General features: G+C 42.7%; 2 protein-coding genes across 2 annotated transcripts; both read right to left on the bottom strand.

Annotated features, from left to right (window-relative positions):
* MRPS6 (mitochondrial ribosomal protein S6) lies at nucleotides 22878-91745 on the bottom strand. Its single transcript, XM_021069846.1, has 4 exons — nucleotides 91535-91745; nucleotides 90862-91451; nucleotides 40123-40262; nucleotides 22878-23444 (listed from the first exon to the last, which is right to left on the bottom strand). Exons 1-4 carry the CDS (start codon nucleotides 91743-91745, stop codon nucleotides 23255-23257), a joined length of 1131 nt encoding a protein of 376 aa, XP_020925505.1. The 3' UTR covers nucleotides 22878-23254.
* SLC5A3 (solute carrier family 5 member 3) lies at nucleotides 56328-91019 on the bottom strand. The gene is made up of 2 exons (XM_005657149.3): nucleotides 90862-91019; nucleotides 56328-67972 (listed from the first exon to the last, which is right to left on the bottom strand). The coding sequence occupies exon 2, from the start codon at nucleotides 67630-67632 to the stop codon at nucleotides 65476-65478; it is 2157 nt and encodes a 718-aa protein (XP_005657206.1). The 5' UTR covers nucleotides 67633-67972; nucleotides 90862-91019; the 3' UTR covers nucleotides 56328-65475.

Genomic DNA, 144179 nt, shown 5'->3' with positions numbered 1-144179 from the left:
ATTGCTGTGGCTCTGGCGTAGGCCAGCAGCTGTAGCTCCAATCTGAACCCTCACCTGGGAACCTCCATATGCCGCAGGTGCGGCCATAGAAACAACAAAAAGACAAAAAAGAAAAAGTTTCCTCCTGTCGAATAGATTTGTGATTGCAAGGGAGAGTGGGAAGGGGAGGGAGTGGGGTGGATTGGGAGCTTGGGGTTAATAGGTGCAAACTATAGCCTTTGGAATGGCTGTGTAGCACTGGGAACTATATCTAGTCACTTATGATGGCGCATGATAATGTGAGAAAAAAGAATGTATACATGTATGTGTAACTGGGTCACCCTACTGTACAGGAGGAAAAAAAATGTATTGGGGAAATAACAATTTAAAAAAAAAAGTTTCCTCCTGTCCATGATTTCAGACATACTTCCACGTTCATTATTGGGGTGCAGGTGAAAACTACTTCTTGGTGACTGAGTCTTTTACCTAATTACCGTCTGGAGCTGTACCCATCAGAATTACAGAACAGCACATTGGTCTCTGTGCCCTGCTTCTTCACCCAAATAAATACTTGTTGGAAAACATGGCACCACACTGTAACTGGTTCTTCTCACCATTACTCCTACCCTGCTCTGCCAGCCTGAGGTCAAGTGCATCCTGCAGGAGATGGCACACTTCTGAAAATGCCACCACTGATGCCAGTTCTGTGGCAGGCATCACACATTTCAGAAACTGTAAGGGCTGGGAGACAGACAATCTGGAGACTGCAGAAAGTTTCTTTGAACTTCCATTTCCTCGTCTGAAAAATGGGGAATGATAATAGCTATTTTTGAAGGTTATCATGAGAATCAAATGAGATATGTGGAATAGTAACTCTAATAAATAAAGGAGTACTATTACTGCTGTTGTTGTTATTATTAGGTGTTTAGTTCCCTTGAAGTATAAAAATTGCCCCCAATGATTTATTTTTACTTTTGGTTTACATATCTTGCTAATTTTTTTTTAACTGCCCAATATTATTCCATTGTATGGATAGATCACATGTTATTTGTTCATTCCTCAGCTGATGGACATTTGGGTTGTTTCTAATTTTTGGCTATTATGAATCATGCTGGTATGAACTTTTGTGTACAAGTGCCTGTATGGACATAAGTTTTTCAGTTTCCTGGATAGATGCCTATGGATAGCATGGCTGAGTTATATGGTGACTCTACGTCTGACCTTTTTAGGATTGGCCAGACTGTCTTCCAAAGCAGCTGCACCATTTTACATTCTCCCCAGCAGTGTACAGGGTTCTGGTTTCTTCATATCAGTTGGATGCTTTTTTTTTTTTTTTTTTTTGTCTTTTTAGGGCTGTACCCGTGGTATATGGACTTTCCCAGGTTAGGGGTCCAGTTGGAGCTGAAGCTGCTGGCTTAAGCCACAGCCACAGCAACATGGGATCCGAGCCAAGTCTGCAACCTACACCACAGCTCAGAGTAACACCAGATCCTTAACCCACTGAGCGAGGCCAGGGATTGAACCCATGTCCTCATGGATACTAGTCGGGTTCATTAACCGCTGAGCCATGATGGGAACTTCCAGCCAGATACTTTTTAAAGTAATCAAGGAGCAACTGAACTCATGGGATACTCAGCACCCTCACCTTTTTCCTGGAGAGCATCACGAGTTGGTAAAGATCTGCTTCCCTTTTATTTGTACCATTTGCCATGAAGACAGTAAAGTGCCATCAAAGTCTTTCTCCTCAACTTCGGGCATTTCCGGCAAGGCAAGCTCCCTCCCCTGTGATTCCCCCTTCTCTCCTAGAAATGAAGACAAGAGGCAGAAACATCTTGTTAAAGTGCCTGTTTAGTCCCACATAGTAGAAGACATGGTAAGAAAATGGTAGAAAGAGTAAGAAATGTGGATTCAAACTAAGGTTTAGGAGTTCCCATCCTGGCTCAGCGGTAATGAACTCCACTAGGAACCATGAAGATGCGGGTTCAATCCCTGGCCTCACTCAGTGGGTTAAGGATCTGGCGTTGCTCTGAGCCATGGTGTAGGTTGCAGACGTGGTCGGATTCCGAGTTGCTGTGGCTCTGGCGTAGGCTGGCAGCTGCAGCTCCAATCCAAATCCTAGCCTGGGAACTTCCATATGCTGCAGGTGCAGCCTTAAAAAGACAAAACAAACAAACAAACAAACAACAAGAAAAAAAAAAAAAACACCTAAGATTTAGAACATGTAACAAGGCTTCACGTGACATACAACCAGATGTTAGCAAGTACTTGTGCAGTGAAGGAACCTCCTTGGTTCTAAGGAGAGAGGGCTTTCTTATCCTCCTTCCAGGTCTAAGAAAGCAAAGACCAGGGTGATGGAGAAGTAAGCTGAAGAGCCAAGGTGGCTATAACCAAAGGGTGGTAACAGGACACCTCGTTAAGTAATACCTTCAGCCAGTTTGAATAGAAAGAAAAGCAAAAGGAAGCCTAGCCCCAGTGTCTGCTCAGGAGCCCAAACCTTCCTACTCTTCGGCACACTGCCTCCTTGGGTCATCGCCCATGGACGAAATGGACTTTGGGTGTGATGCATGGGGTTGACCATACTTTGAATCTTATGTCCACCTGGGTTGAACTGAAAGGGTTCATACAGAGAATTTTTTGAGTGTAAAATATAATTCGTGGGTCACAGGCAAAAAAAAAACCCCATCATGGTACAGAATGACTAATTAATTGCATGCTACACTTTTTTTCCACAATCAACTACAAGAGGAAACACACACACACATACAATGGAGTATTCTTTGATGACTTTTTTCCCCCATGCCATTCAAAATACAAGGTGATGGAGGAAAAAAATGGACATATGTCATAATGGAAAAAATACTTCCTCTACAAATAAGCTTTATTATTCCATCCAAAAAAGAAAACAGGGAGCTGGGGAATGTGTGTCTCTTTCCTTTCAAAGCTAATCCGTCATCAAAAGCAAACAGGTTCAAAAGCGCCACAGAGATAAAACTGGAATTTGCAGGGGAAGAGAGACGCCCATGGCGTGAAGCAGCCCCCACACAATGAGCGCACAGAAGGATGGTGTCTGTTTTATTCGAGAGATGTCCATGAGGGGCTCAGACCCTATGAGTCGGGATCCCAAAAACCGCACAGTTGGGATGTGGCATCTGAGGCTGGGCAGGGGCCAGATTTGCAGCCCCGGGGTGCAAGGGAGGGAATGGACCTTGGTAATGTGCAGACTGCCATCCCAGAGTGAAATCTAGCCCAGGTGCTGTGTGTGTTGCCTTCTAAGGCTGGAAAGGATGGGCCAGCACCTCCTCAGCTTTCCCCATCCCTGGACCCTTGTGAGAGGCAGAGGCTGTTTTCTGAGAAAGGCCCAGAATGAGATATCCACACTAAACCACGTGATATCTGAGGTTTACCTGGGTCTCTGTGCCTTGGGGCAGGGCAGGCAGCCACCTCACTCAAACACTCTGCCTGGTTGTCACCCACATATTTTTCCTTTTGGCCATGCCCATGGCATGTGGAAGTTCCCAGGCCAGGAATGGAACCTGCACCACAGCAGCGACCCGAGCTACGGCAGTGACCATGCTAGCTCCTTAACCTACTAGGCCACCAGGGAACTCCTTGCCCACACACTTTTTACGATGGTTGGGCCTCTCATGGCCAACTTCCTCCACACCTGCCTCTCACCAGGACTGTTGGGTATGGCCAGAAATGTTGGCTTCTCTGGTCTCCAGCTCTCTCCTAGATCCTGGATCCCCCACAGCTCTGCAGCATTCCCGCCTCCATCCCTAGCCCCCATCCTGTTTCAAGGGGACTTCTTTGCCATCCTCAGCCCTCCCGAGTCCCTCCACCTTCTGGCCACAGCTGAGGCCTGGCTCTCCTCCACACCGCATCCACCTCCCTCCACCATCACAGAGCTGGTGCTCCTGTTGCCACCGCCAGGGGCTGTCACCATCGGGGAGGAGGTCAACATCCCCACAGGTGATTCCTTGGGCTCCTGGCCACCCATTGCCTTAACTCCTCTGCTCCAGTGAGCTTCAGCCCCGACTTCAGCCAGCATCTCCCACCATCACCCCAAATCCCTCTGCCTCTGAAATCTTATTCTCCCGTTTGATGTTTGCATCCATCAGGGTTCTCGTTTGAGAATCTTAACAGTTCCATCACTCCGCTCCTTTTCATTCTGGCAGCTCTGGCTTCATCCACACCCAATCTTGTAGACCTCGCTCTCAGCTAGCTGCCAAGGTTGAAAACACCCAATTACCTCTTGCTCAGCAAGGGGACAGCTAATCAGGGATGACATGAGAACTGTCGAGTCCTTCTCCCAAGAATGACCCGTATAAACATCTATGCAGGTGGAAATCAATGCCATGCTCTTAAAGTTATTGTCCTCATGTTACCTCTCTCCTCCTTCCTCTCCAAGTATTAATTTCCAAAAAGTTAAGCCCATGATGCCCATACAGACATAAAATAAACATGGGTCCAGGATTTATTTAATTCACAAAAGGGAGCAAATCAGTAGGATGGGAAAGGCAGTTCAAAGAGTGTTTTTAGGATTTACTGGCATGGAAAAACAAAACAGAATGTTGGAATGACGGCCGGATCATTTATCAAATACAAATCTGGTTAATGCCCTACATGGCAATAACACCAAAACCTTTGTGGGTATTTTTCCTAAGGGATAGGAATTGAGACATTAACATATAACTTTACTATGTCTGCGCTTATCAACTAGAAAATAGTCGAGTCATTGTGGCCTTGGAGAACAGACTTGTGGTTGCCAAGAGGGAGGGGGAGGGAGTGGAGGGGACGGGGAGTTTGGGGTTAGTGGATGCAATCTGCAGCCTTTGGAATGGATTAGCAATGGGATCCTGCTGTGTAGCACTGGAAACTATGTCTGGTCCCTTGTGATGGAGCATGAGCATGTGAGAAAAAAGAATGTCTACATGTATGTGTGACTGGGTCACCTCTCTATGCAGCAGAAAAACGGAGAGAACACTGTAAATCAGCGATAATGGAAAAATAAAAATCATTATTAAAAAAAGAAAATAGTCAAGTCAAACACAGATAATAATTTTGGAGAATTTTTCTTAACGATCCCTAAAAGAAGTGCTAAGCCATTTATCTCAAGACCCACATGCATTCCTTCTTGAACTTCAGAAAAAAAAAAAAAAAAAACCATAAGCACATCACTCACACTCTTTGGGCTCTTGTGACCAAAGAATGATTGTCGCCTGGTAGAATTTTAGACAGCATGACTCGGCGGGAGGAACAGTTTTTTGGCAGCCCTTTCACCACACAGATGGCCACCAGCTCTCCCAAGACCAGTCCTGGCCAGGAACACAGACACTTCCAGTCCAGGATAGGTTATTCAGGAATGGATTCAGAGAGATTACACCTTCATCGAGGCATCATAGGATGGAACTTCAAGGAACCTTCTGGAATGTCTCCCTGCATCTTCCAGGACAGATGGTGTCTCCTATATTTAGTCCTCCCAGGACTGAGCGAGCCTGCCATGAGCCATGCCAGGCTCTCAACAGCCTCCCTGGCAGGGATCTCTTCTTCAAACTCTCTCTTCATCAATGGAGGCTATTTCTTCTGTTCTCTGTGAAAATTGATTCACAACCGATCAGTGTCTTCAACTAAAACCTCTTTATTGGAGTTCCCATTGCAGCTCAGCGGAAATGAACCCAACTAGTATCCATGAGGATTTGGGTTCGAGCCATGGCCCCACTCAGTGGGTTAAGGATCCAGTGCCATGAGCTCTGGTGTAGGTCACAGATGTGGCTCCGCTCCTGTGTTGCTGTGGCTGTGGTGTAGGCTGGCAGCTATAGCTCCAGTTAGACCCCTAGCCTGGGAACCTTCATATGCCTCGGGTGTGGCCCTAAAAAGACCACTTTTAAGCCATCATTTCTTTTAGGCTCAATAATCCAAACTGTTACCATCTTCTTACTTTGATAATTAGTTGTGCGAGGACATCACAAACCAGCGCTGCTATCCTCCATAGTAGCCATACGAGCTCTCTCCAAATCACACGTGTGCAGAGCAGGAAAGCTGCCATGATGACCTGGTAGGTTGTTTTTCAAGCTGTTTTGCTTGCTCACTCTTTCTTCATTGTTATTAGAAATATTTCTAATATGTCTTTAGCACATAACTATTGTTGTTGTTTTTTAAATCAGCGACTATAGTTAACAAAAAGAAGAAAATAAAAAATACCCAGCATTACACTACTCAGAGACAACTACTGTTGGTATGCTGAAACTCAGCATTCTGGTCTTTTATGCTGATTTTCTTCTTCTTCTTCTTCTTCTTTTAAAAGAAGAGATCAGCCTGACAACACCAAGAGTAACTGGAAACAATGGACTCTTGACTGATAGTGATGTGTCAGTGCAGGTTCATCAATTGTTACCAAGTGTACCACGCTGGTGGGGATGCTGACAATGAGGGTGTCTACGCAAGTGATGGAAAAATCTCTGTATCTTCCTCATAATTTTGCTTTGAACCTAAAACTTCTCTAAAAACACAGAGTCTTTTAAAAAAAAAAAGTGGTAAAGATAATGAGAACCTACTGTATAGCACAGGAAAACCTACTCAATAGTTTCTAATAATAGGGGAGGAAAGAATGGATATATTTATATACATACACTTTGCTCTATGCCTGAAACTAATACAACATTGTAAGTCAACTATACGCCAATAAAATTAAATCAAAAAAAGAGAGAGAGAGAGAAGAGATCAGACTGTACAGCACTACTCTTAAGCTACTTTTTCATCCAGTAATAGCCGGGGTCCCACACTCTCCACCTGCTCAGGGCCAACTCGCTCTTTCTAGGCCATTGGGTCACAGCCATTAGGCCACCATCATTGCCACCACCCAGTGAAACACCAAAGCAGCTCCTAGTCTAAGGATCGGTCCTAGCAGGAGTTCAGATTGGCTTAGGAGACAAACTGAAATGAATCTGCCAATATCGACTTATTTAACCTGAAGAGAAACCAGCCCTGTAAATGGGAGAAAAACACCTGCAAGCATTTTAAAGAAGTGGCCACAGAAGACTTGGGCTGAGATAGTTATTCAAACCCAAACCTCTCCTTTGTTCCACCTTCCGAGTCACCAGGAGCGTTACACCAGGAGCATTTTCCAGGGTGCTCTGGGTCCCAGTGGGGTCGATCGGGCTGCCAGGTAAGGGCCCTAAAGTGGGGTGGGCTGTCGTCCTAGGCTAGGGTGCTGAATGCCTACCCAGTCCTTCCTTGTGGATGACCTCATGCTAGTTGGTTTTCTTCCAAACTGGTGCCAATCTAATGATGTTTCTGTGCTCAAAATTATCCAAGACACTGCTTTTCTTAGTATATCCAGGAGCTCTCATTGACATTAGAGTGACCCATCTATGATATATATTTTTACTGTCTTTGTAAGGCTGGTTCTCTTTGTTGGTGCAAATCTGTTTTATTTTCATCATAAATATATGTGTCTAAGATACCATTAGCCATTGTTTGAATTTCATTTCACTCCCATGGATAGGTCATAAATAAGTTCTCATGCTGTTACACGCTGCTTTTAACGGTGGCACAGTACGTTCACACACAATTTATTTCAAGAGCCTCCTACTATTGAACATTTAGGTGATTTTCAACTGTTTGATTCCTTTTTTTAAATTATTTATTTATTTATTTTCCTTTTTAGGGCCACACCCACGGCATATGGAAGCTCCCAGGCTAGGGGCAGAGTTGGAGCTACAGCTGATGGTCTACACCACAGCCACAGCAATGATGGATCAAGCCACATCTGCCAACTACACCACAGCTCACCACAGTGCCAGATCCCCAACCCACTGAGCGAGGCCAGGGATCGAACCTGCATCCTCATGGATACCAGTCAGATGTGTTTCCACTGCACCACAAAGGGAACTCCCTCCACTTTTTGACTGTATTAAAGAATACTTTGGTGACCATCCTTGCACCTTAACTCTGAGTGCCAAGTGTGATTCCAGATAAATGCCCACAGTGGAATTGCTGGGCCACAGGTCATGCATTGTCTTCTGGTGGCTTTTGCTACCCACTGCCAAGTCACTCTTGGTAGTTTGCGATTTTACATCAGCAGGTGTTTTGCTGTCCTCCTCCTTACTCATCTTCATCCAGTTTTTGACTAATCTATTCTCCCCCTGGGACATAAGGAAGATAGGGCTGTTGAAACTGGCTTTCTTGGGATGGGAGGTTTCAAAGCCCAGGACATTAACTTTAGATCTAGCATGTTCTCTTGGAAAATTCCTCTTCATTCATCCAACTGCAATGTGCCAGGCACCACTCCAGGCACCATTCATGCATCCATGAGCCAGTCAGATAAATCCATACCCCAGCAGAGCTTAAGTACACCTGGGGGAGACAGTACAGATATAATAAAACATGTATCAGATGGCAGAATACATGCAGCGTGGGAAAAGTGGGGGTATGGGCAGCATTTCAAAGCAGGGTGATCAGAAAAGGCCCCACTGGGAAGGTGATCTTTTTTTTTTTTTTTAGGGCAGCACCTGTGACATATGGAAGTTCCCAGGCTAGGGGTAAAATCAGAGCTACAGCTGCCAGTCTACACCACAACCACAGCAGTGCCAGATCCTCAACTTGCTGAGCAAGGCCAGGGATTGAACCCACATCCTCAGGGATATTAGTGGGTTCTTAACCCACGGAACCACAATGGGAACTCAGGGAAGGTGATTCTTGACTAAAGCCTGGAGGAGAGGTGGTGCTATGCTCCAGTTAGGACTGCACATTCAGTGCACAGGAGCTGTGTGGCCTTGAGAGAGTTGCTTAACTCCTCTGGACCTGGGTATCCTCCACCGTGAAATGAGGGCCATGAGCAGCCATGGCATAGGGATGTTAAAAGAACAAAAAAAGAAATAATAACCAAGTTAATGCTCTATGATGCTCAGAACTGAGCCGGATGTATAACTAATGTTATATGCGTGAGGAAAGGCTCAGGTAGGCACAGGGCACTGTGGGAACCCAGGGCATGGGAGCAGGTGTAGCTAAAGCAGAGTGGGGGAGGGGGGGAGATTCGGAGGGAGGTAACTGGGTCACCCATTTTATAGGCTGTCAGAAGGATGGACTGGGAGTTTGGGATTAGGAGATGCAAACCATTACATTTAGAATGGATCATTGAGAATGGATAAGCAATGAGGTCCTATTGTGCAGCTCAGGGAACTCTATCCAGTCTCTTGGGATGGAACATGATGGAAGGTAGTATGAGAAAAAGAATGCACATATACATATGACTGGGTCACTTTGCTGTACAGCAGACATTGACACAACCCTGTAAATCGCCTATACTTTAATTTTTTTTTAAAAAAAATTTAAAAATGAAAAAGGATATTGGCCTTTACTTTGGTAAAATAGGAGGCCCGGAGGGTTAAGCAGAAGAGTCATGTGCTCAGGGTTGAAGTCAGAGCAGGAGGTACCCCGAGAGGTGCAGTGGGTTGAATCTCTCCAAATTCCAGTCCACCTGCAACCTCAGAATGGGCCTCATTTGGACATCCTCTCCTCAGATGTCATTAGTCAAGGATCTTGTGTTGCGGGCACCCTGGAGTGAAGGTAGGCACTAAATCAAAACCTAACACCTGGAGTTCCCACTGTGGCACAGCAGAAACGAATCCGACTAGTATCCCTGAAGATGCAGGTTCAATCCCTGGCCTCACTAAGTGGGTCAGGGATCTGGCATAGGCCAGCGGCAGTAGCTCCGATTTGACCCCTAGCCTGGGAACTTCTGTATGCTGTGGGTGAGGCCCTAAAAAGTAAAACAAAACAAAAACTGATGCCATAAGTGGGGAGGAGACAGACACATTTGGGAAGGAGGCAGCTACAGGAAGACAGAGGCAGAGACTGCACTGACGTGGCCTCAGCCAAGGAACACTGGGAGCTGCTCGAAGCAGAAGAGTGGAGGAGGAGTCCCCTTCTAGAGCCTTCAGAGGGAGTGGCAGCCCCACTGGCCCCTCGATCTCAGACGTCCAGCCTCCAGACTTCGATAGAACAGATTTCTGTAGTTTTAAGTCACCCAGTCTGTGGCACTCGGTTACAGGAAATGGATATAGGAGGTGCTTGTTGAGGTCTAAGAGGGACATAGACCCTGAAGGTGGCCGTGGAGGTGAGAAGGGGTTGGACTCAGAATCCGTTCTGAAGGTGAGAAAGAGGACTCGCGGTGGGGGCTGGATGGAGGAAGTGGACGAAAGCGAGGTGTCCAGGGTGATTCCAAGTTACATAGGTGAATGTATACTTAAAACCAGAAGAGTGAATGAGATCCAGCCGGGAGAATGAGGGGGTGGTGCGGACATTAGAAGAGGTCTGGGCAGAGCCTGGAGTAGCCGACGCTCGAGTCAGGGAAGAGAGGAGAAACCAGTAAAGAGACCGGAGGAACCCAGAGTCAGGAGCAGAGTCTGTGATGCCCTGGAAACCAAAAGAGGAAGGCATTTCATCGGAGGGTGTGACAGCTGTGTCAGTCCTCTGATGGGAGAGTGAAGTGACAGCAGGGAGCAGCGAGTGGGGTGGGGACAAAAGCGGGTTCAAGGGGCAGGGGATGCACTTCAATACAAAACGCTGGGCTTGTTTTCCTTCCTTTCACCATTATCTTCATTAAAGAGACTGAGAAGAAAGGACGTGTGTGGATAACTCTTTTGAGAAGTTCTTTTCAGGGAATGAACAGCATGTTTTTGCTGATGAGGATGATCAGAAGATGGGGTCTTTGATGATGCCGTGCGTGCGTGGGGGGTGATGTCCCAGCAGGTGGGAGGACACAGAATCCTGGGCACAGGGGAGACACGAGCCCTCTGTAGCATCACAGGCAGTCTGCCCAGGATGGAGGTGGGAGGATCTGCTTACAGATGTTGAGGAGGACAGTAGGTGTGGTTTGAGATTTGCAGAGCCTTTTCTTCTGATTGCCTTAATTGTTTCAGTAAAACAGGAAGTGAGATCAGCCGCTAAAGGTGAAGCGGGGGCCAAAAGATACTGGAAGTGTGACAAGGGAAGGATGGAAATATTTACCTGGGAGGCTGGAGAAAATGAACTAGGGAAGTGGTGCTGTGCCAGGGTGCCAATGGCCCATGGGAGGTCTCTCAGAGACCTGCCAGCTGAGATAGATGGGGTTTTCGCAGCCACGTTCAGTCACACAGCACGGAATGGGTGAAGCATCCGACTGTAATCAGCAAGAGAGGACCTAGAGAGTTGAGGCGTGACCATAGTGATGGAATTTAAGCTGGATTAGAGAGGAAGGTGATGGTGTGAGGGAGAGGAGACACAAAGGCAAGATGGTAAGTCCCGGGGTGGGGGGGTTGACAGAATGAACTGCGGGAGCTTGGGTACAAGAGGGAAGTGAACTGGAAAAGTGAGGGTGGATGCTTGAAACTGAGGATGTTGCCACGGGCAATGACAAAGTCTAAGGTACAAGCAGGGAGCAGGTGACAGGGTGGATGGCACAGCCTTTGGAGGAAAGCAGATCAGGTCCCAGAGAGGCCAGGGTGCTGAAGAGGATCAGCTATGATGGATGCTGGCATCACCCAGAATCCCATGAGATTGGGCGGAAAGAGTAACAGTGAGCCTGGAAGTCATCAAGGAATGAGAGGATGTGGCTTGAGGTCCTTAGAAGATATTCAAGTCTAGGGTTTAGGACAGGGAGGACAATGGTCTGGATGGGGCAGAGGGCCAAGCAGGATGGCTGCTCTGCCTCTAGGCCTAGTGGGAAAGGGGTGATGGGGGAGAAAAGAGCTGCAACCGAGAGGGCTTCAGGGGCCATCCCTGTTTCAGTTGGGGACACAAGAGGAAGGATTGTTTGGGGAAACAGATTGGGGAAATGAGATCTCACTGATGACCATGAATTCCACGGGCCCAGAGACCAGGTCTTGAGAGTGGACAGGGGGATGGGGTGAAAGTTGGTACGTTCTCAACTGATGAAGATGGGGTCACCAAGGGCGAAGGATGATCTCAAAATCCTGGCCTTCTCACAGCAGTTCTCATAAACCAGAATAAAGGGCAGTGTAGTATTAGTCCCAAATTCTCAGAGCAGCCAGCAGAGCCAGGATGCGGGTGGGGGGTAAGGGGAGGCAAGAGTGAAAAGGGGTGTTGCCAGAAGCCTGTAGAATCTGGAGCCCCCTCATCACTCTCCTGAAGGAGGCAGGGTGAAGCCAGGGTGGGGTCTTAGGCCTTCTTTGAACAGCACTTGTACAGAAAGCACTGCCTTTGTTTTCTTAGGTTAAAAAAATGACAAACACTCCTGGAAGGAAATTAGCAAACTCTATGAAAAGGCAATTAACAGAGGAAACACAGAATAGGCATCACCATAAAAGTAAGCTCATGCTTGTCAACAATAGGGGAAAATGTAAGTTTAAAAAAGAGACAACTCTTGACACTTGATTGGCAAAGTTTTTTTTGTGTGTTAAAATGTGATTAATACCATGTATTGGGCAGTGTTTTGACCACAGGAACTCTCAAATATGGCTGTTGAGTGTATAAATGGGTTCCCTGACTTTGCAGAGAAATTTATCAAATTTATTCACTGATAAAGATGAAAATGAAATTAGCCAATGAGCCAGTAATTCAATGTCTAGTGAAACACTCACACATATGCCCCAGGAGATACCTGCCAGCAAGTTCACTACTGCTTTGCTTGAAACACTATAAACTTAGACGTGCCCACTAAGAGGCAAATGGCCAAAGTGTCTTGTAGCCACACATGGCATTTTATAGGACAGCAAAGATCAATGAACTAGATCTACATGACAGATCTCAAAATGATATGTTTTTTAAATTTTTTTTAAAGTATAGTTGATTGACAATGTTGTGTCAAATCAAGATGATATGTTGAATTTAAAAAAGCACATTTCTGATGCCTCCATATCCAGTTCCCTAAAAATTCACAAAGCAGCAGTATAAATTATGACCACACATAAATGCAGTCAAACATAAAGATGGAGAGAAATGACACAAACTGACTTGAAAATGATGGCTACCTCTTGGGAAGGAAGAAATACACGAAAACAGCTACAAAAAAAAGGGGGGGGACTTCAACCATATTTAACACTTCGTTTTTTTAAAAGACCTGAAAGAAATGACCCCCAAATATAATATTTATAGTGTATCAATCCATGTGCAAGTTTTAAGAAAGAAAGTGAAATAGGACCAGTGCTCTAGCACGAGGACAATCCGTGTTACAGCAACACATTTCACCGGAACAGATTCAACCCAGAACCACTTCGTCATGAGGAGGGGTGAGGGAATACTGAGCAAACAGAAACTTCTGCCACACAACGCTTAATCACAGTAGGTAACTTATTCCGCATTATTATATTTAGATCTGGTCAGAGATTTATGGAAGAGGAACAAGCTTTCAAAACACTGGTCATAACTGCTAACTTTATCAAATCAGCACCTTTAAAATTCCTGGTGATTTTGCTTTGTGGACAATTTTTGCTGTTGTTTGAAAGGGAATTAAAACACATGTGATTTTGCAGAGTGTCATGAAAGCCCCCGAGATACACAGGGTCCCGAGAAGGGGGTTGCTCTGCTGCTTTATCTAATTATCTCTTTCCACAGCCTTAACTAAACCCCACTGAGTTGCCTGCTCCCAAGGCTGGGAGACAAATGGACACTGTGTCCAGGATCTTTCTGGCCACATCACCAAACCCTTCTGCCAAGGTTCCTTCTAAGTGTTCCTTTCAGAGAGAAGGCCCCTGGCTCTTGCAGACAAATGGCTCTCGAGTGGACAAGAGCTGACAGAGAATGAGAGGGTGATGAGAAGAGGAGGCGGGACAATGGAATAAACCGGACAAGCAGAGTGAGAACAATGGTAGGGTGAAAATCTCTTTTGTTGCAGATAAAAGTTGGAGAATGATTAAAAGATGTCCAACAGGGGCTCAGCAGAAAAACAAAGTGCACGAGCCCGGGGTTCCCATCGTGGCTCAGTGGTTGAAGAATCCGACCAGGAACCATGAGGTTGTGGGTTCAATTCCTGGCCTTGCTCAGTGGGTTAAGGATCCAGCATTGCCGTGAGTTGTGGTGTAGGTTGCAGACGCAGCTTGGATCCCGCGTTGCTGTGGCTCTGGTGTAGGCCGGTGGCTACAGCTCCGATGGGACCCCTGGCCCGGGAACCTCCATATGCCACAGGTGCAGCACCAGAAAAAGACAAAAAAGACAAAAACAAAAACAAGGAGCACAAGCCCGAGTCAAATGCAGTCACTTCTCATCGTGTGGGATTGTTCTGTCATATAAAGTTGTGGTGGCCACTGACTTTGAGAATGCTAAGCCACTGCTCCTAGGGGAAACAATAGGGTTAGGTTCCTGTGAGCCTCATGTATGACAAATCATCACACAGAAGCGTGCTTTTGTGTGATTCTTTTTAAAGACACCCTATTTAGTATGTACTGTTGATGCACTGCCATTGAACAAGGCTAACAGCATCGTACTTTGCGCCCCAATAAAGCTAACCTAACACATGTATTTTCTCAGTAAGGGACATCCCAGCTTTTTTGTGCTTAGGGACATGATAGCATTTCAGCATTACACAGGGGATTGGGGAGGCGCATTTTAAGCAGCAAAATCACCACCAAAAAGCACACAAATGCAAAAAAATATGACACTAAAAGTTGACTGAAGAAAAGACACTTGTTTAGAATACAAGTGAAATGAAAAGTTGCCTTGTTCCTCCTTGGCTGGGAACAGACTCATCGTGTTAGGTAGGAACAGAACAGGGACTCTGACCTGGGTGATTTAAAACAGGTCATTCATCGTTACCAAAAACAGGAGGGTTGTGATCAAACAATGAAGACACATGCAGGTACCAGAGGTATGCTCTTCGGAGCATCTCCCTGGAACCTTTTTCCCATGCGAATAAGGCGGCCTCGCCCAGAACCAATCAGAGGATCCTAACTCGCCCCTTAAACACTCATGGCGCAGATGGGGTTGGGACAGGAAATTAGTGGGTGGTGGGGCAAGAGAGTAGGGATCCACAAACAGGCCCATGATATAGGAATATAATGAGAGACCCAGTTGCAGTCAGAACCAGTCCCTACCCGAGGCGGCCTGCTCCCTCTGAAGGCGTAAATAAACCTTGCTGTATACTGCCACCCCACACCTGATTGCAACTTCTGAGGCAATCAACCAGAATGGCTCATTAAGAGTCCAGGTCTGGAGTTCCCATCCTGGCTCAGTGGTTAACAAACCCGACTAGTGTCCATGAGGACATGAGGACTCAGATTCGATCCCTGGCCTTGGCCCAGTGGGTTAAGGATCGGGCGTTGCTGTGAGCTGTGGTATAGGTCACAGACATGGCTCAGAACCCAGTTTGCTGTGGCTGTGGTTTAGGCTGGCAGCTGCAGCTCAGATTCGACCCCTAGCCTGGGAACCTCCATCAGCAGTGGGTGTGGGCCTTTAAAAAAAAAAAAAAAAGAGTCCAGGTCTGAACTGTCCCACTGTGGTGTCAGAAGTTCCCTTCGACCCAGAACTGCTCCCATCCTGAGCTGATCACTCCTGCCTGGAGAGAATGTCTGGCTCCATCCCTCGTAGACCCCCTAGGTCTACTCCAGCGCTGCTGCAGCATCTCCTGGCTGGAATGACCTCTCGCCAGACTGCCTACCTCCATCCTTGCATGATGAAGCCCCCTGGCTCTATCCCAATGTCACTGGTTACCACACTTCTTGGCCTGCACCTCCAACTCTTTATGTGTAGGCAGGCAAGAACGGATGGAGAGAGAGTGCAGAGCAGACGAATCTGACAATCGGAGACTCAAATTTTTGCCACTCTGTGAATGGCTACAAAGATGCTGTACTGATTTAGGGCTGACAAATAAATTTTTGCAAGCAGGCAAATTCACAAAAAAGGAATCTTCAAATAATAAGAATTGGCTGTACCCATTAACAGTACTAGTTCATCTCTGTCCAAAAAGCAACATCTCATCTTCCACAAAGAGGCGCTTATATTTGGGGAATCCGTATGGACCCACAGTGCTACATCCAAGCCCCATCGTTTAGCTCAATACGAGTTTACGGCAGCAGTGCAGTCTCCCACTTACTTGGGATGGAGCGATCAAGGGCCCACTTGGCACAGTCCTGGCTTCTAGCATTATCCACTGAACAACGTGCCCTTGTCTTTTTCACTCCCAATGCCACCATCTCAGGGCAAATCTCTGGGAATTAAAACAAATTCACATTTCCTTCCCCAGAGGAGGCACAGCTTTGCCCCCAGGGTTCTGGAGAAAAGGTTCAGGTGCAATATGCAGGCTACAATGTTGCACCCTTGCAGTATTCAAAGGTCTTTGGAGAGAGGTCTGGCTTCTGGGGTATGACTTTTGCTCATCTCACCATGGGTCCAGGGGACCCCAGAGTGTGCAAGGTTATCTAGGTGTTGCTGCTGTTATTATAAACTTAGGGGCTGATCTGGGGGGCGGGGTCCTGATGCAGCTCCCCCAAACCCAGATCTGACCAGCACTCAGGGACTTCCTGGTCACCACACCATTTTCCTCCTGTGAATGAAGAGAAGGTCTCGTGCCTCTGTTTGGGTCTAAGGCCATGTCCCTTAAAGCTTCCTTCTCAAAGCAAAGGATGGCAATTCAAGGCCAGCAAATGGCCACACTGGCCTCTGGGGCTCCCTTGGCTGTTTTCTTGTGATCACGTACAGTGCCTATTCTGTTTAGCATTGGCGAGGGCCCCTCAGAACCCCCTCACAGGCGATGGAAATAACAGCTACTCTTACCAGAGGATGAAGAGTACGCAAAGCAGCAGCCTCTGAGAAATTCTTTCAACCCTTCCCTGTCTCCCAATCTGCCAACTCCCAGGTTCCCCAATCACTGACTCAATAACCTCCTCCGCAAACCAGGCAGTGGGACTCAGTCCAGGGCCTTAGAGACATACTTGGAAGGGCTCTTCAAGACCAGCTCACTCCCTGGAGCTGAGAGAAGGTAAGAAACTGTCCGGTAATCACACGGCCCATCAAGGAGGTAGATCTCTAACCCAAAGTTCTATGTTCATCCCACTATGTTTTTGTTTTTCTTGTTCTTTTAGGGCCGTCCCAGACTAGGGGTCAAATCAGAACTGTAGCTGTCAGCCTATACCACAGTCCCAGCAATGCCTGATCTGAGCCACATCTTCAACCTGCATCGCAGCTCATGGCAACACCGGATCCTTAACCCACTGAGCAAGGCCAGGGATCGAACCTAAGACCTCATGGATACTCACTGGGTTCACTACTGCTGAGTCAACAAGGGAACCTCCCCACCCCTTTTTTCCCCAAGGTGATCAAGAATCTGACAAATTGCCCTGGAAACGTCCACCATCAGCACCACACTGGCCTATTTCCAGGTGCAGAAGTCAGGGCAGGGATGGCAAGTGGCCTTCCAGGTGGCTCCCAGGTGCAGTCATCTCTTGCTGAGCCACCCCCACCCCCCGAATGCCAATGGCTACAGGCCAGACCACAAGAAGAGAATGGTGTGTACTTTTCAAATGCCTCCCCAGAGCATGCCAGAGCACGCCCAGGTCAGCTAGGCAAGCACCACACTGTCCAGGCCACTCTGTCTACTGCGGGTGGACTTCTGAAAACCTTGCCTCAGCCCTCTTTGTCCTTCTCCAGGATGAATTCAAATAACCATTTCTTTCTCATTGACATGGGGACAGCATGGATGGGTTGGCCAATTAGGAGGCACATTTTATTTATTAATTTATTATTTTATTTATTTATTTATTATTTATTTATATTTTTAGGGTCGCACCCATGGCATATGGAAGTTCCCAGGCTAGGGGTCAAGTCAGAGCTACAGCTGCTGGCCTACGCCAGAGGCACAGCAACATGGGATCCGAGCCGTGTCTGCAACCTACACCACAGCTCACAGCAACGCCGGATCCTTAACCCGCTGAGTGAGGCTAAGGGTCAAACCTGAGTCCTCACGGATCCTGGTGGGGTTTGTTACTGCTGAGCCACGACAGGAACTCCAGGAGGCACATTTTAGAATAAGTTTAATATGCACAGTTCTCATTCCCAACTCTTCAAAATGGTCCCTTTGGTTCAAGAAACCCTTAGCAGCCACGAGATGTCTCTTCACCAGTAGGTGGCAACTTGGATGCTCGCCAGGTTCCCTGGCTCTCCGGCCCGCTAGGCCCTTTGCTACCGTCAGACCACACTACCCGGTACGTTCCCAGAACACTTTGGCCACCTCCCATCTCCCACCACCCCAGGCTCCACGCTAATTGCTCCCATGCCAGTTTCAACTCCATCTCTGCTGGAAAATCTACCCCCCCCCAGCCCCCACTCCCTTCGTTCCAAGGGCTGATGGGTCCGGTCCTCTGTTCGCAGAGCACTTGGTCTGAATCTCAGTGACTGTCGTTATTACGGCCTGTTTTCAAACAGCGGACTCGTTCCATCTCCCCCTTTGGGGAGAGCACTGCGCTCAGGGGCACAGCCCACTCGTCTTCATATCCTGCCCAGGCCAGCACCTGCCATGCGTGTGCCCTATAAACACACCCCTGGGGTAATGCGGAGAGAGAAAAGCTGTGGGAAATTACGGCACAGTTTGGAAAAACATGACAAAAGGAGGCCTGGTCTCCAGGGCACACTATCGTTTCTTTCGCTATTCTCAGGACTTCCCTTCAAAGACGGAGACTAAACACTCCCAAGGAGTCGCTGGGCCACCCTCTCCCCTCTACAGCGATGACGCCTAGAGCCTTGGTCCAGGTGCCTGACAGGAAGGGCCCAGGGGAACAGGTCACTCGGACCATGACCGGCAGACGGGAAGCCTCCACCTCTAGGATGCAGGGAGCTACAAGTGGACTTTCTCTATTTTTTTGCTTTTTTGGACCACACCCACGGCATATGGCAGATCCCGGGCTAGGGGCTGAATAGGAGCTACACCACAGTCACGGCAACACTGGATCCTTAACCCACCAAACAAGGCCAGGGATCGAACCTGCATCCTCGTGGATCCTAGCTGGGTTCGTTAACCACTGAGCCATGAAGAGAACTCCCCGAAAGTGGACTTTCAAATCCCCAATCCCAACCCTTCACCTTGTAGCCTTGGAGTCACTTATTTTGTTAGCACTTGAGTGCATCTGGGAAATGGGTCTAAGAGTACCTCACGAGGTTGTGAGGAGTAACGCCCACACTGAACTTTTGCTGAAGGCGTGTGTCATACCCCTCTCAGTGTGTCCAGGAAGACAACTACTCTTGCAGACTCAACTGGAAGCACGGAAGTGACGGGCACGCTTTCAACAATCCTTTACATTTGAGTCAACACTTCACCTCAATCAGCACCAACGCGGTCTTTCAGCAAAGGTCTAAAGGCTCAGTTGGGCTTGGTGGTCCTCCCTCGGGGACATTCCATGGCACAGGACTTCATCGTTGCCATTCAGCTGCTTGCCGAACGCTTCCATGACTTTATTTACTTTTTTACTTAACTACGGCTGCACCCGTGGCATATGCAGGTTCCTGGGCCAGGGATTCAATCTGAGCCACAGCTGTGGCAACACCAGATCCTTGAATCCACTGCAGCACCAGACTGGGCCTCGAACCTGTGCCTTCACAGCCACCCCAAGCCGCTGCAATTGGGTTCTTAACCCACCGCATCCCAGCAGGAACTCCTCAACTAAATGTCTCCAGGAAGTAGCTCCCAAAGTACACCTGGGACTGGCTTCCTGGCCCACAGCCTCCATCTCATTCTCCACCTTCCTAAGCCCACCTCATGCCAAAAAAAAAGAAAAGAAAAGAAAAAAAAAAAAAAAAAAAAAGGAGGACTTCTAGAAGCTCAAATCCTGTTCAGAGTGGCCCACCAGGGAAACAAATTCAAGGACGATGCCTCCACGGGGACTGCTCCAGAGTTGCTGCTTCACCCTAGACCAGGCCTCGTGTGCGTCTGGGTCTCATTTGACTTCAGCAGACTCCTACCCCTTCATGTTTGTCCTCAGGGGTTTCTGGTGAGTCTCCAGATCTGGCCCTGATTGCTTGTCATGCCCTCCATCCTCTGGTCCCCAGCTCAGGCACTCGAGGTGTCTGCACGCGCTGTGCCCTCTGCCGACATCATCACATCACGTGACGGGCTCTGTGTCCCTTGGGTCTCGGCTTCCCCGTCCCTCCCGACCACATCCTCTGCTCTTTCCCTCTGCAGCGCTCTCCCCCGACCCTGGCAGCACCGCCCCCTCTGCTTTCCCAGCTATCAGCCCACCAGGACCGTCTCTGTCCACTGCTCAACTCCCAGGGCGTGGCTCAGAGACGTCCATTGAAGGAGTGGTCCCCCCGCGCCTGTGACCAGCACTGACTCGGGCAAGAGGACCCAACACCCTCAGCTCTGATGGCCAATACGCAGCCTGGGGATGCCCTGCTCACACACCAGAGATCTGACAGCCTGCCACAGGGCAAGGGCCCCTCCTATGAATCAGCACCTCAGGAGAAAGGGACAGTGGCTTCATTTTGGCGCTTCCGTGGAACTGGCACACTGCACAGCTGTCCTACTTAAACAGCCTCCTTCCCAACACTCTCTAAACTGTGCCACACACGCGATGACCTGGAATGCCCAACCGTGTCGAGTGAAGTCACAGGGACCAGCAAGTGCAGGAAAAGAAGGGCTGGCACCACACTCAGGCCATGAGGACAGCTGTGACCACCTGAGTGGCTGTGACTCAGCCCAGATGCCCAGGTGCCTTGTGTAACCAGAGAGGACAAAGACAACCTCGACACTACCTGATGGAAGAGACCATGTGGCCTCACGGTCCCCAGTTCAGGATCCCAGCTGTCACTTGGTAGTTGTGGGTCAAGATCCAATCTCTTAAGCATCTGTTTCCTCACCTGCAAAACAGAGCTAACCACACTCCCTTGCAGAGAAAGGACGAGATGAGGTAACGGACTAATGTGCGCAGCACGGGATGCAGCACGCAGATGCTTAAAGGAAACTGGAAAAGCCCTCGGAGAGCACCTGAGTGAGAGCACGCTGAGATGCAAACCATCTGGTCAAGAGTTTTGTGCTCCCTTGAGCCCTGGCCGAGAGCCTGCGCTTTCAGGAAATTCCTAATGAAATAGGAAGCAGCATATTTTCCCAGATAATCTCCATTTTATCCCTTTTATTTCCAGTGTACAGTTCTTAATGACCGTCTTTACTGAACTGAGGCTCTTCAAACAGACTTTTTATAGCATTTCGCCTCTGGAGAAAGCTGAACCTGGACGCTATCCGGGCTCCTAAGAATAAGCCAAGTGAGGAAAGTGATCGCCCAGGGCAGAGATGGACAGCATCGCAGAAGAATGCCCTGGACTGGTTAGGAACTGGGCCCCTCCTGGCTCCTGGGGCAGCTCTCCTGTTCTCTGTCCGTGCTTCAGTCTCACCACTGTGAACAAGGGGCAGAAGCCAGCTCCCCAGGCCCGGCTCGTACTTCGACATGATCTGACTGTATACATTAGTGTAACCGGAGATCCGCCTTAATAACTGGCACTTCCCCCACCACTGAAGTGTAGAGGCTTTGTCGCTGGGGTTGCTGACAGGCCCCCAGTACCGGGCCCTGCTCTGGGAAGAGGGAAAGGCTGGTCAATTTCTTCCAGTTCACCATCTCAGAGGAGACTGGGGAGGAGATGCCAGTGACTGCTCCAGGAAAAAGCCTCATCCCTCACCCACCCCAGATGCCACCCTGCTACCCCAGCCCCTGAGTCCTCAGCTTCCCAGGCCCGAGGCAGAGATCACCCACGGAACTTCTTCAAGGAGAAGTCTAAGACTGCGGTGTAAATCCAGGCTCCCACAACAGAGTATCTGGAACGGACAAAAATGACATTTCACTTGGTTTCTAGATCAGTGTTCTGCTGGGTTGAGGGGATAAGGGTTTGGGGCAAATCAGAGCACGCTCGCTGGGCTCTCCTCTGGAAAACCTGATGCTCTTCAAACTCGCCTTGCTGCCAGTGTAGGCAGCTGAAAGGCTGGGATGCCAGATGCTGACTTCATCTTCTCAGCCCTGCTGTCTCTGCCCTGGTACCGCTGACTCCTTTAAAGTTAGTTATACTACGGTCACCACCTAAAATACAGGACACCCAAGTAAATCTGAACGTCAAATAAACAAGGCACCAGTTTTTTGCTAGAGTGTATCCCATGTAATATTTGGATCACACTTGTGTGAAAAACTGACTCATTACTTATCTGAAATTCAAATTTAATTGGCCGTCCTGCATTTTTATTTGCTAAATATGATAACCCTAATTATATCCATTTCGAGCAAACACTAGTTGCTGCTTAATCTCAAAGTGTAACAGTATCGCAAACCAAACTTCCTCCTGTCGAAACGAAAACCTCTCAAAACTTGTCTTTTTATTTCTAGGACACTTAAAAAAAAAAAAAAAAAAGATCTATGAGGACCAAATGAAAAAACAACAGGAAAAAAGGCAGATGTCTCTACTTACAGGTTCTCCTAAATTAGGAGCTCAGGCGCAGCAGCCAGCTTGCTGCTCAGGCGTCCCCAACAGCAAGTGCCTTCGGACTCATCAGGGTCCCGGGGAGGAAGGAGGAGGAGGAGGTGCAGATATCAAGTGTGGCCACTTCCCCAAAGATGTGTGCCAGGCCTGAGGGCCAGGCAGGAGGTGGGTGCTAACGGCAGAGGAACCACAGGAAGCGGGGCTGGACCAGCCGCTACGGAACACACACCTCTGCCCAGAGCAGCACCCACCCAGACATGTTAATCGTGAGATGCAGGAAAGTGACTGCCCAGGAGACAAGGGACAGACGCCTCCCACCCACCCTCACCCTGGCTGCTCTGCGTCTTGAACTTGGGCTGGTGACCGGGTAACCCCTCCCTCACACTGCCAGCATCCTGGGTGGACTGGAGCTGTGAGGCTTTGGACCGTGCACGGTGCTGGGAGACCTTAAGAGGCAAAACACCTCCCCAAGTTTTTTATAATCACGCTTTCACTTTGATCCAAAGTTACTCATATAAAGCAATGGTCTTAAAGTTTTATTTTACAGGGTGGTACACTGTCTGAATGACGCGCATGCGACCCAAGGCAGTCTTTATATGCTTCACTCTTCCAAAGGGCGTTAGTGTTGTTGCAGGGCAACAAGTCCCAATAAATTACATTCATGAGACGAAATCAAGGAGACGTGCTGGTACCACACACGATGACAAAGTGGCTCTAAGCAAGCCACTCCCCCACTTCTCACAGCAAAGAGGATCGAGAGCTAAAAATACCTTAGAAAAATCAAACGGCACTGACTGCACCTTGTTATATAAAGGTCAAGCTTGTAAATTATTAATCCATGGTACCCGCAAGGGAGAGATTTAAATGGAAGGCTAAAATCTGGTGAATCTTCTCACTTTCTCTTCTTGGTGGAATACAGCTTTTCTTCGAGGGGGACCGGGACGATCCCTTCACACTCTTTCACTTCCTGGGTCAAAGGATGTTTTACGATATTCGGTCTAATCACATCAATGTCTCGAGACAAATGCTCCATCATGCTTTCAACAGTTGTTGCTGGTGCATAAAAATCCACCAAGAAATACCTGCAATAAAATAAAAATTAGTGAATATCATGGGTTTTTTGTGTCTTGTCTTTTTAAGAGCTGTGCCCAAGGCATATAAAATTCCCAGGCTAGGGGTTGAACTGGCGCCGCAGCCGCTGGCCTACACCATAGCCACAGCAATGCCAGATCTGAGCTGAGTCTGTGACCTGCACCACAGCTCACAGCAATGCCAGATCCTTAACTCATTGAGCAAGGGCAGAGATTGAACCTGTGTCCTCATGGATACTAGTCAGATTCGTTTTCGCTGAACCATGACAGGAACCCCATTTGCGCGTATTCTTAAAAACAGCAATTCCGCTATTTTGGTCAATGTTTTCATTTTAATCTTCCCCATGTAAAGACCTCAACTACCCCCCTCCCCGACACATACACATCTTTGTTGAAAGAGGAACTGCCAGCTGACAGCTAAACTGAAGTGCAATAGATGCCCAACCCCCTTGTCCTGCGAACTTTCCCGTTAACATTTGCTGAGTTTTTCCAAACTGTTAGCTGCTGCTTTTTGTATGTGAAAACCTCTATTGGTCTTCTGATTTTCCAAAAGGTTTTTTTATAAGTGACTTAATGCACCTAAAAGAGACAGTAAGAACCATCAGCCACTCCGAACAAATAAGGGACAAGTTAAGAAAAGCCTGGGGCTTGGCCAAGACTATTCCTATTCCGCACGTTCAGTAACTGACAAGGAGCTTGAATCTTGGGTGAGAGGAAGAATTTAATGCTCATCGGCTCAGACCAGACCACCGCAGACAGGACAGGCATCTCCTACCGCTCACCGGTCTTAAAAGATGAATAACTTCGCCAGTAGTTGCCCGTATGATGATACAAAGGAGGATGTGTCTCTATCCCCTGCCCAACCCACCCCTCGGTTCTAAAAGTTTAAGCCCTTCCTTGTTCGGTTTGGTTAGGACCACAGTGTTGGTTAAAGGACAGTTTTCTGTGCAATGTTTTAAAATTCTCGAATGTTCCAGCTGGTTAAGATGACCTTTGCCATCTCCTACTTTGTTCCAGCCACACTCTTCCCATTCTATGGTCTTTGCACTCATGCCTCTGCTGGAAATGGGCTTCACCCAAGTTCCACATAGGTCACCCCTCACTTCCAGCACGTCTCTGTCCAAAAGTCACCTGGTCAGAGAGGCCCCCACCCGCTCAGCCTCATTGCTCTTACTGCCCTTACCTAATGCTTTATTTTTTTTTCCTAGAGCAGTTTAACACCACTGACACAGTATGTATTTGTTTACAGTCTGTCTCACTCCACTAAAACATAATTGCCCGAGGAAGAGGACTTCAGTGCTGTATCCCTAGCACCCTGAGCAGTAGCTACATCAGGTCCACAGTGAATACCTGACAGTGGCGTATCAGCATGAAAGGTGGAATTCTCATAGAAAGCAGCAAAGGCCAAAATGAAAACGGACAATTTCACGAAGGAAGACAGCGATTAAAGCAAGTATGGCATTTTCTCTAATTCTACACAAAGGCAGAGGTTTAAACCTCATGAGAAAACGTCTCAGCTTCCCAAGTGACCATTCACAAAGCCTAGTGGGAAAGTTACAGAAGCAGAAATAATTAAAAGCAAAAGGACAGAAAAATATGTATCATGCAAAAACACTAATCAAAAGGAAGCTCAAATGGCTACAGTAATATCAGACAAAGCAGACTTCTGAGCAAAGAAAATTATCAGGGGGAATAAAAAGAGACAATACATAATGATGGGTTCACCAGGAAGACACAACAATCCCAAATGCGTACGGACAGATAACAAGAGTTTGCACATACATGAAGTAAAAAGTAACAGACTGAAAAGATAAATAGACAAGTCCTCAACTACCGCTGGAAACTCTGAACATCCCTCTCAGTAATCCATTAGACTGAGTACACAGAAGGTCAGCCAGGATATGAAAAAGCGGACACCACCCTCAACCAACTGCCACCCGACATTTATAGACCCTCCACCCAACAACAGCCGGATATACATTTGTTCTCAAGGCACAAAGACATTTACCAAGGCTGAACATATTATGGGCCATAAAAGGTATCTCAATAAATCTAAAGAGATTTGTGGCATACACAAAAATCTTGGGAAAATCCTCAGTAAGTCAATGAAGAAATTGAAAGGGAAGAAATCAAAATACTTTGAATTGAATGAAAATGCAAACACATCAAAATTTGGAGAATGTCATTAAAACAGTACTTAGCAGTAAATTTACAGTACTGATCATCTATGTATGAAAAGAAGGCCTCAGCTCAATGATTTCAGCTTCCACATTAAGAAACCAGAAAAAGAAGAGCAAATTAAAGGCAAAGTAAGACTAAAAAAAAAAAAAAGAAGAAAAAAAGAAAAGAATAGAAAAAAGGGGAAAATAATAAAAAATCAGATAAACAATAGAAAACATCAATGAAACCAAATACTAGTTTCACCGAGAAGAGCAATAAAACTGATAACTAGGATTTCTTTTGTAGCACAGTGGGTAAAGGATCCAGCTTTGTCACTGCAGCGGCTTCCAAGCAACAAAGTGATATAACTAAAATCAGACTAATCAATAGAAAGAGATAAGACTCAAACTACCAATATGTAGGAATGAGGGCAAACTCTAAAGGTTACAGACAAAAGGCTGGTAAGGCAGTATCAAAACTTTTTTGCAATAAATTTGACAACCTAGTTGAAACTCCTTAAAAAATACAAATGATCAAAACTCACTCAAGAAGACATAGATGACCTGCATAGCCCTATATTTACTGAAGAAATTAAATCTGTGGTTAAAACCTTCCCATAAAAAGGACTACAGGCCCAAGTGGCTTCACTGGTGACCTCTACCTAACGTTTAAGAAAAAAATTACCATTTCTGATACAAACTGGTCCAGAAAATAGGAAAACACTTTTAAACTGTCCTAAGAGGTCAGCATTTCCCTACTACCAAGACCAAAGACGCTACAAGAAAAGAAGAAAACAAAACACAGATCGACATCTCTGTCGAAATGAAAAAATTCCAAGCAAAATTTTAGCAAACTATAATATATATAAAAAAGGACCAATCCTGACCAAGTAGGATTTAGTCCAAGAATGCAAGATTGATTTAACATTTAAAAATCACATTAACAAACCAATTCCAAAAGATGCTAAAAGAAGCATTTAGCAAAGCTCTTTATCTATTCCTGATAAAAAAAAAACAAAAAAAAACCTCGCAGCAAATTAGGGAAAGAAAGACTCTTCCTCAATCTTATAAGGAACATCTTTGAAAAACCTACAACTAACATCATACTAAATGGTCAAAGTATGCATGTGTTCTCCCCAAGAGTGGTAACAAACAAGAATGTCTACCTACACCACTTCTATGAAGTATTTCACTGAAGTGTCTTGCCAGTGCAATAAGGTATGAAAAAAAGAAATAAAAGGCATCCAGATTAATAAGGAAAAAAGTAAAACTGTCTTTATTTTCACAGTCATGATTATGTACACAGAAAAATCTGACCTAGGTTATAAAAAAGATACCAGAGGAGTTCCTGTCATGGCTCAGTGGTAACGAACCCAACTAGTATACATGAGGATACAGGTTCGATCCCTGGCCTCACTCAGTGGGTTAAGGATCTGGCACTGATGTGGGCTGTGCTACAGGTCACAGACGCGGCTTGGATCCCATGTTGCTGTGGCTATGGCATAGGCTGGCAGCTGTAGCTCTGAATTCAATCCCTAGCCTGGGAACTTCCATATGCTGTGGGTATGGCCCTAGAAAAAACAACAACAACAAAAAAAACCAGAGCTCTAAGTGTAGGATTAGCAAGGTTGCAAGATACAAGATCAATAAACAAAAACCAACTGTATTTCTATAAACTAGCAACAATTAATCAGATCTTGAAATTAAATATGACATATTTAGGGATAACTTTGACAAAAGATGTGCAAGACTTGACATTAGAACTGCAAAAGACTGCTCAAAGAAGTTAAAGAAAACCTACATAAATGAAGATGTAAACCCCGTTCATGGGTTGAAAGATTCAATATATTTAGACATCAATTCTTCCCAACCGATCCATAGATTCAAAAGAATCCCAAAATCCCAAGAGAATTCTTTGTTAGAAACTGGCAACTGATTCTTAAGTCCATAAATTCAAAGGACCAAGAACAGCTAAAACAACTTTGATCAAGAATAAAAGTTGACCCTCGCACCTATTGCCAATTAATCTACAAAGGAGGCAAGAAAATACAATGAAGACAGCCCCTTCAGTGAGTGGTACTGGGAAAACTGGACAGCAACATGTAAAAGAATAAAATCAGAGGAGTTCCCATCGTGGCTCAGTGGTTAACAAATCCGACTAGGAACCATGAGGTTTCGGGTTCAAAGCCTGGCCTTGCTCAGAGTGGGTTGACGATCCGGCGTTGCCGTGAGCTGTGGTGTAGGTCGCAGACGCACCTCGGATCCCACGTTGCTGTGGCTCTGGCGTAGGCCAGTGGCTACAGCTTCAATTCAACCTCTAGCCTGGGAGCCTCCATATGCCGAGGGAGAGGCCCTAGAAAAGGCAAAAAGACAAAAAAAAAAAAAAAAAAAAAAAAAAAAAGAATTAAAGAATTAAATTAGAACACACTCTCACACCATGCACAAAAAGAAACTCGAAATGCATTAAAGACCTAAATGTAAGGCCAAAGACTATAAAATTCTTAGAGAAAAATATAGGCAGGATACTCTTTGACATAAATCACAACATCTTTTTGGATCCACCTCCCAGAGTAATGAAAACAGAAGCAAAAATAAACAAATGGGCCCTAATCAAACTTAAAAGCTTTTGCACAGCAAGGAAACCATTAAAAAAACGGAAGGACAACCTACAGAATAGGAGAAAATCTTTGCAAACGTAGAGACCAACAAGGGATTAATCTCCCAAATATACAAACATCTCATACAGCTTTATATCAAAAAAGCAAACACTACAATCAAAAAATGGTCAGAAGATTTAAACAGACATGTCTCCAATGAAGACATACAGATGGTCAGAAAACACATGAAAAGATACTTAACATCCTTAATTATTAGAGAAATGCAAATCAAAACTACAAAGAGTTATCACCTCACACCAGTCAGAATGGCCACCATCAAAAAATCTACAAACAATACATTCTGGAGAGGGTGTGGTGAAAAGGGAACCTTCCTGCACTGCTGGTGGGAATGTAGGTTGGTGCAACTACTATGGAGAGCAGTGTGGAGATTCCTTGAAAAACTAAATCTAGAACTATGATGTGATCCAGCAATCCCACTCCTGAGTATATAACCAGAGAAAACCACTAATTTGAAGGGATCCATGCACCCCAAAGTTCACTGCAGCATTATCTACAAGAGCCCAGACATGGAAGCAACCTAAACACCCATCAACAGAGGAGTGGGTAAAGATGTGGTACATGTGTACAACGGAACGTTGCTCAGCCAAAAAATGGGAAGGAATGAAATGGTGCCATTTGCAGCAACATGGATGGACCTAGAGATTATCACACTAAGTGAAGTCAGACAGAGAAAGACAAATATCATATAAGATCACTAATATGTGCAACTTAACAAAAACTGATACAAAAGAACTTATTCGCAAAACAGAAACAGACTCAAAGATTTTGAAACCAAATGTATGGTGATCAAAGGGAAAGCACCGAGGGGAGGGCCGGACCGGGAGTTGGGACTGGCACGTACACAATACTATACACGAAGTGGATCAGCTACAAGGACCCCCCCGAAGAGCTCGGGGAAATCTACTCAATCGTCTGTGAAGGCCTGTTTGGGGAAAGAATCTGAAAAAGAACGGATGTAGATGCAGACGCGCCTTACGACTGGGTCACTTTGCGATACACCTGAAACTAACGCAACACTGTCAGTCACCTCTATACTCCAACGAAATTTATTTAAAAAAAAAAAGAATAAAGTTGAAGGACTAACATCACATGATTTCAAGACTTATTACAAAGCTGTGGTAATCAAGACAATATGGTATTTGTATAAAGGTATACAACGGATCAGGAGAACAGAGTTCAGAAACAGATCCATACACATGCAAAACTGACTTGAATAAGGGTGGAAAGGCAATTCGGTAAAGACATATCTGTAGGCCAAAACAATGAGCTTTAATCCATATTTGTACCATATACAAAAATTAACTAGCATAAAACATAAAGCTATAAAACTAGAAGAGAACACAGGAGACCTTGGGTTAAGCAAAGATTCCTTAGGCATGACACCAAAAGCACAACCCATAAAAGAAAAATTTGATAACTGAGATGACGTCAAAATTTAAAACTGCTCTTTGAAAGATTTTGCATAATAAAAGGACAAAACATGCACAGGGACTTGCAAATCTCATATTTGACAAAGAACTTACTTCTAGACTATAAAAAAACTCTCAACATTTTGTTAAAGAAACAATTTTTAAAAATGGGCATAAAATTTGAAAAGGCATTTCATGGAAGATATGTAATGGTGAAGAAGCATGTGAAAAGATGCTCACTACCACTAGTCCTTCGAGAAACGTGGTTAAAACCACAAAGAGTTCCCTACTAGGATGGCTAAAACATGACCATGCCCAGTGTCTGCAAGGATGTAGAGGAACTGACACTTTCATACACCGCTAGTGGGAATGCAAAATGACACAACCAACGTTGGAAATGGTTTGGCATTCTCTTAAAATGTTAAACATACAACTGCCATTATGATCAAGCCATTCCATCCCTAGATGTACCCAAGAAAACTAAAGTGTATGTCCATAAAACAACATGTACACTGAATTTCCTAAGAACCCCAAACTGGAAAAGACACAGATATCCATTCAAATGAAAACTGATAAGCAACCTGTGGTACATCCATAAAATGGCCTCCTATTCAGCAATAAAACAGAGTAAACAATTAATACTTACTACCGATGAATCTCATGATAATTTTGCTGGGTGGAAGAGTTTAAAAGATGAGCATATACTGTCCGATTCTACCTAAACACAACTGTAGAAAACATAAGCTACTCTATAGTGACAGACATTGGTGGTTACTAGGGATGGCAGATCAGAAGTTAAGGATCACGAGAAGCAAGAGGAAACAGCAGAGGCGAGACCAATTTGTCATCTTGACTGTAATGATTTCATGGGTTTACACATACATGCAGTTTACCGTGCGTCACTTGTATCTCCATAAAGCGCTGGATTTAAAGTGGTATGGAAGGAGCTAAATGGGCAGGGCTTGGTCAGTGACTTGATAGAAGGTGTCAGTGGTGAGGGAGCAGTTACAGCTGGTGAGGACTCCCAGGGCTTTTCAAGAAATGAAATAAAAACAATGCCAGTTCCTCTGCAACCCAGCAAACCTCCTGAGGCACTGACTCGCATGTGTGCTCACTGATGAGACCACCACTGGGCCTTCTCTGAAAATTACACACCAACCAGGCCAAATTTTCCAAGTTTAATTCTACTGGTTTATTTCTACTTCACCCAACTTAAGAAGAACTGCTCATGTGTTCAACAGCTAATTACTGATTACTAACCTTGAGTGAGGCTCTGAATTAGAGCCTAAAACGTGAGTGTACTCGGCCTCAATCACCTTTTCCTTGCCAACCCCCAGCCCTTCTTCACCCACCCCTGTAACCCCTCAACAATCATGGCTGCCTGGTGAGCAGGGCTGGGAACTCTCATGCCACACGGCTGCCAGCACCTCTCTTCCCTTTTTATCCATTTGTTCTTTCACCCAGTATTCACCAAAATGTCTTGCCTAGCTACCATGGACAAGTTATGACCTCGCCCACTCTGTCTGTCCACATCCTACCATACTAAATTCCAGAGCAGGTGGTTTTTCTTTAAATACACAAACGTCCTCCCTGAGCTCCTTCCTCTGCCCTTGCCTTGTGTCTAGTTTCCCTACAAGCCCTCCTCTTCTGCTTTACTCCACCTAAAGCCCCGATGCCTGAGGCAGTGCACTGTGAAGTGCCATCCATTACATAGGGAAAGCTGGAGGGAAGGGCTTAGTAAGGGCCTGACATGCCCTGGACACAGAGCAACCCACGCAGTCACCACCGTCAGCCCTGCCAGGGCGCCAAGCCCCTTCCCTCCACAAAGTGCACAGGTGTCTCCTGCTCTAGTGAGTTCAGCCTGCCCTTCCTTATGGTCAAGTATTCAAGGTATTCAAATACCATTTCTGGGTTCAGCAAGCATTGTTTTCTGCCATTTTCCATTCTACTAGACCACATTTTTGTGGGCCGGCCTCCAAGTCTGGGTTTCTAAGAGTGTTTACAGCAGCCAACAACCAAGTCGGCTGCCCACACGTCAGCTCTCGTGCAGTCCTCCTGGGCGCTACTCTCCATACGCTGGCGCTCACCAAAAATGCTGAGAAAGAACCCAAATCTTCTGGATACTGTTTTGTGATGGGGGTAAACAGGACCTCCAAGGCTGGAAACTAGAGGCCACATACACCAGACACCCCTTATTTCAGAAATGAAAAGCGAAGTGTCTGAGATAGAATGTTCTTTTAAACAGCTCCAGAGGGAAAGGAGGAGGATGTGGAAGTGGCAACTCAGGAAATGGAAGAAGAGGAAGTGGGGCTGGGAGCTGCTTTGGGTCCAGCAGCCCTCTTCCCAGTGCAACTACCACTCCATGAGCTGTCAATCAAGGCGGCTTCCCTACACAGCCCCTCCTTTGAATTTCATAATGATTAAGCCATTAGTTCAAGGTCAGTCAGCTACTAAGTGGCCACAGCCAGACTTCTAACAAGAGTATGTCTTTGATTCCAGGACAGAAGTAGCCACAAGGAGCTTTGGGATCAATGGGGGACAGAATCAGAGACTACACATGCTGAGGAAGACCAGGAAGATGAGGCCGCCCAGCCCTTTCACGCTGCTTTCACTGTTCTGCACTGGGTCACAAAGTCAGAGGCAGGCTCCAAACCCCACCGTTCCCACTTTGTCAGCTACACTTCTAGCTACCGAGCAGCCAGAATTCTGGAGGTTTCTCAAGGATGAGAGAAGCCCTGGTAACCCTAAGCCTGGCTTCAGGAGGCTGTCATGACCCAAACCCCTCTAGCCTTTACCGTCTTTCACCTACTCTGCCTTCTGTCTACCAGCCATGCCAAGCATCCAACAACCAAACCCAAACAAGAGCCTGGCCAAATGCAAATGGGTTTGTGCCCACAACCACAGCTGTGATGATCATTTCATGCTTATCACCTGCTGATCTATGCCTGGGGCGCACGTGGGCAGAGACTGCTTCTACTCCCATGCTCCTTATCACACCATGGAAATTTCCACAAAAAGGAAACCTCACCAAAACAGAGAAGGGGAGGAGTGGCTCAGAGATGGGCAGGTCTTACTGTATTCAACACCCTGGGTTGGAAGCTGAGCTTCCTACCTCTGCACCCTCTCTCCCAGGGAACCAAGCTGTCTCTCCCCAGCTGTCTTCTCTGGAGGGAACCAAGCCGGGGTCCAGGACAATCTCTGTCTGCCTTAGGGGCCCAAGTACGTGGACAGCAGACCTTCAGGGCCTTCCCGCACAGGAATGCCCTGACCAATTCTTGGCTGCTGCCAGTATATATTCTTTTCCTCACCTATTTTTTTTTTTTTTTTTTTTTGCTTTTTAGGGCCACACCCGTGGCATATGGAGGTTCCCAGGCTAGGGGTGGAAACAGAGCTGTAGCTACCAGCCTACACCACAGCCACAGCAACACGGGATCCAAGCCACATCTGCGACCTACACTACAGCTCACGGCAATGCCGGATCCTTAACCCGCTGAGCGAGGCCAGGGATTGATCCTGCAACCTCACGGTTCTTAGTCGGATTCGTTTCCACTGCACCATGACGGGAACTCCTTTTCTCACCTACTTAACCTGGTGCAAACTTAACCAGTCAATGAACATCTACTGTGGGTAAATCTCAAAAGGAGGCTAAAAAGATGAGGTTCTCGTGGCCATCTCGATCCCCTGGAACACTGAGTGCAGCTGGAGAGCGATGCCACAAGGGCTGCTGTGCTGGCAGAAACCCAGGCTTCTACAACCACGCACGGCTCCCAGTCATGCAGTCATGGACACCGACTCCTAGCTGCTGGGCTTTTCCAACCACAGGTGATCTGAAGAATGACAGGCAAACTATTTCCCATGAAGGAGTGAGGCCTAGGAACAGCCTAGTTACTGAGCTGCAGGTCTGGGCAGCTTCTGCAAGGACCCCTTTCCCAGGACAGCACAAGTCCATGGGGGTTAGGTGACAAAACAACCCTGGAACTCCCAATATCCCACTGAAGGCTGCCATGGAAAAGCCATTCTAAAATTCAGACAAACTGCTGTGCAAAGTAAGGGGGCAAAAGAGGGGCTCAGTGTCACCAGAGAGGCCTGCCCTATCTTCCTGCCGGCCCGAGAGAGGGGACGAGCAAGAGGATTCAAGAAGCGCCCCCAGGTATCAATGTCTGCTTCTCCCCCGAACCCGCCAGGCAGAATGGAGGCACAGGACCGAAGTCAGGACACACCAGACTCCTCATCCCCATCCTCACGATGAGCTCCTCACTCAAGGTGGAAGAGCTTCGAGTCACGACTACCACTGCAACTGCCTAGACGTGCCCCATAGCTGACATTCCCATAAGAAAAAAAAAAAAAAAAATCAAGTCCTCCAAATCGCTCGTTTCCCATTCTTCACTTTCACTCTGATCAATGACTAAATCAATCAACGGACCAATCATTTTGGAAAAAATCAGTTTACCAATCTGAAATCTAGGTATACTAGACATTCTCGGCATCCCCCAACCATGTGTTCAGTGGCACCAGTGAAATGGTTCTGCACCCCAGGGAGCCAAGGATGCTGTAAACATTGCCCTGGTCTTTGGCACAAAACCCAGTGGTGTGGACATTTCAAGGCATGTTTTCCCACATGTGGTTCTAATTATGGAATCACTTCATTCACAGGGGAGACACCCCCTTCACCCACGCACCTCTTTTCTATAGAAAAGCACTCGGGTTTTAGGCAGCCTCAACTCTGCCCAAGTAGAAGTAAGGAGGTGACTGATACCAGCCAGGCAAGGAAAGAAAGGACAAAAAAACCACAAAGGTTCAGTACACTAACACGTTTCTCATTAGAGTCTTGTGTTTCAAACTGGAGGAAGGGGGCGCCATCTCGTAGGCAGAACGGCCCAAGGGGTCTTGAAGGTGATAATGAACCCTCCTTTGTATGTCTGAAGATACTCAAGACAAAACTCTGTGACTGAAACCCCACAGAGATTTGAGAAAACCCACAGAAAGGGCTTCCCCCGGCCAGGCCAGGCCCAGTGTCACCGGGAACACTCCATCCCCAGCACGGCTGCAAAAGAGAGGCAGCCGTCCCCAACGCCCTTTCTGCTCCCCTCTGCAGGGAACAAGCCCCCGAACCACTCAGTCATCTGCTGACACCAGGCTAGGCAGCGGCCGGCCCCCACCCCACCCGCAGCGGTTACCAACGCGTCTGCCTGCAGTGCTCCTAAAGGCGAAGGTTGTGTTTGTTTTTTATTTCACTTTTGTCTTTACCCTGGATTTACAAGTCTTCCATAGCAAGTGCTCGCTTGAATCTGAGTTATAGTCTTTGTCTGTCTCTCGCGCAGCCACACACTCTCTCACAGCCTCCCCTTCCCCCTAGCAGACGAGTGGAAATTTCCACCGAAGCGCTCAGTGGCTCACAGTGAGTGGGGTGGGGGAGGGGGAGGAGAGGGATTTGCAGCCATGAAGCATCTTCAAGCCTTTTTGAAGATAGAAAACAGATTCGTTTGAATGCTGGTTCCTAGACTGCATTGGTTAAACCCTGCTGGATTCAGGCTTCACCGAGGCAATGAATTACTCTCCTTAAAACCAAGACACCCTCTGGATGGAAAAGCCCCATTTCTTTTTATATCTGTTGGGTCTCATACATTTTAAAAACCACTAAACCTGCTGCAGAATCCTTACAAATCTTGGGACACGGCCAGTAAAAAGAAACCTCCAAGGCCGCAGCAGCCCTGCCTTGAAACCCTGCCGTGAGGCACCTACACACAAGAATGGGGTCAGGATGCTGGCCTGGACTTAATGTTGGCAGGAAAGCACAAGAACATGGAAATGTTAGCTAACGGGAAAACTACAGAGGAGAATCAATCTCCTCTACAGAAGGTGCCAGTGCGCTTGGAGTAAGCTGCAGACACATTTGGGGAGAGAGTCAGTAAAATTCCAGTGATTCACCAACGAGCCGGTTATTTTTATCATTCTGCTTACCCGTAAATAGAAGAGAATCTTATATGTAGGCCAGTAGATCTTCGCTATAAGCACCTATTCACATTTTAAGGCAGATGAGAATAGAGAAAGAAGGGACAAAACAGGCAAGAAAAACCTCCCTCACTACTCAAGAGTTCTTAGACCCAAACGCATCTCGAGTCAGCTCAGGCGCACTGCAGTCGGATCAGCTGTGGTAAAAACTGTCAACGCCAATGTGGGGCATCCTTTTACAAGGACGCACAAGCCCAGCACTGCAATATGGACCATGGTTTCTTCTAAGCACATCACCCTGAGTCTCAGTCCAGCCCCATCTAGTGGAAAAAGAGCCTTAAACCAGTCTGTGCAGTCCTGCAGGAAGATGCCGAGGCCGTGCCGGCAGAGGGTGACCGATTCTGGGATTCAGTAAAACGCCTGCCCCTCCCGAGCAAGGGTCTAATATAATAGAGCACTTTCACCCACGGCTCCCTTCTGGGTACATGACACTGTCCTCTTTCAGACCCCAAGGAATATTGTGAGGATGTCCCACAAGCCCGGTCTCGCCTTTCCCACAGAGGTGATGAGGGCAAAAAGGTGAGCATGTGAAGCACAAAAGAAAGATCATCTGAGGGGCCCCCAAGAGACCAAGGCACATCCAGAGTTGAGAATGAATCCCAGACCTTGTATGACCTCCCACACCCCTGCTCCAGTGGTTTCCACACACTGCCTGGTGAAACAGGTGGTGCGTGAGGCCTGAAGCCTCACCTGGAAAGCTGGTCCAGAAGAGCCGAACTTCCCAGCCATCTCAGCTTGACCCAAAGAGCAGCAGAGGCATCTGGTCAACCCCTCCCTGCTCCTAAATTCACATCACCAGGGGCACAACTGACACTGAGGAACTGACTTCCCCAGAAAAAAGAGCCTTAAGAAATTACAGGTGTCTGAGACACCGTCCCTCTTTCTGATACATAAAGATGACACAGCCCAGGCGCCACTCTGCTGTCAAGAGGAACGGAGAGCAGCATGCTTAAAAGCAAGTTTTAAGATGGGACTTGGTTGTGCACAAACGACTCGCCCAATTCTACTGACCCTCAGAGATTAGGAGTTGTAAGTAACTTTCTTAAAACTTACCTGGGATCGGCCTAGGATCTTAACCAACAAGTTGTTCCAATGGGAAGATAGGTTCCCAGTTATAAACAATAAACTTATAAATTCCTGGAATGTAACCTGTTTCCAAAGTCAGGACTAAGTATTTGGAACACAATGATTGTATTTTTTGGCATAAGCTGGTAATGGACTTGATATAATAATAAATATCAGGCATCACATTCAAAGTACCACCTCCTCCTTTTGGAAAATTTCCCAAATAACCCTCAAGTTGCAGTACAGCACCTCTCCTGCCCAAGCACTTTTTACCCTCATTCTTCTTTCAGGCCTACTTGGCACGTGTGCACTGGGGGTGTGGATCTGGAGGATGGGAGGCCATCACTCAACACGATGAGGTAACTGCAATAAAGATGCTAGGGCCTGGTTGTCAGCCTGGGCCGGATGAACCCTTCTGTGCTGGGCTCCAGCCCTTGCAGCCCCTTGGCCGGTGCCCAGGTTAGATATGCTTGGCAAGTCCCCAGTTCAGGCGAAAACTCCTTGGGATCAGGAACCACAATCACAAGAACCATCCTGGAACCTAGGACTAGCACCATGATATACCACTTCTTCCCTCAGGACGTGAGAGCAACCAACACTGAAGACCAGCAGCCTAATGCACCCTGGATTCTGGAGGGCATCTGGGGCTCACTCATTAGCCAGCTCAGACACGGCTCTCATGTACTCATCTCAGGATTCAAATCAGTGTCCCACCAAAATCAGATATGGGTCATGGCCTCCAGGGCTGCTTGAAGAGTCAAAATCTTCTGACTGCTAATAAATGCATAACAAGTCCATTCTGTTTCTTCTCAACCACTTCATAAAAGTGAGCCTTCCCAGCACCCAACACACCCTGGCACATGCTCTGCCTAATACGTTTGTAACGCCTTCAGGAGCTATGTCAGAGCACAGAAAGCACTCGCCAAGTGAACAAAAGGCCCAGTACAAATGTCACTGGGGTTAGTGACTGTGGGAGGGCTGGCTGCAGCCAAGAGAGTGGCAGAGTAAGCTTAAGGTCCACACTGCAGATATGACACGCCACTCAATTCGTCATCTCCAACCCAGCTCACTCCAATAACCCCTCACCTCCTCACTTACCAAAAACACTGTGAAGACTACCAGTGAGTATTACACAAACAAAAGTAACACACTCAAATAAGATCGACAAATGAAGGCATCTTATGGCAGGGCTGCTCACCATCTACATGCTGAGGTGTGTCGTGAATCTCCAGAAGGATTAGATCATGAGAGGCTTCCCACATCTACCTGATCACACCCTCCCCCACCTTTCTGGTGGAGGCTGTCTGTATTACCCACGTTTCAGAGACCACACTTTGCAAAACACTACCTCAAACAAATAAATACCAGACACTGATTTATCCCTGGAAAAGCAAAGCTTAAAACATGAACCTCCCAGGTTGGGGCTGGGCTCCACCTTCCTGCATCAGTGTATAATACACACAGCACAATACACTGTAAGAATATTGCTTTTCCTTTGCTGAGGAGTCTGAAAGTAAACAAACGAACCAAAAAAAAAAAAAAAAAAAAGAACCCCAGAAGTAAAATCCTTAACTGGAAACAGACTAAGTGACTGCAACACAGCCTTTGGTGGGGCACGTGCACCTGGTCAGGAATCTGGAAGGTAGGGCTGGTGCTGTCAGCAGTTCTGGCCTTCTTCCAGGTGAGCTCCTCTGATCTGAGGTTATACTGCCCATAAAGGAGAAAGAGCAAGCACTGCGCTACGCAGCCCTGCACACAGAGGCCCCCAAAACTAGATGAGCCAATGCATCAGTTCTTAAAGTGTGGTCCCCAGCCAGCAGCAGCAGCAGCAGCACCACTGCCCACGCACTGTGAGAAGGGCAGATTCTAGAATGCTGGTCACACCAGCCCTCCACAAGGTCAAACCCTGTACTAGGCAAAGGGGACAGAAGAGAGCACTCCCACTGTACACCCCTGAAAGCACACAAGGAGGAAACCGACTTCTTTTCCTGTCCAGTGTCTTCCGTCCCCGAACCTGGCTCATCATCCTTAGCCAAATTTTACATGCTCCTTGTTAAAAACAAAAAGGCAAAAGGTCCACAGCCTTGCTGTTAAAACCAAGTCCCTTTGTGGTTCAGTTTTCTAAAAAATGCTATACACCCAATCTCCATTGCTCACTGCTGTTGTGATTGTGGAGAGGAACGAGCCACTGTGCATTTCATGTTGCCTAGCAACGCCTCAGGCACGCTCTTCCGAGGTGTTCTCGAGAAGCTGAACGCTGGGGCACAAAACAAGGTGAAGCAATCACAAGATGAAATGTGCGGTCTGTGCCCCACCTCAGCACAAGGTTCACAGGCAGTAAGAAAGCCCGGTGTGGCCCTGACTTCACTCGGGTCCATCATATGCATCAAACCTGCACAAGACCGCACTCCCCACATCCTTAAAAGCAGCATCATACCACGCCCAGCACGGGCCACAGAGCAGAGATAATCTCGTTTGAACCCTGTGACAACATGGATGGGAGAACGACCATTGGAGTTCAGGATCCAAGTAAGCCAGGATCAGAGAAGCGAAGCGACTTGGTCGAGGCCACACAGCTGGGAGCACCAGCGGCAGAATCAAGCCTTCTAGTCCTAGACGCTTCCCACTACGTTAAAAACTGATCCCCATCTTATCACCTACTTCTAGGAAACCCAACAATATAAAAATTATTTCTCCAAATCAGAAACCACGGGTATGGAAAAAAGATACCACTATAGAGCTTAGAGAAGCCTCAAACCAACCCAACGTACAAACCGGCCTCAAAGCATGTCTCAAAGAGATTTATTATTATTAAATCAAATCCTTGACATATGTTTGAGGAACTTGCTCTACACTACGTGAGAAAAAAAGAAAAACAAAACCATTACAAAAAATTGTGATGAAAATTGGCTGGAATAGGTCAAGCCGTTTTTGGCTCTGGTCACGCACATTAGTAAGAAGTATATCTTGCTATTATTAAGACCTACATACTTAGAAAGGATGCACAGAGTGGGTGGACAACACACTGCTCACTGAGGTGTGTGACAAGGCAAAAGTTAAAGAAATGCCAGGGCACAGCAGGGCTTAAGGTGACAAGAAGAGTTTCCCACAGTCAAAAGCTTATTAGGTGTTCCTGCTGGCGTGACCTGTTTCTGGACTCTGGTGAAAGTTTATTATGGGTCAGCATTAAACGAACCCTACCTGCAACACAGCCCTGCTGGGGTATGTACCTGGACACCACCTGGCAGAAGGGGGGCCTGACTGTGAAAGTATAATCACTTCCGAGGTGAACTGGACAGGGTTCCCCATCAAAGGCACTGGTCAGGGGGCGCACGAAGAGACTTACCCGCCCCTGGAGTGCCGCTGATTGTGGGCGGAGATCTTGTAGGGAAGCATGCGCTCGCCCAGGTTCTCCAAGTTCCTCACTACAGCCCCTCGGTCCATCAGGGCTTCCAGCGTACGCTTCAAAGCAGCAGCGGTCTCAGGCTGATTTTTTAAATTGTTTAGGGGAAAAAAAAAAAAAAAGGAGAGAAAAAAAACCCCATCAGAGTCTGCAAAAGAACTAGAGTGATTAAGTCTGGTCAGTTCCAATCCTAACAGCTCTATGATAGGTAGGGGATCTTTGGCTAAAAGCAACAACAACTTTTTTAAGCTCACTTTAAAAAAAAAAAAAAAAAAAAGAGAGGGCGAGAGAGAAACACATTTATTGTAAGGATATGAGATATAGCTCACAGATACGAAGGAAAATCTGAAGCAGCAGGCCTCGGGAGTTCAGGGACCGGGGCAGCTCCAGGGATCTGGGAGGCAGGAACTAATGAGTGGCTTCTTCCGAGCACCTTGGCCAGGGTGGATCAGCGCCAATCACTGCCAGTCCTTGCAGCCCATGACTCAAAGTTCAAGTTCCAGGGGAAGAGCATCCTCTTGGCAAGATACTCTGATTGACCATCTCCCCAAAACCACAGAGAGCCAATGGGAAAAGGGGTTGTCCCCCAAAGGAAAATTGGGAGATTGTGACCAAAAGGGAGAACGGATGGGGAAGACTCAATCTCTGCCCGCGTGGAGCTTACAATCTAAGAAAGACACGAGTACAAAAACCCACATACGAAGACCAGCAGGCAGAACACAGGAAGTGACGCAGGGACCAGAGAGCTGCTGAAGAGAGAAAGCATATTCAGTGGGAAGAAGAGTTTCATTAAGCAAAGCTGACGTGAGAGGAGCCCTGAAAAATGACAATGGGAGACGCAAAGAACAGAGAAACCGGGCACCGAGGGAAGAAGCAAAGACAAGAAAGTGCAGAGGAGACAGCTAGGAGTCCCGGCGGAGGAAGTTCGAGACAAGGGAGGACTGAGAAGTGAGGCTGCAGGCTGGGCACAAGTATACAAATAATAAATACCAACAGTATAAAACAAAATTCAACCAATATGAAACCCCGTCATCATCTAGAGAGGAAAGACTTAAAACATTTTGGTGAATTTCCTTCCAGGTATCCCCCTATGCATACATATACACCAAAAAGTTTTGGAAGAAAAGACACTTTACAAGGGTAAACTCGAGAAGACACAACTAATGGAATGTGAAAAATGAGGGAGAAGTGTGGCAAAAGAGGGGCTAAATACAGTGACTGCGGGAATAGGGTTATTACTAACAGCTAAAGGGAAATCTGGAGGTATTCCCGTCGTGGCTCAGTGGTTGATGAATCTGACTAGGAACCATGACGTTGAGGGTTCGATCCCTGGCCTCGTTCAGTGGGTTAAGGATGCGGCATTGCCGTGAGCTGTGGTGTAGGTCGCATACGCAGCTCAGATCCTACGTTGCTGTGGCGTAGGTCGGCAGCTACAGCTCTGATTAGACCCCTAGCCTGTGAACCTCCATATGCCACGGGAGCAGCCCTAGAAAAGACAAAAAAAAGGGGGGGGGAGAATCTGGAGAAGCTGGCTGGGGACAATAAAAGATGAATCTGGGGTAGAACGTGCTGCCTCTGAGATGCCCACAGCTCCTCCGCGGTGACCTTTCAAGATGTAAACCTTAAGCTCAAAAAGGTAAAGCAGGTGAGAACCACACATCTAACAGCCATCTGCAAAGAACAGCTATATGTGAAACCCTGGGAGCAGGTGAGCTCGCTGAGGGAGGGGTGGGGTAAGAAGAAAAAAGGTCAACAACAGAGCCTTGTGGAGGACTCAAGGTCAGAAAAGCAAACTTTTAGCAAAAGTAAAACCAGACCTGCCTTGTCACAGAACCTAAGGAAAGAGACAGCCCCCGGGACGACAGGACGGAGGATGGAAATGAAGAAAAAGCCACAGCAGAGTGACTGTGCACTCACTTAGCAAGACAGAGCTAGGCTGCAAAGGTAGAGGTGTGATGCAAAGACAAAGCTCCAGAGCCTGAGGGGCAAACCATTCTGAGCAGTGTTTGAGCAAAGAGAGAGAAAGCAAGGGCAAGTTAGTAGTTAAAGGGGAATGACCCAGTCAGGGGACAGAATGTAGGATGTTTTACTTAAACATCATCGACGCCCAATGTGATGTGCTGCGTAACTGTGATATGAGTACCACTGGTCTGGTGTTTTATTGTTACATATTTAAGCATCACCCCCCCCCCAAAAAAGCAAAGAAGGATTGGGGAATTGGGCCTCTGAGAGATGCCATGACTTTGAGATTACAAGGCAGTTAACAAATGCGAGAGCCTCATGCAAAGAAAAGGAACACAGACAAAGTCAAGTTGGGGAGGAGGCCAGAGGACACCTGGGCAGGGAAAAGGGAACTCCTCAAAGACCTAAGTGAGGAAAGGCAAGCAGGGAAATCTTGAAGTGCAAGAGTGAACTTAAGGAAAGGCTACCTTCCAGTGATTCAGTTCCTGTCAAACAAAAGACAACTGCATTCCGGCAACTGAAGAAGATCCTCTAGACACCTGTATATCTTCTTTCTGACAAACACTGCTAAAAGGCTGTGAATGCACCAAAGTATGAGTTTAAGGTTTGGAAATAAAAATGTTCTACTCTGGGAGTTCCTGTTGTGGTGCAGTGGTTAACGAATCCGACTAGGAACCATGAGGTTGCGGGTTCGATCCCTGCCCTTGCTCAGTGGGTTAACGATCCGGCATTGCCGTGAGCTGTGGTGTAGGTCACAGACGCAGCTCGGATCCCGAGTTGCTGTGGCCCTGGCATAGGCTGGTGGTTACAGCTCCGATTTGACCCCTAGCCTGGGAACCTCCCATATGCCACAGGAGCGGCCCAAGAAACGGCAAAAAGACAAAAAACAAACAAACAAACAAAATAAATAAATTAATTAATTAATTTTAAAAAAATGTTCTACTCTTATTTCATATTGTAGCCTACTACGGATTTTTTAAATTCCCACTTCAAATTAAGTGTATTTATATATTTAAACTGACATTGTGAAGAACAGAGATTTCCTGAAAACAGAAATAGGGGCCAAAATCTCTTTGCGTTAATACTAACTAAATAAAAAGTCTGTGGCAATTTCTCCTTATGATTGTCAACAAGCATTTTTATGTAGTTCTAATCAAAGAGAGGCTAAATTCTTCTCACCTTTCATTAGTTCACTAACATTGCCGTTATTGTGCAAAAACCTCATTCCTAAAAGCAGGTTAATATTTCATTAAAAATGCTATTTCTTGACCTGGCATTGCATCAATTAACTTATGACAAGGTGGATAGTCTATCCAAATAAAAGATGGAGAAGGGAAAACACCCCCCCAACACACACACACACACACACACACACTTTGATTATAGTCTTCTGATTAGCTACTCAAATCATAAATTTTAATCTCAGTTTTGCCTAATTAAAAAGAAATATATCTCAACACCTCTTGTTTAAATTCCCACTAATGTGTATGAAAGCGTCCTCTTCTGAAGTAAGAGCTTGTAACATATTTTCATCTGTCCAAAAAAGGGGAAAGAGTATACCTAATAAGCACGTAACTTAAGAAAATACCAAAACACATTTGAACTTTCATATGTCAAGGTCAAACTGCAGACTGCTTGAATGGCCACACTGATTTCCCTGTAATTTCAGATTACCCAGAAGTTTAAAAAGATAAAGGAGGAGTTAAAAGATTCCTTTCTGTTTATTAAGGGAGCCGCTCAACTTGTCCCATCTAACCTCACCTCACGGCCCTCAATCAAGGGTCAGCACGCCAGGGTCGGAGGGCCAAATCTAGCTTGCTACCTGTTTTTGCAAATAAAGTTTTGCTGGATCATGGCCAGCTTGTGCATTTATATAGTGTCCATGGCTACTTAAAAGCTAAAAGCAGACCTGAAATTAGGGCAGAGATGGTGTGGCCACGAAGCCTACTTACTATCTGGCCTATCTCCACTCTACATTGTAATGGGTTGATGGAAGCTGGCAAGGCCCCAATCCACTCACCCTAAAGTGGACCACAAAGAATAGCATGTGCCTGGGCCACTGAGGTACAGATAGTGAAGGTCTCATGGGATGGGCCCTCAGGTAGACTCACAGGGTCCCAACCTAATAAGGAACATCTCAAATCACAAAAGGATTCTGCAGAATCCCCATCCTGTCCACCAAGCTCCTGATCTAATCAGCCCAGGCTTTCCACTTTCTTCATTTGGTAAAACCCATAAATCTATTAAAATAAACTTCAAGCTTCCAAAAAAAAGCTGCATTCAACACAGCACAATGTTCAATTTGTAAAAACATATGGCCTACAGGAAGCACATGATCTTGCTGCTGTAATTCTCGTTTACAAGGTCTCCAAACCCTTTCACTCCAGCTATTCTAAGAGAGACTGTGTGCACGTGCTTCTTACGGGCTTCTCTCACTCCGTCTGAAAGCAGCTCCCTGAGACTTTCCTCCAATCCACCATATGTCAAGGAAACACGATTTTGTTACGGCACAGATTGGAGAGCTGAACACATTCACTTGAAAAAAACAAGGAAAAGGAAGAGTGAATGAATGTGAATGGGAACTAGGAAACCTGGATTCTCGCCCCAGCTCCTTCGCGAACATTATGCAAGCCTGTATTAAAAATGTACCCATTTAAAATTGGTGCCTCAGTTTCTTCATGTGCTTAAGTAGCTGTTCTCAACAGATTTTGTCTTTACGAGCTGCACGTAAACAGCCTTTATGTCAAAATCGTCCACATACCCTAGGGGCACACGAGGTTGTTCAGCAGTCTCTCTCTTGTGTTCCTCATTCTGATACCCCCATCCCCCCAAAGTGCCCCTCCCACATCAGCGACTCTTTGTCATTCCCACTGACTTCTACACAGCCGTCAGTCCCTAACTAGTCCCTCACCACCAGGATGTGAGGGTGGGAGCTCGAGGACTTCAGTCCACCTTGTACAACAAACGCACTCCCCAAAGCGACAAGCCTATCCTGGAGCAGGCACTGGAAAGGGTGGTTAAACAAATTAACACCTCACTTGCGCCTCCCCAGGAGCATGTCTCTAGCTTACTACTCACTGCCATTTCCCCCCAGGAAACGCAAACAAGGAACCTGAAGTTTCCTTGTTTTGAAGTCACTTTGCACAGACAACACAGCTCACTATCAGGGTAGCAACTGTAATACTGAAGGAACACTGTAGCACTGGTGTGTTTCTGCTTATTTCATGTGGTGCCAAAAATGCTGTTATTCATACTAATATTACAGGTTTAAAGAATCCACAATTCATCTAACAGAAGTGAAACTAACTTTTTTTTTTTTAAGGGCCACACCCGTGGCATATGGAAGTTTCCAGGGTAGGGGCTGATTTGAAGCTGTAGCCGCTGGCCTACACCACAGCCACAGCAACAAAATATCCAAGCTGAGTCTTTAACCTACACCACAGCTCAGGGCAACACCGGATCCTTAACCCACTGAGCTGGATCCAGGGATCGAACATGCGTTCTCATGGATACTAGTCAGATTCATTTCCACTGAGCTGCGATGGGAACTCCAAAACTCAATATTTCAAGTTCTTTAAAATTCTAAAATTCAAATATACATAAACATAAATGTTAAACTTGGATTGTTCTAATTATCTACTAAGACATAATCCTATTCAAAGAATTTACATGAAATGATACTTGAAAAAAGAAAATCCATCCTAGACAAAATAAAAACCAAATTTTGATCTTATTATTAATAATTACCAAAACCACTGCTGTTTGGGCTACAAAAGATGACTCAGGGAAAACCCAACAGCTAACTACAAATATCTGCAGGGCTACCTAATGCAAAAGATAGGTATGTTTGGAGTTCCCGTCGTGGCACAGTGGAAACAAATCTGACTAGGAACGATTAGGTTGAGGGTTCGATCCCTGGCCTCACTCAGTGGGTTAAGGATCAGTGTTGCCGTGAGCTGTGGTGTGGGTCGCAGACGCGGCTCAGATCTGGCATTGCTGTGGCTGTGGTGTAGGCCAGCAGCTACAGCTCCAACTAGACCCCCTAACTTGGGAACCTCCATATGCTGCAGGTGCCATAAAAAGCAAAAAAAAAAAAAAAAAAAAAAAAAAAAAAAGATAGGAAGATAGGTATGTTTGATTTTGGCTGGACCCTGACAAGGCAGACAGGAATCAAGGGTAAAATTAGGGAGAAACAAAGCCTTGATGTAAAATAAGAACACATTTCTGAAAATTACAGCTATATGAAAGTAAAACAGCTGTCTTGGAGTTCCCATCGTGGCTCAGTGGAAACGAACCTGACTAGCATCCATGAGGACATAGGTTCGATTCCTGGCCTCGCCTCGTTCAGTGGGTTAAGGATCTGGTGTTGCTGTGAGCTGTGTGTGGTGTAGGCCACAGACGTGGCTCGGATCCTGAGTTGCTATGGCCGTGGTGTAAGCCGGCAGCTGCAGCTCCAGTTCGACCCCTAGAGCCTGGAAACCTCCATATGCCTCAGATGCGGCCCTAAAAAGACAAAGGCAAAAAAATAAACAAATAATAATAAAATAAAACAAAATAAAATAGCTGTCTTGTGAAGCACTGGCCTTCCCATCATTGAAATGCAAAGATACCAGGATGATCACCAGATCAATCTCTGCAGCGGGTGGGAGGTGAGACTGCCAACTTCTAAAGCCCTGCAGAAATTAAGTTCGAAGACTCTTCATTCAATGAAGGACATTCTGAAGTGAAACTGCCATTTTAATAACACTACTATTGCCAGGTGGTGAGGAATATACTTGACTCCTAGTCAAATTTGGGGCTCATGCCTAGATTTATACTAAGCGACCAGCTGTTTTATCCACTATTGCTTTTGCGATGATCCCCTGGAAAGCCCAGGGCTTCTTGGATCACATTGTGAAAACTGCAGTTCCAGGAATTTTAATGCGCCAAGTGTCTGTATAAAGATGAGAGCAAGAAGACAAACAAGGGAGATAAAAGGAAAGATACCTCTACTTGCCCCCAAACAAAATCCCCATCCAGTAAGGTTACTCAAGCTAAGATTCATGGAAGTACCATAAACACCACCATCAGTCAATGACCAGTGTGTTTAATCTAATTAAACTTATTTTCATCCCAGAAGAGAGGCTTGTCAACAAAATTATCCTGGACATCCGATTCTCTGGCAGAGAGAGTTGGAGCCACTGTCCCTCCCGTGTACCCAGCTATCACTGTAACACCCTCATGGCTCACTAAGAAATGAAAATCACACGAATCCACATGTAATGGCAAGTAGCAACTACTTACACCTCTGCTTTCTCACATTACAAAGAACGGTGCAACTCCCAGGAGCAAGGAGATCTTAGGGAAGGTGGAGCCAGGTCAGAAAACTGCCAAATCCTGCGAAAATATCCATGTAAAAGCTTTTCCCATTCTTGGCTGCATCTTAATTCCAAGGTTTATCTCCTTGGGAAAATTCCCTTGAAATCTCCAAATAAAGAGAATGTCCCTGGAAATTCTGCATTGAGATTCTCCCAGCAATTGGAGAAAAAAAATCTGCGAGCACCATTCACCAGCAGGACAGACTTCTGGGAAAGTTCCGCCACTAGCAGATCTTGGTTGGAAAACAGAACGGACACTGTGTTTGACGTGCCAGCCCTGCCTAACAATATCACAAAGCCCAACTCTGAGTCCATGGCAACTGTTTTACCAAATGACCTTGTGACTCCAAAGAACCCCTATGCCCCCTAATTTACTGAATCTACTGAATTAAGAGGTCTTCCTGGTAAGTAAGGATAAAAATTAATAAGCACAGACACTATTTTAAAAATAAGAACAAAATTCAGTCAAGGGCAAGCCCAGAACACTAAAAAAGAAAGTAAAGATACATAAACACCTGCTGGAACATGACTATACTTACCTATAGTGGACTGTTATACACTATATAACTTGCGGATAAGGGACTAGAAAAGCAATTCTTACAGACTGTTTAAAAGTCAAAGCTAGAAAGTACTTTTGAGATCTTAACTGCTCTACTACTTTGCCCATGAATCATATTTAATAGACCATTCATTAAAAATAGAGTAACTATAAACAAAGACGTAACAGACTTTAAAAATTGGGAAGAGGATGAGGGAAGAGAAGGGAATGAGGGAAGAAGAGACGGGAACCCATACGCATCAAGGGTACTAGGAAAGTAACAAATACTGTCAATGCAGTGAAAAACTGTTTCTCTTTATATGCCACCGTGGTGTGATTTGCAAAACCAAAAGTACCTCAAAACTTTAAAATTATGAGAAATACTGCAGACTTAATACTGTTCACACATATTAAGTAGTCATTTAACTGTTAAAGCAATAGACCCCTAAGAGTTGCTGAAGTATGTACTAACTGAAGAGCCCTTGTGACTATGATATGTGGATTACAGATCTCCTCTTTATGAGAATGAGGAGGAGGGGTATCTAGAAATCCCCATTGAGAAATGGCTTTAAAATAATCCCGATGGCATAAATCAGCTGTGAAAGGGAAGGGTTACCCATCCAGATCTGGAAACAGAGTGAGGGCAACCTGGATGATCTCTTGCAAACGAACCTTATGAAACTGCCACACAGGAAGGTCAAGAACAGTCCAAACATTGGCCATTTCTTAAGGCTCAACCTAATATTTATCCACAAACATTCCTCTTAAAGTGGCTCCCTCAAGGCAAGTATTTCCAAGTCGCTCACTGTGAAATCCATCTCCAAAAGGGGAGCCACGGGGATATGGGCCACAGGGGCAGCCCTCTGGAAGCCTGTAGTGGAAATCTGCAGCAAAGTCACTAACAGAAGAGGGCGAACCGCGGCCGAATGGTGGCTCAGAAACAGCAGATGTCAGTTGGATTCTCAAGGCCGAACACCTCCTCAGGAAGTGGTGGAAGGACAGCCAGTTAGGGTGCTCTCAGAGGAGAACAGGAAGAGGGTTCTGATGGAATCTACATTTGGGGTAAAATCAAAGTGCTGCTCGGTACAGGTAGAAGCCATTGCTTTTCTCCACTCAGGGCAATGCCTAGAACGTAACACACCAGTTTCCACAAACGTGAACTTTCTAAAGGGCAATGTGGCAACATACCCAAGTTTAAAACGTGTATAACTTCAATCCTATAACTACTTCTAGGAAATTACTCTAAGGAAACTGCCATATCCATGCACAAGGGTTTAGCTATGAAAATACCACAAAATTATTAGGCTAGTGAATAAATGGAAACGTTCGTTAAGAGGAGTCTATTCAATAAATTATTTTCACTGACTGAACAAGTACTATGCAACCATTAAAAGCCAAGATGTTGATGACCCCTATATGCTGACATGAAAATATTTTAATAAAAGAGAAAAAAATCAGCATGTAGGATCAATCTTCAAGTCTTTACATTTTAAAAAGGCTGGATGAATATACAGCTAAACGATATTAGTTCCTCCTAGGTAGTAAGATGAGGGGAGTACTCTAGTCTCTTCATTTTGTACTTTGCTTTATTATCTGTATTATCTGAGTTCTTTTTTTTTTTTTTGTCTTTTTTGTCTTTTTTGCCATTTCTTGGACCACTCCCGAGGCATATGGAGGTTCCCAGGCCAGGAGTCGAATTGGAGCTGTAGCTGCCACACTATGCCAGAGCCACAGCAACGCCAGATCTGAGCCACGTCTGCAACCTACACCACGGATCACAGCCAACACCAGATCCTTAACCCACTGAGCAAGGCCAGGGATTGAACCCGCAACCCCATGGTTCCTAGTCAAATTTGTTAACCACTGAGCCACGAGGGGAACTCCTATCTGAGTTTTCTTACAATGAGCAATGAAAAGGTGTTTTAACAACCAACTTTTGAAGGGGGAGCAAATTCTGCTTTAAGAATTTCTTTCCCTAAGTCTACGCTAAATGCTCTTTTACTGGATGCCAAAACTTGTGAATTCTATGTCAAAGCCCTGAAACTATACCTCAACACTTAGAACTTCGTATTTGCTAGACAAATAATATAATAATCGGGGAGATACAGATAGAAAGCTTTTCAGTGGTTACTGACAAAAGCCTTGCAAGCTATACTTCCAGCATCATGAGCTATCACAACTGGCTGCTCTGTCTCTTGGGAATCAGGGCAAACACTAGAATCTAACGTCAGGAGCCCAGCGATCTCTGGTTCCAGAATCAGCAGATCAGAGATGCGACAGGACAAGGCCACGTTTGGCCTTGAGAAGGAAGAGCCAATAAAAGCAAGGTGATGAGAAAAATAGTCTTCTGCCCATTCTGTGCTCATGCAACCAGGATTTAGATTCTTGAGATCTGAGAAATCTAACACAAAAATGTATTCTTTCAATGATGTGATTAAAAAAACAAAAAAAAAACAAAAAAAAAACTTCAGCTACAAGGTAGCCAGAATGTCTTTAAACCATAAACTGGACTTACCTTAAAACACAGTGGACATTCAAGGAACCCCTGTGGCTAGTCCACGCTGAGACATCAATATTAGCATTGGTATCAAAAGGTTATAAATGAATAAATATTTTTTGTCTTTTTAGGGCTGCACCCACAACATATGGAGGTTCCCAGGCTAGGGGTCGAATCGGAGCTGTAGCTGCCAGTCTACGCCACAGCCACAGCTACTCTAGGTCTGAGCTGCGTCTTGCAGCCTACACCACAGCTCACGGCAATGCCCGATCCCTATCCCACTGAGCGAGGCCAGGGATCGAACCTTTGTCCTCATGGAGGCTAGTCAGATTCATTTCTGCTGAGCCACAATGGGAACACCTAAATAAATAAATTTAAACAACACACAGAGCAAGAAGGAAGTCATGACTACATGAGATCCAACTTCGTGTGAATTTACTAGCTGTCAATTACTTATGTGCCCAGGTAATGAGGAAATTTGTGTAGTTCAACCATAATGTAGTTTTGTTCTTTAATTAACCCACTTGTTTCCAAGGTCTGAAGTCAAAGAATGTTATTCAGAGGCCATTTAAGGCCAAATCTGGGGGCTTATTTGCATAGAGCCAACCATTCCCTTCATGATTCAGATAAGTTGATGGAAAAGGGCAGACTCACCAACCAGGCCGGACCTCTAGAGCCCGTGGAGAACCACCTGGAGAGCTTTTAAAATGGGATGCCTATGTCTCACCCTCAGATATTTTGATTCCATTGGCCCAGAGGTTCAAAAATCTTAGGCACTGGGATTTTTTTTTTTTTAAGCTCTCCAGGTGTGGACAAAGGTGAGAACGACATTCTAGTAGGAAGCTGACTGGCTTCTCATCACCCCAAATATGAATGAGTCTGGCTCAACTGCAGTTTACAAAGGATTTTCAGCAATGATCTCCTCCAATGCTAATTTAAGGAACACAAAAGCTCCACTTATCTCACAATAATAATGGAGCCTTCCCTGGATGTGAAATGACAATCCCAACAGGTGACTACCTGTGGTTACCACTGCCTGAACAGCTGGAACAATACCAAAGATAAGGTACCCACGTTTGTCATTTGGAGAACATTCCAAAACCCACAATCCTTTTCCTGGGAGATTTCCATTTCTATCCTCCTCGTTTCCCCTCCAGATGCACTTACAGATGAATAAAAGATGGGAAACAGGAAGACTGGCAGGAATCCTGGTTACCATGGCAGCAAGTAAATGAAATGCTGCAGCTCATGAAACTGATAGTGAGAGCAGGCATCAGGTAGACATCCTGGAGCTGTACCTGCCTTGTCAACTGCTCTCCTTCATGCACAATTCAGCTCCCTGCCTTCGCCTTGTATTTCAGCCTGTTTGGACAGGAGGGAGGGAACGGCACCGGAATGACAGGGAGACCAGGAGACATTTAAGAATCATCAAAGGATTTTGAAAGTAGAGACAAAAGGGCTCGAAGTCTATTTAGATCCTATGAATCCTCTAAGAATCAGTGTATGGGTTTAGCAAAAACATCGATTAGTTGACTGGGTTAAGAGAAATTTTTTAAATATGCCTCCATAGTCAGAAACTTGGGGCTTTGGCAAGAGAGTCAGATTTGCACAACTTGCTATACAACAGCCTAGAAGCCTGTCCACCAACCAAGCCACTGCAGTTGTGTTTAGTTGGGGGGGGGGGGCGGGTACTCAAGGGATTGTACTACTCTGAAGTGCAGGGAAGAGAAAGGGTTACATAAGCACAGAGGAATTAAGGGAATCAAAACATCCTTCGAGACTCAGCTACTTCCTAGGAAAGTGTACCTTTCTTCTGTAATCCCATGTGTATCTCTCTCATTCTACAAACATCTTGCAAGTGTAATTATTTAGAAGGACATCCCCGTCCCTAACCAAGCCTCTTTAAGGCTGCTTCCTACTCATCTTCATGGGATGCTGCAGATGCAAAGGACCCGGCCCACGGGAGGTGTTTGATAAATGTTTGATGAGTATATGTCAAAGAACAAATGGAAAGGGAGTTTCCTGGTGGTCTAGTGTTCAGGACTCAAGGCTTTCACTGCTGTGGCCCAGGTTCAATCCCATGTCTGGGAACTGAGATCCTGTATCAAGCCACTGCACACTGCAGCCAACCAAACAAAGGAAAATGGAAAGATAAAATGGAAGTTACTAACTATACTTAAACTAGAATGGAAGAAAGGATTAAACCAAACCATAAAACAAAATTCAAGGAGAGATAAGACCTTCACTCCAAAAGGAAAACAGCACCATTTTACATACGTATATGGCAGAGATGCCTAATAAAAGTTAAGCATATCCTGTTAGAAACAGATATACAGTCAAGGAACTAGAAACAAACAGGTGGAAGGTGGAAAGAAAGACACAATCGGAGACTCATAAAGGTGCCTCCAAACTTTTACAGATTCTTGGGACATAACATAAAAAAATCCAATGGACATTTTGACCCCTAGAGTGTACCAGAGAATATTACAACAAAACTCAGTCTCTGAAAACCAATGAAAAATGGAAACTGAGTTGACAAGCCCCATGTAGAGACAACAGTATTTTACAGAGAATCCGCCACAGGGCATGACAACAAAATCTCAAATTAGAACTGCAAGGAGAGTAAACGCCAAAGTAGCGGCAGCCCTCATTTCGTTGTTGTTATTTCTCCTTCCAGTCTAACAGCAGCGTCTACCCGGGATGCTATATTCAACTTGGCAGCCACATATAAAAGCTGTCTAACTCCTAAGGTCCTTTCGAAATCTGAATAATCAGTTATTAGCTTTGCCCATAAAGAGATAAGCAGAGTTGTTAAACTCGCACCGGACTTCTGGTTGGCAACGTGTTCTTTTAGGATAAGGCAAAAATGGGCAACAGAATCTGAAATTGCAAGCTTCAAGTGCTAGGTGAAGAGTGGATACCAGGATTCCCAGTTGGAGTATTCAAACACAAGCACCTTATGCTCCCTCCTGAAACCTACTAGAACTACTATAAAGGAATTCTTTTTTTTTAAAGGTACAACTCTCAAAGAATAAGAGAGAAAGGAAAGGAAAACATCAATACAATTTTGGAAAAAAGAAAGCAGACAGAGAAAAGCAGCAAAGGGGAAAACTAAAGAGTCAAGCGTATTTATTACACTACAGCATTTCCCAAAAGATCAGATCCAAGACTTGGCAACACTGGGTATGCCTCTGAAAGTAGGGGTGAAGTGGGGGCGGGGGGGCTAAAATAAAGTTGGTTCAAAGTTTATGGAGTAGCTGGATCCAGAGATGCATGTGTAGAGGCTTATACTCTGGAGTGGATAAAACATTAGTAACTGGACTGGAGGACAGAGGCACAGCCCAAAGTGGTGGTAATCTCAGTTCCCAGACCAGAGAGAGACCAAGAAGGGATTAAGAAAAAAGGCAAACTGAATGCTGAGATCCCTGTGCTATTTCTCCTGATGAGCTCCCAGAATGGTGGCCTGGGACATTTTATCCTTCAGTCAAACTCTCTAAGAACCTTTTTGGGGGAACGTGACCTGTTCTAAAGAGACCACAAGAGTCATCCAACCAAGAGCCAGGTCTTTGAAGGCCAATGAGGTCTACGAGCTCCACCTCCACACTCAGATGATTGTTTAATCCACCCTATTAAAAATAAGCAAACCACCAAAGACTGGCACACATCTGTGCAAAGTCTTTAACATGAGAGACCAACACAAACAAACAAACAAACAAAAATAACTGGAGTATATAAACACAGAAGGAGAAAACTTCAGCATCTTCAGAGATGAGAAAACACAGCACCCATGAAACAAGAACAAGAGACAAAAGGCTATAAAAAAGAAAGACTTGGGGAACAAAGGAGCTCTTAAAAATTAAAAACCTGATAGAAATTTAAAAGAAATTCAACAGAAGGGTTGGAAGATAAAGTTTACAGACACACCTCTAGGAAGATCGAAAAGACAAAGATGACTTGACAAAAGACCATATAAAACCAACTGGATGAGCCCAGAAGGTCCAAGAGCTGAACAAAAGAGAAGGAGCAAACACAGGAGAAAAGTCATCTCGAAACTGAAGGACACAGGGCTGCCAAAGTGAAAGAGGCCACTGAGGGCCAGCACAATGAATGAGAAGCTTTCATCAAGGCCCATAATCATGACTTTTCAGGACACAAAGATTAGAAACTAGGGGAAAATGGTCTTATGCTTTCTGAAGGAAAATACTCTACAATCCAGAACTGGGCTCAAAAGAAACCTCTGCTGCTGGTTTAGAACTGGCGACATCAGTTATGTGACTTTCCTAGTTCTGTAGATTGAAAAAGACCCAGAGGTAGCGACTGGGTTTACCTCTCTAAGAATGAGCCCACCTAGAACTTGGTGTCTAAATACCATTCCCTACTGAAACGCCTGATCCTGAATGGGGCAGAGATCAGTACAAGATGAGTCTGGAACACCTTGTGCTGGAAAATAAGGAAGTATTCAAAAAGGACACAAACTAGCCTGAAGGGAGACCTGTTATCTAAATCTGCAAACACCCAGGCAAAACAAAGAACTATAACCCACTACATGAGATGACACATCAGTTCAAACTGATAAATGGCAAAGAAGCAAACTCCTGAATTCAGTATAGTCCAAAAAAAGTTAGAAAAATCACTGTATTACAGTAAAACATGCTAAAACTAGTGGTTCAAGTTTGAGGACGAATAAGTTATTTACAGTCTGTCTCCCCACAAATAACTTATTACCAAAGGGGGAAATGCTAAGTAGACAGTGGGGAAACCTGGTAGATGTCACCTCAGTCAAGTATGAAAGTTAGTGTCAACAATAATGGGACAATACAACATCACACGCCTCCCAACGGGAAGCTCTGAGGATGTATTATTGCTCCCGTCTTAGTCCTGTCAAAAATCACAGTATGAATCTAACCATGAGGAGACAGATAAGCCTACACTGAAGAGTGGCACTCACAAAAAAGACTGGTCTCTAAACGTCAAAAACGTCAGTCCCACAAAAGACAGAGAAAAGGTGATTCAGACTAAAGGAGACACAGACATAAAAGCCAAAGGCACTGAACCGATTTCCAAACTTGCAACCGGTTGCTATAAAAAGAACATTATTGACATAGCAACATTTGAATAAAAACTTTAGATTAAAATATCGTACCACTGTTGCTCTCTAGATATTGATAATTACATTGTGATTATATGGGTGATTATCCAGTCTTAAGAAATACACTGCTCAATACTTAGAGGGTGAAGGGGAATGATGTCTGCAACTAAGTTTTTTAATGGTTCAGCAAAGTGTTGATGAGAGGAACTGTGGCAAAGTGTTAACTACTCTGAATATGGATGAAGATGATTCTTGGGCTCCACATACCATTCTTACAACTGTCCTATAATTTGAAATTACCTCAAAACGAGAGGTGAAAAACCTAAGAATATTTTTATTTTTTTAAAATGCAACCCAACACTTGTCTTTTATTCTTTATTTTTGGCCACACCTGCAGCATGTGGAAGTTCCCAGGCCAGGGATCAAACCCACGCCACAGGAGCATCCTGAGCCACTGCAGTGACAAAGCTGGGTCCTTAACCCACTATGCCATAAGGTAACTCCCAAGAATAATTTTATTTATTTAATACTTTATACACAATCCAATTCTCAGTCAATACCTGCAAGTCCATGTTTACCAAGGTAAAGAAAGGCAAAAACTGGTAGAGGAAACTCACTGGAACTATTCACAAGTCAAGAGAAAGGGAACTCATACAACCTCAAGGGTAGACATGTGTTCATGCTCAAAATACGTACTCAGAGAAATGTAAATTTTTCATTTTATTCAAAGTTGGTACAGAAGTGCTAACATTTCCATAAAATAATTACTATACTTCAGTTACAGGACAAAATACCACAGAAGGAATATACTTTGCAAGAAATGTAGTTCATCATAAGTTTCCAAATACTTTTAAAGGCTAATGCAGCAGCTGGCAAAATAACACACAGTACACAAAGAACAGTGTATTTTACAGAGTCAGTAATGAAAACTGACAGCTCTTTAGCAGATTTGCTTCATTTTTTTTTCATTTTTTAAACAGTAACACTTTTAAAAACACATTGAAACCGAGATTAAACATGTCTACAATTTAAAAAAATCAGATTGTATACAATAGGTTAGAATAGTCAAGTTAGAATTGTCATGTACGGTTAACAATCCTAAATCTACAATTTCAACTGCATTCCTTTCAATATGGAAATAACCTGGTTTACACCAAATTCTACTTGCTGCTCGCAACTAAAACATTGTACAATGAGATGGACCCAATCAGTTAAACAAAAACAAAAACAAACCAACAAACAAAAACTAAGACAATGAACGGTACACTGGAAATCAGTTTACAATTCAAAAAATTCACCAATAACTCAACAATTTCATTTAAAATCACATTTGGTCTACAATGTATAACTGACACAAGACACACCCCCAGTGCACAGACTGGTCTCTTCCAGAACATCTGAACAAAGCTTAAGAGGCAAGACACTGGTAAAAACATTTTTCAATGTAGACATATTTTTTAAATGCATTAATACTTACATATCAAAATTACTAGATAAAAGCAGCAGTACTCTGCTGACATTTGGCTTAAAAATAAAGGAATGAATGAAGCAATTTCACAGGATATTAGAAAAGGAATTGGTTTTCTTCTTGAAGAAGACTACTAACTTTTGCACAGCAACTATTTTTGATATCCACCTTATCAAAAAAAAAAAAAAGAAGAAGAAGGAAAAGCACTGAGAAGCATAACATAGTTCGTATGTGACTGCCAACACAGGTCTGGGCAACAGAAAAACGGATGTCCAAGCAAAAAATGGGTAAATCCCTGCTCTATTTCTGAACACTGTTGGCAATCTACACACTGAAGCAATATTGGTGGGGAGAGCAGGGCAACAGATTTCATACTGTCATCTTTCACCAATGTATTATGTCATTTAAAAAAAAAAAAAAAGCTTTTGCGTTTTAACAACCCCACAGCAAAGTCTGTGAGCAAAAGACCTGTTGATCCGTTTGCCACTCAAAAGTTAGAGATCTCACAGTGAAATTAGATAATTCTAATTATACATATTTACACTGCTAGGACTACTTTCACCTAGACTAATTAAAGCAATTTTCCAAGGAATTAGAGATGAAAGATATTCTGCTAGAGGAATCTTTCTTTAAAAGCATCCTTTAAGTTCTTAGAAACTATTTGAAATTTAAACACAACCTTTAAAGGTATGGAGCACATCCTACATGGGACTAACAAGGTATTACTGCTCTGCCTTATCACATATTGCTAAGCCAAAGACGTTCCTCAAACCTCTGCTTTTTCCTGCATTTCTGGTACTCCTCTCCCTATGCCCTGCCAAAGCCTGAAGTTTTATATTCTAAAAAAAAAACGCTGTAGGTACACACCTGGCGAGTTTTTGCTGGAGAGAGGAATCCTCTCCCTCAGAGTGATCAGGTTAACTTTTCTAAAACATGTTCCATTTAGTCTATACCAGCTTCAATCTTCAATTAAAGTTGAGTATCCCTAAGAAGATCACTATACAAAAAAGAGAGTGGGAACAAAGGTAGTCACTTCTCTTTCATTCTAAGAGTTCTGTCTTTTGACAAATGGGCTAAGCGTTCTGTCTTGACGTGTGGGCAAAATCTAAGACAGAGATGTATTTATTCATTGCTGATAAAGAGGGACTCTTCAGGTGAAGAAAGTTGAGGAGTAAAGTAAGGGCAATGCCAAGTGCAAGCAAACACATCATTTTCTGCTTTTGCACACACACAGATTTTATCTAATCTAGCCTTGAAGCAGGTAATGAGACAGGCAAAAGAATCCTTCAGACTGTTGCAACCATTGTGAAAAGCAAAGTAGTTCATTTGGCAGATCTGCCTCAATTATTTTGATGCTCAGAACACTTGGATCAAATTCTGCTCTATTAAAATGAAGTGCAGTCAAGCATATAAAAAAAGTAACTTCATTAAATTTAGATTAAACTTACACAAAGATTAAAAATTAGTATTTACTCTGTAAAAATGTGAGATTTCTCCATGTCTTCAGGGTACTATTAACAACAGGTAAAATTTCATAAAGATTTAAGATGTAAAAAACAAAAAAACAAAAATCCGATGGCTTTACAGCTTAAAGCAGACCATTTGTCAAATTGTTCCGCCACTAAAAACCCAGAAGTCTGTCCCTGTTTTGAGTTCCAGATTGGAGGAAAGAGCCCACAGATCCCATTTTAGCTGGTAACCCCCCAAGGCAACTGCAGTTCATTCTTGACACTGCTATTCTCTCCTCCACCAACGTGGTACACACTACTCAGATCCCTACACTGACCTGCTTATGATTCAGGACTCCTATCTGAGGCACCTCGTTGTCCAGGGCTTTCAAAACTACGGTCCTCATCCTAGCAACTCCGAGACAAACACGTGGTGGGCTTTTTATGCCTGGCACTTGTGGGATACTGAGAATACTGTTCGTCTTGTGCTTTCTACATGTGGAGATACACACACATGAGGGAACATGGTTTTGTGCTTTCTATGGACCTTTAAGCATCTTATCACAGAATGTGAAACTGTTGTCACATATATGTTCTCAGATATGCCTATCAAACCTACAGTGGAAAAACGTTAAAATATACTCAGAGAATAAGTAACTTTACATTTTTAATTACAGATACAAAAGAAATACAGAGGATGAATAAATAAGTTAAGCTGCAACAAAGATTAGACCTACCTGGTTCCTCGAACCTAAATAAAGGCTGCATATAAAGTATGTAAATATAAATGTATTTCCTTCACTAGTTATAACAAAATTTTAAAAAGAGGAATTGTAACAAATAAGAGTTATCTGTCAAGAAAGGGAAAGGTGTAAACTAGCAGATTCAATTTTGGCAACCAGAAGGCACTAATCAAATCACCTAAGTTTCAGAAGCTGATTATATTATAGAACGGCCTTCGCCAATTTGGGATTTCAACAATATAGACAGCAATGAACTTCATTTCAGTTTCCAACTATTAGAACAACAACAACAAAAAATGAGTTCTTGAGGAACATTCCACTTACAGAGGTATAGGCTATGTTGGTATATTGAAAAATTATCCAGACGGGCTTGTCCAGAGGCAATAAAAAAAGTAAACACTCCTTTATCCAGCAGCACTAGGGTACAAGGTGAATTTGCCACGATAAATATATGTATGTCTCGAATAAAGGTGTAGTTATCGTCTATCAACTTTTGTGCTGTTGTTGAAATCTCTGAAAAATGTCATTTCCCTCATTGATAGAGTTCACCGACCGTTAAACGATCTTAAACTGGGGGTGGGGGGCTCCATCATCCTGGGCAACAAGGACAGTACAGAGCCTCTCTGAGGAAAGCAAAGCACTGCTCCTGCACTAACAAGAATCTGAGACCCTGTGCTTTGTCTTGACTTGCTCTTCAGCTGCTTTTGTATTCTAGCACCCCTCCCTTCCAACATGTCATAAATCCTGGTAACCGAACCGAACCTAACTATAAAAGTCATTGCATAAATTAAGGTTACTGGTTTAAGTCAAGTCTCAGATTATGGTCCTCCCCTGAAAAAGTAAAGTGCATGAGCTAAGTAATGACACAGAGACGTCAAACCCTCCTCATCTACTTCTGATTAAAAGACTATATATGCCCGTCATTAAGGCTGTTCGTTAACCAGATAAATGGGGTGCTTCACCCCAAACAAAAAGCTAACTCCTATCTTTATAAAGGATTTGAGATGGAAACCAAAACATAAATTATACCAATTCTCACAACATTCCTTTAAAGATCAATCAATAGTCTAAAGCCTTATTCCCACCACTGGAGAAGTTTAAATGAAAACATTTTTACGACAACATGACAAATGGTGTGGGACTCAGTGCTGGAAAAGCCTATTAGTTATTTTGAACTGTAGCTAAATTCTGTTCTGAAGTCAAAGTATGTGAACATCTACTTTTCCTAGGGGTGAGAGTTTGACGAGAAAAAAAAAGAACCAAGTTAAGAGAAGTTAGCTTAATGGAGAAAAAGGGATTTGCAGCCCTGAGTTGTCAACCAAGTCTAACCAAGTGTAGTGAACAAAAGATTACTTCTTATGTAATCCAGCTTCATATCTAACTAGTACAAAAGGGTTTCTCTATCTACCAACTAACTAGTTTCAACTTTTTACCTTTAATTACTATAAGAAGGCTTTTTGGCATCAAAACAAACGCCACGCCCCTCTGCAGTGAGATACCATCATTTCAAAGGGACTGGTGTAAAATTTTAAGTATTGTTGCCTCCCTAATTTTTTAAAAATGAGTTTTGATAATAAAATACTGATAAATTATTATTAGGGCTTTTATTATGAGTGAATACACTTTCTCTGACACTAATTTGAGAAAATAATTCTTGAGAATTAACAGTTTAAGCTAATAAAAATTTAGTTTATTTAAACCCAACTTTATTTAATGAATCATTCTTTGTATTCAAAGTCTTCAAATCTGGGACAAAGTAGCACTTTTGCACACCGTGGCAATAAGCCTGAAAGTGAATCAAGCTGACAAAAAAAAAAAAAAAAAAATCAAAACAGGAATCTGATACGTGCTGGAAAAAAAAAGGTAAATAACTAAAGCAATGTGAGGGAAGACAAAGGGGAAGACCAGTCTCTCTGAACGCTAGGTGGGTAGACACACTCACAGGACCATACCCTGTCTGTAAAGTCTGCTCAGGCTAATGCTAACACTGAAATGACTTAAGCAATTTAGCAGCTGGCTAATGAGAAATCTGATGAATACTGAAGCCTAAAAGCATTTTTCCCTACTAAAGTATCAATATCAAATGTCAGTCACTTTAACCTCAAATATGTTAATAAACTCACACTTTATAATATTTAACATCAAACCGGGGTTTGAGCTGGATCTTATTCACTGGTACCCTAATCTGTATGTGTAGTGGTTTAAAGCAGCTGAGAGCAAAGATGCTTCAATTTCTAGAGTTCAAGGAGTATGCTTATATATCTAACACATTTTATGCTAATTTTGTCTTTTACCAAGTTGTTGAGTCTGTATCACCCAGTATTTCTCAGCCTCTCACTTAACAGTGTCTCTGGCTTCTTCGGAAAGTCTCTGGAGTCATGTCATTTAACAAAAATGGTCTTTATACATCTCTCAACCCAAACTCAGGAAACAGGGACGTGTCACTACTAGACACCTACCCATGTAGTCATTTCCAGCCCTCATACCTCAGATAAAAATGACATAGGGGAGTGAAGTGTAAGAAAAAAAGCAAGTAGCCAGATACTGCCAAGTGGGAACACTAATGGGTCTAACCTCTTAATAGCCAATAAAAGAGCCAGTCTGCGGAGTGGTAAAGAATGAGGATAACCCACTGGCTACAATAAACGATAATCTAAAGACAGAAGGGAAGAACCACACACCCAATATAGGGAAGACAGCAATGGAATGAGAAACACAGAAACTTAAAAAAGATTCTGATCATCCTGGACAAGACTTTCAAGCCCCCACTTAGCCTCAGGGTCAGAGAAATGAAAAGCAACCTTCCCACTCAATTCTTAAAATGTGCAGTTTTGAGAAGCGATGGGTCCCTGTGAAGTACTTGAAGTGTCATCCCTAAGAGCAAGGGCTTTGCGGGCTCTGCAACCCTGGCCAGGCTCTTTGAGCGAAAAGAATGGATCCTTTGAGCCAAGTGAAATGGAAGCCTTGTGAAATCGGATCTGCTGGATTTAGGCCAAAGGATACAGCACCACTGCTACTACTCGATGCTTCTCTAACCTCAAGATGAGAGTGATAACCTCACCAAGAAAAGAATGGCTGGGGAAAAAACTGGCTTGGCTATTTCAAAAACCCCTTAGGGTGGGAGGACAAAATATTCTTAGATGAACAGGGAAATCAGAGGCCCCACAAAGGAACCAGTAATCATTCTGCCTATCAGGGGAATAAGCTATTCTCATCAGATCTTGAGACTAAGACTTCCTGAGAAGACAAAAGTCTAAGAACTGGGGATACCACTAGACTATTTTTCTCCATCTTTGAACACGAGTGTCCTTGCTTCATTTTGACTCTTAGCTAACTACTGTAGTCAATCACTCTTAGCCTTAAACTAATTCCGAAACCTAGCTTGAGCCAGTATGAAAATATATATATATGTTAAAAGTCTACAGATCAATGTCATCATTTAAGACCCACTTCATTAGTGTAAAGTATGACTATTTTGCTAGCTTTAAGACAGACCATACATCATCCCATGAACAATCATTCTAATGAAATACAGACTGAAGAATGGTCCCCTCAAATGAAGTTGCAATCGGGAATTTACACACTTATTCAAGCACATTATCTATTACTGGGAGGCAATAGGAAGGGCAAGCTTCAGGGACTTCAGTCTAAATAAAGTGATGTTTATACTGACAAGAATAAACAATCCTAACGGATATGCTAATAATTCATTCCTTATTTACAAACATTAGTATTCCAAACTTGGCCTACTGCTATATACACACAAGCAGACAAAAAATGATGTCCTTTATGTATCATCCTAAGACACCAACAGAGAAGGTAGGGGGACAGTAATATTCCTGACTGTTAGGAGTCAACATTAAATAAGGGGGGGGGGAGAAATCCACTCAAACATCACCTACTCATTTACGCTTTTAAAAGAAAGGGTAAGAAGGCTGCCCAGCCAATCTGTCAATTCTCACTGCTGAGTTACACAGCAATGTGTTCAGAGTCAGAGAAAATTTTAATTCCAACTTCACATCACTTTGTAAAATCTAAGATCCCATTATTTCCCCAAATACCAAAAGTTGTCTCCAAAGAACAGTCCCTTTGAGAAAAGAGGACAAACCACGAGTCCACATTTGGACACCTGGTTTTCTGTTCTTCCCAACGGATTTTGTAACCTTGGACCTGTCACAGCCTTAGCCTCCACACTGGAGAAAAGGACAGTCCCTATTTATTTGGCCCCCAGCTTATTATAACCTTAAGAATGAAATTAAGAAAAAAGTTCTACAAGGCACTCTAAGCTCTCAGGAAATCATGCTCCTCATACATGAATTATTTTTTCATCTACAAACTCAGTCCATCCATCAGAAAGCCTCCTGGAGATGGGAAGACATTAAGCTACCTGATAACTTCTAAATCAACTTTGGACTGATCAAAGTCCATCATAATGAAACTAGTTTATACATACAAAAAATTTAAAGTTATTAGGACTGAGTTTTGATTCAAAATCTAAAAAAGTATCTAAAAAAGTAATAATTCTTCCTAAAGAATATAAGGTTAATAAAATCATGCAATTAAAAAAAAAATCAGAGATTACAGGAAAGTCAAAGAAAGTAGATACACAACTGGGTTCCTTCACGGAACCATGGAGGAAAAAGGACGGCATACACAAAGAACTACAAGAATCTGCAGAACTTGTCTCCAACATCTTTCGTACCCTGTCCTAATGAAGGGGAATCAACCTGTGAAAAATATATTCTCTTCCAGGAAGACTGCAACGGGGTACCAAGCCATGTCAAGACGGAGGGTCTTATAATCATACAGGTTCTGTAATCTCCTCCACGAGACACACTACTAAACCCAGAAATTCTCATTCATGGCACCTCATAAACATGCTATCCATTCTACAGAAAGGCTATACTGACAATCCACCAATGGCAAAGCATGCACTTTTGAGTTTTCTGTTACTGATGGCCAGTTTGCACTGAAATATCCTCATACTCTAGAGGCTGTGTACAGATGGCAAGTCTTTTGAAGAAAAAAAAAAAAAAAAAAGAAGAAGAAGAAAAAGAAAATCGGGGGGGAAATTTATAAAGGATACGGAGTAATCTTAGAATTAAATTTTCACTCTAAAACCTCAACCTCAATATATCACGATGTAATCAAGTAGGGCAGCCCAGCACAAAAGCAGCATTAATTTTCCTCCAAATTTCTGGACATATCTTCCAAATAGATGCACTTGGGAAGATCCCTGACTAAGAAAGAATGTTGCCCAACTACAAGAACAGAGCTAGAGAATTAATGGAATACGAGTAATCACATGATCAGCTTTAAGTGGATCAAACACTGCTTAGGGGCTGGTGTTATATCCGAACCATATAGACAGCCTTAATGTGGTCAGTAAATTCGGGGATGATCAGCAATGTTACTTCATTTTCCCCCCACAATCATTAGCAATACAATCGTGACACACAACTGTATAAAGACAGACTTGGTGGTCATTTAAGTATGATTCACTTAAACTTCAAAGAAAGAAAAAATAGAAGAAAAACCTCAGAAAAAAAACTTTTCCCCAATATTCCATATACTGGTGGCACAAGAATAGCTACAGAAAAACATTCCTCCTTTCTTTCAACATTCAGAATCCATAGGCTCATGCTAACAAAATGAACCTCGCAAACTGACTTGGCCTGAAACAAGTACCCCACAGCACATGTTAGAGTTTCAGTACATAACTGATTATACAATGTCTACAAATTCAGATTTTTTTAAATGAGGGTAGAGATTACAGAGACAGAAAAAACTTTAAAATGAGCAAGTCTTCTACTCAGGTAAGAAGGCCTACCAAGTTTTGGCAGTGCAGACAGTACATCTTATCCGTGATATCTTAGCATATATTCTGCTCTAAGTGCTCTATGAGAATAACGGGTCTCTCCTTACTTTGGTATGGAAAATTTTAAACCACATTTGCACAATTCAGTCTTAATGTTAAACAAGTTTTACTTCAATTAGGTTGAAAATTTGCTTTCATCCATCTCTGGGAAAATAAAGTCTTGCAAATAGATGATTTTCTGCTAAGTAAAATTTGGCTAAAACCTACAGCGTAAACAATGCCTGAGAGATGCAACAGTTACATAAGGTTTTTGTTTTGTTTTTTTCCCAAAGACTAGAATTTTCTTAAGTTAGTGTCTCATCATATCCTTAAAAGTTCATAAGGAGAAATAAACAAACATGAAAATTCCAAGTGAACACACAGCAAAAAGTCCAATATTTAGTATTATTTTAACTTGTGGAGGTTCTTCCAACATTTGTAAACAAACAGCCTCCTCCTCCATCAGGTCTCTGAGACTCCTCTTGCTGAGGCTCTTACTTTTAAAGCCACAGAACCAATCTATGAACTTCCAGTACCGGCTTCCATCTTCTGTTTCTTTCTTTCTCTCTTTCTCACCCATGAGAGCTGCCTGCCCGTTGGAATAAGCATCTACTGGTGTTTCTGCCTCTGAATGACCCAAGGAAGACACTGGGTTGCCCTCCTCTTTGCAGGTCACCAACAGATTAACATCTTCGGGCTGAATGCCCTTAATGCTATCTTCAGATTTCCCATTGGGAATGATCTGGTTGATGGCCTCACTATTCTCACTGCATCTCAGAATGCTCTTCTCTTGCATTTTGTACGGTTCATCTTTTGGGGAACAGCTCTCCTTTACCACCAGGCTCTTCTTAGACCAAAAGGTGGTGGTACGAATCTGTTCCTTCGTGGGAGGTGGCGTGAGAAGACTGACAATTACAGTGATGAGTCCTGTGACCCAAAACAGTGCTGTGGCCACGTACATGTAATGGATGTCTTTGATGAAGCCTGGCCTCTCATCAGGTTGGTCGCATTCCGGGGCACGGTAGGCAAAGGCCAGTGTCAAACGGACTGCTCCGAGAATAAAGCCAGCCATTCCACCATAGAAGGCCCCTTGCTCATTGCAGCGCTTCCAGAAAATCGCCAGAAGGAACAGGGCTGCAACCGGGGGGGTCAGGTAATCTGCTACCTCCTGAATGTAAAGGTACATCTGGCCTCCTTGCATCTCCACGATGATGGGCACCCAGGCGATGCTGATCACCACCATAAAAGCCACAAATATCCTCCCCACAATCATCAGTTCCCGGGAGCTTGCACTCTTGCGGATGAGTTTGTACACGTCGAGGGTGAATATGGTACTGGCGCTGTTAAAGATGGAGTCCAAGTCACTCATCAGCGCTGCGATCATCACCGCCATCATCAGGCCCCGGAGGCCCACGGGAACCAGCTTCATCACCAGGCGCGGGTAAGCAATATTAGAGCACCCAGCTCTGCTTCCACACACTTGCATGCAGTGCTCTGGGTTGATGCAAGCTATATCATCAGCAAACAGTATCCTGGAAATCATTCCTGGGACAACTATGATAAACATGGGCAGAAGCTTCAAGAAGCCAGCCATCAGAGTAGAGCCTTTGGCATGAGCAATGTTTTTAGCCGCTAGGACCCTCTGCACGATGACTTGGTCAGCACACCAGTACCACACTGAAGCTGGGGTCTGCCCAAGAATGAATCCAGGCCAAGGGACATCTTCATCTGTTGGATTCCGTAACATTTTCAGCGCATCTTTCTTAGGGTGGACATTACAAGAATTTGTGTTGGAAAGGTTGTATGTCAACAAGATGGAAGTGACATTGGGTGAGGCCAACATGTACCTTCTCTTAACTTCCTCAAACCCGCCAATCTCCATCATGCTAATAATCATGAGTGTGAGCGCCCCCACGATCATGAGTAGAGCCTGCAGGGTGTCTGTGTAGATCACTGCAACCAGGCCTCCGGTGACAGTCAGCAAAGCAGTCATGCCAATGAGCAGGATGACAGACACATAAAGGTTCCAACCCAAAGACTCCTGGATAAAGAGGGCACCCGAATACAGATCCACTGAGAGCTTGGTGAAGATATAGAGAATCAGAGACAAGGCTGCAAAATAGACCTGAATCCTATGGCCACCAAATCGCTTGGACAAGTATTCAGGCATGGTGTACACCCCTGACCGGATGTAAATTGGGATGAAAACCCATCCCAGAAGTTGCAAAAGCAGTAAGGCATTGAATTCCCATGCGCCCACTGCAAATCCACTTGCAGCTCCAGATCCTGCCAGCCCAATGAAGTGCTCACTCCCAATATTGCTCACAAACAGAGAGGCACCAATTGCCACCCAGGTCATAGAGCGCCCCGCCAGGAAGTATCCACTCACGGTGCTTCTATTAGATTTCCACATGGCAAAAAAACCAATGCACATGACCAGGATAAAATACAGGGCCACTATGGCAATGTCTGCTGTCTCCAGCACAGCCCTCATTTTGGTAACTTTGTGAATAAAAGTGTCCAATGACAGAAGTGTCCGCCTTTTTATTTACTCATTAGTAACCCCAGCCAAGTCACGTAAACCATACGTGAACTGGACTACACAGAGTAACACAGCAGGTCAAAGTCTTTGTCCTTTGGTTTGCTGTCTTGATGGTGGTGGTTGTGATATACTTTGAAGGAGACAGTTTAAATTTTCCTCCGCTTCTTAATTGGGATTGAGAACTTAGCTCGTACTCTTAATCCACTCTCCACAAGACCATCAGCATTTACTCAGGTGCTGGAGGAGAAATTCTGAGTTGCAGCTAAGTCTAGTGAAGCCTACTGTACCAACCCTGCAAGGCAGCAAAGACAAAAGACAAAGATTGAATTAGAGGAGGGGCTCACCAAGCGATGAGGAAACTTTCAGTCTAGTAAAACGGCGCAACAAGACATTATAAAAAGAAAAAAAAAAAACTTTTTCATATACATACTTTAGGTTCCACAGGAAGGAGCGATCTATTCTATCCCATCTGATACTTCAAAGTCAGTGAGAATATTTATCATTTTGAACTAAGAATAAAAATTCATCAACCTCGTAAAGCCATGGCCTAACTTCTCTAGCCAACTGAGAACTGCCCAGCATGACACTGTCCTTTCTTGTCTTACTGTGTGGCAGTCGTGGATGGGAAAGCACCTTAAAGGGAGAAGGAGGGGAGGGAGGGAGACACTAATTACTCGTAATAAGGGCACCAAAATGAATCTTCAAAGCTGTGACTCCTAAGAGTAATAATGTACTTTTTTAGCCAGTCAGGGTCCTGGATGGAACAGGCATTTATTAGGTGTTATCATCTACCCCTAAACACGGTACCAAGTATTTCTTACTACAAATGTACATCTGTGCTCATCATCATGATAATCTAGAAATCATGACCTGACTCCTGCCCTAAAGGGAAACAAGATGTTCCACACACACGCACAAACTAGGAACATACAACTTATAAACAACCCTAAAAGTTTATTCTGTTAACTAGAAAGAACACACTGAAAAAAATATTTTTTTTAATGTTAAAAAAAGTAATCGCTTCCCTTCCATTTCAACAGGCATTATTTCCAAGACAGTCTCTGAGAGGATAAAGGCACTGACACAAGGTTTTATTTTGTTGAATATTTTTTCCTTTAATGCTTTCTTGTTAAAAGGTATACAAAGCAAGAGGAGGGAAAAGAAGAAAAATTTTCTGGAAGACTTAAAAATAACGTCATTATTATATTTTCTAAACCTAAACGAAACAGACGTCTATAAACTATCAGATAATGAACTATCTTCAGTAAGTCCATAAGATTTTCAGTCCTGGATTAAGAAAATCACTGAAAAGTAGACATTTAAATTTACCTAAAATTGAGTTTATGAACACGACGGTTTTCTCCTGGAAAAAGACAAATTCTGAATCTTCAAAATTAATTACAATTCTAGCTGAAAGGTCAATACGAACAACATTTTGTCTTTCAACCCACTGCCTTCCACATGTTAACTCCTAAGGTTGACTTCTCCTTTAGAGATAAGACCATCTCAGTGAAATGTTTGACAAAGCTGATGCTTTTTGATGAACCCAGGTTATCTTCCTGTAAAAAATCAGCAGCAAACTTTATTAAGTCCTATAAATGACACTAAATATTACCTCTTTTCAAAACCATTCGAAACAGACCACAGCACTGAACACTTAAAACCAATCATACGAAAATCCTTCCTCTAAAAGCCAGTGTCAATAATGACCAGCTGGAGTAAAACTGCCACACACAAAAGCATAAAATATGCTAAAAATTGGGATACTTCATATTTGCCAAATCCTAAAGCTGGTCACATTTCTATGACTACCATCCCTGTCCCCAAAATGTTGAAGTTATTAAAGAAATACCTGCACATTACTTAGGAAGAATCACCCAAATTTTTAATAAACTCTAACCACATAACTAATAAACATTAATTATTTAAAAAGGGTAGCTTTAATGTTTCAGTATAAGGGTTAGGTCCTCAATTACAAAGAAAACCTGCTGGCAGTTATGAGATTGCCCGCCTGCGACGGCACTCCCACTGCTGTCCAACACCCAGGCCATACCCTTGGCGTTCTGTTCCAACCCGCGCCCAGAGAAGCTGAGCTCACAGGTCAGAAGGGCCGTTTCAGGTGTCTCAATGGCCGTAGTTGACTATGCCTCTCCCCAAGAAAGGACAAACACCCAGAGTGTTTCTGTTTTTGTTTGGAGGAAGGTGGGTGGGGTAAGGTGTGTGTTATAATGGCCACTCCAGCAGCCACTAATTTGTTCAAACAAAGTGCTCAGAAACAAAACAAGCCCTTCTCTGATCACTAAGAAGCACTGCTTCAATCAACGGCAGTTTTCCATTGTCACATGTGATGCAGCCAGACAGCTAAGCCAAACGCCGCTCCCTGATGAGGGCTTAGACAGTGTAACCTCCAACTTCTCCAGAACAAGCAGGTAAGCTAGAGAGAAAAGATGTTCTGCATACAGGAGAGGGAGCACCAAGGAGCCAGACACCAGCTCAAGGCTGAGTTCCCAACTCTCTGCCTCCTGGGACCCTTCCAAAGCCAGTGCCCTGGACAGTCCCCCCTCTCACTGGACACCATGCCAGTCTGTGGACAGGTTAAGGTTTTTCCAATTTAAACAAAAAACATCCAGAGACCAGCACCTGGTAAAGACTGGAAAGGGAAAAACAAAACAAAACCAAAAACAGGTCAAATTAGTTTATAAAAAGATATAAATACCATAATACAACACAGCCAAACTTCACATTCTAGTCATAAATGGAGACTGTCACTGCCCTGAACGGCAGCCTTTTAAGAGATAAACTGTGTAATTCCTTAAAATGGTTCCAAGTAAAATATACAAGTTTTGCATATTTTTTCTCATTCTTTTAAAGTAAACATTTCTACAACAAAAATACAACCAAATGCTATCCAGAGATCCTTTATTGTTAGAAAGAATATAGAGGGAAAATTTTTTTCTTCTGCTATAATGAAGCCTTTTATAATTTGTTTTTATATTTCTAGGACCAATCTGGTTCACAGTTGAGATAAATCCCTTTAGTGCAAAATGTGGGACAAGTAATAAAGTGGCTACAGTAATGCTAAGTATGTGGGCTGGTTCCTTGGTAGTACATCTTTAAGGAAACAAATTATTTCTATGACGACAATATCCATAGAATGTATGAGAAATGGTCCCCTAGCTGTGATGGCCATTGTAATAAATTTAGCCAACTGTGCAAGCACAGGGGCACTGTGAAACACACCCCACAACAGGAAGGGGCCATCTTCTCAGAAAGCAGCATTTTGTCGATAGCTCTGCGCAAAATTAGAATATAATCTTCGTACTATTTACTTGGATGAATTAACTTACAATGGAAGAATAATCCAAATAGAGAAATGTACATAAATATTGCTATGTTTGAACTAGGAGGAGTAAAATAGGTAAGTCCAAATTTAAATCAGCTATTAAATTCCTTTAGGTAATATAATCAAAACATAATTAGTTATAATGACCAAACCTAACATCTCCCTTCTACTATCTAGGGAAACCATATAATTTATCTCCCAAATTAGGAAGGAATTCTAGGACAATCTGTAAAATCCAGGATGTACAGTCACTCTAAAAAAAAGAGAAAGTCGGCTGCCATGAAAGACCAAACAAAGGACAAGAAAACTAATCACTCAAGCCCCAGAGCTCCAAGTCATAATAAACTCAGGGAGTCAGGTGGACTCACAAAGGGTGACACAGTGACCCTCAAAGTAACAAACCACAATCTTTTTGGCTTTGGGGTCAATTTAAAAACCATAGACTCAAAAGGACAATTTGAACAGGCAGAGGACAGTACTGTCAACAGGAAGCTTGCCAAGTCTTGTGCATATTCTGATCTGAAAGCAAATATTCCCTTTACCAACTAGTAATTTAAGGATTACAGATCACAGGGACATCTCTGAAAACGTACATGTGTAGGTGGCATGGTCAAGAACGTAAGCAAGCTTTGAAAGCCTGGAGTCCTAGCTCTGTCACTTCCTCACCACAGGATCTTAGGCAAATTAACAATCTCTATGAGCTTCAACTGCCTCCTTTGTAAAATGAAGAGCACCACTTAGCTCCTCATGGTCTAATAAGGAGTAAGGAACTGTGTATGTTTGCCCAGTGCAACAGACAGATGCTCAATAAATGTCACTTTACCTTCCACAGGTTGGAGAGACTGGAAGTGATGATACTGACTCCTTCCAAATTAAACTATACACGAGGCATTTTAGGACCCTCCTAAAAGTTATTTATAGATAAAAGAACTAAATAATGTATTAAAGATGCAGTTCTCTCACAAATATTTTAAACAGGCTCCCAACCACCTCATCAACTACTAGCTCCTACATGCATCTCCATTCAAGTAAAATACAAAAAATAATAACAATAACCCCACTACGTTCATGTAAAATTCTACTTACGGACTTTTTCATACCCATTTTCACTTTTATCATCTTGATTCAAAGTCCAGTAAAGCAAATTCCGCCAGTAGAATAGTTTACTGTGCTTGATATACACATACTCCGTTATGTATACATACTCCTTCCTCAGCCCTTGCTTACTTGAAAAAATGTAGAGCCTGGCTATGGTGGAGGTTTATTGGTGATACCCATGTAAGCAAACCGTTTCTTCAAATAAAATCTTATTCACCTAGAAAAGCTCATAAACCACCAGCATTATCATTTCATCCATATACACACATCCCCTAAGATGTATTCACTTTTCACTTGCTTCTACCAATGTAGAAGTGCGCTCACAAGGGGGTTTTTCTGTTTGTTTTGCTCATTTTTCTAAAGAAGTCTCAGGAAATGGAGACCTTTTGGGTACGCGGGCAACTCTAAATTCAGGAGGCTCAGCACTCTCCTCCACTTGTAAAAGACTGGTTATCATAAGTCAATTATAAATGGAGATAAAAAATAAAACCCTGACACTGACCAAGTCCTAACACCTCTCAGGTACAGTGCCTAGAGTGCTGTGTGCATTATTTTAATCCTCACAACAATTATGGGATAAGTACAATTATGAGGATCGTTTTACAAACAAGAAAACGGAAACCAATGAGACAGTGTAAGACCCCAGGATACAATCATTTGTGTTTATATCTGGATTTGCACTCCCATCTAGTTCTAAAATAGCTTCTTCCTTTAATCACAAGGCAATACTAATCTTTAATGAAAAACACATTATTGATAGAAATAATTAATATTAAAAGATCATTCAATATCATCCGTGTTTAAAAATTTGGGCTTGCACAGAAAACTCCTGAGACGTATATTTAACAAATATTAACAAAAGAGAATGCAAACAGTGCATAGGATAAAATCCAACTGAAGTATTTACATATGATCATACGTGACAGGTACACATATGAAGAAAATAAAGAGACTGAAAACAAAAAGAAGTCCCAAGCACAGACTTCTTAAATAGAACAAATATAGTAGAAAATTCAGGCAGAAGACCAGGGCTTAATCAGCTTCTCATTATCCAAGTCCAAGGCTTTTCTGCCTTCATCCTTTTTTTCCATGTCAATTAGCCATTCTATTAGAAAATTTTAAAAAATTACATCTCGGAGTTCCCGCTGTGGTGCAATGGGATCAGCAGCATCTTGGGAGCACTAGGATGCAGGTTCGATCCCCAGCAGCACAGCGAGTTTAGGATCTGGCACTGCTGCAACCTGCAGCTTGGATCTGATGCAGGGCCTGGGAACACCATATGCTGCAGGATGGTCAAAAATGAAAAAAAGAAAAAAAAATTAAGTCTCAAAGTCTATTCCACACCTGACCTTGCTACCATGGGCTATATGAACCTTAGTCAATCCTCTTTCATTGCTAACTCACATCTTTAAGATAAAGGTTCAAAGAATTGGGTGTATGATCTATAGGTATGAGTCCTCATAGCAAAATCTATGGATCACTATTCTGACTGAATGAAGTGTCTGTAATCACCCAGCCTTTTCTTTGGGAGTGTGAATACTGTGGCTCATCCCTTAAAGCTGTTCTACTCTCCATCTTCCTCATCTCAGAGAATGACAACTACATCCTTACTGTTACTCAAGCCAAAGTTTATCAGTCATCCTTGAAGGCTTACTCACTTTCTTTCTCCAACCCACACACAATCAATCCATTAGCAAAGCCTGTTGGCTTTACCTCAAAAATATATCCAGAATCAGATGACTTATAATCTCAATTGCTAGCACCCTGGTCCAAATAACCACCTCATTTCACCTGGTTAACGGCCCTAGCCCTTGGCCCACGACAGGGCATTAACAGAGCAAGCTGTCGCCTGGTCACTCACGAGGCACAATGTACCAAACATGCCTCTGGGCCTTGACATCGGCTGTTCCCTATGCAGGACACACACCGCACCCCCAGAATTTCACAAGACTTGTTCTCTTCCCATTGTCTGCTCAAGAGTAACTTCCCTAACCATCTCAGTCCCTCCTTCTCCTGCTTGACTGTTTTCCACAGCACACACACCCCCTTCTAACATACTATAAAATTTTCCTATGTTTATTGTTACCTCCCTAACAGAATGCAAATCCCATGAGAGCAGAGACTCTAGTCTCTGATGTTCACTCATGTGGTCTCCGTCTAGAACACTAACCTGCACATTACAAGTGCTCAAATGTTAAATAAATGAATTAAACATTGACTAAGTACCTGATAGAGAATGTTAAACTTCCAATATCCTATACAATCATCAACAGTGGGGTTTCTTAAAGCATTAAGAGAAGGCAGATTAAAAGGCCAAGGAGGAAGAAAGCATTTTTCTCCCCTGCCAAAGTGATTAGAAATCCTAAGAGACTAGGCAAGCATGCTGCCCTTTGTTCATATAAAAATCTCAATGGGCCATGACAGTAAGTACCTGTATTTGGAGCCACCATCTCATCCTACCTATAAACCTACTTCCCTCCATTGTACTAACTCCGTTTCAGAATGTGTTCCAGATTTTAGCTCTGCAATTGTCACCATCCATTTCAGCGTGCAGTTATATGTGATACGGTTGTTTCCACGCAGTCAAAAAGGACAGGCTGGTGTGGGCAAGCAGCACTTCCCTTGGCTCACTCTATACAGTTCAGGCGTCCTGCTGCTATCAAGGCATGAAGAACTCTCCCATCTCTGCCTCTCCATTACACTTGAAGAGTGAGATGTTCCCACAAAACTGAAAAGGTTACTTTAATAACTAGCACTTACCAACAGGAGTGCCAAGCACCAATTTTATAGCACATGATCACTCCAGCCTCACATAAACCTCCAGACAGCCACGTTAATATCCCCAATTTAGAGATGAAGAAAATCAAGGACATATCAGAGAATTACTAAGGGAGTCCAGAAACATCCTCTGTGAAGAAAAGATGAAGAATGTATCCTTTTACGACAGTACCCAGGAAAATCTACATAAAAAAGTAGAAATAAACGTAAATCATAAAGGAAATCTGCTGATGAATACAGAAGGAATGATGCAATCAGAGAATCACCTTTATATATTAATGTCCCTAGGGAATGATTACAATGGACGCTAGAACCTTAGGTGCAAGAAAGGTTGATGGGGGACTTTTAACATGAATGGATGAGTCTACCAATATCTACACACAGCGCATACATGTCACTCACCTCTAAAAGGCAGACATGTGCCTCCTGACGCCATGCTATACCCGGGAACACTTGCAAAACAAAACACAACCAGAATCTAATCAAATGTCTGCCCACCAGTTTACAGAAAATAACCAGAATAGAATACATAACACACAGGAAATGACCAACCAAATCCAGAAAGGGAGGAAGGGTAGCAAAGTTATCTCAGAGTTAAAGACCTAACGGGTCATCACATAAATATAAATTAGGGACTTTGCTTGGGTTCAGAATCAAGCAAATCAGCTACAGAGACAATTCTGGACATCTGAACATGGATATCAGATGTTAAAGAACTGCAGTTGGGTATCATAAAGACATTGTGGTTTGTTTAAGCCCTTACCTTTTAGATAGATCTAAATATTTACACGTGAAACTTTATATCTCCATTGGCTTTAGAGTACTTCAGCAACCGATTCAGAATCGTCAAGGGATGCTAAATCCAGAAGACTGCTGGAGAAAAGAATATTCAGCCTCAAGTTTGTCACTTCATAAATCACTTAATAATCACTAGAGGAAAAAAGGAACATTTATAATAGAGCAATCTGCTGGGCATCACCTAAACCAAATGACTGCCTGATATCCCTAACAGTGGGACACACTGACATGATACACTGACATCCCTAAGCAGCATTCCTGCCAACAATGTTTTTCTCTAATCATCTCACTAGACACGTTCAAATTGAGGGATTCTGCAGACCAAAAAGTCTGAACTCTTCCAAGTACCACTGTCCCTAGTAACAAAGACTTAAGAACTAACTGCTCTAGGAGATTAAACACAATCAAACACATGATCCTTCCCTGAATAGTAGGTAACAAGTATTATGATTTTTGGACTAACAAGGTAAATTTGAACACAACCTGAACATTCTATAATTATATCATATTGATGTCAAATTTGAATGTAATGGCCATGCTACAATTAGGAAGAAAGCCCGCATTCCTGAGAAAGGCCTGTCAATGATGCCTGCAACTCTCAAATAGCACAGATTGAAAAAAAGAGCAAATAAGGCAAATTCTAACAATTAGTGATCTAGCGGAAAAGCATACACATGATAACTGAACGGTTCTTGTAACTCTTCTAAAGATGTAAATTCTTAAGATAAAGTTAAGAAAATATAAAATACTCCCGTTAAAACAAAAAATAAAGGCAAGGGGTGGTGGAGATACAGAGTGGTAAATGTTGATAACTGTTGAAGTTGGGTGATGGGTACTATATGGAAAGTGCATTAAACGAGTTACTTCTATGTATGCTCGAGTCCACGTTCTCACTTGCATAAAATGGGAAGAACATGAACCTCAAGTCAACATCATCATGACAGATTACTAGACAGAAGTCCTGTGGGAAAAAAAGGAAGCATTAAATAACAGTCAATTCTTTCAGGAAAGGTTTGAAGACGACCTATAGATAAAAGCCTACCAAACTGAAGGTATGTTGATTTAACTCCGCCAAGACCTCTGCACTTGTTCCTCCTCTTCTGCCCAGTTAATGGCCATGGCTCATCCTGTCACTGGAGTCTCTGCCTAGCCTGAGCACTGTTATGAAAACGGGATTGTATCCCCTTATCTTGCAGTGTTTTTCTTCAGAGCACTTGCTAGTCTCCCTTATTAGAATGTAAGCCCCATGAAAGCTGCAACTCTATCCTACGGTTTACCACTATCTTCCCCAAACACACGACAGTGCGGGCAGCTAGGCACTCAAAAAAGACATGTAATGCTTCCTTCAGTCTAAAGGGACTTTAGCTCTACTACCAGCACAGTGTATACCCCCGATTTCTTTCTCTTTAAACAGATGGCTGTGATGGAAAAGCGCAGCTTCTAGTTTGAGACTGGCTTTAGGGCCCTGACTTGACCACTTACTGAGCTGTGTGGTACCTTGCTGCTTCAGCTTTTTCATGAATGAAAAAGGATCACACTATCCAACCCGTAATAGGGCTGAACACTCAAGGAGAGTAACACACACACACACACACACACACACACACACACACACACACACACACACACACAAACTCACACATGCACACAGCTTAAACCAGTCACTAAGGTATTACAAGCCATAAGATTTATGGAGGGAGGACACCCAACCAGGTCAACTTGGTGATTTCCTTCATGGTTTTTGTTCTCATCCTACTTGGTTCCAATTTTATGTTCCTAGAAAAACTATTCCTAGAAGAACAGAGGCCAAGAAGTTTTTCATTTTTCCATGAGACTGAGGCCAGAAAATGTAAACACAAGAGTCTTCCTGGTAGACCAGATTCTAATTCTCCCGAGAGGCCAAGTCATAAAACAGAAGACCCTGAATTTGGGATGTTTCCTCAGGCAGATACTTTTAGTCAGAATATTCTGAAAACCACCTAAGTTCTCCTCAAGGTTTAAAGAATATAGGATGCTCAAGAAGTAAAAAGTAGAACCATAAACTTGGAAGGACTGGCAGAAATTATGGCCTGAAGTGAATATAAAACTGAGGTATGGTGTTGGAGATTACAAATGCAGCTGGATTTTTCTCTTACACTTCAAAGACAGAACAAGTAGACTGGTGTAAAAACCCAGAGGAATTTCTTTTCTTCCCTTTAATCTTCTGAATTTGCAGACTCTTGGCCCTTGGTCCATACACAAGAACGGTATATCGGAGACCAATGCAGCTGGAAACTGAGGTAAACTTGGTGTCTAAGGTTTTCAAGAGAGTATACTTCAATAACTGCTAACAAAACAAAAGTGGTATACTGGCAGTGAAAGAAAGGCCAGACAACCTACTACAGGGCCGTATATTTATTCAATAACGGTCAAAGCAGTTTTTTAAATCGACACTTAAGTATACCTTTCCTGTAACATATGCCTGGCAAAGATCTTACCCCAAATTTAGCTTTTCATTCAGCAGCAGAAACTGCTCTTTAATCTGCATCAAACCCAGTACTCAACAGTACTTACATTCGTAATTTGCACATGGGATATCCAACATAAAGCTGGAAACGGAGCAGATATCTGGGACTTGCCCACACGAGGACCTTTCCAGCACCTGAAATCCCAACGCAGCTGAGGCCTGGCCACATCATCAAGGTGGTTCTCATACTGAACTATGGCCACGGCAACCCGGTTGCTGCAGCTCCACTTGGGTTTCTAAACCTGACAATATGAAGGCATTTTAATAGCCAATGTAGGTGTCAAGGAGATGCTTTCAACACCAAAGTCTAAACAAAGACAAAAACCAGGAGTTCTTGCTGTGGCTCAGCAAGTTAGGAACCCAACATAGTGTCTGTGAGGATGCAGGTTCGATCCCTGCCCTCACTCAGTGGGTTAAGGATCGGGCATTGCTACAAGTTATGGTGTAGGTCACAGAGTCACAGATGCGGCTTGGATCTGGTGTTGCCGTAGCTGCGACAGAGGCCGGCAGCTGCAGCTCTGATTCAACCTCTAGCCTGGGAACTTCCATGTGTCTCAAAAAAATAAACAAATAAAATAAACAGGACAAAACCAGGAGGTTTTTTTTGTTTTTGTTTGTTTGTTTTTTTGGCCAAGCCCCCAGCACGTGGAAGTTCCTGGAACACAGATTGAACCGGGCCACAGCAGTAACAACACCTCATCTCTAACCCACTGAGCCACCAGGGAACTCCAAAACCAGAAATTCTTGACCCTAGGGCAGAAGCAGACAAATGCCAGTTGATGAGCACTGAGAACACCAGGTGAAGGTGTTATTAACGCCCTGCTTCCGCTTGCAATTTCATTTTAAGTTCTCATCCACACCAACCTCTACTGACATATTCCCAAAATGGCAGGGATATCCTTAACTAGGGCATTGTAATCACAGTAAAAATTAGGGGGAGACAGATCAACTGCACCCTGGACTTGAAAACTAGAAAGGAACAAACTGGACCTGAGTTTATTTGCAACTTGCTATTATGTATCGGTAGTGGGAGTGAGGACATAACAAAGACAAAAAGGGAAAGTCAGTCAAGATAATAACTTGGCTTCCATTCTTTGGAAACATGAAGCCTGGCCAAAAGCAAAATAAAAATATTGTATCATGCCCTTGTTTTATACTCTGACGCCAAGAGCACCTAATTCTTTTCCACAGTAATATTATATTCCAAGATCATGTGTCATATAGGCTAATGTGAACTTCATAGATATACCCTGAGCAAAAAATGTCCTTCTCTAGATAAAGCAGTCTTTTCTAGGAAGCAGTATTTCATACCTTTAAGACTTTAGTCCAGTGGGTGTAAACCAAGCTGTAGTAAGGCCTGCTTAAAACAAGCAATCGCCCAGACATCCAAAGACAAAGTAGACTATGAATATCAATTTCTGACAGCTCACATCAAGTCATACCTCAGCCTTTAGCTAAACTCTCTGAAGCCTCTATATACACTTTAGCCTCACGTGGACAAACATAATCCACTAGTCCAAAACTAGAAACTGATACTACTTTTAAGAACTGAACTGAACATGTGTGCCATTTACTAAGTAATCATTAGTCCCACTGTAAATCCATGACCAATTAGCAAGGCGGGTTCTGTCAGTGTGTAAGCAGCAATTTTTGAAACTTAAAATGCTACTAAAAAAGGTCTAAAGGTAATTAAGGATGTCTTTAACAAATATCTCAATCAGAAATTGCAAGGTGGGAGAGCCATATATGACCAACAGATAACATTTCATTAGGTCCATGGTACTTATTAGTTGCAAACATCTTAAAAAACAGACTTCCCAGAGTTCCCACTGTGACTCAGTTAACAAACCTGACTAGTATCCATGAGGACATGGAATCCATCCCTGGGCTCAATCAGTGGGTTAAGGATGAACCGTTGCCATGAGTTGCCATGTAGGTCACAGACACAAGATTGGATCTGGCATGGCTGTGATGTGGTGTAGGCCGGCAGTTACATCTCCGATTTGACCCCTAGCCTGGGAACTTCCATATGCCATAGGTGCGGCAAAAGAAAGACAAGAAAACAAAAAACAAAACAGACTTCCTATAAAATCTGGATTTCTGGCCAGGGATGAGTTAGAAAAAGACAAACTAGCAAAACCAAGCCCACACTTGCCATGGCAATAACAGACTGCAGTCGTGAACACCAGCACTACAAGCAACAGTGCACACACATACACACGCACACACACACCCAGGAGCTCTTCCATTTTGTCACTGGCCCACCCAACCCCTTCGAGTCTTGAATTACAACACTCCAAACTATGACAAAATAATCTAAGGCTGATTCATACTTACCCAGTTTTTAAAACATCACAGTTAAAAGAATTCAACATATGACCTATTTCTTAGGCAACTTTGTTAAACAGCTTTTATGAACTTGTGAATACATTTACACTTCACACTGTCATCTCCAAACAAAATGAAAATGATTTATAAGTTACCAGCATTAGTATTCAATCTTCTTGGTCACGCTGTTTCCTCACCCACTATACACTCACACACTCTCTCACACACACACTCACACAATTTCTCAACTCTGCTTTATACAGTACACACAAAACCCTTTATCATTCAATATTTCATTATGCAGCTTCTGAATAAAATAATCAGGTACAAAAATAGTCACAAACTAAGTCAAACAAAGTTGAACTTAAAGACTGACAGTTACATACACATCAAAGAAAAAAGGTGCATTCTCTTATGAGCAGTAATATTTTAAACTTGGATCACAGGTACCCCTGGCTTACAAGACAATTACTAGAAAAAAAAAAAAAATCAAGCAAGCATGTTAATGAAATACATACATTTCAGCAACACAGGCTATAATGCAAAATAATGCTGTTTTAATTCCTTTAGAGAAATAAGCTTTGTACCACTAGGAATAGAAAAAAGTCTTAAGATCACCATCTGAAAAGAGAAAGACATGTAGCAGCAGAACTATGATCTATTTGCTCAATGTGTTGATTTTACTGAAAAGAGTCATCCTGTCAACTATACCCTAATAAAATTCTAAAAATAAAAAATAAATAATTGTATAATGTTCTTCTGTGATCAGGAAAAAAAAGCCCTTTGCTGTACAGCAGAAACTGTCACAACACTGTAAGTCAACTATACCTTAATGAAAAGTTATTTTAAAAAGTCATTCTGAAGTTTTAACAATTTGGCAGCCAGCAATCAAACATTTACTGACGATCAAAATACCAAGTCTTCCTCCTCTACCTGCCTCAAATCGCCTTGACACTTTATAGCCTACCTGAAGAAATTCTTCTCTTTAGATTTTCCCTATTCACTTTCCCCAACCTCCTCACTTGAAAAACACATTGTCTACCTAAGTACTAGTTATGGTGGGTCAGTTGAGAGTGATGAACGCGAAGCCCAGAAGCAAATAGTTTAGTTCTCAAAAAGGAATCCCAGTGGACTCAGCAGGGCAAAGGCTAGTAGCTGCTGGACAAAGGCTACATGTCTGCCTGACAGAGAGGCCATGCTAAGGGATGGGGTTCATTCATGGGACCCCTCAAACATACATTCTACAGCTCACAGGTGCAAAACCACGACCCTGCTTAATTAGCATGCAAGCTGTCATGCAGCATAGCATGGCTCATGTTTACTAATTCAAAATTTTTTGAGCAAAGACTATATTCCAGGTTTGACTCAGTCTTGGATTCTAGTAGCTGATATATATAATAAATGTAGCTTTTGGAGTCTCTTCATTAATAAAGTAGGGATAACAGAAACTAGACAATAAAGTCTGATAACTTTCCCGAGGTCCCAAAGCTACTTTAATGTCATACTGAACACCTACTACCTCCAAGGGCATGTCATCATTTTCTCAACAAAAACTCTCCAACTGAGGGATCAGTCCCATTTTACGGACAAAGAAATGAGGACCCAGAAGGGTAAGATTCCGAGGAGGTAGCTGCCAGCAACCAAAACCAGGTTCACCGACTCTCAAGTTCCTTCTGCTCTCCCAGGGCCAGTTGTTCATTCCAACATAACACAGCCAGGGTCTTCATTTCAGATCTTATGTTCTTCTATGATTCATTTAGAAAACAAAAATCAGAGCACATACTTAGGCAGAAGCCTTTGTATCCAAAACAATCACATCCAAAAGTAATAAGTAAAAAAGGAATTAAAGCTGAAACAGGAAATAAAAAAAAAAATCATACATACATACCTTAAACATTTTATTTACATTTAACATTTAAATGTATTCATTTGGCAATCTAAATATGGGGGTCAAGGATCGACGTGGAGCTCCTTGCTGACAGAAGTTCCTTCTGCTTGATCTAAACATTATCTATAAATGCATCATCTACAACCTCCAGTTCAGTTTCATTAAAGTGGAAAGCTTTAAGAAATCCTTGTCCAAGTTGTGGCGCATTGGAAACGAATCCGACTAGGAACCATGAGGTTGCGGGTTCAATTCCAGCCTTGCTCAGTGGGTTAAGGATCTGGCATTGCCATGAGCTGTGCTGTAGGTCGAAGACATGGCTCAGATCTGGCGTTGCTGTGGCTCTGGCATAGGCCAGCAGCTATAGCTCTGATTAGACCTCTAGCCTGGGAACCTCCATTATGCTGTGGGAGCGGCCCTAAAAAGACAAAAGACAAAAAAAAAAAAAGAGAGAGAGAGAGAAATCCTTGTAAAGCAGTGTACATACAGAATCAGCCTGGACTGTTATTCTTCCTCCAAAACTTTTAGTTATTACAGCCATATCTAATTCCACAGCCATTATTTCAGTGACTCACCTTTATCAAATTTTTCCAAAGAATCCAACTTGATTTTCAGGGGGGAAAAAGAGCTTGCACTCATTTTGCCAGTTTACATATGTAAATTATTATACAAGCAAGATTACCTGTCATGAAATAGTCCTAGAAACCAACCCAACTTCTGAAAAGCATACAACTCGCCAAGTGCAGTGTACTGACTGGAAAGCAACTTACTAGCACAAGAGGTCAGTGTGCTATCTCACATTCAAGAACTTTTCTAGACAGATGAGGGCAGGAATCCCCACAAGGCAGCTAAGTGGGCATTGACCTTATGTGCAAAGCAGGGCAGGGGACAGACCTGACCCTCGGGAACATGTAACCTACCAAAGGAGAGATGAAACATTCACCAGTTAAAGGTACTATTAAATGCCAAGTCCAAAGGAAAGACTACACTCTTTAACAGTGCAGGTTCTCAACATTTGCTTCACTTACCAAATGAGTTAAAATGCATGGGAAGCATGTCTTCATGGAGATGACAGGGTAAAACAGGAGGGCATTTCAAGGAAAGCAATGGGACACAGGCACCGAAAAAAATAAAAGGGGGAGATCCCGTCGTGGCACAGTGGTTAACGAATCCAACTAGGAACCATGAGGTCGCGGGTTCGGTCCCTGCCCTTGATCAGTGGGTTAACGATCCGGCGTTGCCGTGAGCTGTGGTGTAGGTTACAGACGTGGCTCGGATCCCGCGTTGCTGTGGCTCTGGCGTAGGCTGGTGGCTACAGCTCCGATTCAACCCCTAGCCTGGGAACCTCCATATGCCGCGGAAGCGGCCCAAGAGATAGCAACAACAACAAAAGACAAAAAAAAAAAGTAATAATAATAAAAGGGAATGGTATTTATAGGGATCTACAGCAATTTTCTTTACTAAGTACTATGAAGAGATGAGGTTAAAATTCAAAGAAAAAAAAGTTGGATACACAGACTTCATTCTTCCTATCTTTGAAAAAGAGCACATTTCTGAATGTGCTGTAATTCGGCAATGGTGTTGACACAATCAACTGATATAGGAAGGTAATGAAGTAAACAAAAAGGCATCCCTATATGATGCTTGGTAACAATGCTTTGTGTTATTTCCTTGCTAAAAATGCATTCCTATTTCTTTCAAAGTATCTCGAGACCTTAAATTTTTGCACTCCAAAAAGCGTATCTGACAGGCATTAGTTGTCCTCCCCTCAACAGTATGTTAGAAAGACCATCTAAGAAACTGTAAGAATCCAAGCAAGAAACATAAGTGGTTCAATTAGGGTAGAGACTACATGGGATCGAGACTGCAGGAATAGAACAGTTGGATTTGTTCAGCCCCAGGTGACAGAACACAGAAGTCACAAAGAGAAATAAAGTAGACAAGTTGAGGGCTAGGCAACTCAGTTTGAACCACTCTGTTTGCAGTGCCAAGGGAATATCCAGGAGGCTACACAACCAGCACAAAAGAGTACAAAATGTCAGTTTTGGGCTTGTTACAAAAAAGGGCAAATCATGTGACAAACTCTATGAATGCAAAGGTTTAGTATATAAAAGGAGGGAAAGGAAGGAATCAAAGCAGAAATATCAGAAGATAGCACCATAAGAAGCTAAGATAAATGTTGAACCTAGGAATGTATGTATCTAAATCATGCTAAAATGTATGCTAAATCAGGGTCAGCACATTTCATCTGGAAAGGACCAGATAATAAACACAAACAAATGAACAGGGTTATGTTCCAACACACATGCACTTACGGACTCTGATATCTGAATTTCATGCAACTTTCATGTCATAAAGTATTCTTTTAATTTTTTCCCCAACTATTTAAAAATGTAAAATCTTGGAGTTCCCATCGTGGCTCAGTGGAAACCAATCTGACTAGGAACCATGAGGTTGAGGGTTCAGTCCCTGGCCTCACTCAGTGGGTTAAGGATCCAGCGTTGCCATGAGCTGTGGTGTCGCAGATGCGGCTCGGATCTGGTGTGGCTGTGGCTGTGGCGTAGGTTGGCAGCAACAGTTCCAATTAGACCCCTAGCCTGGGACTCTCCATATGCTGCAGATGCGGCCCTCAAAAAAAAAAAAAAAAGACCAAAAAAAAAAAAAAAAAAAAAAAAGTAAAATCTTTTCCTTAAACTCACAGGCTGTACAACTGCAGGTGACATGTTGGATTTGGCCTTTAAACCACATAGTTTGCCAACTCCTGCTCTAAGTTACAGCAACAACAGCAATAATAGGACTGGATTAACTGCCTTTCCCCAAACTTCTGAGGGTAGTATTTCCTTTAGATAAATTTGTAACTTGCAGATATCTCATTAAAGTTTAATGATTTGTTTAAATCTGACCAATTCCTTAAATTGGATTCCCCTAAGAGAGAAATTACACATATTGGTAACAATCCCTGTTGTTTAGAACTGCCTTCCACTAAAAAGATGTTAAGATCTATTTCTTAACTTGAACAGATAAAGTCTATCTGTGTTACAAATATAGCGAACATACCAGATGAGAAATATTACTTTAGAATTCCCTTACTGCTTTCAAACTCTTAATTTTCTTTAACGTGAATTTATAATCGAAAAGTGGGATGATTGAATATCAGTCTGCATATGAAACACCTGGATTTTAAAAACCAACCAACATCTGTATTGAATGTGTGCATAACAAATAACAAGAGCAAAAGATGTGGTGCAGAATCTCAAACTGCTGACAAACCGTCTTCATCCATACAAACCGTGTCTGGTGAGGAAGGACTCCTTACCCCCAAGCCACTCCTTGTACCTTAGTTGTAGCTCAGGGGCAGGAACAGGACTCCTTCTTCAATCACTTGCTGCGGCAATAAGCTGTAACCCAAGAAAACTTTAGTACCAAATCAAAGTACAACATTGCCCACAAGCCTCACGTCTTTCAATACTGGGTAACTTTTAGGGCTGCACCTGCAGCATATGGAAGTTTCTGGGCTACGGGTCAAATCAGAGGGGCAGCTGCAGCCTATGCCACAGTCACAGCAGATCTGAGCCACAACTGTGACCTACGCTGTAGCTCGCAGCCAACAGAGGATCCTTAACCCACTGAGCGAGGCCAGGGATGGAAGCCACACCCTCACAGTGACAAGGTGGGTCCTTAACCTGCTGAGCCACAATGGAACTCCTGGCTGGATAACTATTTTAAGCTGTCTGATTTCAAGTAGACAAAATGCAAAGGGTAATTATTAAAGATATAAGCTGAGCTGTTAAGGGAGGGTCCATGAGAGGGCAAAAAAGACTCCCAGCCATCTGACAGAACAAAAATGTTTCCATGGAAACTTCGGTCTGCCACCACCTGACAGCAGAAGTATCACTAGTTTCTAGTTATCAAATATTGCCAAGCAAGCCAAGCCACAAGGACCTCAGGGTGGTCAGTCCCATACTTGAGCTCATTAGCACCCTATGCCTCCAATAAGTTACCTAAAGTGCAAACATTTTGCAGGAATTACTTTCAGACGCTCCTAAATATGGATGCAACTCTAGGAGACACAACTTTTGTCACGATTTCTAATCACAAAGGCTTGCCTGAGAGAAATAGAAGAGACTCTTCACTGCATAATCAGAAAACCTACTGCTTTGGACATTTTAGGAACTAGAGTATCACTAGACTTCTAAATTTATAAAATCCAAGTCATAAAATAAACGCGGTACACCATAAAATTACTTACAAAGAACTCTTTCAATGAGTTACCTTGAAAATTTAAGATATCTGATTTTCAGTGAAATTAAAAAACGAGGGATATGGGACATCAAATAACTTCTAAAATCTGTTTTAATGAAAAGAATTTAAGAGTCCCAAAATAGCTATCTGCTTTTTTTTTTTTTTTGGCCTTTTTAGGGTCACACACTCAGCATATGGAGGTTCCCAGGCTAGGGGTCAAATCGGAGCTGTAGCCACCAGCCTACACCACAGCCACAGCAACTCGGGATCTGAGCCGCGTCTGCAACCTACGCCACAGCTCCCGGCCAACACCAGATGCTTAACCCACTGAGCGAGGCCAGGGATGGAACTAGCATCCTCATGTTTTGCTAGTCAGATTTGCTTCTGCTGAGCCACGACGGGAACACCCGCTATCTGCTCTTTCATTCCTTTTAGAAAACTATATACAAGAGAATATATATATAGTAATGCTATTTTACTGCACACACCTGCACTCATTTAGAATTGAACTAATTATTACCTAAACCATTAACCTTTAATTCACGTAAAAATTCCTGAGTAGCAGTGAGCAAATTTCAGGAAAATTTCAGGAAATGTTCCCAGGATGTTCACAACTCTAAATATGCCAACTGTGACCATCCTCTGGGCAAATGTGAGAAGACTTGATAATTAAAATGTTCCTAAGTCACCAAAAAGTATAAATCTCCTGCAGAGCATCTTTTTTTAACCTCAAAATTCCTCTTCCTGAGACCAACTCAAATGTAAAAATTTTCTACAAAGTTCACTTAAGCCTTTCCTGGGCTTCTCAACACAGTATGCGGCTTTAAAATTCACAACTTGGCAATTTAGCCTATCTATTACCTAGCTGAAATTAAACACTAATCTTTGAAGTTTAATTTCAAAGCAAAAATGAAAGGACATAAGCCATGTCTCAGATTCTCAAAGGAAGGGACCTCTGAAGTCAGTGTCAGACCTCTTCCACCAGGGGCACGACCCCTCCTCTATCTACCACTGTAAGAGGTCAGGGTGGAGGTGGAGAGAAAAGGCCAGCATCTCACAGGCAGTTCTTCCCCGTGCTGAACTGAGATGGCCCGGGGCCCTGCAGCTTGTGGTCATTCCTACGCAGCTATCAGCTATCTCCTTCCACACGACAACAAGTGTTTGCCGGAAGCAAATAAAACTCTTGGGATGCTATCTGATACAGGAATGACAAGACTTTTCAAAACCTTTTTATTCTGGAGACTCTTCTACAAATGGTCTAAAACTGGTCTAAGCAATCGCCTTTCCAAATGGCTTTAGTCATCACCTATACAGGCCTGGTTTCACAACGCCCATTACTACATCAACTTTCAGAACTTAATCACACTTTTACTTACTCTTCATGCCAAAAGAAAAGTCGTGGGAAATATAAAAATAATACTTTATACATACACGTAGTAAAATCCAAGCTAAATGGTACCCGCAAATAAATTTCTTCTTCAAAGATCAAGTTCATAAGTGCACTAACTTCAAAGTGCGACAAAAGCAGAGACTCATAATTGACTCCCAACTGCAAACTGAGAAAAAGCACTAAGGGACTAACATGCAGCTGTCGAGTTCAGTAAGTACTCATTCCACATACACCCTGAAATCTTTCGATGGGGACTCCCACAGACACTGTGCTGCAATGCAGTGGGTCTCCAACACAAGAGATGCTCTGAGAGCCTCAACATAGCATCTGCATCTTAAATTAAAAACCTCTTGTATGTTCAACTTTAAGGACTCTGCACTATAGGTCATAAGAAAAACAGTAGGGGGATAGAAAATATAATCTGAAGACTAGGAATGTTCCTCAGGCTTATAAGTGCCATGGAAAAGAAACAGAGACTCTGGGAATTAAGGAAAATGCTGCAAAAATCAGTCTCTCAACTTCCATGTTTGTAACAGTTCCTCAATTTCAAGACTTAAAATTGTGGAGTTACATACACTAGGCTATCTGCAGCAGAACCACAAACCATGCATATTAACAGGGAGGTCTCCCCAAAGCCTGTCAAAGATATACAAGCTCTAGGTGCAAGTGTTCATTCATCTTCCTCAAAGTATTGATCTTATTTTAGAATTCAATTTTCCCTAATTGAAAGCAAGCAAAACTGTTCAAAACCAGGAAGTCTGTTTGTTACACATTGATAACCTATTCAAAAACAAATTTGTGAACAATAACAAAAAAAGAGAAATTTTTTGTTGTTTCATCTCACTTTATTTAGGTCAAGGATCTCTTCAACACAACTTCACCACTGTTACAATGTCCTCTATCTGTAGCCATGGAGGCCTCGCCTCCAGGGAGGAGTTCACCTTGATTATCTGCAAAGGTTCCCCCCCCACCCGTCTGCCCTCTTGCCAGGATTTCAAGGAAGGTTAACTGAATTATTATTTTAACCAAACTACACTATGTGGCTTGTCTGAACTGGAATAAAAAAATACATGCTCCACACCAAAGATCATGAATACTGGTTGTTACAGGATACAAAAACAGTTAAGTAACACACGTAAAGGAAATACATTTAACTAATATACCTGACGCCCTGTTAACAAATGCACAGTGCTTGGCAACTATGCTAAGGACAAAAAAAAAGTTCAGAGTTTTCACATCAAGGGTTTATGAAATGAACAAATACTACATCTATGCACCGACTCTTTCCTGATACCTGTTTCCTCCCTAAAACAAGGTGAAACAAAAGAAATTTCAATGACTGCACTTGCCAGGTTCTGATAAACTCTAAAAAGAATAAAAGGATAAGGGAGAACTTTAAACAATTTCCACATAATTAAATATGCTTCTTTTACGTTAACATGCTTTTTTCCCCTTCATTGTTTCTGCTCCCTTTTAGTAGTATATGCTAATACAGAGAAAGGAGAGCCAAGAAAGAGGTAATATTCAAAAGGCTAAACAATGCAATCTTACCATCTCCCAAATTCAGGGGGAATAAGCCTGGGGACACAATAGCGTGCCTCACCAGACTCTAGACCTGCTCAAGAGGCCCCGACTGGTATCCTTCCCCACTTTACAGTGTGCAAAGAACGAAACGACTGTCTATGCTCTGTGATTGGTGGTTTTTCAATGGCGCTTGGACCAAGACCCCAGGCTTTAAGTTCAACCAAACTCCTCAACAGCTCTTCTTCAAAACTGACCCAAAACATAAAAATGTGCCCAAACCAAGCCTCTGGCAATGTAAGGAGGCTACGTTTCTAAAGTTCGAACATAGTGGTTATTTTTTTTTGCTGTTATTATACCTGGAAGGAAGAAGGAAAAAAAAAAAAGCATATGCCACACTCTACGTTACCGAATCCACGGAAGAATGGGGATTTGGGCGACGGCTTGAGAAGTACCTGACCCAGAACAGAGAACGAAGAGCTGCCTCCAGGCCGCGGGTCCCCTGTCCTCGGCCACACCATTACCTGAAGTGAGCGGGCTGCAGGATCGCTTAGCATCCCTCCAAACCTGAAATCCCCTACCTCAAGAGCAATCAAAAGCAGGGGGAGCAAAGTTTCTTCCAGAAGGCGCACAAAAAAAGGCCACAACTTGGATGAATGAAACTGTGCTAAGGGCACCCGGAGCAGGATTTTCGCTGAAGTCAGAAAAAGAGAAGTCAAAAGATTTCTTTTAACATGAGAGCTGGTTCTACGCGACCGTGGTCCAGACAACTGCACAAACACGCTTTGCAGAAGGTTTTATTGAGCGCGGACAGTTCCGGGGCTGCCGGCGGGCGCTAGAGTGGAGGCGGCGGCGGCGAGGCGGAGGCAGAGGCGGGTGGGCGGCGGAGCTGCGCCGGAGCAGGCGGCGGCGGGGCCGGCGACGAGGCTGCTTCCCGACGGCGGGCGCGGGGCCGGACGCTGGCGCGTGTCCTCCCGCGGACCTTCCACTGGACCCCCGTGGGCTGCCCCGCCCCCAACCCCCGCCCGCCCGCCAGCCAGCCTGCCCGGCGGCCGCGTGCGAGGCACACCCTCCCGCGGCCGCGCTCCCGCGTCGGCACACCCCCGCCTCCCGCGCGCACGCGGCCTCGCCGAGCCGCCGGCCGGCCCCACGCGTCCCCTCGGCGCGGGCGCCCGCCGCCCGCCCGCGGCCCCGACCCCCTCCCGGCCGCGCGGGGAGAGCGGGGGGCGGCGGCCTAGCGGCCACTGGGACACCCGCGCGAGAAGGCGGGCTCTGAGGGGAAGGTCACTTACCCGCTGCATGGCTTTCAGAATCAAAGCCAGCTCGTAGCGGGGCATGCCCGAATGCACAGCGCGCGGCTCCTCACGGAACCGTCTCCCGGGATGAAAGAGGGCGGGAACCGCGGAGACCTGGCGGACCGCTGGACCGGAAGGCTCCCAGGCGGCGAAAGCACGCTCCGGCCGCGCGAGCCCGGGCTTAAAGGCTCTGGCAGCTGCGCAGACGGGCCGCCACGCCCCCTCGCCTAACCACGCCCCCCCGCGCGCCACGCCACGCCCCCTCCTTAAGGCGGCCGCGCCGCGCCCCCTCGACAGCCCCGCTCTCTGCGGTCGGCAGCCAGCGCGGGGACCAGCGCCCTGGCCAGGCAGCCACTGCAGCAGGGCAGCACCGCGGGTCCCCTCTGCGAGCTGCCAGCGGGAGCTGCACACGCCTCCGACCCTGCAGCTGCCGCTGCCGCCGCGCTTGCTACGTATGGTTCTCGAACCAGCTGGAACTTTCCATGCCTTCCGTCTCATCCTGGGCGATGAGCGAGCGAGCGTGCGCCCCCGTGTGCGCGTGCGCTGCGGTGCGGTCTGGTCTGTGCGCGCGCCCTTACCCCGCGACTCTTAAGCGTAAGGGGCCTGCCTTGTCGGTGACCACTGTTCTCTGCACGGGGTCTCTGCCGGACCCCAAGCTCTCGCCACCCACGGCCGCGCATCCGGGTTCCGGAACGTTCCCGCTTCGGTCTGCGCCCCCGCGCAGCGCCCGCGGGGTACACCCGGGGCGTACTGCCCCTCCCGCCTCTGCCCACAGCTCGGTGTTCTAGCGCAGCCGCTAGCGCGGCCTCCTGGGGCCCCTTCCCCAGCGTGGTGGGCGTCAGGCGCAGGCTGTGGGCCACCGGGCTCGGGTCGTATCCCATCCCTCGCCGGCTGCCTGACCTCGGGCAGGCTCTTAGGAAAAGGGGGATGTGAAGGACACCTCCTTCTCGTGATTGCGATGCCTCCGAGTAAGTTGATGCTCGTAAACCGCTGAGAAAGATGCCTGCACACACCAGCATTTGTTGTATGAGCACGGCCTGACCCACGTGTTGTTGTCAAGGGCAGGCTAATACTTGGGCTCGAACCAATATTCTTTAAATGTTTATTGGGCGTTCATTTAGGGAACAGGCTAAATGCTCGGTAAGTCATTTAGTAACCAACCATCTGGGATCGTGCGTGCCCTGGAAGGAGCAGTCTCTGGCCTTCCATCTTACTCCCACCCCCACCCTCCCCAAACACGCACACAGACCTCACCTCTCCCTCCAGCCTTTGGCTCTACTTTCCCTGGCCGGAGGTGTACTAAATGCATTGTTTTCCAGCTCCATTCCTTAAAGATTGATCTCCTTGCAACTGTCGTCCTCGCCCACGCTTGCCCCACAAAAGCGTCTATAGGCGAAGTATCTGTCAACTTTAGTGTTATAAGAAGTAAAACTTACTGAGCACTTATTACGCGTCAGGCAAGACACCACTTTAACGTGTGTCGCGTAAAATTCTCACAACAGCGCTATGAGGCAAGAACTATTATTAACCCCACCTAAGGGATTTAGAAATACAGGCTCGCAGAGGTTATGTAACTAGCCCCAGGTCAGATAGTAACAGACAAAATTTGGGTCCAGACTGTATGGAGGCTGGGCTTATACTCGCAGTCCAGCTTCCGGTTCTCCATTCGCACAAATTAATGTGCTGGTATTATTGGGTAGATTTACCATGTACTCTATGTAAACGAAGAATAGAGTCCCTTTGTACCTTATCCAGACAAATTATTATTTCTCATCCCCCACCTCCCATCCGCCGCCAAGATGAAGACGATTTGAACACAATCTCTTCTGTGATATATGGATTACATTTTCTTTTCCTGGACTTCACCACCACCCATATTTTTGCAAAAAGAAACAATACAGGTATCAATACAAATGACCTGGTGAGTGTAATTTAACTTTAGGTTAAAAAAAATAGAATATTGTAAATAAATAACAGAAGGAAGCAAGGAATTTCTGGGCCTTCAGAAGAGAGTTAGAGGTTTTGCAGGAAGGTCCCTTCTTCGGCTCCTCCCCTCGCCCCCCCCCCATCAACAACATGTCCCCCTTTGAATGAGAAAATAAGAACCGCAAAGGAATATGCCAAGCCAAAGACCAGGGCAATACCATGAATTGACTTCAACTTTTAGCATTTGCCCTTGGAAGTGCCATAGTTCCCCCTAAGGTGTCCAGAGGTGAGAGAATCTGGCTTCTTCCTCTATACCGCCCTCTAACCTGACAAATAGTGTAAGGAAATTGGCGAGACTGCACATTACTGCGGCACAATCAGCACCTCCAGCTCCCGCAATCTGGTGGCTGCTCAAGGGCTCATCCCATTTCTCCTGAAAAGGAGAAAAAGGAAACCTATATTCCTTTGATTATTTGAAATGCTGGTTACAACATGCCTCCTGCAGGTGAAATTTGTAAACAAGGAAGTATCCCATATTCTGTAGCTGTTCCATCTTTTTTTTTTTTTTTTCCTTTTTGGTTGTTAATAAACTTTACACACCCTCAACTTTTTTTTTTTTTTTTTAAGCACAGCAGCAAAATGCTTGGGGTGGGTTCAGTAAAAATTAATAACGAAATCTTAACGCTGCTGCAAACTTAGTGTCTTCCTACTGTAACTATAAACGTACGTTCACCAAAAAGATTTTTTAATTTTGTACTATATACAGTCATTATTTAGAATTATAAAACATTTCTTCAGTATTCATGTATTAATTTTCAAAATTACTCTGATACTTATGACTATGTTTAACCAAGAAGGTGAAATATTTATATATTGAAAACTACACAGCATTGATGAAAGAAATTAAAGCAAACTCAATTAAACGCAAAGATATCAAAAGAATTCTTTTTTTTTTTAGGGCTGCATGAACTCCCAGAAATTCTTTTTTTTTCCTTTGTTTTTTTATAGGGCCACATCTGAAGCATATGGAAGTTTCCAGATGAGGCAATGAATTGGAGCTGCACCTGTTGGCCTACACCACATCTACAGCAACATCCAATCTGACCACAGCTCACAGCCAAGCCAGATTCCTGACCCACTGATTGAGACTAGGGACCAGACCCACATCCTCATGGATATTAGGTTCTTAACTCGCTGGGCCACAACAGAACTCTTTAATATTGTTAAAATGCCAATACTACACAAAGCAATCTACAAATTCCATGCAACCCCTGTCAAAATATCAATGACAGGAGTTCCTGCTGTGGCGCAGTGGGTTAAAGATCTGGCATTGTCTCTGTAGCATCTTCGGTCACTGCTAGGACATGGGTTCCATCCTCGGCCCAGTGCAATGGGTTTAGGATCCAGCATTGCCACAGCTGGGGCATAGGTCAAGGGTGTGGCTGAGAGTCCAACCCTGGCCCAGGAACTTACACATGCCTTGGCTGCAGCCTTAAAAAAAAAAAAAAAAAAAAAAAAAAAAAAAATGACATTTTTTAGAGAATTTTTAAATCCCAAATCTCTGGAATTTCAAAAAACCCTGAATAGCCATAGCAATTTTGAGCAAGAACAAAGCTGGAGGCATCATACGTCCTGACTTTAAGTTATACTACAAAGTTACAGTAATCAAAAGAGCACTGGCATTAAAAAAAAAGAGACCAATGGAAAAGGTTAGTGAGTCCAGAAGTAAATCCACAGGTAGAAGTTCAAATGAAAGTCAGCTGATCTTCAACAAGGGTCCAAGAGCACACAGAGGAAAGGATAGTCTCTTCAATCTATGGTGCTGGGAAAACTGGATATCCACTTGCAAAATAATAAAATTGGACTCTTACACCACACACACAAATCTATTCAAAATAGGTTAAAGTCACATATATAAGACTTGAAACCGTAAAACTCCTAGAGGAAAACATAGGGAAGAAGCTTCTTGACATTGGTCTTGGTAATAATTTATTGGATATGCCACCAAGAGCAAACAGAGACACATGGGATTGCATCAAACTAAAAATCTTCTGCACAAGAAGGAAATAATTAACAAAATGAAAAAGAAACCTACAGAATAGGAACAAATATTTGCCAGCTATATATCTAATAAGGAGTTAATATCCAAATATATAAGAAACTCATACAACTCATAACAATAAATAAATAAACAACCTAATTTTTTAAATGGGCAAAGGAACTTAATAGACATTTCTCTGGAGAAGAAAATACAAATGACCCACAGGTACAGGAAGAGATGCTGGACGTCCCTAATGATCCGGGAATGCAAATCAAAGCCACAATGAGATAGAACCTCACACCTGTTAGGATGACTATTTCCAAAAGTCCAGAGTTGAGAGTTCCCTCTGTCGCTCCGTGGTAACAAACCCCACTAGTAACCATGGGGATGCAGGTTCCATCCCTGGCCTCACTCAGTGGGTTAAGGATCCAGCATTGCTGTGAGCTGTGGTGTATGTGGGTTGCAGATGTGGCGCAGACCCAGTGTTGCTGTTGGCTGTGGCTGTGGTGTAGGCTGGCAGCGAGAGCTCCAATTTAACCCCTAACCTGGGAACTTCCATATGCCACAGGTGCAGGTGTGGAGAAAAGGGAAACTTGTATGCTGTTGGTAAGAATGTAAATTGGTGCAGCTGCGATGTAGAACAGTATGGAGGCTCCTTAAAAAATTAAAACTAGAACTACCATCTGATCCAGCAATCCCTCTTATGGTTATATATCCAAAGGAATTGAAATCAAGATCTTGAAAAGAGATCTGCACTTCCATGGTCTTTGTAGCATTATGTACAACAGCTCAGAAAGGAAAGCAAACTACATCTCCATGAATGGATAAAGTGTGGTAAATGGGACATTATTCAGCCTTTAAATAGGAGGAAATGTTGCCATTTGTGACAACATAGGTGAACCTGGAAGACATTATGTTAGTGAAATAATCCAGATACAGAAAGAGAAGTGCTATGATACCATGTGTCATATAGTATTTGATATGAGGCATATGAGGCAGCTAAAATAGACAAACACATGGAAGCAGAGTAGAATGGCAATTGGGAAGAGCTGGGACAAGGAGGAAAAGAGACGGTATTAGTCAAAGAGCACAAAGTTTCAGCTCTATAAGAAAAAAAAATTACTGTCTCCAAATTTAAAGTCTCCAAAACATTTCATATGGTATATGTTTAAGATCCAATTAGCCAGACATTGTAATTCATTGTCAAGCAAGTTTTTTGTGGTGGTGGTTGTTTTTTAATGAGAGGGAATAGAAAAGAAAAAATGAGAAGTCAAAATTTTGCTCCTGTTTCTAAAAAGCAACCTCAATGCATGCCCTGGGTCAGTGTAATCACCTTTACTTTTATTTTTTTATTACTGTATCACGAGGCTTGACCGAGAGCTCACACACAATGTTAATTCTCAAAGTCATCTCAAAGATAGACCTGTGAATACAACTCTCAGAAAGTGAAAGGATGTAAATGTTTTCAATCCATGGAGAAATAATCCCACGGTTGAACTGAGTCGTATTTAAAGCTGTCAATCATCACTCACATCAGCCGATCATCTTCCTAATGAAAGTGAGCACGATTTCTGGCAAATGTGAGCTCCTGCTCCTGAATCCCGATTCACTAAGACCCAGGATAGCTCCATCACTAATATCTCCCAGAATGTGGACAGGTAAAATCTGGTTCCTCTGCCTGGCTGCTGCTCAGTACTTATCTTGGTCCCTCAACTGATGGCCCAAGCCCAAGCCGCAACAATTCAAACATATTTCATTTTTTAATATTTTACCAGTGAACCAGTGGTATATCCTAAACACCCTTGCCCACTCTTTTAGATCCTTGACTGTCAATTTGCTTGTGATTCTTTCTGTCTTGCTGAGAAATACCTAGGAAATACCTAAACTGGTCTTTACGTCTCTCACTCCATCAGCCTGCGTGAGGCTGTGTGCCCTGCTGGAGGAAATATTATGCGCAACGTATATTATTAGTCAGGCATTTGGAAAGCTGTTGAACATTTTTCTCTATTTTCATCCACCAATGTCCAAATGATTTTGTATTTATTTATTTATCTTTGTCTTTTTGTCTTTTCTAGGGGCGAACCTGAGGCATATGGAGGTTCCCAGGCTAGGGGTCAAATCGGAGCTGTAGCCACCGGCCTACGCCAGAGCTATAGCAACACCAGATCTGAGCTGCATCTGCAACCTACACCACAACTCACAGCAACACCAGATCCTTAACTCACTGAGCCAGGCCAGGGATCAAACCCACAACCTCATAGTTCCCAGTTGGATTCATTAACCACTGAGCCACGACGGGAACTCCAAATTATTTTTTAAATTTTGATCAAGTAAGGCCTTCTGGTGGGGAGTGGGGGCTTAAATTTGGGGTCCACTTTTAAGAAAAACAGAAAGATAGAGCATAGTTTGCCTAAATGGGATGTTCTCTTACATTCACCCCTGCCAACCCCCCCCCCGCCGCCCCCGGAAATAATTTATGGGTTGTTTTTGGGAGATGTTCACCTTACCACAGTATCTTTTTTAGGAAAGAAATGCTTAATGTATTTGTATGTGTGTGTCTTTTTAGGACTGCACTCCCAGCATACGGAAGTTCCCAGGCTAGGGGTCAAATTGGAGCTGTAGCTGCCAGCCTACGCCACAGCCACAGCAGTGCCAGATCCCAGCCACATCTGTGACGTACACCACAGCTCATGGCAACACCGGATCCTTAACCCACTGAGCCGGGCCAGGGATCGAACCTGCGTCCTCATGGATACTAGTCAGATTTGTTTCTGCTGAGTCAAGGTGGGAACTCCTTAATGTATTTTTTAACTTTATGACTTTAAGAAGACAAAATGCTTCCTGCATTTCCACTTACAGAAGCAGTTTGTTTTTCTTCTAACATTCCTGGGAAGTATCCCCAACTGCCTAATAAGGCCCGCAAGTGTTCTTAATGTTAAATATCAATAATGTTGGAGGTATTAAACAGCTTTATGTTCCTTCTCCACAAGTGCAAAAATCCAGAAGAACACACGTGGGAGGATTTTAGATTTAGTGAAATGAGCAAAGGCTATGGGCTGGAGAAGGTTACAGGTGGATGAACTAGCACCTGAGGGGTCTTGGAGGGGTCTTAAGCAAAGACTGGCTGGAACACCTGGCAAAATAAACTAGGGGGGCCACCACTTGTGGAGACCTGAGAGGTGTGTGGGCCAGGCCTGGAGTTTTGCGGCCTGGGGGTGAAAAGGCACAATGTGATCAGGGCTGAATGGATTCAAAGGGGGCGTGTGTGCAAGAATGCACATGTGCACGCAGAGACCAGCTCAGAGAGTACCACGCAGGTCCAGGAAGGGAGGGGACTAGGAGAGGCTGAAGGAAAGAGGTAGAATCGGTAGGATTTGGAGACTGATCGGATATATGAGGGGCAGCTAGAGAGGCAAGTGTCAACAGTGGCAACAAACATTCGGAGCTGACTTTCCTTTGTTCTGGTCACACCCACGTGTGATATTTCTTCACCTCCTAATTCAGAAAGCTTATATTACAACTCCGTGAGTTGGTATGTTTTCTCCAGTTGTCTTATCTTCATACATCTTCATGGCACATTATAATCATCTGAAGAACCTAGGTGCTATCTTTTGTTGCTCTAAATCGTCTCCCTATTCAGGGCTTTAACTGAAAGAAGGAAGGTGTCGGTCCTGAAGCCTGCACAGGGAGCACCACCTAAACCATCAGGCCACTAAGGAATGTTGAAAGGTGGGTGTCATGACACCACCGGTCAACACTTCCTGGTAAGAAGGTCAACATCCAAGCCCCATATCAAAGTCCAGCCCTCTGTGGGGATCATTCCACCCCGTGTTGCTGGGGTTCTGTTGACACACGTAGGGGAAAATGTCCACCTTAGCCTCAGAGAGGGTGGAGGAGAGATTGAGTAAGAGGAGCAAAGCCCGTAGATGCTAAATTATGCCTCATAGCTATGCAGCCGCCATTGACACAAGGTCAAGTGTGCCTTGACAAAACAGAGCTGTACCCTTGATCTGAACTTCGTTGGCTTTCCTTTTCCTAAGATGACAAGTAGGTACGAGGGTGTAGGAGGCAGAGGGGATTCCAACAGAGGACAGATACAGGAGGTTAATGACCGTTTCACGGGAGAAGATAGGCAGCCAACTTCCTCAAAAATCGCTATGAGGAAGATTTTGTACTGGAGACTATATTCAACCTAGATATAATATTTTAGTATTGGAGTGTATCTATTTTTTAAAATTGCCCATAGTTAAAACAAACAAACAAACATAATGGAACAATAGCAGCCGCTATTGATCTGCCAAAGAGAAAACATTTTCTTTACATGCAATTAAAATTCTAAGATAATTGGGAGCCATCATGTGGTTCCTCCCTAATAAATCTTCTTGAATGTTCAGCCTAAGTTTACCCGGGTCTTTGGAGGACATACAGGAAATACCTTGGGAATTTAGTTCCTGACTTGAATAAGAAAGTTCACCACTGACCTTGGTATTAAATCCATAATCATTAGGAAAACCAATGTTAACCAAATGCTCATCTACAATATTATTGCAAATAGAACAAGTCATTTTAGTAATAAAGAATCATTACTTATTGTGCTATTACTAAATGATTCTTCCAACATGTTAACTCTTCAATGACCAGCTATTTACACATCCTTTTGTTTTGTTTTGTTTTGTTTTGTTTTGTTTCTTCTTTTCACTTCTGCACCAAAATGTTCAGCCTCTAAACGAGATGGTCTTTGGGATCTAGAATGACATTTTCGGGGAGTTCCTGTTGTGGCTCATCAGTAATGAATCTGACTAGTATCCATGAGGATGCAGGTTTGATCCCTGGCCTCGCACAGTGGGTTAAAGATCTGGCATTGCCATGAGCTGTGGTGTCGGTTGCAGATGTGGCTCAGACCTGATGTTGCTGTGGTAGGCCAGCAGCTGAAGCTCTGATTCTGATTCGACCCCTAGTCTGGAAACCTCCAAATACTGCGGGTTTGGCCCTAAAAAAGAAAACCAAAAACAAGACATTTTCACCTCAATCAGTACTATGTCCGGTTGACATTAGAGAGCAACCAGATAGGAGACTCTCTTCCTGTTATCAATGATTGTGATTAAATGACAAGTCTCTAGATGCAGCAGTTAGTCTGATGGCGAGAAAGACTGGCCCCTGGCACCTTCTAGGACCAGGAACCTAACTTTCCCCACTTCACTGCCCTCACCTGGGTACTGTGCCCCAATCCTCATGATGGAGCCAAAGGAGCTTTCTCAAAGGGCAGATCTGATTCAGTCTCTCTACGGCTTAAATACTTCAGTGGCTCCCTATTGCCCTCAGGGCAAAGTCCAAACTCCTCAACAGGGGTTTACGAGGCCCATCCCTCTGTCGGGGCCTTCCATTTGCCTCCGTCACCCCGGCCACTCCTCACCATGTCACTCCATTGTGTTTGCACACCCCTGAGTTCTGCACGCATTTCCCCTCCTGTCCTTTGCCCTCTGCCTGAAACACACTCCACTCCCTCCACCTAGCCTACTCCTATTCCCCCTCCTTTTAAAATTATGAGATCTACAGAGAGTGCATGCAACACATATGGAGAATTTGAAGATTACTTCTTGGAATTCCCATCGTGGCTCAGCAGGTTAAGAACCCAACTAGTAGCCATGAGGACACAGGTTCAATCTCTGGCCTTGCTCAGTGGGCCAGAAACCCACTGTTGCCATGTAGGTCACAGCTGTGGCTAGGATCCCGTGCTGCTGTGGCTGTGGTGTAAGCCAGCAGTTACAGCTCCAATGTAACCCCTAGCCTGGAAATTCCATACACTGCAGGTGCGGCCCTAAAAAGACAAAAAATAAAAATAAAGAACCATTCTTTAACAAGCATCCCAGAAGCCCACATCCCAGAATCCTCTTCTGTGCCTTTCCAGAAACACAACCCCAACTCTCCCCTCTTTCCTTGCTTTTCTTTATGGTCTTACCACCTGTGTGTGCATTCTCTAAGCAGTAGCTTATTTCTGCCCATTTTTTAAATGGTGTATGAGTGTCTTGATTTATTTTTTTTCCCTCAACATTGTGTCTGTGAGAGTCATCCAATATTGAGTGTAGCTATAAATCTATTTATTATCATCAATGATACTATTCCATTGCACCATGATTCATCTGTTCTGCTGATGAACGTGGGTTGTTGCCTTTGTGGGTGGCCGCCGTTGTGGGTGGCCGTTACGAGTAATACTGGTGGGAAGATTCTTGCACACACAGACTAGTGCATATGTGTGCACATGCAAAGGGTTCCTCAGAAAGTGATCCCTAGGGGTGGAATCTACCTCCCAGGGAATGAAAAACTTCCACTTTTCTACAGGATGCCAAATGGTTTTCTACAGTGGTGGTACCAGTTGCCCCTGTGTCAGCAGTATGGGGGAATTTGGTAATTCCTCTTCTCTGCTCAGGTCTTGGTTTTGACCACTGCATGGCAGAAAGCCTCCCCTCACCCTGAAAGTCTGGATGCAGGGTGCACCGCATCTGTATTCCTTTAGCACCTGTGCTTACCTCACCATCACACTCATAGTACTTTGTTCCATGCCCATGACAGGCATGAAAAGATGCTGCTCAGATCCCCTAGATCCACTGCTCCATTAGTGCTGAGGCCACATGTCCCACAGACTCTCCCAGTGCAGGACTGAGCACAGTGGGTGTACAAATCCATGCTCACTTCTATTATACACAGGACACTTCTGATGGGTGTTCAGGCCCCAGGAGTTCCCAGTGACCTGGCACATCCCTTTCTTGGAATTGCATTGCAATGCAAGACTCTTCCCACCCATTGCTCCTTCCTTCCCCTGCCTTGCACAGATGTCAGACCTGTCATGCAGTCTGAAAGCTCTCCCCATCTTCTCTAGGTCCCTCCCTTTATCCTTCATAGGCATTTTCTCTAAGAAAGTTCCTACATGTCTACTCCTATGTCTGTATATCCACTTCTTAGAGCACCTGAACAGACACAGTGGAATTTCCTCTTTTTTGTGGCCTTAAAAATCAATACATAAAATATGAGAAAAGACCCTCTTATGCGACCAGCGCCTAACAGAGGGACTGGCATATGGTAGGTGCTGAGTAAATAGTGGTGAATGAATACATTATTTATTTAATAACTTTGCATGAACATGTTTCTAGTGTCATCTGAAAGACGGAAGAACACTGCTTGGCCCAACCCTGATAACTCCCTTCCTTACATGGGCCTAGCCTTAGAATGTACTTCCTACTTAAAACATGTGGCCAGTGTCGATGGAACATTGTAAACCAACTTCAATAGAAAAAAAAAAATCTTAAAAAAATAAATAAAGATGTGGCCAGTGTGAAATGGTGAATAGAGGAACCAAGATTCACTTTCTTACCATGAGGAAAAGGCAGAGTCCCCTAGCAGAGAGTATCCCCTGGGCTCAGGAATACTCTCATTGGCTTCTCATTCCATAGTCAAAAGTCTCTGAGGAGTTCCCATTGTGGCGCAGTGGTTAACGAATCCGACTAGGAACCATAAGGTTGTGGGTTCAATCCCTGGCTTTGCCCAGTGAGTTAAGGATCTGGCGTTGCTGTGGTGTAGGTCGAAGATGCTGCTTGGACCCCAAGTTGCTGTGGCTGTGGCGTAGGCCGGCGGCTCCAGCTCCGATTAGACCCCTAGCCTGGGAACCTCCATATACCTCGGGTGGGGCCCTAGAAAAGGCAAAGAGACAAAGGAAAGAAAGAAAGAAAGAAAGAAGGAAGGAAGGAAAGAAAGAAAGAAAGAAGGAAGGAAGGGAGAAAAGAAAGAAAGAAAGAAAGAAAGAAAGAAAGAAAGAAAGAAAGAAAGAAAGAAAGAAAGAAAGAAAGAAAGAAAGAAAGAAAGAAAGAAAGAAAGAAAGAGAGAGAGAGAAAGAAAGAAAGAGGAAGAAAGGAAGGAAGGAAGCAAGCAAGCAAGCAAGCCTCTGACCACAACCCCACTTGCCAGGCTTGTGAGACTCCTGGCAAAACGAAGGAACCTGTCATAAGTACCCTCTCAGATGATCTCCTTTGTGCCCCACCTGCTGGCATTGTATTTTATGAAATTCCTGTCCTCGAGTGTGAGCCAGATTTAAAGACTAGCTTCTAAGGAATTGAATACAGCAGAAGGAATAGATGATAAGTTCAGAGATTAAGTTATAAAAAGACCAAGGCTTCCCTTATAGTCTCAGAGATGGAGAAGAGAAGACGCTGGGTTTAGAGTCAGAAGACCTAAGTGTAGTCTTTATCTGTGTGACACCAGCCAAGTCACTTCATCTCTTTTCATCTCTTTTCATCTTAAGTTCTTTGCCTATTAAAAGGGAATGGTAATACCTAACTACCTCCTATGATTGTCTTATGCAGGAAGTTATCTAACAGAAAGCTTCTCTTGAATGTCACTCTACATACCTTTTTTTTTGTACCAACACAATGTTCACAGCAGTCCTATGAATGGACACTGTCATCATTCCCATTTTATAGATGAGTAATGAGGCACAGAGGTATCAAAGAATTTGTCCAAAGTAATACAGCTAGTAAGTGGTGGAGCCAGGATATACACACAAGCAATCTGGCTCCAGAGCCCACATCGTAAACACAACCTTATACCCATGGGTGAAAGCACTTATCTAAAACATTATAGGAATATAGATCTTGCAGTGGGTGTAAAGATAGACACAACAATCATCACAGCAGAATAAAGAGTCCATAAATAGACCCACATGTCAACTGATTTTCAACGAAGTTGTGAAGGTAATCCAGTGAAGAAAGGACAGTGTTTTCAGCAGATGATTCTGGAACAACTTAGTGCCTCTATTCTAGGGCCGCACCCATGGCATATGGAGGTTCCCAGGCTAGGGGTCTAATCAGAGCTGTAACCACCGGCCTACACCACAGCCATAGCAATGTGGGATCCAAGCTGCATCTGTGACATACACCACAGCTCACAGCAACACCGGATCCTTAACCCACTGAGCAAGGCCAGGGATCGAACCCGCAACCTCATGGTTCCTAGTCGGATTCCATAACCACTGAGCCATGATGGGAACTCCCAAACAAGGAATCGATCAATACCTCACACCATATGCAAAAATTAATTCAAAATCTACCATAAACCTATTTAGGTAAAATGTAAAACTGTGAAACTTCTAGAAGAAAATCTTTGTGACCAACCCTAAGTTACAGATTTCTTAGTTGCAACACCAAAAGCTCTGATAAATTAGACTTCATCAAAAATTTTAAACTTCTACCTTAAAAAGACGTAGTTAAGATATAGTCAGAGAGAAACACATATGTGATAAAGAATTTGTGCCCAGAATATACAGAGAAATTTTAAACTCAACTCAACAGTAAGAAAACAACACAGTTTTAAAAATGGATGGAAGATGTGAACAAACACTTCATCAAAGAAGATGACAAATAAGCACATGAAAAGATGTTCATCATTAGTCATTAGGAAAATTCAAATTGAAACCACACTGAGATACCACTATGTTATAATAGCCAAAATTTTGAAAACCAGAGCAAATACTGGTAAAGAGAGAAAGCAATGGCAACTTTCATATGCTGCTGGTGGGAATGAAATTTGTGTAATTATTTTAGTCATTTATTAAAATATTATGCATAGACATACCATATGGCCCTGCCATTCTACTCCTAGGTATTTACCTAAAACAAATGAAAATATGTATCCATACAAAGATTTGTACACAAATGTTCATAGCAGCTTTATTTCTGGCAGTCAAAACTGGAAACAATTCAAATGACATTAGCAGATAAACAAATTGGGATACGCTCATGCAATGGAATACTATTCAGCAATAAAAAGGAATGAAGTATTGATATGTTCAATAATTTGGGTAAATCTCAAAATAATTATGCTGAGGGGGAGAAGCCCAAGCAGAAAAGACTACCAAGTGTTTCTATGTAGATGAAATTCTAGAAAATTCAAACTATAGTGACAGAAAACAAACCAGTGGTTGCTTGAGATGGATGTGAATGAAAGAAATTACAAAGGGTTATGAAGAAACTTTTGAGGGATAGTAGATATATTTTTTATCTTGATTAGGACACTATTTTCATGGAAGTATACATATGTCAGAACTCATCAAATGTGTGCAATTTTGTGTATCAACTGTAACTCAAAAAATATAAAAAATATAAATTATATCATTTTTATGCTCTGAGAAAAGTTGTCATTGCTTGATATACCTCTACCCTCATCCTCTGTTTCCCCTTCCCCAAATTCCTAGATAAGGAGTCAAGACCACACACACCTCTGGTATTCATATCAGTTAAGGGGAAAAAAGTCCAGGTAGAAAGAATTTTGTTAAATTCTACTGAAGATGCAATGTTGGATAAGAAATAGTCCATGTCTTCAAGAAATTATAATCCAGGTAGAGAGAGAATATATATGTTTAGAGTTAAATTATCTAATAAGTATCAATTCTGAAAAAAGGACAATAAGATAGTGATTTACTGCCTAATGAAGAGTCCAGGCAAAAATTTCTAAAGAGAGTTACTTTGGGTTGGGATGGTTCAGGAATGTTTCGTGTAGGATGTGGGATCTGAGCTGGAATGTGAAGAATGGATAACATTTAGATAGGAGAAGTAAAGAGAGTAAACACAAGATGTTTCAATGGGGCCAGAGGATGGTGACCTTGAGTGAACATGCTGGATGAGGAGAAAGTTTTCTATAGAAGAACCACAGGACTTAACTTTACAAAAGTGGGACCAGAGTTGGAAGGTCTTGACTGACAGGCAGAGACTCTAAATTCCTAGCCTTTGTTTGTCTTAATATGAAAAAAAATTGTAGGATAGTGACCCTTTCACAGTTGGAATAATTCACCAGAGTGAATGAGCACATATGAGGAGTATGGAAAGGACATAACTTCTCTGAATGGACAAGGCCTTCCCAACCCCAAGACATTGATCACAGATTCATGGGCTTTGCAAGAATCAAGAGAGCTAGCACTGAATATTCGTCTGATAGTATCTTGGCTCCTCTTGGAGGTGGTGCTTGACTCCAACATCAGAGTCAGCAGGGACATATTTTCCCTTGGTCCCCGCACCATGTTCAGCCAAGGAATGGAACCATCAGACTCTTTCCCAGGATTTTGTTTTGACTTAGTGATGTGAAGACCAGCAAAAAGTCACTCATCATGCTGATCAGACTCTGTCTGCTCAATGGCTGTGGCCATGCTCCTTGCTATCCTGCCCTCCAGAGAATCTTGACTCCTGGATATTACTCTGGTATATGGTTGATTCTGTGATGCCCCCATACAACCTTCCAACAAATTTTGTTTTTCTTAAGACGTTAGAATGTTTCTATTGCTTAAAGCCAAGATCTGGGATTGAAAGAGAACTCTTTGGATTTTAGTGCATCCATTCCCTGTGTAGCCTTATTTCAGCCCCCTGGGACCATATGGTGCAAGGTTTTCCTCTCTTCCACTTGAGCTCTTCCTATGTCTGAGGACAGCTCTCTGGCTTATCCTGACCTCTTCCTTCACTGGGCTAAATGCCCCACTGTCCTTTGGGGACTCCTCATCTCACATGAACTGGATTTCTTCACCAGCCTGGACACTTTTTCCAAGGGTGCTCAGCTGATCACATTCCAAACTTTGTGACTCAATAAATATATATTGAATGAGTTTAAACTTACCGGTTTAAAGTTTTACTTTTGGCGACAATACCTTTTGTAGGAAACAGTCGTTCATTTCTGTCTCTCCATGCAAAGATTGTGTTATAGTTAGGGTACTGACTCAGCTACTGACACAGAAGTGAAAATAACAGGACTTAAATAAGACGGCTTATTTTTTTCACATGGAAAGGTCTAAACGTAAATAGGGCTGGAGACCCAGGTTCTTTCCAGATTGTTGCTCTCCATTTACAGCACATGACTTCTATCTCGTGATCTGGCATGGCCGTTCTTGCTGCCAGCACCATGCTTGCATTCCAGGAGAAGGGAGGGAATAAGAAGTAAAGGCTTGGGGCATTCCTTCTAAGGAATGTTCCAGAGTTTGAGCCCATCACATCCACTCCTTTTCTATGGGTCAGAACTTAGTCTTAAGGCCTTGCCTTGCCTTCAAGAGGGGCTGGGAAATGCAGCTTTTTCAGGAAGAAAATGGGGAACTATCAATTTCAACCATAGACCATATAAAGCAATTTGGAAATCTGACAAATTTAGTGAGATGCTACACAAGTCACAAGTGCTTGATTAGCTGTAACTTTCTTATATTCAATGCTGGGTAGTTTGCAAGTAATAATCAGCCTAGAGTTACTCTAAGAGTTGAGTTTTAGGTAAATTCAATAGCATGGACTTACCAGGGGACATACCTTGGACCAGTTGTGTACCCAAAGATGAACCCAAAGATCAGAGCTACACCAAAATGTTCCTCTAATTGAGACAAACCAGCAGCTGTTTCTTTTTAACATAAAACCCATGATTTTGCTTCATACAGAGTTTCATATATTTTCAGGCATATTAGATAGTATTCTTTTGGTTACAAATAATAGAAACTGACTCTATTTTGTTCAGAAAGGAGAGATAGATTATTTGTATACCAGGTGTCTCCCAAGACTCAAGGCAATATGCAGCTGACAGGGCTTCTGGAACAGACTAGAACACGGATGCTCTCCATCTTTTGTTTCCATTTCTCTGCCATCAGCTTAATTCTTCTCTCTCTAAAAGGACCCTTTTTCTCTGCTCTCCAGTCTCCAACAGTAGATGATAGCTATTGCCAATTCCTTGGTCTACATATGATCCTTCTAGCCACTAAGAGATGGTCTGAGGCTCTCTTTCACCTGGCAGTTTCATTAGCCTTGCTTGGGTTAGTTGTCACCTTGGGCCAATCAGTCAGGTCTAAATAGTAGGTCAAATCATATCATCATGGCCAAGATACCTCTGAACCCTGTAGATTTGGGGGTTTATGGGTGGGGAGAAATAATATGCAGCAACGAGGAGGTTGTCTAGGTATCCTAATAAGCATCTTCTCCAACCCATGTGTGTGTGGAGGGTGTCATAAGCAAAACACAATTTAGAAGTACAGCAGTGAGATCTATGACACTGAGACAGATGAGAAACTGAATCCTCTTTAAGACTATTTGGTTGTAAGTAACAGAACCTACCCAAAGTCTCATAAACATGGCACTTGAGATTTTTAATAAAAATCTTCTGAAGGAGGCTTTTATGTACAGAGGATCACCTATAATTACTTGTTTTAATTAATATTCATTGAATATTCAAATATTACTATTAGGTATATTCATTCATCATTTATCTTTTCCTATGCCTGTTGATCATTTATGTCTCTTTGGGAAAAAGTCCTTTCAGAGCATCTGCTCATTTTTAATCTGGTAGCTTGGTTTTTTGTTTTGTTTGGGGGTTTTTTGTGGTTTTTTTTTTTTTTTTCTCTTTTTAGGGCTGCACTGAACCTTATGGAAGTTCCCAGGCTAAGGGTCAAATTGGAGCTGTAGCTGCCAGCTTACCCCATAGCAATAACAATGCTAGATCTGAGCTGCATCTGCAGCTCACGGCACCTCAGGATCTTTTAACCCACTGAGCAAGGCCAAGGATTGAACCCTAGTCCCCATGGATACTAGTTGGGTTCATTACCACTGAGCCACTCTGGGAACTCCTGGTAGCTTATTTTTTCATGTTAAGTTGTATGAGTTGTTTGTATACTTTGAATATTAACACTTTATTGATGTGTCATTTGCAAATATCATCTCCCATTCAGTAGGCAGCCTTTTCATTTTGCTGATAGTTTCCTTCGATGTGCAAAAGCTTTTTCATTTGCTTAGTCCATTTTTTTATTTTTGTTTTTGTTTTCCTTGCCTGAGGAGACATCCAAAGAAGTGTTAATAAGGCCAATGCCGTAGAGTATACTGCCTATGTTTTCTTCTAAAAGTTTGATGGTTTCAGGTTTTACATTTCAATCTTTAATAATTTTGAATTTATTCTTGTGCATGGTGTGTGAAAGTAGTCTAGTTTGGTTTTTTGAATGTAATTGTCTACTTTTCCCAGAACTATTTACTGAAGAGGCTATCTTTTCTGCATTGTATATTCTTGCTTCCTTTGTCTTATATTAACCACTCATATAAATGTGGTTTCATTTCTGGGATCTCTATTCTGTTATATTGATCTATTTGTCTGGGGTTTTTTTTGCCAGTATGTACTGTTTTGATTACTGTAGTTTCATTGTATAGTTTGAAATCATGAAGCATGATACCTCCAGATTTGTTTTTTCTTTCTCAAGACTGCTTTGGCTGTTTGGGATCTACGTACAAATTTTTAAATTATTTTTTCTGGTTCTATGAAAAATGCCATTGTTATTTCAATAGGGATAGCGTTAAATCTGTAGATTGCCTTGGGTAGTATGGTCATTTTTAACAATATTTATTTTTTCTATCCATGAACTAATTGTATACTATCTTTCCATCTGTTTGTGTGGTCTCTAATTTCTTTCTTCAGTATATTATAGTTTTCTGAATACAAGGCTTTTTCCTCCTTAATAAGATTTATTCCCAGGTATTTTACTCTTTTTGACGTGATTGTAACTGAGTTTTTCTTAATTTCTCTTTCTTACACTATTGGCATAAAAAAATGCAATAGATTTCTGGATATTAGTTTTGTATCCCACAACTTTATCATATTCATTGATGAGTTCTAGTAGTTTTTTGGTGGCATTTTTAGGATTTTCTATGCACAATGACATGTCATCTGTGAACAGTGAGAGTTTTACTTCTTCCTTTCCAATTTGGATTCTTTTCATTTCTTTTCTTGTCTGAATGCTGTGACTAGGACTTCCAATTCTGTGTTAAATAAAAATGGCAAGAGCGATCATCCTGATCTTAAAAGAAATGCTTTAAGCTTTTATCCATTGAATATGATGCTGGCTATGGGCTTGTCATATATGGCCTTTATTATGTCCAGAAATGTTCCCTCTAGACCTACTTTGTGGGGAGTTTATTTTTATCATTAATGAAAAAATATTGAATTTTGTCAAAAGCTTTTTCTGCATCTATTATAATGACCATATGATTTTATTCTTTAATTTGCTAATGTGATGTATCACATTGATTGGTTTGCAGGCATCCCACTTGATCATTGTGTGTGATCCTTTTAATGTATTGTTGAATTCAGTTTGCTAATATTTTGTTGAGGATTTTTGCTTCTATAATTATAAGCAATATTGGCTGTAATTTCCTTTTTTGGTGCTATCTTTGTCTGGTTTGGTATCAGGGGGATGGTGGCCTCATAGAATGAGTTTGGGAGGGTTCTCTACAATTTTTTGAAATAGTTTCAGAAGGATAGCTATTAATGCTTCTTTCTCTAAAGGTTTAGTAGAATGTAGGGTTGTTAAAATGCATTTGAAATTACAATTGTATAATATAATATATATAATCATATATATGATTATTTAAAGATACATATACATATATATATATATATATATATATACAATATAATTTGCTATATATAAGCCTTATGGTAACCACAAACCAAAAATCTATAATAGATACTCACACACCCAAAAGAGAAAGAAATACAAACACAACACTAAAGATAATCATAAGAGTTCCCATGTGGCTCAGTGGTAACAAACCTGACTAGTATCCATGAGGACATGGATTTGATCCCAGGCCTTGCTCACTGGGTAAAGGATCCAGCATTGCCATGAGCTGTGGTATAGGTTGCAGACACAGCTTGGATCTGGCATTGCTGTGGCTGTGGCATAGGTCAGCAGCTGTAGCCCCAATTAGATCCCTAGCCAGGGAATTCCATCTGCCATGGGTATGGCCCTAACAAGAAAAAAATAAATAAATAAAGATAATCACAAATCACAGAGGAAGAGTACAAAAGAAGAAGAAAGGAGCAAAAAGACCTACAAAACAACCACAGAATATTTAACAAAATGGCAAGAGATATGTCCCTATCAATAATTAATTTGAATGTTAAATGCTCCAATCAAAAGACATAGAATGGCTGAGTGGATACACAGCTAAGGTCCAAATATATATTGCCTACAAGAGGCTCACTTCAGATCTAAAGACAGACAAAGGCTGCAGGTGAAAGGACAGAGGTATTCTATACAGATGGAAATTAAAAGAAATTCGAGGTAGAAATACTCATATCAAACAAATACACTTTATTTATTTGCTTTTTTTTTAGGACCACTCCCACAGCATATGGAGGTTCCCAGGCTAGGGATCTAATTGGAGCTACAGCTGCTGGCCTATGCCACAGCCACAGAAACGCAGAATCTGAGCCTCATCCGCAACCTACACCACAGCTCACGGCAATGACAGATCCTTAGCCCACTGAGCAAGGCCAGGGATCAAACCTTCAGCCTCATGGTTAACAGTCAAATTCGTTTCTGCTGCACCGCAATAGGAACTCCATCAAACAAACAGACTTTAAAACAAAGACTATAGCAAGAGACAAAGAAGGACATTAAATAGTGATCAAAGGATCAATCCAAGAAGAAGATATCTATTATAAATACATATGCATCCAATATATATATGACAGCAACATAGAAGAACCTAAATATGTAAAGCAAGTGTTAACAGATGTAAAGAGAGAAATTGATGGTAACACAATAATAGTAGGGAACTTTAACACCCCACTTACGTCAATGGACAGATCGTCTACACAGAAAATCAATAAGGAAACATTGGCTTTAAACAACACATTAGACCAAATTAACTTTATATTACACATATACATAGAATGTTCCATCCAAACGCAGAAGAATACACATTCTTTTCAAATGCTCAGTAATTTTAAGAAAAATGAAATCATATCAAGCATATCTTCCAAGCAGAACACTGTGAGACCAGAAATCAAATATAAGAAAAAATTGCATGGAATCCCATTGTGACTTAGCGGGTTAAGAACCCAACTAATATCCATGAGGATATGGGTTTGATCCCTGGCCTCCCTCAGTGGGTTAAGAATCTGGCATTGCTGTGAGCTGTGGTGTAGGTCACAGATGCAGCTCGGATTCCTCATTGCTATGGCTGTAGCATATGCTGGCAGCTGCAGCTCCAGTTTGACTCCTAATCCAGGAACTCCCATATGCCATGGGTGCAGCCCTAAAATAATAACAACAACAAAAAGAAAGAAAGAAGGAAGGAAGGAAGGAAAGAAAAGAAGGAAAAAATGCAAAAAATCACAAACAACTGGAGGCTAAATAAAATGCTATTAGACAATCAATGGTTCACTGAAGAAATCAAAGAAGAAATACAAAAATACCTGAAGAGAAATTACAACAAAAACGCAATGATCTAAAATCTAGGAGGAGTTCCCATTGTGGTGCAATGGAATTGGCAGTGTCTCTACAGTACCAGGATACAAGTTCCATCCCCAGCACTGTGGGTTAAAGGATCCAGCATTGCTGCAGCTGCAGCATAGGTCACAACTGTGCGTCAGATCTGATTTCTGGGCCAGGAACTCCATATGCCACAGCAGAGGCCAAAAATAAAAAATAAATTAAATTAAATAAAGGAGACAGAGCAAAAGTAGTTCTAAGAGGGAATTTTGTACCAATACAAGCCTACCTCAGGAAACAATAAAAATCTCAAATAATTATTTTAACCTTATACCTAAAGGAGTTAAAAAATGAAGGACAAACAAAACCCAAATTTGTAGGAAAGAAATCTTAAACATTAGAGCAAAAATAAATGAAATAGAGACTAAAAATAATAGAAAAGACCAATGAAACTCAGAGCCAGTTCTTTGAAAAGATAAAATTGATAAACCTTTAGCTAGACTCAAAAAGCAAACAAAAAAGAATGCCCAAATCAATCAAATCAGAAATGAAAAAAGAGAAGTTACAACTGACACCACAAAAATACAAAGAATCTTAAGAGATTACTATAAACAATTACATGCCTATAAAACGGATATCCTAGAAGAAATGCACAAATTCCTGGAAATATACAACCTCCCAGGACTGAATCAAGAAGAAATAGAAACTATGAACAGATCAACTACCAGTAATGAAACTGAAGCGGTAATTTTAAAAACTCCCAACAAACGAGTGTTCATGACCAGAGGACTTCATGGGTAATATTTTTCAAAAGTAGTTTTAAAAAATAAATAAAAATAAAATAAATTAAAAAATAAATAAAGCGGTTCTTTAGGGCCATTTTAAATTCACAAAAAAATTGAACGGAATGTACCAAGAGTTCCCTGCCCCAATACATGCACAGCCTCCACCACAGTCAACATCCCCCACCAGAGTAGTACGTTTTTCACAAGTGATAAATCTGCATTGACATACCACCCAAAGTTCATAGTGTACATGGGAGTTCACTCCTGATGTTGGGTTTGGACAAATGTATATGATGACATGTCCACTGTTACAGTATCACACAGAACAATCTCTCTTCCCTAAACCCTCTATGCTCTGCCCATTCATCCTTTCCTCCTCCCTAACCCTGGCAATCACTGATCTTTTTCCTGCCTCCATAATTTTATCTGTTCCAGACTGCTGTGTAATTGAAATAATACAGTATGTAGCCTCTTTAAATACAACACCAGGAGTTCCCTTCATGGGGCAGTGGTTAACGAATCTGACTAGGAATCATGAGGTTGTGGGTTCAATCCTTGGCCTTGCTCAGTGGGTTAAGGATCCGGCATTGCCGTGAGTTGTGGTGTAGGTCACAGATGCGGCTCGGATCCCGCATTGCTGTGGCTCTGGCGTAAGCCAGTGGCTACAGCTCCAACTGGACCCCTAGTCTGGGACCCTCCATATGCCACGGGAGCAGCCCTAGAAAAGGCAAAAAGACCAAAAAAATTTTTTTTTAATTAAAAAATAAATACAACACCAAAAGTACAGTCTTTGAAGGATAGAACAACTCAATTGTAAAACAGGCCAAAGATCTTCAAAGACACCTCATCAAAGAAGATATACACATACCAAAAAACCATGGGTTATCAGGAAAATGCAAATTAAAGCAATAGTAAGATGGAGTTCCCATCATGGCACGGTAGAAACGAATCTGACTAGGAATCATGAGGTTGCAGGTTTGATTCCGGGCCTCGCTCAGTGGGTTAAGGATCTGCGTTGCCATGAGCTGTGGTGTAGTTTCAGATGAGGCTCAGATCTGATATTGCTGTGACTGTGAGGCAGAGTATAAACTCAGGCAGTCAGTGTAGGAAATGGGCTCCGATTCGTTGATATGGATATTGATTAACATTTGTGGCTTAAGGGCTCCAGGGGGTAACACCTCCACAGGCCTTGTTTTATTATAGAAATTTGCATTCCCCACAAGGTTTGTTTACTATAGGAAATGCAACTCTCTAGCCTACTCCTCAACTGATAAAAAGAAATGAGAGGGGGAGTTCCCCCCGTGGTGGCGCAGTGGTTAACGAATCCGACTAGGAACCAAGGGGTTGGGGGTTCGGTCCCTGCCCTTGCTCAGTGGGTTAACGATCCGGCGTTGCCGTGAGCTGTGGTGTAGGTTGCACGTGGCTCGGATCTCGCGTTGCTGTGGCTCTGGCGTAGGCCGGTGGCTGCAGCTCCGATTCGACCCCTAGCCTGGGAACCTCCATATGCTGCGGGAGCGGCCCAAGAAATAGCTAAAAAGACAAAAAAAAAGAAAAAAGAAAGAAATGAGAGGAATGGTGACTTAATATAAGAAAAGAAAAGGACAAAAAAATCATAAAACTTACAGGACATTTCCAACCCTAAAACCCCTATTGGACAAGGACTGATACAGGTAATTGATCAAGGCCATTGAGAGAAAACAACATTTTAAGAGATGAAAATCCCCATAGGACTATAGAGAAGGGGGCTTTTCTCCCCCCTCCCAGCAGCCCTAGGAGCTATTTGCTTTCTTTTATCAAAGACTGCTTGCTTGCTGCCTGTGTGTTCATTCTTCGACTGCCATGAGCAAGAACCCAGATTCCAGTATTGTCTTTCCCATGTCAGCTGTGGTGTAGGCCGGCAGCTGTAGCTCCAATTGGACCCCTAGCCTGGGCACTTCTATATGCCATGGGCGTGCCCCTAAAAAGCAAAAAAAAAAAAAAAAGCAATAGTAAGATATCACAACACACATTAGAATGGTTGAAATCCAGAACACTGACAATGCCAAATGCTGGTAAGGATATGGAGCAACAGGAAAGCAAAATGGTACAGCCACTATGGAAGACAGTCTGTAGATTTCTTGCAAAACCAAACAGCCTTTTACCATAAGATCCAGCAATCATAGCCCTTGGTATTTACCCAAATGAGTTAAACACTCATGTCCACGCCAAAAAAAAAAAAAAAAAATGTGCACATGATTGTTTATAGCAAATTTATTCATAATTTCCAAACCCTAGAATAAACAACCAAGATGTCCTTCAGCAGGTGAAGGAATAAAAAACACTGAAATGTGAAATAAAATGGAATTGCTTATGTCAAGGGGTTTAAAAATGGAACAAAGAGGACAGTAAGGTGATCGAACTCATACACATTCTCCCAGTGGAACTGTGAACTCTTGAACTGGGCCGACACACACACACAAATATTCCAGTGAACACCTGCAACTTGTCATGGTAATGAACTTTTTTCTCCTCTAGTCATAGGCTTAGCCATCAATCATATTTAGCAAAGACTAGCTTCTGCCTCCACCTCCAATTAAAATTCTTCATAATGCAAACCTCTCTTCTTTGCCTTTAAAAGCCCCTGACTTTTACTCCCTAGTGGGACATTGTTTGGGTTGCTACCTGAATCTATGGGTCCTGATTTGCAATTCTTCAATTCCAAAGAAATGCCTTTTGCTTCTTGATTGCCTCCTTAGTTTATCTAGTTTGACAAAACAATGATAATTCAAACAACTGGATATTATTCAGCAATAAAAAAGAAGTGAGCTATCAAGCCATGAAAAGGTATGGAGGAAATGCAAATGGTTACTACTAAATAAGTATAAGAAGTCTACCTGAAAAGTTGTAACCTTTTACAAGGGTTTTAGGGTTTTTGTAACCTTTGTATTTAACTTACAGTCTTATTCTTGAATATGCATAGCAGTTTTTATATAAAAATAATATTAATTGCCTTCTTTTGTCCTCAGATTTATGTTGAATTGACTCTTAATTTAACATAATAAGTCCTCCTAAATAATTAACCCTATTTGTAAAGTTATTTAATTTCCTGAAACATTTTAAGTGTATTTAAAATTAAAATTACGTTTCTCTAAATCACTTCAAACACCTGCCATGGCAAACTTATGAAACTGACAAGTGAAATCTTTCTCTGCCTCTAAGCAATTACTGAAATTTAATAAATCTAGTGAGTGGAGCTTCTTAAGACTCATATGGTGGATGACTGCCAAATATTTTCTAGTGTCCTTATTTCCCTTTTTCCCTTTAACTGAAACTCCTGAGGTTTACCTGGACATATGTCCACCCAACAGTGGGCTACATCTTGCAGTTTGCTATAGCCACGTGACCAGGGTTGGGGCAACGGACAGGTACAATGTGTCCTGGACTCACCTCTTTCCCACGTCCCTTGGATGTGGTAGGTGCCAACATGATCCTTGCTGATGAAGATAACATCATGAGGCAGAATAATAACTCAGGTAGTCAGTGTAGGAGCAGGGGCTTCGATGCATTCTTGGATATGGCTATGATTAACATTTGCGGCTTCAGGGCTCCAGGGAGTAACATCCCCACAGGGGATGTTTACCATAGGGAGTGGACCTATGCCCAGATGGACATTAATCTCTAACCCACTGTGACTCAGTTTACAGGAAGAGAGGGGCAAAGAAACCATGAGAATTACAGGACATTTCCACCCCTAAGACACCTATTGGACAAGGACTGATGTAGGTAACTGGGCAAGGCCAATGGGAGAAAACCACGTTTTTCTGGACCCCATGTTTGTAACCTCCATCTTTAAGGGATAAAACCCCCTATAAGATAATAGAGAGGGGTCACTTCTTCCCCCTCTCAGCCTGTCCTGGGAGCTCTTTTTTTTCCTGTAACAAAGATTTTGCTTGCTTGTTGTCTGTGAGTTCTCAAAGTTCATTCTTCGGCTCTGTGAACAAGAACTCAGATTCCGGGGACATCTTTCGCATCAATCTTAGGCCATGGCAGAGCCAAAGTGGGGAAGGAACCAATCCCCCAGAAGACCTCGCATAGCAAAGCTGCAGGGCCCACAGCTCTGGACCACTCACTTACCCCTGATTGTTAGAGGAGCATGAGATAAACTTCTATCAACTTTGAGTTATTGCACTTTGGGGTTTAGATTGTACCTGGAAAATGCAATTTTCCAAGGCTATCTGCAGGCTTAATTAACCGTATTCTCTTAAACATTTCAAAATCAAATCACAAGTCTAATGTGCCAGGCTCTCTGATACGCTATATTTTCTTTAATGTTTCAAGGTTCTTTAATGCACAGATTATCATGATGATTAAAAACTTATCTCTAACCTTACCACAAATGGAATGCTATACATTGACCTTTGAACAATGCAGGGGTTAGGGGCCCTGATCCCTCTTGCAGTTGAAAATCATGTATAACTTTTGACTCCCTAAAACTTAACTACTGATAGCCTACTGTTGACAGGAATCTTACTGATAACATAAACAGTTGATACACATATTTTGTATATTAGTATATACTGTATTATTATAATAAAGCTAGAGAAAAGAAAATTTAATTAAAATCGTAAGGAAGAGAAAATGCATTTATAGAATGATGCTGCATTTATTTATACTATAAGTGTATATTGTCTGTTTATGAAATGAATTTTTTATCTGTCAGTACATACATCAATATTGTCTTCAATGATACCAAACATTATAGACATTGTATGTATCATTAACACTAGATATCAAAAATGAAAAGATAATGTGAAACAAAAGTTCATTCTTATTTACAGGTAGAACAATTCAGGCATTGGTAACAAAGAAGCAGCAATATGACTGCCTTACTATAGCCTAGTGTCATCGATATCCTTGCTTCATGGTGGCCCAGCCTATATACTAATGAATGAATCATTATAAAATATTTGTGGCATACAGTATTATAGTCACATTCATCAAACAGTTTTAGAAACACTGTCACATTGTTTTTGGAAACCACTTACCTGTGATACAGTTTCTCCAAGTACAAGGGAGAAAGGCACCCTGCAAAGTAATGTAATCCTTTAAAAGCAAAGTTGTAAAACAGTAAGAAAACCAACACATAAAACTAATGCATTATTGATTTTATATTTACTATTGCTCCCCTTATGCCTCTGCGAGGATAAGCTATCCACTTCAATACAAGTCTTGCACATGATGTTCTGCATGAGAAACACTTAAGTGATGATGATACAAAAATATCTCACACTGTTCTTGCTGTACAGTTACTAAATTTTCACACAAAGGTACTCACATACACACATCAAAGATACGTGTATTAACTGTGGAGCATGATGATGCTTTACTATTAATTCAGAGGAAATGGATCATCGTAAAGTTCTTGAGGCTGAGGCGGAGGAGGAAGAGGAGGGGTTAGTCCTGCTGTCTGGGGGCAGCGGAGGCAGAGGAGGGGGAGGGGGAGACAGGGGCAAGAGGGGGAGGCACCCGCGGTGTAACTTTACAAAAATACATCATCGTTCTGATTGCTTCGCTTTTTCATTTCTCTGGAAGTGTTTCTACACAGTACCCATCCTTCCTCCACTGCTTGCTTTGGTTCCAGTGCCCATATCATAAAAGTGTTCATGATGTAAAAGTCAAAAGCAGCCTTGAATAATCAAAATCTGCTGCCAGATCATCTACTGTGAATCTACTTTCTGACACTGTTTTTTCTATGTCGTCTTCCTCATCCACTGGCCCTGGCTCAGAATCATTCATCTCCATCAACTCATCTTTTGTTAATTCCTCTGGGGTGGTGAATTTCTCTTTGAATTTCTCTAAGGCCCATATCTTGAAACCTTTCACCCCCCCCACCTTTTTTTTTTTTTTTCCATATCCACAATCTATATCATGATTTTCTTGATTGGTTCCATCACAAGTGCTGTGAGGTCATGCACAACATCTGGACACAGTTTTCCCCAACAAGAATGCATTGTTTCAGGCTTGATGACTTTCACAGACTTTTCTACAAAAACAGTGGCACCTTCAATGATGTAATCCTTCCAGACCTTCATGATATTCTGTCTACTGGTTCTCTTTCAGAGCACTGACAGTCCTTTCCCTAGAGTACTGTGTGTAATGATCCTTAAAGGTCCTGTGATCTTCGGGCTGAATTAGAGATGTTGTGTTTGGGGGCTAGTAAACCAGTTCAGCCCCTTCAGTGCTGAACTCATGGGATCCTGGGTGGCCTTTAAAAGAACTTTAAAAGCCAGTCCCTTAGTGGCAAGGTACTTTCTGACTTCGGGGGCAATGCATTGATGGAACCCATCCAACAAAAGGCTTGCTGTCTAGGCTTTCTTGTTGTACAACCAGCAGTTCTGAACATAAACCCAGCTTCATCTGCATAAAAGAGTAGATGTAGCCTAACCTTTCCTGCCTTAAATCTTGGTGCACCCTTCTCTTCCTTACTGATAAATGTTCTTTGTGGCTTTTTTTTTTTTTTTTCCAGCATAGGGCACTTTCTGCATTAAAAACCTGTTGCTGCTGTGGATGTGGAGAGAAGGGAGCCCTTGTGCATGTTGAATGGAATGTAAATTGTTGCAGCCTCTGTGGAAAATAGCGTGGAGATTCCTCAAAAAAAAAAACTCAAAATAGAACTACCATACGATCCAATAATTCCACTCCTAGGTATATATCCAAAGAAGATAAAAACAAAAACACCACATGCAGAGTTCCCTGGTGGCTCAGTAGGTTAAAGATCCAGCATTGTCACTAGTATGACTTAGGTCACTGCTGTGGCACAGGTTCGATCCCTGGCCTTGGAACTTCCACAAGCCAAAGGTGTAGCCAAAAATATATACATATGTACCTCAACGTTCATAGCAGCATTATTTATAATAGCCAAGATATGGAAGCAACCTAAGTGTCTATAAACTATAAACAGATGAATGGATAAAGAAGATGTGGCATATGCTACACATACATACACAAACACACACAGGCGCACTGCATACTACTCAGCCATAAAAATAGAATGTAATTTTGCCATTTGCAACAACATGGATGGACCTGCAGGGTATTATGCTAAGTGAATTAAGTCAGAGAGAAAGACAAATAGTCTGTGTCATCACTTATGTATGGAATCTATAAAGTAAAACAAACTAACCGATGTAACAAAACAGAAACAGATATAGAGACATAGATACAGAGAAAAAACAAGTGGTTACCAGTGGGAGAGGAAAGGCGGGAGGGGCAAAATAACAGTAGGGAATTAAGAGATACAAACTACTGTATGTAAAATAAATAAGCCTCGGAGTTTCCGTCGTGGCTCAGCAGAAACGAATCCGACGAGGAACCATGACGTTGCGGGTTTGATCCTCGCCCAGTGGGTTAAGGATCCGGTGTTGCCATGAGCTGTGGCGTAGCTTGTAGATGCAGCTTGGATCTGGCGTTGCTGTGGATGTGGTGTTGGCTACAGCTCCAATTAGACCCCTAGCCTGGGAACTTCCATATGCCGTGGGTGTAAAAAGGACAAAAAGACAAAAATAATAATAATAACAAAATAATATAAATATAAATAAATAAGCCTCAAGGATATATTGCACAACCCAGGGAATATAGTTACTATTTTGTACTAACTGTAAATGAAATAAATCTGTAATAATTTTGAGTCATTATGTTGTACACCTAAACCTAATACAGTATTGTAAATCAACTATACCTCAATTAAAATTAAAAAAAAAAAAACAAAACTTTCTCCTCAACGGTTTTCTTAGTGGTATCTGGAAGCTCATCAGCCTCTTGGTCCGCAGAAGCTGATTCTCCTGCGATCTTGACATTTTTTAAGCCAAATCTCTTTCTAAAATTATCAGTCCATTCTTCGCTGGCATCAAATTCTCCAGCTTCAGATCTTTCATCTTCCTTTTGCTTTAAGTTGTCATATAATGACCACGCTTTTTCTCAACTCCTATTAAACTCTATAGGTATGCCTTTCTTACAGCAACCCTGCACCCACACAAAAGCTGCATTTTCAATACGAGAATAAAAAGGTACTTCACAAGAGCTCAGGGTTTTCACGCCTACTGGCGTAGCCACAGCCATATGGCTACACGAATTTCCTGTTCTTTTTCTTTTCTTCTTCTTCTTTTTTTTTTTTGCACTGGTCCTTACACTGGATTCATTTATCTTGCAAGGGTGGGCAACCACAGCTTCAGGCTTCAATCCATGGCACATGTCAAGCAAGTCAACTTTTCCTGTAATGTCATGGCTTTTCTCTGCTTCTTGGAAGCACTTCCAGCATCACTTGTGGCACTTTGTACAGGGGCCAGGATATTACTCAAGGTATTGCACTAAACACGATGAGAACTACACAAGAACCGTGAGAGGTCACCTTCTACTTGGAAACACAATTTACTGGAGAGGAACTGCTCACTCGGAGATGACGAGTGTCAAGTGGTGTTTTAAACAAATATCCAGATACCTCAACACCTGAGCTCACTGCATGACAGCAGGGGTTGGCTCCAAAATTGGTGAAATAGCAAAATATGAACTATACTTTGCTACATGCAAAATTTTATGCAGTTATGATTTAAATGCATCTTTACCTTTGTTTACGTTTGTCTCAACAGCAAATGGCACCATGTATGGTCTGTAATTTTTGTGCACATAGGATTTGATGAGCTTTAACTTTTTCTAATACATTTGGGTGTATTTTATGGTAGCACATGATAAATGGACTAACATCTACATATACTGTGTGCATTCATGTCTTACCTAACTTTGACCTTTTTAAAAATAGATTTCTAGGCTATGCAGTTTGTAAGTTTTTTCAAATTGTTGCAAATCTTGGAGTTCCCGTTGTGGTTCAGCAGTAATGAAGCCAACTAGTATCAATGAGGACTCGGGTTCGATCCCTGGCCCCGCTCAGTAGGTTAAGGATCCAGCATTGAGGCGAGCCACAGTGTATGTTGCAAATGGGGCTCAAATCTGACATTGCTGTGACTGTGGCTGTAGTGTAGGCCAGCAACTGCAGCTCCAATTCAATCCCTAGACTGGGAACTTCCATATGCAGCAGGTGTGGCCCTAAAAAGACAAAAAAAAAAAATTGTTGCAAATCTCAAAACATTTTTTCCAATTTATTTTTTGGAAAAAACACCTGCATATATGTATGTGGACCTGCACAGTTCAAACCTGGGTTGTTCAAGGGTCAACTGTACTTGTGGGATCTAAGATGTCTGCAATTATAATAGATGCAACATTATTTTAATATCACTAAAGAAGAAAAAATACCACCAGTTAAAATTGTATGCCACCATCGATTGTAGAATACACTTGAATTTCCAAGATATTAAAATTCATGAACTATAGCAATACTCTGGTTTTAATTTAGCTTGTTGTCTATACTGATGTCTACATTTTCCTGGGGTTACAAATTCTCTTATCTAACAATCAAGAGGAGGGTATTTGTTATCTTAGGCCAACTTAGTCTAGTTGTGAAAGATTCAGGACCTTGAAATAGTTACAGATTCAAGTTTTTGGTGGAGAAATGAAGACTAGATGTGGACAGAATGAGCCTGCCTGAGCCTCTGGGAATGCTAGGGCTGGGATATTCGAGTTGAATCTATCAGCTTGTCACCCGCATCTTTCACCTGGAATTTAGTTTTATAACACTGTATTGTGTTTTCTGGGTGGCTTTCAAGCTTCTGCTTTAATCTATTTTAACTGAAGCCTCTTTTAACTTTCTATCACCTGATTTGAGTAGACCTACCCTATAAATACCTCCAGGCTCACACACACACACACACACAAAGCAGATTGCTGCTCATCTATTTGCTATAAGATTAGGGTTACTCAAATGCTGTCTGCAACACTCCTTTTACAATTTTGCCTATTTTATTGACAATCATTTTATAATTATTACAATGAAAAAGGAAAAAACAGGAACCTACTAAAGGATTCCAGAATATATCCTAGAAGCCTAGTACAGGATATGAAGCCAAGGGACCTGAGGAACTAGATGTGACTTTTTGTTTTTTTTTTTTTTTTGGTCTTTTTAGGGCTGCACTTGCAGCATATGGAAGTTCCCAGGCTAGGGGTTGAATCTGAGCTGCACAACCATAGCAACACCAGATCTGAGCCCTGTCTGCAAACTACACTGAGGCTCATGGCAACACTGAATCTCCAACCCAATGAGCAAGGTCAGGGATCGAACCCGTGTCCTCATGGATACTTGGATTTGTTATGGCCAAGCCACAATGGAAACTCCTAGATGTGACATTTTTGATGTATCTGGGACTCCATGGATCTGATCTGTCTCTGCTCTGCTCTAGAAGTGTCTCCTCCTCCCCCCACTGCATCTTGCTCTTTGCTTCGCCATGCCCACTGTGGAGTATGGTTGGCCCATCGCCTGACAGTCCTGATGGATACACTGAAGCTAACCATCATCTTTGGTCTGAGGAAGGGTCTCACTTGAGATCTACCTTGGAAGGTGCATCCACCCTGAATCCAAGGGAGTGCGGCCATGGAGTGCAAACGCTTGGTCCTCGAGGAAGAGCTGTCCTTGGACAGTAGAGCTTTGTGGTCCAGGTCACAGAACCAAAGTCAGACTGTCTGGATCCAAACCCATGGTCCCACTGCTTAATAGCTCTGTGACCATGACCAAGTAACTGAATTCTCTGGGCCTCGGTTTCCCCACCTGTAAAGCATAATCATACTTAAGGCACAGGATTGTGGCAAAGATTACAGGATAGCACGTGGAAACAGGGGGAAACCTATCTGCCATGTGGGAAGTGTTTAGTAACTGCTGTGTATTGTGATTGAAGAGACAGACAAATTAACAGACCAAGCTTGCAAAAATTTGTTCCCCACCTCAGTGCTAGAATTATTGCATTCATTAATTAATCTATCTATCTATCTAGATCAGATCTTCTGGTTTGGCTCCCACCTACCAAACCTGACAAGGGATTCCTTCTCAGTCGTATCTTGCCCTTGGGAAGTTCATCCTCCATCTAGAATGAGGCAAAGCATCCAAAAGTAGGGGACTCCGTCTCTCCAGGCCAAGCCCGAATGTGGCGTTCATTGACTGACTCACCGTTGAGTGGTCACTACATGTGCTGGGGACTGGATCCAATGGCGACCAAAACCACACCCTTTGCTGCATTTTGAAGAAAAAAAAAAAGGTAAAATCAGCAAGACTTGTCGATTGAATGGACATGGAGCGTGAGACAGAAGAAGGTGTCAGCAGTAACTTCTGGGCTCTTGTTCTCTGTCATTGAACAGATTCTGGCGACATTTAGGGAGATGATGTGAGAGAGAAATCACAATTTTTGTTTAGGACAGAAACAGGATGTTTGGTTCAGATCCAGGCTGAGCTTACCAGCAGCACTTCAGGCAAGTCCCTTAACCTCTTTATCAAGCGTCTTCTCTGAAAATGAGGAAAGTACTCTTGTGAAGATGTCATGTTTTCTTCTTGAGATAACCTCCCCCAAATGAAAGCCATGCCCTATTATTATTATTTTTCTATTGGAAGATCACTGTAACCTCATTACAGAAAAATTGGGAAACGGGAAAAAAATGCCCATCATCCCACAATCCAAAAACAGCCACCGCTGACTCTTTAGAGGTTACTTTCTAGACTTCTAGAAAGTGGGTGTTTTTTTCCATAGTTTTAATCACACTAGACATACCATTTTTGTTTCTTGTTTTTCTTTTTAGGGCCACACCTGCAGCATTTGGAAGCTCCCAAGCTAAGGGTTGAATCTGAGCTGCAGCTGCCAGCCTACACCACAGCCACAGCAACGCCAGATCCTTGTGGCAACACTGGATCCTTAACCTACTGAGCGAGGCCAGGGATTGAACCTGCATCCTCATGGATACTAGTCAGGTTCTTAACCCTGAGGAGCCACAACAGGAGCTCCTGGATATCGTTTTGTATTCTATTTTTCCCTTGATAACTAATCAGCCTGTTTCCATATTCTTAACTGAACTTCCTAACTAATATTGACATTGTTGTGTTATTTGTCACCCAAGGAAATGCCATTATCCTCTTAATCATGCCCCTGCTCTTGGCCAGTTCCACTCACAATTTTTCATGCTTCATTCTCAAAACCAATCCCAAGGTGAACATTCTTGTGCATGGAATTTACCTGCCTTTGGGAAGGCCTCCTTGACTTAGCCTCGCAAAGAAGAATTTCTCGAATCGTTTGTGGTCCATGATCACACTGTTTTCCCAAAGGGGGCCCCCCCCGCAGTGTGGAGCAGGCCTCCCATGAAAACCAGTACTCGGAGAAACAGAGACCCAAACAGCACTGATCCTATGGTCTCAGCATCCAAGAAACTGCAGCCAAATTGCCCAGAACAATAGTGAGAGGTCATTGGATCTAAGAAGAGGAACTGGGAATGCCTGGAAATGCCTGCATTATGTGAAAATCCATGTCAGAGAGTGTGAGTAAGGGTCTAGGTGTGTAATTGCCGACATGCGGATGGTGCACCCTGACCCCCTCTGGCTGTACCACCCCAAAGAGCTGATCGCTCAAGTGCTGTGCAGCGAGGCTGGGTCGGGCAGAATCACAGGAGAAGTGCAAATGAAGGTCACAGTCCCAGGGGCATGAGATTTAGGGAAGCTCTCATTTCCTGGGAGATGGCATCGAAAGTTATGAAAAGATAGACACGGCCCCAACTTAATGGTTCCTGGAAGCCACCCCACCCTGCACCTCACCCAGAGCATCACATAAAAAGGGAGTTCCAGAGTTCCGATTGTGGCTCAGAGGGTGGACAATTCAACTAGTATCCATGAGGACTTGGGTTTGATCCCTGGCCTTGCTCAGTGGGTTAAGTGTCCAGCGTTGCCCGGAGATGTGGTGCAGGTCACAGGTGCAGCTGGGATCTGGCGTTGCTGTGGCTGTAGGGTAGGACAGCAGCTGTGGCTCCCATTTGATTCCTAGCCTGGGAATGTCCATATGCTACAGGTGCAGCCATAAAAATAAAAATAAAATAAAATAAAAAATAGAAAGGGAGTTCTGGCATCTGCTCTCTGCTTCCTCCAGGCCACCTGCTTTGGCCCATTCCTGCCACCTCATTCCATCTTGGATTTTGTCCTTTCAGCTCAGTCTTACTGGCCATTGTGTTCAATGGCAGGGACCTTTTGCAATTGACATTGCTGGCTTCAAACCATAATTCTCAGTCCACCACAACTCTGATCCTGTTTCGGGTCACCTCTCTGCTTCATCCTTCCAGGGGGCCCGCAGCTCTCACCCTGGAGGTCTCCCTCCTTGACCCCTCCTCACACTGTCATGGGCCATAGACCACCTAGACCCTACCTGCACCCATGTCTTCTTCCAGCCCAGACCTCTCTCTTGATCTCCAGCCCACATTTTGGCTGACTCTGAGGCATCTTAACCAGGGATATTCCAAATGCAACTCAGATCCAGGAGTCCAGATGAATCTGATAGCACCCCTTTGAGTCCCATGTCTGAGAATGGCACCCGCCAACACCCACATCTTTTGCCAGAAATTTGCAACCGTTCTAACCTTGACCTTACTTCTTCCTTCCCATCCAATCAGTCACCAAGTAACTCTTAAGGCCATCTCATCCTTCTAAGCTACCTCGCCTCAGGGTCCTTAAATTCACTTTCAATCATCGCTCACTGATTTAGTCTTTCTTCTTCTACTTCCAGAGTGGTCCATCGCAAACGTCACTCTGGATCAGGTCCCCTCCTTATTTAAAACTCTAACTGGCTCCTGGAACAAGGGACAATCAGGTGTAACATTTCAAATCTGTTCACTCATTCAGCAAACATTTATTGAGGTCCTACCATCTGTAGGCGCGGTGCCAGCAGTGGGTATACACTGGGACATAGACCTGTCACGGTGAAATAAAATTCAATGAAATTCAAGGTCATCTGTGAATGGCTCTTCCATACATATCCAATTTAATCTCTCTAAAGCATCCCTTCCTTGTACTATACAATTTCTCAAGAGCACCCACTTTTTTTTTCTTCTTTTTTTTTTCAGGGCTGCATCTGTGGCTTATGGAAATTCCCAAGCTAGGGGTCCAATCGGAACTATAGCTGCCAGCCTACACCACAGCCACAGCAACTCGGAATCTGAGCCGAGTCTGCGATCTACACCACAGCTCATGGCAACGCCAGATCCTTAACCCACAGAGTGAGGCCAAGGATCAAACCCGCAACTACATGGTTCCTAGTCGGATTCGTTTCCACTGTGCCACGACAGGAACTCCAAGCGCCCACTTTCTTGCCTTTAATAAGTTGCTTCCCAGCTTTGTATGGGCTTCCCCATGTCTTTGGATAACTATTATTTTCTTACTAATTCAGGTGCACTCTCAGCTTCTCTTGAAAACTTTCCCTAACACTCCACCCCAACCCCCTTTGTATTTACCTACCTTCCTCTCTCCTACCAGCACCTGTGTTTATCTTTACAATTATATTTACTACACAGTGTGGCGACATTGTCTACTTGCCTGTATTCTCTTTCCCACCCACACCCTACACACACACACACACACACACACACACCCCCCACACTTATAAGCTCCTTAAGTTTGTCACCCATACCCAACAATGCATGGTATATAGGCAGCATTTGGTAAATGAATTATATTAATGTAACAGTCATCATTCTTGTTGAGTTAATATCATATTTAATGTACAGTTGACCCTTGAACAGCACAGGTTTGAACAGCATGGGTCCACTTATACACAATTTTTTTTCAATAAATACATTAAAAATTTTTTGGAGATATGCAATGATTTGAAAAAACTCACAAACTATGGAGCCAGCCTAGAAATATCTTTAAGAAAAACGGAGGTATGTAATGAGTGCATAAAATATACATAGATGTACATACAAAATACAGGTTAATTGACTGTTAATTTTATCAGTAAGGCTTCTGGTCAACAGGAGACAATTGTGAAGTTCCTGTTGTGGCTCAACAGTAATGCACCCAACTAGTATCCATGCGGATTCGGGTTCGATCCTTGGCCCTGGTCAATGGGTTAAGGATCTGGTGTTGCTGTGAGCTGTGGTGTAGGTTGGCAGCTGCAACCCATAGCCTGCGAACTTCCATATGCCATGGATGCAGCCCTAAAAAGCCAAAAAAAAAAAAAAAAAAAAACCCACAAAAAAAACAAAAAAAAACCCCAACAAACAAAAAACCCCAAAACAAGAACAACAATGAAAACCAGGAGGCTATTGTTGTAAGGTTGGGGAAAGAGTCAAAAGTTACACACAGATTTTTGACTCTGTGGGGGATCTGTGCCCCTAACCCCAGCATTGCTCAAGGGTCAACTCAATTTATTTACATAATTCATTACAAATGCAAGTACCTACCTTGGTTACTTTGAATGTAACATTTATTTATTTATTTTTGTCTTTTTGCTATTTCTTGGGTCGCTCCTGCAGCATATGGAGGTTCCCAGGCTAGGGGTCCAATCGGAGCTATAGCCATCGGCCTACACCAGAGCCACAGCAACGTGGGATCCGAGCCGCGCCTGCAACCTACACCACAGCTCACGGCAACGCCGGATCCTTAACCCACTGAGCAAGCCACAGGGACCGAACCCGCAACCTCATGGTTCCTAGTCGGATTCGTTAACTACTGCGCCATAACGGGAACTCCTGAATGTAACATTTAATAAACTCCTGAGAGACCAGCAATAAGCTCGCCTGGTCAGTGCCCAGGGAACAAAGTTTTCTTGCGTGTCTACCATGTGCCTAGCATCATTCTGGCAACACGGATGTGGCAAAGTTAGACAAAGGCTCTCTCCCATGGAGCTAGTATTCTAGTGGGGGAAGGTGGACGGTAGACACATAGGCAACCAGAAATCTCAGAGAGTGACAAGTGCTGTGAAGAAAACCCAAGAATAATGGGAGAGCACTTGGGCGGAGGCAGTCGAGAGGCCCTCGAGTTGCCTAGAGTGTTTCGGAAAGACCTCTCTTATCTCAACTTCCTCATCTGTGCGGTGGGACTCTTAAGAGCAGCTTCAATATCAGGATGTTTGAAGGACTGCATGAGAATACATGGAAGCAGACTCACGACATGGAGAACAGACTTGTGGTTGCCAAGCGGGAGGGGGAGGGAATGGGATCGACTGGGAGTTTGGGACGAGTGGATGCAAACTATTCCATTTAGAATGCATGAGCAACGTGCTCCTGCTGCACAGCACAGGGAACTCTATCCAATCACTTGTAATAGACCATGATAGAAGATCATGTGGGAAAAAGAATGTGTATGTGTGTATGACTGGGTCACTTTGCGGTACCGTAGAAATGGACACAATATTTAAATCAACTATACTTTAATTTAAAAAAGAAAAAGGAGTTCCCGTCATGGCTCAGTGGTTAACGAATCCGACTAGGAACCATAAGGTTGCGGGTTTGATCCCTGGCCTTGCTCAGTGGGTTAAGGATTGGGTGTTGCAGTGAACTGTGGTGTAGGTTGCAGATGCAGCTTGGATCCCGAGTTGCTGTGGCTCTGGCGTAGGCGGGCGGCTACAGCTCCAATTCGACCCCTAGCCTGGGAACCTCCATATGCCGTGAGAGCGGCCCAAGAAAATGGCAAAAAGACCAAAAAAAAAAAAAGTGTCCTTGGAGTTCCTGCTGTGGCTGAGTGGTTACAAACCCGACTAGTATCCATGAGGACGCAGGTTCAATCCCGGCCCTCTCAGTAGGTTAAGGATCTGGTATTGCTTTGCCTGTGGCATAGGCCAGCAGCCGAAGCTCCAATTTGACCCCTAGCCTGGGAATGTCCATATGCTTCAGGTACGGCTGCAAAAAGAAAAAAGAAAAAACAAAGTGTCCTTATTGCAGGGTTTTAAGCCAGGGAGAGAGATGATCTAGTTTATGCTCTGAAAGGAACATGCTTTCAGAAGCAGGGCCAGGAGGGGAAGCAGGGAGACAAGAGGAGGCTATTGTGGCAACAGGACGAAGCTTCTCACTTCATGTTTCTGGAAGCAGATCGTGTCAAGTGTCCCTGTGATTTACCGACACGCCTCATCATAAAGGCAAGTTTCAAAGCCTTCCTGCTGGGTAGGAAGAGCCCGTCTGTGCCTGATGGGATTTGTGAGAGCTGCTCCTGTTTCCTGCAGCTCACAGGAATCACACACCTGTCCTCTGCCAAGTTCTGTGCAGATCACAACTGGGCAGACATTCACATCTGGTTCTCCGGGGTGACCGTGTCTCTCTCTACTTTCCTTGCCCAGCTCCTTGGGTTTTCCTGGCCATCACTGTATCTATTTGAATCCTTAGCATTTCAACATTTCTCCTACCACTTCCGAGAGTCCCTACAAGCTTCTCGGCCACTGTTACACTTTGAAGCCCTTTAAAGATTTGACAAGCTGAATAAATAAGAACATGTACAATTCTTAGATTGGGTAACTAAACCCTCAGAAATGTGCACATTTCTTATAAGCATGATTTATCTGTGTCCTGTTCATGCTGAAGTTTTTGCATGTCATCAGGGTGAGATTGTCATGCCGTCATCAAATACTCGCCCATTCAATGGCTAGACGGAAACATGAAAACTACAAATAAGGCCTACATCAGGGACCACAATAATACAGATGTTTGTTGAATGAATGAATGAACTAAGTCTTGACTAATGGCACCCCCAAGAGTGGAAGTAAGAAAAACGCCTTGGGAATATTCTAAGTGGGGCTGCTCTAGACTCTTTCTAGCATCATCTTGGGTGACTTGGCTCAAAATTCTGGGCTTAGTCCTTCCTTCCTCCCTCACACTCTTCTTTCTTTTATTTGTGTGTTTATTTTTATTAGTTATGCAAGTTATACACATAGCCCCGAGCCTCTCCCTGGAGGTAACGCTGTTTTTAGATTTGTATGAATACTTCTGAAATTCTTTCCATGTACTACAGAAATACATGTGTGTGTATATATATGTATGTCTATACTATAGAAGTACATGTATAAATGTATATACAAAATATACAGTATTGTTATCACATTGTATGCATCAGCCTGCTATCTGTTTAGTTTTCTCAATGGTAATAATATGTCTTCAAAAACTCTTCAGTGTTACTGTGTATAAATCTACTTCATTTATTTAAACTGCTACTCAGCATCTCAGCATGCCATAATTTACATTTCTTAATGTATTACTTGATCATTCTTCTTTTTTCTTTTTATAATTGTGTGTACGTGTGTGTGTGAGAGAGAATCCAAATACAGAAAAGAAAATAAACAAAAATGCAAAACTTAAAAGTTTACCCCAAAGCGAACATCCATATAACCAGTTCAAAAGACAGACTATTACTAGCAGCCTAGAAGTCTCCTCAATATCCCAACCATCATCCTTCTCTGATAAAAATAGCCACTGTCCTGATTTTCATGGAAGTCACTCACCGTATTTAAAAAAAATGTTTACCTCCTGAGCCTATATCCCTCAACGTTACAGTTTAATTTTACTTGATGTTTGAACTTCATATAAATGGAATCTTGCAGTATGCATTCTTCTGCATTTGGTAAGATTAATCCATATAGCTGAAGTTCATCTGTTTTCATCGCTTACCTTATTTTAGTTAATGAATATATCACAATGTATTTATCCATCATACTGTTATAGGACATTTGGGTTGTTTAAAATTTGCGGCTCTTGGAGTTCCCATTGCAGCGCAGCAAAAATGAATCCAACTAGTAACCATGAGGTGTCAGGTTCATCCCTGGCCTCGCTCAGTGGATTAAGGATCCGGTGTTGCCATGAGCTGTGGTGTAGGTTACAGATGTGGCTCAGATCTGACATTGCTGTGGCTGTGGTGTAGGCCGGCAGCTTGTAGCTCCGATTAGACCTCTAGCCTGGGAACCTCCATATGCAGTGAATGTGGCCCTAAAAAGCAAAACAAAACAAAAACAAAAAAAAATTGAGGCTCCTGGGAGCTTTCTATGGACATTCTTGAGCATGCACATGTACTTACATTTCTATGGGGCATGGATATAGCAGCAGAACTGCAGGAGCATAACGTGTGTATAAAATTTAATTGGTAACGCTAAGCTGTTTTTCAAAGTGGCTGCCGCATTTTTTCTCTTACCAGCTATGTATGAGAGTTCCCTCTGCTTTATACCCTCACCAACACTTAGTATTATCAGTCTTTTTAACCGTAGTCATTCTGGTGAATCTGTTGCTTGTCACTGTGGTTTTGATTTGCACTTTTCTCATTTAAAGGCATATTGGCCATTTGGATAACCTTTTTGTGAATTGCCAATTCGAGTTGCTTGTCTCTTTTCTCCAAGTTATCTTTTTCTTAGGTAAGAATTACTTTTTATTTTATTTATTTATTTATTTTTCATTTTTTGGCTAGCCCACAGCATATGGAGTTCCTGGGCCAGGGATCAGATCCAAGCCACAGTCTTGACCTAAGCCACAGCTGTGACAACCCTGGATCCTTAACCCCCTGTGCTGGTGATCGAACCTGCCACCCAGCGCGCCAAAGACACTGCCAATCCTGTTGTACCACAGCAGGCACTCTAAGAGTTACATTAAAAAAAAATTCTGTATAGTTGTTTGCCTTTTTGCTATTTTAATGACGTCTTTTGTTGAACAAAAATTCTTAATTTTAATAAAGTATAATTTATCAATCTTTATTTTAATGGTTAATACTTGGTGTGTCCAGTTTAAGAAGACTTTTTATATGCCAAAGTAGGTAAAGAGTATGTTATAGTATCAACTAGAGGCTTGATTTTTACCTTTCATTTTCAGAGCTAGAATACGTCTGAAATTGACATGTATGTATAGTGAATTGAGTTTCTTTTTTATTTCGTGTGGATATCCAGTTGCCCCATATCATTTATTGAACAGAGCTGTGTCAAATACCCAGTGTCCAAATATGCATGAATCTGTTTCTAGATTTCTCTATTTTATACCAATGAAACATTTGTCCATCTATCCACTAATATACATTATTTTAATTATGGTGGGGTTATAACTTCATATTCAGTAGAGCAAACCCTTCTCTCTTATTATTCTTCCTAGGAATGCTTTGCTATTCCTGGCCCTCTACATTTCTATACCTGCATGTTCTTTTTTTTCCTTTCTTTCTTTCTTTCTTTTTTTTAGAGCCGCGCTCGCCGCATATGGAGGTCTCCAGGGTAGGGGTCCAATCAGAGCTATAGCTTTCGGCCTACACCACAGCCACAGCAATGAGGGATCCGAACTGTATCTGCGACCTACATCACAACTCTTGGCAATGCTGGATCCTTAACCCACTGAGTGAGGCCAGGGATCAAACCTGCATCCTCATGCATCCTAGTTGGGTTCGTCAACCACTGACCCATGAAGATAACTCCTGCATTTTCTTTTTGACACATACTATAATATTATTTGTGAATAATGAAAGTTTTATCTTTTTCTTTCTAATTCATGTATATTTTATTTCCTTGTCTTGTTTTTCTTATTGACTAGGAGCTCCAGTGCAATGTTGAATAGGAATACAAGTGGACATTTGTGTCTTATTCTCATTTTCAATGGGAGATCTTTCAACATTTCATCCCATAAGTGTGATATTTGCTATAGCTATAGGGTTTTTTCCTAGATAACCTTTACCACATTGAGGAAGTTCTCTTCTGTTCCCATTTTTCTAAAAAAGAAAAAAATTACATCTGATAAATTGTATGAAGATTTTTCTGAATCTTTGGCATAATTATAGTTTTATGTGTTAATATGGCAAATTACATTGATTTCTTTTCTAGTATTATTCTTGGAACAAACCTAATTTATTCATGATACTGTCTTTCACATAATGTTGGATTAGGCTGGCCAGTGTTTATTTGGGATTTTTTTGCTTATGTTTCCAGAAAATGACTGAGTTGAATTTTCCTTTCTTGTAATATCATTGTCAAGTTTTGAAATCAAAGTTGTGCTTTCCTCATGTAATAAATTTTGGAGAATTCCTCCTTTCCTATGTTCTGGGACCATATTGTGAGCTTGGTGTTATTTCTTTTCTAAATGTTTGTTCAAATTCACCATTGAAGACTTCAGGGAATACAGTTTGATTTGAGAAAAAGCTTTAAACCACAGATTCAGTTTCTCTGTCAGATATTGAAGTAATTTTTTCTTGAATCTATTTTTTATATATGGATTTTTAAAAGGAACTTCCCATTGCATTTTTGGCATAATGTTGAATCATAATCTCTTTTCTTTAAAAAAATATTCCTATAGGATCTATAGTGATGTCTCTCTTAATTTCTTACTCTTTGGTCTACATTAAATATAGTCAGTTCTGGATCTTCACTGACTCATAAACACCATTTCCATTGTTGTTTCTCTCATTTGAAAAGCCAGACTTTACTTCTCTTCTTTTCAAATGACACTTGTCCATTAGGGTTCCATACAAGTTCCATGGTCTCCATGGAGCATTTGATGATTATCTCATCCTACACTAATTTCTTTCTCCTCCGGACATCTACACATTTTTATCTTTATAGCTCAATTTCTTCTTAATTATAAATTTTTCTGTTTTATTGTTTTATGCCCGCTCGCCAAATTGTACATTCTGAAGGTAAGGGCAAAGACATTTTGAAATTTTCCATAGCACTCAGATGATAATAATTGCACAGATGGGCTCACTTTAAAAACTACTGATAGAGAGGTAGTAGATTAATCCCATAGTCCATATAAACTCAGTACTACAGAGATGGCACAAAAAGAATTTAAGAAAATATTTTGCTGATAAAACAGTAAAATAACATCCTAAGATAAAAAAATTAAAGCACAATGGAAACTGTTCATCCATCAATTCTTGGATAATAGCATCACCCTTTTATACTAGCCTTCATTATTGTCTCTATTATCATAAAAATTAAGGTATGAATTGAATGAGTTTATGAGGTAAAAGTCATACTATACAGTTCAAAAAAAAAAAAAAAAACTTTGGAGGAGGAAATAAGCAAAGGTAAACTACTTCTAACTGGAACTAAGAAAAGTTCCAACCTTGTATTATGAACTCTGAAGAATATTGTCCGTACATGATGCAACATGGATTAAACTGAACAAGAATTCCAGGAGTCATTACACAGGCCTAATGCAATGGGACAGGTCAAGCCATTTGGAGAACCACTGGAGAAGGAAAAACATAAAGTCGTTGGGAATACACTGAAAACATGAAGGAACTTTCACAAAATTCTTGTTTTCATCCTTGTCTTAGCCTGTTCAGGCTGCTATAGCAAAAATACTGTAGGCTGAGTGACTTATAACAATAGGTTTTTATTTCTCATAATTCCAGAGGCTGGGAAGTTCAAGATCAAGGCACCAGGAGATTCAGTGTCTGAGGAAGGCACTCTTTCTTGCTTGTAGAATATTGTCCTGCTGAATCATCATGCAAATTCTCTAGAACTTTTTAAAATTTTTTTAATTTTTTAAAATTAGAGAATAGTGGATTTACAGTGTTCTGTCAATTGCTGTTGTACAGGAAAGTGACCTAGTCATACATATATATATATATACACACACATACACATTCTTTTTCTCATATTATCTTCCATCATGTTCTATCACAAGTGATTGGATAGTTCTTTGTGCTATGTAGCAGGACCTCATTGCTTATCCATTCTGAATGTAATAGTTCTAGGGTCTTTTTTATAAGAACACTAATTGTACTCACAAAGGCTCCACCATCACGACCCAATCATCTTCTAAAGGCCCCACCTCCCAATATGCCACATTCAACATATGAATGGGGGGAGGGGACACAAACTTGCAGCCTATGACAATCCTTACTGATATTTGTGAAGAATTTATGTTCGTAAAGCAAGCTACTATGAACATGGAAACGATATCTTAGAAGTTTAAAAAAATTACGTCAGCATAACTTCAATGGGGATGCTGGTAAAAAGAACATTTCTGAAATTCAATGTATGAATATCTAAAAAATTTTTCAAAAACCAAAACCCGAAGAAATAACCATTTTAAGACTAAGATGTCAACTATGAAGAAAGATCTAAGAGAGCCAGCCACTTAAAAGAGTTTCAATAGACAATAATTCACTTGGAAGAGAACCCATAATCCAATAAATAATAAAAGAAAATTCCCCTATGCTAAAGAAAGACTTGGATCTTCACATCAAAAGAACCAGCAAACACTAGACAGGAATATTAAGTAGAAGACGGTCAACTAAACCTGCCGTGGTGAAAGGGCTTTTATTTTTCCCAGTTTTATTGAAGTATAATTAACAAAAATCATACATATTTAAGGTATGTAACTTAATGATTTGACAAAAGTGTATATTGTGAAATGATTACCATCATCAACCTAACACATCCATCACCTAACATATCTAGTCAGTTTCTTGTTTGTTTCTGGTGAGAACACAGGATCTATTTTCTTAGCAAATTACGCATCTACAATAGAGTGTTCTTAACTTTATTGTTTTGTTTTTTTGTTTTTTTTTTGGTTTTTTTTTTTTGTCTTTTTGCTATTTCTTGGGCCGCCCCTGCAGCATATGGAGGTTCCCAGGCTAGGGGTCGAATCAGAGCCATAGCCACTGGCCTACGCCAGAGCCACAGCAACGCGAGATCCGAGCCGCGTCTGCAACCTACACCACAGCTCACGGCAACGCCGGATCGTTAACCCACTGAGCAAGGGCAGGGACCGAACCCGCAACCTCATGGTTCCTAGTCAGATTCGTTAACCACTGCACCACGACGGGAACTCCCAACTTTATTAACTGTTATTAATGGTATAGTCACCATGCTGTACATTAGATCCCCAGAACTTAGTCATCTTAAAACTGAAAGCTTATATCCTTTGACCAACATCTCCTGTTTCCCCAGTTCCCAGCCCTTGTCAACCAGCATTCCACTCTCTGTTTCTATGAATTCAACTTTTTAAAATTCCACATATACATGAGGTCACCCAGCATCTGTCTTTCTGTGTCTGGCTTATTTCACTCAGCATAATGTCCTCCAGGTTCATCCATGTTGTCACAAAAGAGGCATGAAGAAAATGCCACACGGGAGTTCCCGTGGTGGCGCAGTGGTTAACTAATCTGACTAGGAACCATGAGGTTGCAGGTTCGGTCCCTGCCCTTGCTCAGTGGGTTGATGATCTGGCGTTGCCGTGAGCTATGGTATAGGTTGCAGACTTGGCTCGGATCCCGCGTTGCTGTGGCTCTGGCGTAGGCCAGAGGCTACAGCTCCAATTGGACCCCTAGTCTGGGAACCTCCATATGCCGTGGGAGCGGCCCAAAAAATAGCAAAAAAAAAAAAAGAAAATGCCACACGCGAAGAGAAAGTCCTACACACTCCCCGACAGAAACAGAAGACTGAGAATGAAGAACTGACATTGAAGTTCTCATCTGCAGGGAGTTCCCATTGTGGCCTAGTGGGTTACAGACTCAACTAGTATGCATGAGGATGCAGGTTCGATCCCTGGCCTCCCTCAGTGGGTTAAGGATTGGCATTGCCGTGAGATGTGGTATAGGTCACAGATGTGGCTTGGATCCTGTGGCTGTGGCAAAGGCTGACAGCTGCAGCTCCAATTCGACCCCTAGCCTGGGAACTTCCATAAAAAGCAGAAAAACAAAAAAACAAATCTCACCTGCAGTTTTCAAATGCTAGGAGAGTGGAACAACATTGTCAGAGTTCTGAAGGAATTCTAGAGCCACATCATGACCCCTGTGTGATCCCAAGAGGATCAGACGTACGAAGATTCAAATTATGTACCACCCCATGTACTTTCAGAGGATTTTGCTTGAAGAAGTTCTTTAAAACAAAGAAAATGGAACAGAATAAAGATGACAAGAAAGGGAAGATTTTATGTATACTAAATACAACAGATAACATTTATTGCGCACTTACCATAGATCAAATGTGATAATCAATGGAAGAGACTTTTGGAATGCAGGAAAACAGAAATTTTGTAATCTCTAAAACTTTCTGAGAAAATCACCTTATATACTTTACCTAAATAGTAAAGAAGAAACAGAATCAAGAAAAAAGTCTAGTATGTAATATTAAGCATAATGATAGCCATCATTTCTTGAAGGCTTCCCCTGATTAAAGTACTGCTATTCTAAACAACTTTACATTGAATATCTCATTTAATTTTTCCAATATCACCATAGGTATGAACTATTATTTTTCCCACTACACAGATGAAAAAGCTGAGATGTAAGAATAATTGGTCTAAGGTTAAACAGCCAGGAGCATGGTGGAGCTGTTTCTTTGGACCCAAGAAGTTGGCTACACAACCAGTGCTCTTCTGTAACTCTAATATATATGACGATGCACATGGAAGCATCTATTTAGTTATTCCAGGTGATAGAGATACAGGAGTAAATAAAACAAACTATTCATTGCACCTGAATGTTTTGGGCATAAAGTCAGCAAACACATATGTTCTATGAAGAAAAACAATGTACCGTAAAGAGCACGAGTAGAAGGAGCCGCTGTCGTGGATGAGGGGCAGTCAGAGAAGTTCAGAAATCTCAGGCTTGGGGCACTCCAATATTTAGGAGTTAGGAAAAGAGGAAAATCTAGCAAAAGAAAACGAGAAGGAGGTTCTTGGAAGAGAACACTGGATTCCTCAGAAAACTAAAAATAGAACTACCATTTGACCCAGCAATCCCACTCCTGGACATCTATCTAGAGAAAACCATGACTTGCAAAGACACATGTACTCCGATGTTCATTGCAGCACTATTTTCAATAGCCAAGGCATGGAAGCAACCTAAATGTCCACTGACAGAGGAGTAGATAAAGAAGATGTGGTACATATACACAATGGAATATTACTCAGCCATTAAAAGGAACGAAATAATGGCATTTTAGCAACATGGATGGACCTAGAAATTAACATACTAAGTGAAGTCAGCCATACAATGAGACACCAACATCAAGTTCTTTCACTGACATGTGGAATCTAAAAAAAAAAGGACAGACTGAACGTCTTTGCAGAACAGATACTGACTTAACAGACTTTGAAAAACATGGTTTCCAAAGGAGACAGTTTGGGGGGTGGGGAGGAAGCACTGGGGTTGTGGGCCGGAAAGCCTATAAAATTGGATTGTGATGATCATTGTACAACTATAAATGTAATAAATTCATTGAGTAATTTAAAAAAAAAAGAGAACACTAGAAAGATGTGGTGTCATAGAAGCCACAGAAGGGAAGTGTCTTTAAGAATTCAATACAGGAGTTCCCGTCGTGGCACAGTGGTTAACGAATCCGACTAGGAACCATGAGGTCGCGGGTTCGGTCCCTGCCCTTGCTCAGTGGGTTAACGATCCGGCATTGCCATGAGCTGTGGTGTAGGTTATAGACGTGGCTCAGATCCCACGTTGCTGTGGCTCTGGCGTAGGCCAGTGGCTATGGCTCCGATTAGACCCCTAGCCTGGGAACCTCCATATGCCGCAGGAGCGGCCCAAAGAAATAGCAAAAAGACAAAAAAAAAAAAAAAAAAAAGAATTCAATATAAAAAATCATCAATATTGTAGTTAAACCACTTAATTTAAAATTATTTTCTTCTCTTAGTATGAGAATCTCTAGTTACATCCATGTTGTTACAAATGGCATTATCTTGTTTTTTTCATGGCTGAGTGGTGTTCCATTGTAGTAGTATTCTGCATCTTCTTAATCTATTCATCTGTCAATGGACATTTAGGTTGTTTCCATGTCTTGCTATTGTGAATTGTGCTGCAATGAATGTAGGGGTGCATGTATTTTTGGCATTATAGTTTTTTGTGGATATATGCCCAGGAGTGGGATTGCTGGATCATATGGTAGTTCTATATCATATGGAACTTCCATACTGTTTTCCATGGTGGTTGTACAAATTTACATTCCCACCAACAGTGTAGGAGCGGTCCTTTTTCGCCACCCCATCTCCAGCATTTTGTTATTTGTAGACTTGTTAATGATGGCCATTCTGACTAGTTTGAGGTGAAGTAAGTCAGAAAGAGGAAGACAGATACCATACGGTGTCACTTATATGTGGAATCTAAAATATGGCACAAATGAACCTATCTACAAAATAGAAAGAGACCCATGGACATAAAGAACAGACTTGTAGGTGCCAAGGGGGAGTGGGGAAGAGGTGGGATGGATGGGGAGTTGGGGTTGATAGATGCAAAATTATTCCATTTAGAATGGTTAAGCAATGAAGCCCTATTGTACAGCACAGGAACTATATCAAATCTCTTGGGATAGAACATGATGGAAGAGAATAGGAGAAAAAAATGTATATATATGTAAGACTGGGTCACTATGCTGTACAGCAGAAATTGACATAACACTGTAAATCAACTATATTCTAATAAAAATAAAATAAAGTTTAAAAAAATTATTTGAAGGAGGCTTAAAATAGAAGACAGTGTTTTTAAAAAATCCCCAAACAGTCTGGGGAATAGTTTGAGGTGGTAGTTAAGAGCTTGGGAAAAATAAGACAATGTGTATAAAACAAACAAGGTACCTGGCACTTAGCTCTCAACAGGTAACAATTATATTATTATTTCCACTCTCATTATCAACAACAAAATCTAGGTTGCAGAGAGGCGAGTGGGGAGAGTAAGCATATGTTAAATTCTCAGATTGTGAAGATACAGAAAGGAAGGCAATTTATAAGGGCTAGTCAATTCTTGATGCTGATAGATAAATGTGGTTTAAAATAGGTTTGTTAAAAATTTAAGAATGTGTAATAGTGAAAATTTTTCTCCTAGCTCTTTTTTAAAATTCCTTTTTTATTTTTAAAATGGAGATAATTTACATACCATAAAAGTCACCTTTTTAACGTGTACAATTTAGTATCCTTTAGAATATTCACAAAGTTGTGCAACCATCGCCATTACCTTATTTTAATCACCACAAAAAGAACCTCCCATTAGCGACCATGCCCCATTTTCCTGCTACTTCCGCCCCTAGCAACCGCATTTCTCCTTCTTATCTCTATGGATTTGCTTATTGTGGACATTTTATATTAATGGAACCACACAACTTGTAGCTTTGATGTCTAACTGCTTTCATTTAGCATGATGTGTTTAAGATTGAGCCATGTTATATCACGAATCAGAACTTTATTCCTTTTGCTAGTTGAATAATATTCTATCTTATGGTCATAACACATTCTGTTTATCTGTTCATCAGTTGATGGGCATTTGGGTTGTTTTCACTTTCTGAAGCCTGTGAATGATGCTGCTATGAACATTCATGCACAGGGTTTTGTGTGAACATATGTTGTCATTCCTCTTGAGAAAGTACCTGAGAGAGGAATTTCTGGGTCATATGGAAACTATGTTTAACTTCTTGGGGAAAAGTTAAACTCTTTTCCAGAGCAACTGCACAATTTTATATTCTTGTCAGTAACGTATGAAGGATTTGGTTTGTCCATATCCCTGTCAGTACTTGTTACTGTCTGTCTTTGATTATAGCCATCATAATGCATGTGAAGTAGTATCTCATTGTGGTTTTTATTTGCATTTCCCTAATGACTAATGATACTGAGCATATTTTCATGTGCTTATTACCTGTTTCTTCATTGGAGAAATGTCTACTCAATTCTTTTCCCATTTTTTTCTTTCTTTCTTACTTTCTTCCTATTTTGTTTTCTCTTGGGGCAGCACTTGCAGTGTACGGAAGTTCCCAGGCTAGGGGTCGAATTGGAGATGCAGCTGGAGCCTACACCACAGCCACAGCAACACCAGAACCGAGCCACATCTGTGACCTACACTACAACTTGCGGCAACGCTGGATTCTTAACCCACTGAGCGTAGGCCAGGGATCAAACACACATCCTCACAGACGCTATATCAGGTTCTTAACCCATTGAACCACAACGGAACTCCAACTTTTTCCATTTTTAAATTGGATTGTTTGCCTTTTTATTGTTCAACTGTAATAGTTCAATTTTAATATATATATAAAGACATATTCTGGATACTAGACCTTTATCAAGTATATGATTTGCTAATATATTCTCCCACTTTCTTGATAGTGGCTGTCTTTTCACTTTCTTGATAGTGTACTTTGAAGCACAGATTTTTAAATTTTTGAAGAAATCCAATTGATCTTTTTTTCTTTTAATCGTATGTGGTTTGGGTGCCACAGTTAAGACAGAGTTGCCTAGTCCAAGATCATGAAGATTTACACCTATGTTTTTTTCTAAGTGTTCTATAGTTTTAGCTCTTACTTACACTTACGACTTTGATCCATTTTGAGTTAAGTTTTGAATATTGTATGAGGTAGGATGTACAATTTCATTCTTTTGCACAGGTGGCTATCCAATTGTCCCAGCACTATTCGTTGAAAAGTTTATTTTTTCCCATTGAATTTTCTCAGTAGTGTTGTTGAAATGTATGGGTTTATTTCTGGAGTCTCAATCCTATTCCACTGTCTCTGTGTCTCTCCTTATGCCAACACCACACAATCTTCACTACTGCAGCTCAAGTTCTGAAGTTGGAAAACATGAGTTCCTCAATGTTTTCTTTCTTTCTTAAGATTGTTTTGGCTATCACGGATCCCTTGCATTTCCATATGAATTTTAGGATCAGCTTGTCAATTTCTTGTCAATTTCTTCAAAAAGCAGCAGCTGGGGTTGTGATGGAGATTGTGGGAAATCTGAAAATCTATTTGGAAGTATTGCCATCTTCCAATTCATGAACATGGAATGTCTTTCCATTCATGTAGGTCTTCTTCAATTACTTTCACCAACATTTTCTCTTTCTCAGTGTATAAGTTCCTTGTATTTCTTTTGTGAAATCTATTCCTAAGTATTTCGTGGATGTTATTGTAAATAAAATTATTTTCCTAGTTTCATTTTTTGGAATGTTCATTGCTAGTGCATAGAAATACAATTGATTTTTGTATATTAATATTGTATTTTTTGTAGATTCCTTAAGATATTTATATCACATATGTATTTATATATAATGTCATAAATATATGATTTTTTCCTTTAGTTCTTTAGCCATAGTTTCCTTCAGTTTTTTTTTAAACATATTTAACACACCTTATTTACTTCACATAGCAAATCCTACATCTGTGCTTCCTCAGAGCCTGTTTATACTGACTCCTTTTTTTGTTGTGTGTGGGATATACTTCCTTGCTTCTTTGCATGTCTCATAAATTTTTGTTGAGGACTGGACATTTAAAATAATGTAAAGTAGGAGTTCCCATCATGGTTCAGCAGTAACGAAACTGACTAGTATCCATGAGGACGAGTGTTTGATCCCTGGCCTTGCTCAGTGGATTAAGGATCTGGCGTTGCTGTGAGCTGTGGTGTACATTGCAAATGTGGCTTGAATCCCTCATCACTGTGGGCTGTGGCATAGGCTGGAAGCAGCAGCTCCAAATTGACCCCTAGCCTGGGAACTTTCATATGCCATGCGTGCAGTACCAAAAAAAAAAAAAAAAAAGGCAAAAGTTTAAAAAAATAAAATAATATAATGTGTCAACTCAGAAATCAGATCTCATCCCAGGTCTTGCTGTTGTTGTTTGTTGTAAGTTTGTTGAATTTTCTGAACTAATTCTGTGAAGTGTATATTCTTTGTTGTACAAAGACACCGAAGTCTCTGATTAGTGATCAATGCTTCAATAGATACTGCCTTAGATGATCAGAACCAACAGAGCTCCCAGTTTTCTCCAATAAGTTTTGTGGGTGTTTTGGGAGACATCCTCAACATTCAGTCAAGCACTTTACAATTCCATCTTAACCAGGGCTGAGAACTCAGATCGGACCTACTCAGGTCTTTCATAAACACCACACACCCACACACACACACACACCAAACCTCGGGCATGCACACAATCCTACATATTTGCATGGCCTTCTAGACTCCCAGGAATATGGTAGAGATTTTCAAATCCCCCTGTGGATATCCATTCTCCAGATTTTCCTTTTAAGCTTTTTGGTCAGCCTATTATTTGGCCCAACTGTTATCCACCACCTCAGGCAGCCGTGATGTTCAATAATTGCCTCTGATTATTTTCAACTCAAACCCCTGGGGAAAGGGCTGTTTGTTCTCGATGAGCTCTGAGTGGGATAAAATAAAGTAGCCTTGCAAGTGTAGGTCTTCCAAAGGACCATCAGACAGGTCAAATTATTACAGTTCTCTGAGGATGAGGCTTTGAAGGAGCTCCAGTCCCATTCTGCCCCCTCCAGTGGCTGCTGGACACCTGGTTTTTGCTGTGATTTCAGGCTGTTGGATTTCAAGGCTTCTGTGGTGCTGAGAAGGAAATATGGGAATATGGCAACTTAAAATGACACAAAGTGCATTGTTCTTACCAGGATTCTGCTATTTTTCTTGAATAAATGCTCCCCAGATTTTTGCAAGCCTTTGGTTAATTTCCAG

The sequence above is a fragment of the Sus scrofa genome, chromosome 13, assembly GCF_000003025.6.
Source record: "Sus scrofa isolate TJ Tabasco breed Duroc chromosome 13, Sscrofa11.1, whole genome shotgun sequence".
In the NCBI taxonomy this organism is placed as follows: Eukaryota; Metazoa; Chordata; class Mammalia; order Artiodactyla; family Suidae; genus Sus; species Sus scrofa.
Note: the sequence above shows the minus strand (reverse complement) of the source record. Positions and strands in the feature narration are given on the sequence as shown.

Excerpts from the sequence above, each read along its gene's own strand:
- SLC5A3 (XM_005657149.3), bottom strand. The coding sequence starts at position 67,632 with ATGAGGGCTGTGCTGGAGACAGCAGACATTGCCATAGTGGCCCTGTAT.
- MRPS6 (XM_021069846.1), bottom strand. The coding sequence starts at position 91,745 with ATGGGATACGACCCGAGCCCGGTGGCCCACAGCCTGCGCCTGACGCCC. Across the intron at positions 91,452-91,534 it reads CGGAACCCGGATGCGCGGCC|AGTCGCGGGGTAAGGGCGCG; the intron begins GTGGGTGGCGAG and ends CTTACGCTTAAG. Across the intron at positions 40,263-90,861 it reads TTCTGAAAGCCATGCAGCGG|CCTGAGACCGCTGCTGCTTT; the intron begins GTAAGTGACCTT and ends TTAAAAAATCAG.